General features: G+C 43.9%; 3 protein-coding genes across 5 annotated transcripts; 1 reads left to right on the top strand and 2 right to left on the bottom strand.

The window, feature by feature from the left end:
- Positions 1-15918: 15918 nt before the first annotated feature.
- Positions 15919-29074, bottom strand: RNF5 (ring finger protein 5). Of its 3 annotated transcripts, none has more exons than XM_070936593.1 (6): positions 28906-29074; positions 27827-27845; positions 20682-20794; positions 18597-18651; positions 18358-18472; positions 15919-16078 (listed from the first exon to the last, which is right to left on the bottom strand). In XM_070936593.1, the coding sequence occupies exons 1-6, from the start codon at positions 29049-29051 to the stop codon at positions 15990-15992; spliced, it is 537 nt and encodes a 178-aa protein (XP_070792694.1). In that variant the 5' UTR covers positions 29052-29074; the 3' UTR covers positions 15919-15989. The 3 variants fall into 3 exon arrangements, with proteins under 3 accessions (XP_070792694.1, XP_070792695.1, XP_070792696.1); XM_070936594.1 differs by having other exon boundaries at positions 18358-18469; XM_070936595.1 differs by lacking the exon at positions 27827-27845 and having other exon boundaries at positions 28906-29065.
- Positions 29075-68201: 39127 nt separating this feature from the next.
- On the top strand, positions 68202-104338 carry AGPAT1 (1-acylglycerol-3-phosphate O-acyltransferase 1). The gene is made up of 7 exons (XM_070936589.1): positions 68202-68268; positions 90983-91172; positions 93556-93689; positions 94995-95170; positions 100608-100703; positions 102352-102424; positions 104060-104338. Exons 1-7 carry the CDS (start codon positions 68202-68204, stop codon positions 104200-104202), a joined length of 879 nt encoding a protein of 292 aa, XP_070792690.1. The 3' UTR covers positions 104203-104338.
- Positions 104339-108493: 4155 nt separating this feature from the next.
- Positions 108494-132532, bottom strand: EGFL8 (EGF like domain multiple 8). The gene is made up of 8 exons (XM_070936597.1): positions 132432-132532; positions 128560-128679; positions 124064-124176; positions 120126-120221; positions 118005-118169; positions 113498-113574; positions 111640-111781; positions 108494-109596 (listed from the first exon to the last, which is right to left on the bottom strand). The coding sequence occupies exons 1-8, from the start codon at positions 132530-132532 to the stop codon at positions 109547-109549; spliced, it is 864 nt and encodes a 287-aa protein (XP_070792698.1). The 3' UTR covers positions 108494-109546.
- Between the last annotated feature and the right edge of the window lie 9247 nt (positions 132533-141779).

Here is a 141779-nt window from a genome sequence, read left to right as displayed (position 1 = left end):
TGTGATGTCACGAGGCTACCCTTCTTGGACCGAACCACCCAACATGCCTTTCCGTATCAGTGGTTTCCCTGCGTCTGAAGACCTAAAGTTGGGAGCTCATCTGTATCGGAAAGCAAGACATTTCTCAGGCAGATCTCCTTAAAGAAAAGGTGTAGGGAGCCAAGGTGTGTAATGTTGGTAAGGAGGTTATAGACAAGACTTACCTTTATCCAAAAGTAGTGGGAGAATTCCATTAGAGCAGGGGTGGGCGAATGTGGCTCTTTTGCAACCTGTGGACTTCAACTCCCAGAATTCCTGTGACAGCCAAGCTGGCTCAGGAATTCTGGGAGTTGAAGTCCACAGGTTGTAAAAGAGCCACATTTGCCCACCCCTGCATTAGAGCAGCGGTCCCCAACCTGCTCGGGGGGCGTGGGGGCAGGGGAGAAGGGAACTGGCCCGCTGCTTGTGAAAGTCGAGCTGCACACACACACATAACACACACGCATGCTCCAGCCAGCCGCTCACATGGCCTGATTCCAGACAGGTTGTGGCCTGGTAGTAGGCCGCGACCAGCAGGTTGGGGACTTCTACATTAGAGCAGTTAAAGGTCTTTAAGGAAGGAGAACTAGTATTAAGCACAACATTAGGGAGGACTGGGGTTCTAGAATAGGACTTTTCAAAACTATGTTGAGTGGAACTCTAAGATGCCACGAGACTTTGATGGGGTTCCATAAACTGAAAAAAAAAAAAGAGTAATAACAGAAAAACAGAATTGGAAGGGACCTTGGAGGTCTTCTAGTCCAACCCCCTGCTCAAGCAGGAAACCCTAGACCAGAGGTCTTCAAACTTGGCAGCTTTAAGACTTGTGGACTTCAACTCCCAGAATTCTTCAGCCAGCACAGAATTCTGGGAGTTGAAGTTCACAAGTCTTAAAGTTGCCGAGTTTGAAGATCTCTGCCCTAGACCATTTCAGACAAATGGTTGTCCAATCTCTTCTTAAAAAGTCTGGTGATGGAGCACCCAACAACTTCTGAATGCAAACCGTTCCACTGATTAATTGTTCTGTCAGGAAATTTCTCCTTTATTTTTAGGTTGGTTCTCTCCTTGATTAATTTCCTTCTAGTGCTTCTTGTCCAGCCTTCAGGCACTTTGGAGAATAGCTTGACCCCCTCAGATTTTGAAACACTGCTAATCCGTTGAATGTGACAATTTGCTGTCATTAGAGCTTTGACTCTTGATCAGGGATTCCAGGATTTTATTTTTTTTAAACTCACCATTTTGTGGCCTGAAAGTATCTGGAAAAAGCCTGCCCTGGAATAATTAGGGGAAATCAGCTTGAAGTCTCACCTTACTATAAATGCTACACCATGCTGGTAGTGGGAATTTGAATTCCATAGAGATATACAGGACTTTGGAGTAGAAAGGTGCACCCCAGTGCATACAGGCACATATACAGCACCTGTTGGTACCTTCTTAAAGAAGCTGTGTCTTTTCTTTGAATCACATTAGCCCCATGCATCAGGAGAAGACGTATTTAAGTTGAGGAGACAACCACAAACCTACACCCACATCCACTCTGAAGCACTTTGTCACACCCTGTCAGAGTAACTTTAACTCAAAGCTTGCATTTTCTTGGGATTGACTGAGTACCAAATAGCGGTTTGGCAACCTTAAGACTTGTGGACTTCAACTCCCAGAATTCCTCAGCCAGCTTTGCTTTGCTGGCTGAGGAATTCTGGGAGTTGAAGTCCACAAGTCTTAAAGTTGCCAAGATTGGAGACTCCTGCCATACAATCCTATGTATTTGTAGAGATCCTCAGTCATTCAGGTCATAATTTGTCTCAATGGTGCTTTTTTTCAAAAGGCAACTGGACTGTTAAAAAACAGGAAAAAAAGCACCTTTGAGATACATCCCTATGGCAAGACGTGATTCTTTAAAAAGGAAGGCCTAATGCGCTCCTTTTTAGCATCAGATTTGATGAAGTGCTGAACTTTGTAAATCTTTTGTTTTCTGGTCTTAACAGAATAACAAGAGTTGGAAGGGACCTTGGAGGTCTTCTAGTCCAACCCCCTGCTCAGGCAGGAAACCCTACACCACTTCAGACAAATGGTTGTCCAATCTCTTCTTAAAAACCGCCAGTGTTGGAGCATTCGCAACTTCTGGAGGCAAGCTGTTCCATTGCTTTGTTTTCACTGTCAGGAAATTTCTCCTTAGTTTTAGGTTGCTTCTCTCCTTGATTAGTTCCCACCCACTGCTTCTTCTCCTGCCTTCTAGTGCTTTGGAGAATAGCTTGACTCCCTCTTCTTTGTGGCAGCCCCTGAGATATTGGAACACGGCTATCATGTCACCCTGATCCTCCTTTTCATTATCTTTCCTTTGCTACTTTTCTTTTTTCTTCAACAAATGTCCCATCGGTTCTTACATATCCATATTCTTTTTGTGATTTATTTTTGTTTTCCGTTTTTACTATTTTCTGATGTCTGAACTTCAGTTCTGTTCCGTATTCCCTCCTGTTACCAGAGTAGACTTTTTCTGCTTGACCAAACAAAACTTGATCAGCTAGATTCCTGAACTATATACATTTTCACTCTGGGGTGATTGTGCAAATCATAACTTGTGCCAGCTAGCTAGAAGAACTTTTTACGTTTCTTTTTCAAAAGGAAAGAACATGAGAACGTACAAAATGGTGCAGTCGATGATTGGGCACAGTTATGTCAATTGCAGTTTATTTGTTTAATGTATTCTTAAGAGCCTCCGTTGATAATAGTGGATGTGCTTATTGCCAAGATTTTTTTTTTTTTTTTTGCAATACCGTGTTTCCCTGAAAATAAGACCCTGTCTTATATTTTTTGGAACCCTGAAATAAGCGCTTGGCCTTATTGCCATGCACTCAAAAGCCCAATTGGGTTTATTATCGGGGGATGTCTTATTTTGGAGCAAATGGAGTTCTATCGGCTACAAATTCTAATGATAAAATCACACTTTCCCCAAAAAAAATATCGAAATAAAAACAGTGGAAGGATTTCCAAGGAGGATTGTATCATGTTAGACTGATCTGATCAGGTAGCTGGATGTAACTTTTGCAGAAAATTATAATCACAAGGCAAAGTCTGTGAATTAGATGTCAGATTAATTCTAAGGATGGGCAAGAATGTAGACAGGGCAAGAAGCTTTTGAGGGCTCACACTGATTCTGTTTTCCCTTGGCCTACTAAGGACATTTGGGAGGGGGGAGGGAGATTTACACTTGATCCTTGATTTACGATCGCAGTAGAGCTCAAAATTTCCCTTGCTCAGCAAGGCAGTTGGGGTGAGTTCTGCCCCCACTTTCGCTCTATTTGCCATTCGTTAAGCAAATCTGCCTTTCCCCCATTGTCGGAAACAGACTGGGAAAGTTACAAATGATGATCATATGACCCCAGGTGAGACAATGCAACTGGCAATAAATATATGTTGCCAAACACCCAAATTTTTATCATGTGACCATGGGGATGCTATGACAATTGTAAAGGGGGGGGGAGCCCGTAAGTCACTTTTTCCAGTGCTGCTGTAACTTCAGTCACAAAATGAATGGTTGTAAGTTGAGGACTTACAACAAAATGGTTGTAAATCGAGGACTACTCTGTATTCCACCTTCAGACCTTTTTTATGGTCTCCTTTTCTTTTTATGAATATCATCACAAAGGCAGGATGTAAAATCTTCATGAGAAATATTGGAAGTCTGCTGCTTCCCAATAGATTGGCCTACAGCTCCCATCATGCCCCACAGCTGCTTCTGACTGTGCAATGGGAGCTGTAGTCCTTCCTATTTAAAGAACGCCAAGTTGGAAGATACTAAAATACATTTCCATCTAGGCACAGGGCTTAGTTCAGAGGGGTATTATTTTCTTTACCGGGATTTTTTGGGTGGGGGGGAGGGAGTGTGATTGTGTAAATAGTTTGGTGTGCAAAGTGAATGATCCATGAGGCAGGAGGGAGGCGGAAAACCATGGCAACCACCATAAATTAGATCGAAACTGCGCAAGAGTAGGTGTGGAGAGGTGTAGAGTGGAAGACTTGTAGGAGGCTAGATGTTAAAATAGTGGAAAAGGAAGAAAGTAGACCTTTGAAAAGAGAGGAAACTAAATAAAAACTGAGGGCAGGAAGATTCAGATTAGACAAGTAAAGCTTGACATGTTACATTGGAAAGGGAGAAAAAAGTCATCCAAATATAGTCCAAATATATTTAGAGAATGTTTTTCAACCTGAGTTCCTTGAAGAGATCACTCCCAGAATTCCCCAGGCAGCAAATGCCGGCTGGGGAATTCTGGGAGTTGAAGTCCAAAGGAACTAAGGTTGAGAAACGTTGGTTTAGAGAGTGTAGAAAAAGAGGGAAGAGGAGGGAGGAAGGAAGGAAAAAAACTTACTAGGGCAGCTTTTTCACAACCGATCGGAAGAACCTGTTGGACAGGAGAAGACGCCAAAACAAGACACAACGAGAAGATTGATTGCAAAAGATTGCACGGACCACTTGAAAGAAGGGATCAGCCCCGGAACGGTGCCAGCACCAAAGGGACACCGAGGAAGGGTGATTGCGAGTGTTTCACAAGGATGACCCACACAACAAAGGGACACCTCCGATCCACAGAGACATCCAACCTGCCGCCCCCCCCCCCCACTCCTCTCAGGCTGGGGAGGGGGGGTTCCACGCTAGTCAGTCCAATAGCTTTATTACCTCATGGCAAGAGAAACCAATAGAGACTTGGGACAGAACTTCTGAACCTGCTACCTCTGTGTACCCTGTGGGGGGGGGCTGCTGGGAGACGCCCCCCCCATCTGACCTGTTTCCCCTTGACCATAGGGGTGGGTGGGGGTGGGGGGACTCATTACCCGACTGGCCATGTGACTTGTTCTGAGTTTTGCTCTAGATTTCCTTTGCTTTTATGATCATTATTATTTTTCTTCTATAAAATTGAAGACACGTTTTGCGCTGGGATTCATTTGGAGGGAGAATGGGGGTGGGAGGAGGGGAGAGACCAGGGGTGGGTGGGTGGGGGTTTAGTCTCTGGTGTTGCTCTTTGTACAGGTAATCCTCGACTTATGTCCCAAAATTTGAGCCCAAAATTTATGTAGCTAAGCAAGACGGTTGTTGGGTTTTGTCCCATTTTATTAACTTTTCGTGCCAGAGTTAATTTTATTATTATTTATTTATTAATTTTATTTCTATACCGCCCTTCTCCCGAAGGATTCAGGGCGGTGTACAGCCTAATTCGGATTCGGGATGGCTTGGACTCCGATTGGATGAGCCCACGGGAGGAGACCGGGGCAGGTCTTGAGAATGTTATCTGGGAGGAGTTTGATCTTGTGACTCCCGAGGATGTGGACAGGGTTCTGGGTAAGATTAGTGCCGCCACGTGTTTATTGGACCCGTGTCCCTCCTGGTTGGTACTGGCCTCCCGGGAGGTTACACGAGGCTGGCTCCAGGGGATTATAGGTGCTTCTTTGGGTGAGGGTGCCTTTCCTGCTGCCTTGAAAGAGGCGGTAGTGAGGCCCCTCCTCAAGAAGCCTTCCCTGGACCCGGCTGAATTAGCCAACTATCGTCCAGTCTCCAACCTTCGTTTTGTGGCGAAGGTTGTTGAGAGCGTGGTGGCACGACAACTTCCCCGGCACCTGGATGAAGCTATCTATCTAGACCCGTACCAGTCGGGCTTCAGGCAGGGGTACAGCACAGAAACGGCATTGGTCACGTTGGTGGATGATCTCTGGAGGGCTCGGGACAGGGGTTGCTCCTCTGTCCTAGTCCTATTAGATCTCTCAGCGGCTTTTGATACCATCGACCATGGTATCATGCTGCAGCGGTTGAGGGGGTTAGGAATAGGGGGCACCGTTTTGCAGTGGTTCTCCTCCTTCCTCTCCGACCGCTCGCAGTTCGTGTTGGCAGGGGGACAGAGGTCGACCTCGAGGCGTCTCGTATGGGGAGTGCCACAAGGGTCGGTCCTCTCGCCCCTCCTGTTCAACATTTATGTGAAGCTGCTGGGTGAGATCATCCGTGGTTTTGGGGTGAAGTGCCATCTGTACGCTGATGATACTCAGCTGTACATCTCCACCCCAGACCACCCCAACGATGCCCTTGATGTGATGTCTCGCTGCCTGGAGGCCATGCGGGTCTGGATGGGGAGGAACAGGCTCAGACTCAACCCCTCCAAGACCGAGTGGCTGTGGCTTCCGGCGCCCCGATATAGTCAGCAGGTGCCATCGCTGACTATTGGGGGTGAATCTTTGCCCCCCACGGAGAGGGCTCACAATCTGGGTGTCCTCCTGGACGCGCGGCTGTCTTTAGAAGAGCATATGACGGCCGTGGCCAGGGGGGCCTTTTATCAGGTTCGCCTGATTCGCCAGTTGCAGCCCTTTCTGGATCGGGACGCCCTGCGCACGGTCACTCATGCCCTTGTTACTTCCCGGTTGGACTATTGCAATGCTCTCTACATGGGGCTCCCCTTGAAGAGCACTCGGAGGCTCCAACTGGTCCAGAATGTGGCCGCGCGGGTGGTTATGGGTGCAACCCGTTATGCCCATGTGACACCCCTCCTGCGCGAGCTGCACTGGCTTCCAGTGGTCTTCCAGGTGCGATTCAAGGTGTTGGTTACCACCTTTAAAGCGCTCCATGGCATAGGACCCGGGTACCTCCGAGACCGTCTTCTGCCACCAATAGCCTCCCCCCGACCAGTCCGTTCCCACAGAGAAGGTCTCCTCAGGGTGCCATCAGCCAAGTTATGTCGGCTGGCGACGCCCAGGGGGAGGGCCTTCTCTGGGAGCCCCAGCCCTGTGGAACGAACTGCCCCCGGAAATTCGTAAGATCTCCGACCTCCGGGTGTTTCGCTGCGCATTGAAGACCCTGTTGTTCCGCCAGGCCGGACTATCAACACAATAGTTTTAAATTGGGGTATTTAAATTTATTGGGGTTTTAAATCTGAGCCACTTATTTAATTATTTTAAATTTTATATTGTTGTTTTGTCTGTGTTTTTAAATAGGCTGTACACCGCCCTGAGTCCTTCGGGAGAAGGGCGGTATAGAAATAAAATTATTATTATTATTAAATTATTATTATTATAATTAAAAAGACAAAGACAGAGAAAATATAAAAATAATTAAAATTATTAAATAATAGGCCCAATTTATAAAACCCCAAATTTAAAATCCCATTTAAAACCAATTAAAATCTTTACATTGATAGCCCAGCCTGGCGGAACAACATGGTTTTGAGGGCACAGCCAAATACACGGAGATCAGAGATTTTACGAATTTCTGGGGGCAGTTCATTCCAAAGGGCAGGGGCTCCCACAGAGAAGGCCCTCCCCCTGGGTGTCGCCAGCCAACATAATTTGGCCGATGGCACCCTGAGGAGACCCTCTCTGTGGGAGCGGACTGGCCGGTGGGAGGCTACTGGTGGCAGAAGTCGGTCTCGAAGGTACCCAGGTCCAATGCCATGTTAAGTGAATCGCTGTGGATTATTAAGTTAGTAAGATGGTTGTTAAGTGAATCTGGCTTCCCCGTTGACATTGCTTGTCAAAAGGTCACAAAAGGGGAATCACTTGACTCCAGGACACTGCAGCCATCCGAAAGATGAGTCAGTTGCCAAACCTCTCAATTTTGATGATGTGACTGTGGGGATGCTGCAACAGTGGAAAACGGTCGTAAGTCACTTTTTTCAGCGTCATCGTAACTTTGAACAGTCACTCAACAAACTGTTGTAAATGGAGGACTGCCTGCATTCAGGTAGTCCTCAGGTTACGACCACAATTGAAGCCAGAATTTCCATTGCAAGGCCGTTAGGTGAGTTGTGCCTCCTTTTATGAACTTTATTGCCACAGTTGTTAAGTGAATCACGCGGTTGGTAAGCCAGTCTGGCTTCCCCTATTGACTTGGCTTGTCAGAAGCTCTCCGGAAAGGTAACAAATGGTGATTATATAACCCAATGGACAGTGCAGCTGTCATAAATATATGCCAGCTGCCAAGCACCCAAATTTTGATCACGTGACAATGGGGATGCTGCAATGGTTGTTAAGCACGAAAAAGAATCATAAATCATTTTTTCAGTGTCATTGTAACTTTGGATGCTCACTAAACAAATGGTTGTAAATTGAGGATTACCTGTACTGTGAAGATTCTAAGGTTTCCTGGAAGCAATTCTGGACTTCAATTCCCACAGGCCCTCCTAACCAGTGGGAGCAGGGGCAAAGAATTGTGGGAATTGTGGTTTCAACAAGGATTAAAGTAGCTGGCCAGGGCATTGTGGGAGTTGAAGTCCACACATCTTAAAAGTTGGCTAGGTTGAGAAACACTGGCTTACACAAAGCCCGACTCATGTGATTTGGGATCTAAATTAATAGAGATGAGATAAGAAATGAATGAATCCAGGTAAAAGAGAACTCCATTTACCAGTTATCTGTGACAGAGTGTGCAATTCTGAGATTTCCATTCAGTGCCAACTCGGGGGAAATATTCGATGTGGTGAAAACTTGGTTGGTGTCACAGTTTCCTTTGGACACATTTCCCCTAAATTGGGTGGGAAACCACGGACCTTTTCTGACTTGTGGACATCAACTCCCAGAATTCCTGAGTCAGCATGGCTCAGCCTGGCTGGCTCAGGAATTCTGGAAGTTGAAGTCCGCAAGTCATAAAAGGGTCATGGTTCCTTAAAGCTAAAGGTAAAGGTTCCCCTCGCACATATGTGCTAGTTCCCGACTCTAGGGGGTGGTGCTGATCTCTGTTTCATAGCCGAAGAGCCAACGCTGTGCGAAGACGTTTCCGTGGTCATGTGGCCGGCATGACTAAATGCCAAAGGCGCACGGAATGCTGCTACCTTCCCACCAAAGGTGGTCCCTATTTTTCTACTTGCATTTTTTTACGTGCTTTCGAACTGCTAGATTGGCAGAAGCTGGGACAAGTAACAGGAGTTCATCCCGTTACGTGGCACTAGGGATTCGAACTACTGAACTGCCAACCTTTCGATTGACAAGCTCAGCATCTTAGCCCCTGAGCCATCGTCCTTCTTGGTTCCTTACCCCTCCCTAAATGCTTCTTTTTGTGACCTAATGACAGCTGTTTTGTTTTCTACACTGGGAAGGGGGGGTGGGGTACATTAGCTTATATTTTCTCAGCCGTGCTTTTATTTTTAATAATGGTTCTGATTTTGAGTGATGGTAATCCCGTGATCAAAGCTGGTTTGCTGCCACACAGCAGAGGGGAAGACAACAATTCAAAAAGAGGAAGCCCCACACTTTGTGTTTCCACACAGGCCTCCAAATGGTTGAACAGATGGTATGAGGAGCAGCTTTAGGCTACATTAAATGCACAGGCCTGTTACTAAGATGTCCACGTTGGTTGTTTTTTTAAGGTGCGGTGATGCCCAGTTTTTTTAAAATTTAAAAAAAAACCAACAACCATGTGCCCTCTGTATTTTGCTCTGTGAGGCAAAGGAGGGTGCATTTTTTAATTCAGAAAACATTACCACTCATCAAGTTGCTATCCTGAATTTACCTTCTCTGTGGTGGCTAGTTTCACAAATCGGCAATTTTACACACAGCTGTCCCAAAGGTACTTATTCAAAAGGCAATTGGATCCCCCCCCCAAAAAAAAGACATTTCATTTCTCATCCAAAGAAGCTTCTTCATTTTTGGGTACTGGTCAACTGGCCTGTTGGTCACTTGACTGTGATTTAGGAAGGTGTAAGTCATCATATTGGAAACTGGTGTTTACTTCCAGTTTCTGAGAAAAACCTGCCTATAGGGAACAATTCGCTTAATGACTGCAGCATTCACTTAACAACTGCCACACAAAAGATTATAAAATCAGGTTCAGTTACAGGATGACCTGATTTATGATGAATAAATCTCCATAGATATTTACACACACACAAACACCCACTTGTAAAATTGCAGGATATAATATATAACATACTACTATTGGGTTCTGCTCTCACAGTACTAAAATTCCAGATTTGCACAGTACAAGTAATCTTTGATTTATGACCACAATTGAGCCCAGCATTTCTGTTGTTAAGTGAAACATTTGTTGAGTGAATTTTGCCCCATTTTACGACCTTGTGAATCATTGTAGTTGTTATTAGCACAGTTGTTAAGTGAATCTGACTTCCTCATTGATTTTGCTTGCCAGAAGTTCGCAAAAGGGGATCATATGACGGTGCAGTGATTATAAGCATGAAGACCAGTTGTAGGTAACCTTTTTTGATACTGGTTTGAACAGCCACTAAATGAATAGATATAAGGTGAGGACTTCCTGTATCTAATGATCAATGCCATTAGACAAGGGCACTTGATGGATTTCCCTATAGGCCTCTGTCCCTTAACTAAGAAGCAAAGCTATTCGTGGATCCCAGAACATGTTTTTAAGATTTGCATCCAGGAATGCTAGAAATAAAGAAAAAAAAATGTGGGAAGGAGGAATAAACACAGAATCATTGGGCAGCATTCAGATGCTCAATGGTGTATTTGTATTCATATGTTGGGATCTGGTTTACTTATGGTTTTCTCTATCCTTATCCCAATTTCCAAACACTGGTGGTATTTGGGTGCTTTAAAAGGGCAGCAAATTTTAGTGTTTTATACCGTACATGGAATAAACATTGTAGGGTCCAAATTCAAGATTTCATTTTATCTCCACTCTACTCTACTGCCAGACATACAATAAGACACAGTAAAAAAGGGAATTCTCTTCCAGGCAAATAGTAAGGATAGACTGGGTACTTCAATCCTAGCAAATAGTTGAATAATTTTCAGTTGTAACATATTAGTTTTTCTGTCTTGGCTGCTTTAACTCCAAAAGCTGGCTGGGGGATTCTGGGAGTTGAAGTCTACACATCTGAAAGTTGCCACAGTGAGAAACACTGCACTACAGAATTTCCAGATTCTGTGTTAAGACCGGAAACCTCTTCTTAATTTAAGATGGATGTAAAACTTGCTTGTCTCCCTTTGAGGAGAGTTTGGTCGAGTTTGAAAGAGGAATCTTGCTGTAGACTCCGGTGTTTCTACTCAGAAGTAAGCACCAGTGAATTCAGTGGGGCTTTTTTCCGCAGGTAAGTGTGTATAGGTCACTCACAGCCTCAGGGAAGAAGAAACCTGCAACTTCGTTTTGCAGCGATTTAAAAAAAAAAAAAGCAAGATGGCTTATTTCTTGCTTTTCAGTGCTGTTGTAACTTTGAACGGACTGTGGTATTTGAAACTGAATCACTAGACCATTTTTCTTGCAAAAACAGGCTTTAAACCAATTTCTAATCTATGCTTCATTCCAAATTTGACCGATGTTCTCCATCTCATTCGAAATTCTCTCTTTTCTACTGAATGGGTCCTGGCCTATCCCAAAATCAAAACAGCCTCACTTTCGGGCTATTTTAACTTTCATTCGGCGTGCCAAAGCTGTTAATCGACAGGCCTTGTGCAATTCTTTCATGAGAGATTTTCTGTGCTGCAGGAGGCTGTGCCAAAGAGTTTTAACAGTAACAGAGTTGAAAGGGACCTTGGAGGTCATCTAGTCCAACCCTCTGCGCACACAGGAGACCTATACTAGGGATTCGAACCACCGACCTTTCTGATCAACAAGCTCGGCTCCCTCTAAAAAAACCACAAAAATCTGTGGGGAAAGGGAGGACAATTGTATATAGATGCCAGATTTGACAACCGTGTCCAGTGTTTCTTAACCTTTAACTTTGAGATGTGTGGGCTTCAACATCCGGAATTCCCAAACCACTTTTCCTGACTGAGGAATTCTGGGAGTTGAAGTCCACGCATCTTAAAATCACCATTAAGAAATATTACATCCAGTATTTTGCGTGCAGCGATTTATTTTTGGGGAATGACTTGGGTCCCTCCCCCAAATAGTGCTCCTTCAACATCTTCCTCCAGCTTGAAGACAATCACATGCTTTAAAAGTATCATTTATTGTGAATGTAATTTGGATTTTATGTGGGCTTAATGTGAGAGGCACAATTCCCCAGTTGAGCCAGAACAATCAAAGAATTTTGGCGCTATGAGGCAAAAACAGGTGTTTTTTGGGGGTGGGAGAGGCAGAATTTCATTCTGATCCAGGCAATATAATTTTTTTGGGGTGTGGGGTTTCCTGTCCCTTATTCTCATACCATTTTGCCAAAACAATAAAATATATATTTTCCCACTGATGAGTTTCCATTATTGCTAGTGCTCCTTTGGAGAATGTAAAATTTTCTCCAAAGGCTTCCAAATAAATTTTGCCATCAGGGGCATAGGAGGAGGTTTCCTTAGAATACACACATAATGCTAAATTAAGGATATAAAAACTGGTTCATGAGCCACAAGTTGCTCAACTGGAGCCCCACATGTGCTGCATTTTGGTTTACATTTGAAGTGAGATAATAAAGGTTTTAAACCTCGAGGCCTATGGCAATCGCATTGCCGCTCAATAAATTAGGTTCTCCAAAATACCAGGCCCAGGGAATGCTGATTTCTCCTGTACCAGGGAAAGGTGGGTTTCAGTAGGTTCTGACCAATTCTGGAGAGCCGGTAGCAGAAATTTTGAGTAGTTCTGAGAACCAGTAGTAAAAATTTTGACTGGCCCCGCCCCCATCTATGCTCTGCCTCCAAAGTCCCAGCTGATCAGGAGGAAATGGGGATTTTGCAGTATCCTTCCCCTGCCACACCCACCAAGCCATGCCACGCCCACCAAGCCACACCCACAGAACCGGTAGTAAAAAATTTTGAAACCCACCACTGATACCAGGGGTCCCCAACCCCCGGCCTACTACTGGGCTGTGGCCTATTTGGAAGCAGGCCACGCAAGCGGTGGGCAAGTCAAACTGCGCATATGCCCACTGGCGTGCCACTGGCATGGCCTGATTCCACTTTCTGCCTCCCAGCCGGGCCACCAAACCGCAAAAGTTGGGGACCACTGTCCTATACCACTCTCGCCATTTTTCAAACCTTGATGGACTTTCATACCAACAAAAATTGTGCGCCTTCTAACTTATGATGGCAGTGCAGTCTTAAGAAGCCGCAACTGACTGGATTCGTACAAGACAGTATAAGTTGTGTTTTCCCAACTCCACAGCTAGCTAGTGGAGCTAGTACATAGCTAATATACACCACACACAAAGTCCCAAAACTAAGGTGTAGGGTAAAGTCTTAGCCCATTTATCTAGGGGTGGAATATAAGCTCCCTCTCTCTCATCATCATCAGGGACAGCATATTGTGGAAGACAGGATTGAAGAGGCAGCTGAGCAGCGCTCCTAATTTTATTTGCTGGTTTTTGCATTTCCTCAGGGCGATGAGCAACTTGTGGACAAGATAACATAAAAAAAAAAAAATTAAAAGTGGACAAGATAAGACAGGAGTGAATAAGTAGCCTGGGGAAACATCCCTGCAAAGGACTTCCTTGGTAAATAACCGCCACAAAGCCAGGCTGACAAATATCAGGTCATTTTAGGTTTTTACCCCTCGTTCACTTTGGCTTGTTTGTGGATTTATGCAATTTTGTTATTAGAGGGTGGGATCATGCAGGGATGCTATTCAGCAGGTTCTGACAGGTTCTGGAGAACTGGTAGCGGAAATTTTGAGTAGTTCGGAGAACTGGCAAATACCACCTCTGGCTGGTCCCAGAGTGGGGTGGGAATGGAGATTTTGCAATATCCTTCCCCCAGGAGTGGGAAGGGAATAGAGATTTTGCAGTATCCTTCCCCTGCCACGCCCACCAAGCCATGTCCACAGAACCGGTAGTAAAAAAAATTTGAATTCCACCACTGGTGGGATGTCTGGGTCAAGTGACTGACAAAAAAGGTTTTAAAAATTTAATTTAAAACAACATTTTGCTCAAATCTGTTTCTACATCAAGGTATTGTAGGAAGAGAGCCATGTCAGTCTATAGACAAAATATCAGGAATCTAATAAGTAGTGCTTTTTCCGAGCAACAAATTTTGTTAAAAGGCAGAAACTTTCACGAGCCGGAAAAAAGGCTGAAATTTTCACGAGCTGCAGCTCGTGAAAGATTCTGCCTTTTAATAACATTTGCCATTCAGAAGAGGTGCCATCCGGATTTTATCTTAGAGTGGAGTTATTTATTTGGGGCTGAAGTGCCACACTTCTTAAGAGGTTGGATTTTGGGGTGCAATTGCAAATAATCTAGGCAAAGAGACCAACACTTTCTGCAGCCAGAAATAAATCTTGTCATAGTTAAATTGTGATATGCTCCTCATAACGTGACACTCTTTTCAGCCATGCCAATTCTATAGGTAGATTCTATAGGTAGTCCTCAACTTATAACTGCAATGAAGCCTGCCTATTACAGTTTTACCTTGTAGTGGTCATAAATAGGTGGGTCAAAGGACTGGCTTGATTTTATAAACTTTTTGCAGCAGTCATTAAGCAAACCACTGTGATCATTAAGTGAACCCAGGGTCGTTAAGTGAACACCAAGGTTGTTAAGCAAACAAACCGTTTGCTATGGATATGGTTTTGCCAAAAATAGAAGTGCAGTTTTTGGCAAAACCATTGTATGCTACAAATGGCCATAAATGCAGCTGTGTTACCAAGTGGTCGGAATTCAATCACATGACTGCATTGGAGAACCAACCTTCAGAACTTCAAATCCGGATCCTGAGTCCCTTTTTTTTAAGGTCCTCATAATTTGGAATGGTCACTAGGTGCCGTTATAAGCCGAGGACTACCTTGCATATTGCAGCATTCTGCGCTTTTTCCTCCTAAACGGGTGTATTTTTCTCTCAATGACTGTTCCTTCAAGTGGATAGGAATCATGAGTGAATTTAATTAAAGCATGGGTTAATCGACATTGCATCCCTTCTCCGTCATCCCAAATGAAATCATTATCCAAGGAACTTTTGGACCACAAAATACTGTTAGTCAAGACTACAATGTCCGGTGATCACCAACCTGAAAGGTTTCCCTGACATTGTTGGAAGAGTCAGGTGGATGAAGCATTAACAACCAACAGCAAGCATTCCCCCATCTCAAAGGGTTGTGTTACTCCAACATTAAATAACCTCCCTCAAAAAGAGAGAGGAGGGGAGGGGGAGGGGGAGAAAAATACCCACCATAGCAGATGCATTATCAAAACTCGGGCGGTTTGCCCTATCAAAAAAGTAGCCAAGAGAAGCTCTTCGTGGGGGGGGTCACCTGATCTCGTTAAAAAAATTAGGCAGCCACTTCCTGTGGGATCCTGAAGCACCAGGTCTTCTCCTTCCCTGCCTCTCACTTTCAAACATCTTCACAGCCCTTCCCACAATCACTTCCTGTGGCAGCGGGCTGAACGAGGGAGACTCCCCATCACCACATCTCTATCAGAGACAGAATCTGTCGTGTCCACCTTGGCTTGCCCTCCAAAACCCCTTTCCCTGATTCGTGCACTTTTACGTAGAGGCAGGTCTAGTCGCTTTGGCTCAATAAGATTAAATTGATTGCCAATGGATAGGCAAATGTTATTGCAACCAGAACAGGAGGGGGGGGGGGCGTGGAGAGGAAGATGCACAAGGCCAGACTTCCTTCGTCCTCCTGCTTTTATGTAACTTGGAAAGAACGAGTAGTCCGCGTGGGCTTGCTTCGGCCGTCTCCAACCTTCGCCGTAATTCGAGATTGCCCTCACATTTGAGATCTTTCTTTGAAGAATAGAAAGGGATCATTCTAGCATAGTTACTCCCCCCCCCCATTCAATCCATAATTAGGTTGGGGTTGTATATAGATAACCATTTTGCAAACCACTTGAAGAAGCAAGCGGCCCTATTATGGTTTTAATTCTCAGGATGGGGGGAGTGAGGGGATGAAAAAGAGAGAATTTCACTCCACCATATAGTATTAACTCCTTGCTGTCTCTCCTATGCGTTCAAAGCCACCCACCCAAAACCCGGTCTCTCTCTCTCTCCCTCTCTCTCCCCCCACCCCCCACCCCATCATTCCCCCAATATCAAAGTCCTTTCGTTCTGTTCTTTAGATTTTTTTTTAGTACAGGTTAAGCTCAGCAGGGTCCAGCCGGTTATATACTGAGTAACCAGAAGAAAAAGAAGATGGCAATGAAAAGAAATAACGAATCCTGCCAGCTGGACGGTCTGGCCACATCTGTATCTGCGGAAAAGGAAGAAGAAAAAGAGGAGAAAAAAAAAGAGTTAGCCAAGGTGAAATCTAAAAGCAAGATGGCCACATTCGAACAACAGGTTTAAAGAACTGAACTACTCGCTAACGCCGTCGTAGCTCTTTGCTATCCGTTGCTAACTAAGGGCTGTCCATCTGAGTGTCCCAATTCCTCTGTTCCTGCCTGGGGTTTCATGAGCTGATAGTTCAAACACCACTGATGAGCTTTTGTTACATCAACGGCTCCAATAAAGGAGAATATTTGTAGCTCAGGGGTTTTTTTTTCCTGGAAACTTCTGATGTTTCCTGTGTGTTATAAAGGCAGTCCTCAGCTTACAACCACAACTGAGGCCAAAAATTTACATTGCTAAATGAGAAATTTATTAAGTGAGTTTTGCCCTCTTTTATGACTCTTCTTGTGGCATTTGTTAAGTGAATCACTCTAATTGTTATTTATTATTATTTATTTATTTATTAGTTCGATTTATATATGCCGCCCTTCTCCGGAGACTCAGGGTGGCTTACAATGCATTAAGCAAATTAATGCATTGTAAGCAACATGGTTAAATAAGCAACACGGTTGTTAAGTGAATCTGGTTTCCCCACTGACTCTGGGAAGATACGGAGGCGGGGATTGGGGTGGGATGACAGGAAGCAGAGGTGCTATCCAGAGACAACGGTTGAAAGATCCAAGGACACAGCCTGGGGATGGAATGTGAAACGCCCATCCAAAGAGATGCCAAAATATGGAACTGTTACCAAAATACCTAATTTGAACCTTATTGGACATCACCAAAATGACCAAAGCGGAGATGGGGCTGGGAGAAGGTAAAATTACTGGGGTTATGCGGGAAATCCTCAGATCTGGCTTTGCTATGCTGTAACCACTTGGCTTCAGTGAAAGTCCGAAAGTTGCTTTTTCAAGAGGCAATTGGACTTTCTGGTTTTTCTTTGAAGACATTTTATTTCTGATCCAAGAAGCTTCTTCAGCTCTGCTAATCATTTGCATTCTTTTAGCCAGTTGTTAAGGCCACCTGGAGGCTTATCTGTGTCATCAGGGTCACCTGAGTGGTGCAAATGGGTGTGGAACCTTCTTGGAAATGTTGAAAGGATAGATGATGTTGTATCCCTCCCCCTCTGTTGAGAGGGCTGTTCAATTTTGACATAGATGGCCTCTTTGACCTCTCTTTCAAACCAGCAGTCCTTTCTGTCCAAAATGTGGACTTAGCTGTCTTCAAATGAGTGGCCTTTGTTTTTTAAATGCAGATGGACTGTTGAGTCTAGTCTTGATGGGTTTGTTCTCCTATGTTATGTGTTTATGAAGTGGTTGTTTTGTTTCCCCAATGCACATGGCTCACTGCATTGTACTGCATATACCACGTTGCTCAGTTTGTGTCTGGGTGTTTTATCCTTGGGGTGGACAAGCTTCTGCGTTAGAGTATTCTTGGGTTTCAAATGTGCACTTATGTTGCATTGGATGAAGATCCTCCTAAGCTTTTCCGATATTCTTTTGAAACGTCTTCAAAGAAAAACCAGAAAGTCCAGTTGCCTCTTGAAAAAGCACCTTGGGGACAACCATGACCCAGATGACTGAGAATCTCCATAGACCTTCAGTAAAAGAATACTTTTCACTATAAATGGAGTCGAGAGTCTTTCTTTCCGGACTATCCAAGCTGGGACAGGTCTGACAAGGCCACACACAACCAGACACTATATAAATACAACATGTAGTCCAGGGCACACACAGTCTGGAGAAAGAGGAGCTTCCTGAGGATGGGCTCTAGCACAAGCTTAGAAGAATGGAGTCTCAGTTTAGTTTCGGTCTCAATAGAAAGACAGAGGAAATACGGTCATAGGTAAAGGTTCCCCCGCATATGCGTGCTAGTCCTTTCCGGCTCTAGGGGGCAGTGCTCATCTCCGTTTCTAAGCCAAAGAACCAACGCTGTTTGAAGATGTCTCCATGGTCATGTGGCTGGCATGACTAAATGCCAAAAGCGCATGGAGCGCTGTTACCTTCCCACCAAAGGTGGTCCCTATTTTTCTACTTGCATTTTTTACGTGCTTTTGAACTGCTAGGTTGGCAGAAGCTGGGACAAGTAATGGGAGCTCACCCCGTTACGCGGCACTAGGGATTCGAACCGCTGAACTGCCGACCTTCTGATTGACAAGCTTAGCGTCTTAGCCACTGAGCCACTGGATCCCTACAGTCATAGGGAACACCAAAATTCTGTAAGCACTGACACACACACATACCCTTTACGGCAGGGCCTTACCTGCTCTTTCTCCTGGAGCACTGTAGCCCGTAGCAAAAAAGCCAAAAGGGAATGCACCAATGCCAAATGCCATGTGGAAGCCCGTGGCTGCTTCAGGGAAACTGCCGATGCCCTGCTGGGGGTGGGGAGGGGGAGAAGAAAAAAAAAAGAAGGAGGGTAGGGTAACAGGTGTGTTGCAGAAGAGCGGAGTTAGTCCGGGATGGATTTGGGAAGGGAAGTTAGAAGCAGGCTGCACTCACCCCTCGCGACTCGGGCTCCGGGCGCTGTCCTCGGGGTCGGGGGGGAGTTTTCAATCTGCGTGATGGAGAAAAAGGCAGGATTATACCCCTGTTCTGACCTAGGCTTCCCCTGCAGCACGAAGCTGGATCCTCGTCCCGATAAACCCCTTTTGTTTAATTTACAGTGAATTCCTCTCCAGCAAAGTCTTTCCTCTCCCACAGTCTTTTCAGGATAGTTCACAATTACCGACCTTTTTCAGGCTTGGAGAGTGGCCAGGCCAATAACTTTCAGACTCCACACTGTAACTGACAATACTTGGCAAGAATGCAGGAACAGATCTTCACCCAAATGAACTAATTGTCTGCTGCAAACTCCCCTCCCCTCCACTTTATTTCCTATGGGAGGGGCCATTAACTGTCCATCTGTGGCTTTACTCCTGAGTTGACCCTTGTTCCTTAGCTGTTCCCTTCTCTTGGCAGCTCTGTGCATGAGCACACTGGGAACAGGATCCAGCTGTTCTTCTGCCTCACTGATGTCTGACTCCGAAGGCAGCTGACAACTGTCAGACAGCCCTGGCTCCATCTCTGCCTCTGACCCAGAGCCCTTATCAGAGCCTTCCCCAGACTCCAGGACTGGCCCATGTTCCTCCCCAACCTCCTCACTGTCTGAATCTGCTGGCAGGCCACGACTCCCCCAGTCTCAGTCCTGCTGCTTCCCACAACCTGCAGTCTTTGCATTGCCCAATACGTCCTATTTAGCAAAGGAATATGTACCTGCTCCAAAGATCTTACAAATTACAACCAATAGAAGAGAATTTTTTGTAGCTCAGGGCTGCTGTTGAGTTCCTTGGCACTCTCTGAGCTTGCTTGTTTTCTTGCAGATGCAAACAGAGAGCACACCCTGGTCCTTTCTAGCACCGAGGGTGTTATCTCATTGGTCTCCAAGAAAACAACAACCAAACTCAGAGAGCACTAAGGACCCCACCAACTGCAAACATACAGCAAAAGGAGAAGAAAGAAAACATGATTATTTTTGTTTCTTTAAATGGCAGCTGTGTTTGCATGGTATACAGATAGCCCCAAAGGTGCTTTTTTCAAGAGGCAACTGGATTTTGTTCATTTTTTCTATGAAGACATTTCTCTTCTCATCCAAGAAGCTTCTTCAGCTCAACAGTGAAGGGACCCAGGGCAGAGAACATCCTGCAGAAAGCACAGCTCCAACTTCTCAATGAAAGAACAAGACAGATTAATTACACAATTGAGGTTTTGAAAAAGAGAATGGAACACAAACTCCGAGAGCTGAAAATCACTTCTACCAACAGAAGTATTGGAACAGGTCACAGAATTTATAAAGGCACAACACGGGGAGCTGAAGAAGCTTCTTGGATGAGAAGCGAAATGTCTTCAAAGAAAAACCAGAAAGTCCAGTTGCCTCTTGAAAAAAAGCACCGTTGGGACACCAATGATCGTTTCTTCTTTGGCAACATAATTTTAGTTTAATTTATTCGATTTAATCAGGCTGCCCACCCAGATGGGTTACAAAATCCATAAAAAGAATTAAAACAATTACAGATAGCCCTCGACTTAAAACCATTCGTTTCGTGACCGTTCGAAGTTACAACGCCCCTGAAAAATGGCCGTATTTCACGTATTGAAGACCATTGCAGCGTCTTCGTGGTCAAATTATCAAAATTCAGACACTTGTCGGCTAGCAGAGTAAAATTTATTTATTGATTATTTATTGGTTCGATTTATATGCCGCCCTTCTCCGGAGACTCAGGGCGGCTTACAATGTGTTAAGCAGTAACCTTCATACTTTTGTATATACCTGCTTAGTAGGGCTTTCGGCCCCCCCTAAGCGGTGTTCTTTTTTATACAAAGTCAGCTTATCGCCCCCACAATCCGGGTCCTCATTTTACCTACCTCGAAAGGATGGAAGGCTGAGTCAACCTTGAGCCTGGTGAGATTTGAACTCACAGTATTTGCAGGCAGCTGACAGCTAAGTGTTACTTAAACAGCACTTTAGTCCGCTGCACTACCAAGGCTCTTGCAGGGACTACTTTACCTTTACCTACTCAAACGCTGATAAAGAAGGGAACCCTTTACCTGGGATCCTGCTGAGCGGAGCTTCCACGCCCATAGAGAGGAATAACTTTGTCCCGGCTGATGCCTGCCTTGCACACCGGACATTCCTGACGCTCCGGCCGAGTTTCTAACCACTGAAGGGAAGAAGGACATTTCTAAGTTACACAGAACACAGAATCATAGAGCTGGAAGATACCTGAGAGGTCTTTTAGTCCAGCTGTCCCCAACTTTTCCATCTTGGTGGCCTGGCCTGGCGTGGTGGTTGGGTTATGAATGGCAGATGCACACATGTGTGCACAGCTCCATTGTGCGAGTGGCGAGCATCAGAGGTGGTATTCAGCAGGTGCTGACCAGTTCTGGAGAACCAATAGCGGAAAATTTGAATACCACCTCTGACTGGCCCCGCCCCCATCTATTCTCTGCCTCCCGAGTCCTAGCTGATAGGGAGGAAATGGGGATTTTGCAGTAACCTTCCCCTGCCATGCCCACCAAGCCACGCCCACAGAACCACCACTGCCGAGCCTGCGCGCCCTCCGTTCACGCGAGGGGAGCTTCGCATGAGAGCACAAGCACCCTCCACTCAAGAGCCTTCCACTCGTATGGAGCTTCACACGTGCGCTTACCCATCACTCATGCCGCCCAGTTTCAAACAGGCTGCGGCCCAGTAGTAGGCCGGGGGTTTGGAACCCCTATTTCTAGTCCAACCCCCTGCAGTCAGAAGCTTTGTGGCCACTTCCAAATATGTACATATTTACATTAGAAGGAAGCAATTGGGTATCTTTTGAGATCTACCATGTTTCCTGTGCCAACTGGCTTTTCATTTAAAAAAACTGCTGTCGATGAAATAAGAAGCTGCCAAGCTAAGATCTAAAGCATCCGATTGGAGCTTTGTATCTATTTGCAGCAACTTTCTTTTTAAAGCAGTTTTTATTAGTTTATAATGTAGCATAGAAAGAAAATACAAAAGTAAATCGTAGGGAATACAGGGAAGGGGAAAGGGAAGGGAAAAGTGAGGGAAAGAAAAGGGGGAAAAGAAAAAAAAAGGCACTGACTTCCGACTCCCTTTGGTGCAGTAGAATAAGGCACTGACATCAAACCTCAACTTTTTACTTTTCCATAGTAGTATAAATAAGCCATTTCTATAACAATAAATCTATCTAATCCAGGGCTGTCAAAACTCGCGGCCCACGGGCTAGATGTGTCACGAAGGGGGGAAAAGTCACGATATGTCACATGACACTGCTGTGACGACGTGAATTTGACATCTCTGATCTAATCGGTAAAACCCAAAATCAAAGTTTCATTTTTTCCCCCACCTCAAGCACAAAGTCCAGAAGCGGTTTCCAAGTAGAAATAAAAGGATTTGTGTTTTTTTACTTTGACCAATATAGTCAATCTCTGCTAACTCCATCAATTTTTGCAGCCATTCGTCCATTGTGGGGATCGAGGTGGCGGCAACTTTTGAGGGCTTCACAAATCTCTCCGTAGATTGGAGAGAGTATCTGAGAGAGGTACTTTGTTTCTGATTGCCAGGGGTTGTGGGTGACTGGCTATACTCGCCATGGCACCTATAGTTCCTTAGATCTATATACACTGCAGACTCTGAAACTCCATACTGACCAAAAGAATTACTTATACACAACCCAGGTGCGCACCCAAAATAATCCCCTCTCAGCTCATATTTCAATGCCACGTCTGAGGTAAAACAGAGTAAAAATATTGAATGTGAGAAATACTAAAAAAAAAAAACCTGGACTAGGAGCAGAGAGACCTAGGTTGTAGTCTCAAGCTCAGTTCAGACTATAGCACAGGTAATCCTCAATTTATAACTACGATTTGGACCAGAATTTCAATTTAAGATGGTTGTTAAGTGAGTCGCAACCGATTTTGCCACAATGAAGCGAATCACCGCAGTTCTTAAGGGAATCATGTGGTCGTTAAGCAAATCCGACCCCCCCCCCTTCCTCCTGGTCATACTTTGCTTTTCAGAAGCTGGCTGGGAAAGTTACAAACGGTGATTGCAGGACCCTTAGTGGTTGTTAAGTAATTATTTAATGCGATGGTAACGCCAAACGGTCACTAAACAAATGGCGGTAAATTGAAGACTACCGGTAGTTTCTCCTTCTTGGCTTTAAGAGCCAGAATGTGTTAAGACTGGGAGTGAAGAGACCCAGCTTCTGGTCTCTGCTCAGACACAGAAGCTCCCTAGCACTCTACTGTGGTGGCCCCCAACCTCTGGGGCACCAGAGACAGGTTCAGTGGAAAGGTTTTTCTGTGGACCGGAAGGGACCTGGTTTCATGTGCTGCCTACATCCTGTGGATGGGGCTTCAATTGTTTGTGTGGCCTGGTTTCTGGCATGCCGCGGCCCAGTGCCAGTCCACAGACCGGGCATTGGGGATCCCTGCTCTACACTCCTAGCACCTCTAACCCGATTTATTTCACAGGTCTCTTGTGGGAGAAAAACACCTTGAGCTCACAAATAGAAGGCAACATATAATCTAACAACTAAACCAATGGTCCTTGACTTACAACAGTTCATTTACCCTGTTTTCCCCAAAATAAGACATCCCCTGATAATAAGCCCAATCGGGCTTTTGAGCGCATGGCAATAAGGCCAAGCCCTTATTTCAGGGTTCAAAAAAATATAAGACAGGGTCTTATTTTCAGGGAAACACTGTAGTGACTGTTCAAAATTACCACAGCAATGAAAAAAGTGACCGATGACCATTTTTCACCCTTACGACCACTGCAGCACCCCCGGGATCATGTGATCAAAATTCAGATGCTTGGCAAACTGACTCACGCTTATGACCGTGGCTGTGTCCCAGTGTCATATGATCCCCTTTTGCAAGTTTTTGACAAGCAAAATCAATGGGGAAGCCAGAGTCAATTAAGAACCATATGACTAATGTGTCAGCTACAGTGATTCACTTAACTGTGGCAAGAAAGGTCATAAAATGGAGCAAAACTCAATAACAGAAATTTTGGGCTCAATTGTGGTCGTAAATCGAGGACTACCTATAATTCCATTGGGTCCACGGTTTTTTTTTCGTAAGTAATTCCCATTGGTTTCCACACCAGAAACTTAAGAAAACTTTGAAAGACCTAATGGAGAGTAGAGAAGAACCAACAAATTTTGAGGAGTACAATGAAAATTTAGGTTAACTTTTCAAATACTATTAGGCTGCAGAAGATATAAAACATTTCTAGGACAATTCAGGAAAAAGTTGTCTTTGAAAGTTTGCAATCGGCTACTTTTAAGGCTGGAACAGTGAGATTTTAGATTTACTTTTCTTGGTTTAGCTGTTATTTCAACTAAATATTAATTTGTTTTAAGGGAGGGATTTTAATTGCCTAGTTTGTAACAGCATTAGCACTTAAGACTTATATACCCCTTCACAGTGTTTTTATAGCCCAATCTAAGCGGTTTACAGAGTCAGCATATTGTCCCCCAACAATCTGGGTCCTCATTTTACCAACCTTGGAAGGATAGGCGGCTAAGTCAACTTTGTGCCGGTCAGAATCGAACTACTGGCAGTCGACAGAATTAACCTGTAGTACAGCATTCTAATCTCTGTGCCACCACGGCTCTATTGGAATTGCTTATCGTTATCCTCAGCTTAATATAATTTCTGAAGTTACTTAAGAAATTCGGACCCCTCCGTACTTGAGCCGAGGAGAGGTTCTCTTCAAGGACAGTCGCTCTGATTAAAAAATGCTTTGCTAAGAGAGTCCAAAGGTCCACAGCAGTCAGTCAAGTGCCTATGCAAGAAAGCAAGCAGAGGTAATCCAAGGTGCTTTTTTTTTCAAGAGGCAACTGGACTTTCTGGTTTTTCTTTGAAGACGTTTCGCTTCTCATCCAAGAAACTTCTTCAGCTCTGACTGGATGGTGAGGAATGGAAGGATTTATACTCCTTGCAGACTGCTGGTCATTTGTATTTGTTAAGCGAGTCATTGAGGCCACCTGGACAGCAGAGATAAACCTCCAGATGGCCTCAACGACTTGCTAAAAGGATGCAAATGATCAGCAGTCTGCAAGGAGTATAAATCCTTCCATTCCCCACCATCCCACCAGTCAGAGTTGAAGAAGTTTCTTGGATGAGAAGCGAAATGTCTTCAAAAGAAAAAAAAGAAAGTCCAGTTGTCTCTTGAAAAAAGCACCTCTAGGACAACCATGACCTGGATGACTGAGAATCTCCATAGACACAAGCAGAGGTAACCTTCCTCAGCCGCTATAGTCTCCTTCTTCAATGTTGATTATATGTACAACCCCTTGACCACACAATAAACCATCAGGCTGACCAGTTACAGAAAAAGTCCTCCAGATTCTCTCTCATAAGAAGCATTATCATTATTCACCTGTAAGGCAGAAAGTGTCCCTGATTAGCCTTTCTATCAGCTAATGCAGGTAAACAGTTCGTTTAGTGACCGTTCGAAGTTACAATGGCACTGAAAAAAAGTGACTTATGATCATTTTTCACACTTAACAACCGTTGCAGCATCTCCATGGTCACATGAACAAAATTCAGCCGCTTGGCAACGGACTCATATTTATGACGTGTTCTCTTCCGTATTGGTTGGAAACATGCGGGAGAGGCCTTCATCTCGCAGTGGCTAGACAACGGCTAAAAAGGATGATGATGAAATTTAGTGTCCCAGTATGTATTTGTGTGTGTGTGTGTGTGTGTGTGTGTGTGTGTGTGTGTGTGTTCCCCTTTTGCGACCTTCTGACAAGCAAAATCAAGGGGGAAGCCAGATTCACTTAACAACCGTGTTACTAGTGTAACAACTGCAGTGATTCACTTAACAACCGTTGGAAGAAAGGTCATAAAATGGGGCAGAAAATAATAAAACATGGAAATGAAATATGAAATGGATGTTATAATATATGAAAATGATTTTAATGGAATGAAAATGCTATTGCTAAATGAAAGATAAATGAGAATAATAATATAAAGATATATATTAGATTGATAATATGAGAAAGTAGAGAATTAGTAAATTATGAATATGAGATGAAGCACAAAAGATTTGTAACCAACCGGCACACTGCTTGCAATTGTAATGGATGATGGATGTTTTTTGTTTTGTTTGTTTAAAAATAATTTTTTTAAAAAAAATAAATAAAAATAAAATGGGGCAAAACTCACTTAACAACTGTCTTGCTTTGCAAAAGAAATTTTGGGTTCAATTGTGGCCGTAAATCAAGGATTATCTGTAGTTTTCCTGGACATATGACCATTATTGAATCCAGAATTACATTTTAAAGTTGTGCTGGTCGTTAAGTGGGTCACAGATATATTGTACAACCTTTTTGCAGCAATCATTTATTTTATTTATTTATTTATTTATTTTATTAAATTTCTATACCGCCCTTCTCCCGAAGGACTCAGGGCGGTGAACAGCCACGAGATAAAACACATAAATACAAAAATTTAAAATGAATTAAAAACGAATTAAATAATTTGGCTGAATTTAAAATACCCCATAATTTAAAACAAATTAAAATTTACATTTAAAAAGGGGAGAAGATCTAGGCCAGGCCAGCTTGATGGAATAAGAAAGTCTTAAGCGCGCGACGGAAGGTGCGCAGACCCGGGATCCTCGGTATCTCCGGGGGGGAGCTCCTTCCAGATCGTAGGTGCCCCCACAGAGAAGGCTCTCCCCCTAGGGGCCGCCAGTCGACATTGTTTGGCCGATGGCACCCAGAGGAGCCCCTCTCTATGTGAGCGTACTGGCCGGTGGGAGGCTATTGGTGGTAGCAGGCGGTCCTGTAGATAACCAGGTCCTAAGCCATGAAATTAAGCCATTAAGCAACTGAAATGGTCATAAAGTGAGCCATTGTCTGCAATGGGCGTGTCTTTTGCCAGAAACTGGAAGTAAATTGAAATCATATAAATGTGGGATTCTGCAAACAACTCTAAGTATGGGCTGATTGCCCAGCACCCAAAATGCAATCATGGGACCACGGGGGACAGGTGTTGCTACTTCAAAATTGGGTCATAAATACAGGTAGTCCTTGACTTACGACCACAATTTAGCCCAAACTTTCTGTTGATAAGTGAGACATCTGTTAAATGAGTTTTGTTCCATTTTACAACCTTTCTTGTCACAGATGTTAAGTGAATCACTGCAGCTGATAAGTAAGTAACACAGGTATTAAGTGCATCTGGCTTCCCCATTGACTTAGCTTGTCAGGGGGTTGCAAAAGGAGACCACATGATCTTGGGATACTGCAACAGTTGTAAAAATGAACCAGCTTCCACGCATCTGAATTTTGATCACATCGTCATGGGGATCCTGAAAAAGTTGTAACTGTGAAAAACAGTCCCAAGTCACATTTTTCAGTACCGTTGTAACTTTGAACAGTCACTAAATGAACTGTTGTAAGTCGAGGACGACCTGTATCTTTTTCAGGTCCACTGTAACTCTGAATGAGTTACTTACTTACTTACTGGTTGTAAGTTGACAACTATTTGTATCCCTTCCACAGATTACTTTTGTCTAGGAATACCAGATTTGTCCAACATTAGGCCAGTCTTGGCTGACATGGTGGCATCAAAATAATTTCAGACTATATCACCCATAATCCCCAGCTAGTAACCAGGGGTGAAATGCTCCCAGTTCGGACCGGATCACCCGATCCGGTAGCGATGGCGGCAGGTGGTTCAGAGAACCGGTAGCAAAAATCCCTGTCGTCCCCCCCATGCCCAGCTGAGCTGCGCGATCATCAAAGGCTTTTTTTTAAAAGCATTTTTTCTACAACTTCTTCAACTGAAAAAATGCTTTTAAAAGTAAAAAAAAGCCTCTGATGATCACGCGGCTCAGCTGGGATCGTCAGAGGCTTTTAAAAGCATTTTTTTCTGCAATCTCTTTGGCCGAAGAAGTTGTAGAAAAAATGGTTTTAAAAGTTTTTTTTTTTTAAAGTTGGCCACACCCACTCAGTCACATTAACACCACCCCCACCAAGTCACGCCCACAGAACCGGTAGTAACAAATTTTACATTTCACCACTGCTAGTAACTATGCTGTCCCAACCAATAGCTATGCTGCCTGAGATTTCTGGAAAACTGTATTTGGAAGAGATACAATAGGAAAAGTTAATTAAGCATTTCAACTCCAGCCAATCTTACAGTTCAGTGTCCAAATAAACAGAGCGACTCACCTGGTGAAGACAAGGCCAGCTGGAAAAAGGGAAGAAAAAGTACAAGACCTTTTAAAAGAAATCTGGATCAAACCAACAGGAAGAAAAATTACGTACTGAATCAGAATTTTGATGGGCACACAGAAATCAACAAGTGACATTTGTGAGATAGACGGCTATACAAATTTAATGTATTAACCTATAATAAGTGATGTAAATACAGATAGTCCTAACGAACAATCACAAACTGAGCCCAAAATTTCTGTTGCCAGGTGAAATAGTTGTTAACGGAGTTTTCCCCCATTTTACATCCTTTCTTGCCGCTGTTAAGTGAATCACTGCAGTTGTCAAGTTAGCAACACGGTCCTTAAGTGAATCTGGCTTCCCCATTGCTTGTCAGAAGGTCACCAAAGGGGGATTCACAGGACACTGACCAGGACACTGCAACCGTCATAAATATGAACCAGTGGCCAAGCATCCTGAATTTTGAGCCCCTGACCACGGGGATGCTGCAACGGTCATAAGTGTGAAAAATGGTCATAAGTCACTTTTTTCAGTGTCACTGTAACTTCAAACGGTCACTAAACAAATGATTGTAAGTCGAGGACTATCTGTAAAGTCAATCATAAATCTAAGTGAACGAAACACAATTGCTGGATTTCTCCAATTGATTATTTACACCGGCATACAAATCAAAGTATAAGCTGGGGCAATTGGTGGGTGTGGAGGTTTACCCCACTTATAAGGCCACAAACTACACAAATTAGCTTCTAGTGGCCAGAGATGTTGTGGTTAGCAGTCCCCTCCCCAAATTGCTCTCTAACCACTAAGCCACACTGCCTGTCTTCTACTAGACCTGCCCCCCTCTGCTTCCACCCCAAACGTGGCCAACCAATCAACCCAAAGGCAGCTTCTTTCGAGAGAATGGCAATGAAGCAAAAAAGAAAAGAAGCACAGCTTCACCTGTTGGATTTCGGCCTGTCCCACCTTCTTCCTTTTTGTTGCAGGTGTTTATTTTTATTTATTTTATTTTTTTTAATCAGCCTTTTGGTTCTCCCCTTCCCTGTGCCACACCTCTCTGCCCCTTTTCCCTCGCTCACCAGTACAGGTGGCCGCACAGGCCGATGACAGCTTCTCTGGCAGGCTCCAGGCAGATGTTGCATTCAAAAGTACTGTGATCGCGGTTTGACCCCTCCGGTTCCCCATCTGGGACCCCTGGACCTGTCCCAGCCGCCGCCGCCGCCATCTTCCGCCCTGACTTAAACTAAGGGGGGGGGAAGAGATGTAAACGCCCACTCTTTAATCATTGGTCTTTCTCGACGTCTTTCACGCTCCGTAGACATTTCATTGGTGGCCAAGATAATCATTTGGGGCACCTGGCAAAGCTGATTATGTACGTTCCAGTTGGTCCCGCCTTCAATTCTGTGCAGGCTCTTAAAACTTTTTTGATTGGCTGGGGTACTCGGGCGTCGAATACGCGACTACGTTATTGGTTGAAATACCGTACTTTCCCCCCAACACACCCACCTTCGTTTCCTGAGCAAAATAACATATCATATGACTGGGGTGGGAATCAAGGGGCGGGCGTCTCATGATTGACTGAAATGGCAGCCTATCAAAGAAGAAAATAACAAAGGTTGTGGTGGAAGGGAAGAAAAAAAAGTCTTCGTTTTCCTTCGAAACCCAACCACTAAAAAGTGCTGAGCGCGTGGCGACGGGACGTAAGCCTTGGATTTAAGGTCGGAGCAATCCTGATTGACGCATAAATTAGCCAATAACGATTCAATAAACCTTGGCTGACGCAAATGGGCGGAGCCTGATGAAGTGCTGATCTGTACCAAGCTTGCTCTTTGTAAGACTGAAAGCCGAATAGGCAACAAGATCGAATGCAGCTATTCTGTTACTATGGCAACTGTCCCAACTGTATTCCTACCTTCTTGCGGTCAATCTAGGTTCAGTCCTCTGGGTTGTTCTTTTTTTTAATTTGATTTATATGCCGCCCTTCTCCGGAGACTCAGGGCAGTTTACAGTGCGTTAAGCAATAGCCTTCATACTTTTGTATATTTTATACAAAGTCAGTTTATTGCCCCCACAAACTGGGTCCTCAATTTACCTACCTTAGAAAGGATGGAAGGCTGAGTCAACCTTGAGCCTGGGGAGATTCGAACTTACTTTAATTGCAGACAGCTGGTGTTAAATTACAGTGCCTTTGTCTGCAGAGCTATCCAGGCTCATGGGTTCATTCATTTCCTCCTCATCCAGACTTCAGTCACAAAGCAAGTGGCTACCACAGTTGCCATACAGCCATGAAACATACACTTAGGCAAGAAAAACCAAAAGTTCGCCATCACGGCCCTATACCATTTCAGACAAGTGACTGCCCAGTCTCTTCTTAAAAACCTCCAGTGATGAAGCACCCATCGCTTCTGATAGCAATTTGTTCCATTGGTTAATTGTTCTCACTGTTAGGAAGTTTCTCCTAACTCCCCATGGCCAATTCGCCACAGCTAACTCACAGCCAACTCAATCAATCAGAATAGAGTTGGAAGGGACCTTGGAGGTCTTCTAGTCCAACCCCCTACTCAAGCAGGAGAGCCTATACTACAGTATTTCAGACAGCTAGCTATCTAGTCACCTCTTAAAAACCTCCAGTGATGAAGCACCCACAATTTCTGAAGTCAAACTGTTCCACTGCTTAATTGTCCTCACTGTGTTATCCCCAGTTCCAGTCTGAGCCTGGTGCTGAGGCCAATGAAGGACGCTAGACACGAGGTGCAGGTTTTGATTGCTTTTTATTGGGGTACCCCATGGAAAAGAGGTCCTGGCCAAAATGCCAAGAACCAAGGATTAAGAAAGCGTTATACATTTTCACTAAAGGAGAAGGCAGGACAAGGCGGAATAATAAGAAATATCATCTAATAAACTTTTTAATAATGATCTAACAATTTGTTTTATTGGTCTCTAGCCATCCCTATTCTAACATTGGCTAATGAATACTCCAGGAGTTATCTAATACACATTTTATTTCTTCTAGGCCATCCCTATTCCTAACTTTTTGCTGAGCTGTGCAGGATGTCTAACTCTTTATTACTGTTATCACCTCTAATCACCTAGAATTGCTCCAAGTGTTACGTGTGGATATTCTCTGTGAATATTCTTTGTTCTTGCTAGACAGACTCATGGTCTGTCTAGCAAGACAGACCAGGCTTCATGGTCTCCTTCCAAGTGTATGCCATAACTTTGCTTTGTTTTAGCATTCCCCCCCTTTGAATCGGAAAATCTTAACTTTTTAAGATTCACCCAACATCAATATCCATGTACTGGGGGACCCCGTAGTTTGCTTACAGGTGGAAAGTCAAAGTGGAAGGCATTGTAATCCACAACAGATGATTAAGAGAACAATGCCTATACCAGCAGTGGTGGGTTTCTAATTTTTTTACTACGGGTTCTGTGGCTGTGGCTTGGTGGGCATGGCATGGCTTGGTGGGCGTGGCATGGTGGGCGTGGCAGGGGAAGGACACTGTAGAGAAGTCTTCAAACTTGGCAGCTTTAAGACTTGAGGACTTCAACTCCCAGAATTCTGGGAGTTGAAGTCCACAAGTCCTAAAGCTGCCAAGTTTGAAGACCTCTGCTGTAAAATCTCCATTCCCACCCCAATCCAGGGGAAGGTTACTGCAAAATTCCCATTTCTTCCCAATCAGCTGGGACTTGGGAGGCAGAGAGTAGATGGGGGCGGGGCCAGTCAGAATTTTTACTACCGGTTCGCCGAACTACTCAAAATTTCTGCTACCGGTTCTCCAGAACTGGTCAGAACCTGCTGAAACTCAACTCTATATACCAGGATCATTATAAGGGTTCTTAACTAACTAAAATTAGATAACAGTCCTGTCACCAGCCTTCCCATTCTCTCATATGGGGAGTTGCAACTATCTTTGCTATGTGTGTAGCTCGGCTGTGGAATTCCTCTGATTTGTCCAGAATATACACACAGCATTGTTGTCCAAGTAATGCACACATACCTCCTTTGGATGACTGTCAGATGTAAATGCCTTATTCTCTAATGTGTAAATAGTATATGAACGGGGTATCAGGGGTTAATTTATTCTTCACTTCTTAATGTATTCATAATTCACCACTCCCATTCCTAGCTCCACCCATTGTATATATAAGGAGCTGTTTGCACCCTTTTCCCTGCTTCTATCTGTGAATATTCAGTGAATATAGAATGCCTAATGTAAATAAAAGGAGATATATTTAAACCTTTAACTCTTACTAAATTTATTGAGTCTGATCCTGAAAATATTGCAACAAGCTGGTAGCAGAGGATGGTTAATTGACTCAATAAAAACTTAAAAATGTCTAAGAAAGATAGGCCCAACACCAGGGCATACAGCAAAGAAATGGAAACAGAACAAGAAATAATCAACGAATCCACAAACGCGATTTCGAGAGAATCCGAAGAATACACCACTGAAGACGAAGAAATAATAGATGAAAATGATGACCAGGAGGAAATCGAAATAGAGAATAACGAACTCAGGTCAGAGATATTAAAACTATTAAAGAGCCAGAAGAATGATGAAAGCCTCATCGTGAACCTCCAAGATATGCTGAAGAACAGCGGAGCAGCGAGAGAGAAGCACATCACTAATGAAAAAACAAAAGACCCAAAAATAGTGAGTGATATGACTACAGAAAAAATTATTGTGAAGAAGAAAAACGGTGATCCCGCGCGAAATTTTGAATGGCAGCCATCTTGGTTTCAACAGACCTCCAGGGTGAGCGAAGCAGAGCCAATCAGAAAAATCAATTCAAAATTTCTGGCGCGAAAAACATTATCAGACAACGAAAACGAAAAAGAAGATTCAAACACCTCAGAAGAATCAGAATCAGAAAGTGAAGATGATTCAACAAACAAACAAATAAAATCAGCGATGAAAACGCTTTTTGCTGCATTTGGGCCAAAACTAAAAATTACTAAAAAGCTAACAAAGAAACGAGCGAGCAAGCCAATGCCTCAAGACCTGCCCGCTCCCATCCTGACTACGAGAGCGACGACGCCCGAACCCAGAGAGCCCTGCCGATACCGCCCCACGCCACAGACCGAAGCAAGCACCAACGCACTCAAAAGAAGAGGAAGAGCAGCCGCCATCGTCAGGACTCCCAAAATCGAGCCAGAGACCGATTCGTCTGAGGAGGAGCAGAACGAGCGAGCCGCAACGAGGAGAACCTCTCACGACGACTCCAGTGAAGAAATGAACAACGCGCATGCGCAAGACTACGCAGACGGTCCGGGAAGACATGAATTGACGAGGAGACCGTGCAGGCTCGTTGCGAGCATCCCCACGCCGTTTTGTAACTTTCTGCATTTACGAGACCACGGACTACCTCAGGTTGTAAGTAATGGACCTAATAATGTCGGAAATTTACCCAGTGACTTCCCAAAGCTAAGGATAGATGGCATTAATTTGCAAGAATGGTATCAGCAGCTCCAGGTTGTCTTTATGAAGGAAAACTTACTGTTTTTTATCACTAGTCCCCCAAAAAGACCTTGGACTTTAAAAATAGACTGTTTACACCATAGAGCATTTTTCTTATTAATATCTATTGTGTCTCCTGCAATGTATCACAGCATTAAGCAAAATCTGACTGTTTCAGAAATTATTCAATGCATGTTTAATTTATTTCACAGTGACAGTGTAGCTACCACCACAAGGATGTCTAAAGATTTCTTTTCATCTAGGATAAAACCAGGGGTTTCCATAAGTGAGCATTTAATATCTTTAAACAAAATAAGAGCTGAGTTGCATTTAAGGGGGGAGGTGATTTCAGACCAAACAATGAAAAGTGTTATTATCAACTCACTTGATCCATCATGGGACAATTATATGTCACACTTAGACACAATCAATCTAGGATACTTATCCATAGAAAGTCTATCCAATAAATTAATAGCAGAAGACAATTCAAGAAGGAATCGTTCTAATAATCACATAGAACACAAACCATATAGGAAAGTAGCTTTCCAAGAAAGATATAATGAAACATCTAAATGTCACAACTGTGGATCCAGGGAACACAATAGAAGAGATTGCCCCAAAATTTCAAAAGAAAGACATAGGTCAGAATATAGAAACAAATACAATTATAGACAGTCTTCCATGGATAGACATAGATATAGAAGCCCACCAAATTACAAAGATAATAGAGGGGGCAGAGATAATTCAAAGGATAGAAAATCTGGTTCACTGAATGGATTAAATAAACAAGACAACACTAACACATAGCAGAGTGAGAACAATAATTGGCTTATTGATTCTGGAGCAACTAATCACACCACCAATAACAAAGATATATTGTCCTCATTTGTAGAAGATAAATTTGTAATAAAGGTAGCTAACCAAGAAAAGGTTCAAGTATTAGGTAGAGGGAATGTAACCTTGCTTGGTCTAGGAAAAATAGAGGGGGTATTGCTAATACCTGAAATACCTCATAACATACTAAGTGCCATAAAACTAAGTAGAGATTCTGATATTAACATTGTTTTTTCTAAAGGAAAAGCGACTTTGGAGAAAAATAAAATAGATATAGGCACTGTAATGATTAAAGGAGGCCTACCTTATCTAATAACAAAAGAAAAATGGTTGCATAACATTGATTCAAATATGGAAGATTGTATTGAAGTAGATGATGGAAACATTAGCAACAGTGACAATGATGAATGTAAAATATCTCATGATCACAAAGACGCACACAATGAAAAAAAACCAAAAATAGGTAAGCCAATTCATGATGAGTGTGCTCACATCTTACATAGGAAGTTAGGACATGCCAGTTTTCCTGTAGTACAAAAAATGACTGAACACGCAGAAGGTGTTAAAATAAAAAATTGTGAAAACTATTTGGAATGCTCAGTATGTAAATCTACAAAACTAAAAACTAGCCCCAGACCAAGAAAATCTACTAGATCAACCAACAAAATTTTTGATTTAGTACACATGGACTTAGTTGGTCCACTAACTCCATCAATCACTTATAGAAAACGTTACTTCTTGACCATAGTAGACGATTATAGCCGCTATGGATTTGTTTATACATTAAAACACAAAGATGAAACCTTTCAAAAATTTAAAGAATTTTATAAACGCATAGAAACACAACACAATATCAAAATAAAACAAATCATGACAGATAGGGGATGTGAATTCATGTCTAAAGAATTCTCCCAATGGTTAAAGGACAAAGGAATGTTACATTACACGTCTAGTCCATTTTCTGCGTTCCAGAACGGGATTGCAGTGAGGAAGAACTCAACATTACAAACCATGATTAGATGCACATTGGAAGATGCTGGCTTAAGCAAACAATTCTGGTCAGAAGCCTTACATTATTCCAATTACACACAGAATAGAACCTGGTCCAGCATTGTAAATAAGACACCATATGAAGTAATGTATAATAGGAAACCAAAATTGGCACACATGCACATATTTGGAGTTACTGCAGACGTACACATACCTAAGCAACTAAGAAGAAAGGGAGAAAACGTGTCCAGAAGACTCAGATTTATGGGATATGAGACAGGCACTAAAGGGTACAGATTCATTGATAGTAATAACAAATTTATAGTCTCCAGAACAGCTGTGTTCCATGAACAGGCCAACTGGTCTAAAATACATCTTAATGAAATATTTCCGAGTAACAACAAAGATACAAAATCTCAAGAGAAAGGGACTATAGAAAAGCAAAATATCGACAAATATAAAAACAAAACCAAAACTTGGACAAATAGCCAACACAAAATAAAGACAGACACACTAACAAAAAAGGAAGCGAGATATTTGCATGATAACAATAGTAAACCTGAAAAAACAATTAGAAACACCAGAAATCAGATGCCAAATAAATACAAAGATTATATAATGCATATGGGTGGTGAGTCAACGACACCTAATACATATGAGGAAGTGTTAAAACTCCCTCGTAAAGAAAAAGAAAAATGGGAATTAGCAATGAAAAAAGAGATGGAAAGCTTACAAGGATTAAATGTATTTACACCTGCAATTGCACCAAAAGATAAAACAATTATTGGTACCAGGTGGATATATAAAATTAAGAACTTAGAGGGAGGCAATACCCTATACAAAGCTAGATTAGTTGCACAAGGTTATGCACAGAAATATCCGGAGGACTATACTGATACGTATTCTCCTACAGTAAGAACCGAGAGTGTCAAAACAGCTCTAGTGGTAGCATCAGCACTCAATCTCGATGTATTCCAATATGACATACAGACTGCGTATCTACACGCAAAACTAGACAAGGAAATATATGTAAGAGCACCTCACAGTCAATACACAAACAAGAATGAAACTTGGTTGTTAAACAAGAGTTTGTACGGGTTAAAACAATCTGGTAAACGATGGTATGATTGTTTAGTAAAAGTACTTAAAACCATGGACTTCAATGCCACCACTGCTGATAACTGTTTCTTTGTCAAAAAGGGTGATGATTGCTTAGAATTTGTATTGATCTATGTGGATGACATTTTATACATAGGAAAACATAAAGAGAGAAGAGAAACTTTTGTAACTAAGCTAAATGAACATTTCTCATTGAAATCTTTAGGCAAAGTAAACAAATATCTTGGTGTTCAAATTAATAAGACTAAAAGAGGATTCAAACTTACTCAGAGAGATAAGATCATAGAACTCTTAAACAAATGCAATCTAAGTGATGCCAAACCTTGTGATACTCCTATGCAGACTGACTTTCTAAGAAATGCTGATGAATCATCCCCTGAATTCAAAGATAACACATTTTATAGATCAGTCATAGGTTCACTTCTTTATATATCAAATTGGACAAGACCAGATATCGCTTTACCCCTCAATTTATTATCTAGACATGTCAGCAAGCCAACAATGTACCACTGGGAAGCTGTCAAAAGAATATTAAGATATCTGAAAAGTACACTTGACTTTTGTTTAATGTTGGAACCTAACGATAATAAAGAACCAAAGCTTACATGTTACGCAGATGCGGACTGGGCTGGAGACACCTCTTGTAGAAAAAGTACATCTGGTTATATATTCCTCTTAAATGACTGTCCAGTTTACTGGTACACTGGTAAACAAGAATTAGTGGCCACTTCAACGACAGAAGCAGAATATGTTTGTTTATCTAAAGCTGCAAATAATCTTGTATGGTTTAATGATTTGATTTCAGATGTTTGGAAAAAACCTGTTTTGCCTTTTGTTATGCATGAAGACAATAAAGCAGCTATTGAAATATCTAGATCTGACGCCATTGGACAAAGATCCAGACACATAGATATAAAATTTAAACATGTAAGACAATTATCTCAGGATGGATTTATTAAAGCAGTGCATTGTGAAACTTCAGAACAATTAGCTGACATATTGACAAAACCTTTACCTGCTAAGCAGCATAAATACTTAACTTCTAAGTTGTATGTTTTGTACTGTCCTGAATCTGAATGTAATTGGTGTTGCATAACGAATCGGCATTTAGAGGGGGATTTGTCAGATGTAAATGCCTTATTCTCTAATGTGTAAATAGTATATGAACGGGGTATCAGGGGTTAATTTATTCTTCACTTCTTAATGTATTCATAATTCACCACTCCCATTCCTAGCTCCACCCATTGTATATATAAGGAGCTGTTTGCACCCTTTTCCCTGCTTCTATCTGTGAATATTCAGTGAATATAGAATGCCTAATGTAAATAAAAGGAGATATATTTAAACCTTTAACTCTTACTAAATTTATTGAGTCTGATCCTGAAAATATTGCAACAATGACAATACTATATCTAGTGCTGACAGTTGCTAAGTCTATTTGTCTTAATATCTTAGTCTTCACCTCCCAATCTGTTAGTGATAATAATTGGGTAACTCTCCTAATTCTAGTGTGAGTAGCTACTGATACCTTTGGGGAGGGGGGAAATTTCTAATTCTTAAAAACGTCCAGTGTTGGAATGTTCACGACTTCTGGGGGTAATTTGTTCCATTGATTAATTGTTCTAAATGTGAGGAAATTTCTCCTTCGTTCTAAGTTGCTTCTCTCCTTGATTAGTTTCCACCCATTGTTTCTTGTCCTGCCCTCAAGTGCATTGGCAAATAGGTTGACTCCCACTTCTTTGTGGCAACCCCTGAGATATTGGAACGCTGCTTTCATGTCACCCCTAGTCCTTCTTTTCATTAAATTAGACATACCCAATCCCTGCATCTTACTTCATATGTTTTAATCTCCAGTCCCCTAATCATCTTTATTACGCTTCTCTGCGAAATAAAGATTCTTTCTAGAATCTCAACCTACAGGCAAGTTATTAGGGTTCATTGCACAGCCAGCCAAATGTTGAAACTGGATTTAGCATTTTTATCCACCCATTGAGCCCTTCCCAAGGATTTGGGAGAGGCAGATGTTGTTGGAAGATGTTAAAAGTACTGTCATAGGAGGTAAGCTGTTCCAAATAAAGCTTAAAGTTCTTCTTGTGCCATAACCGTCATTGGACATTGGCAATCACGTTGGCAATCCTATTTTTATCAACAGCCACATGAAAAAGTGCTGTTGAGTTCTGCCCAAACCAGTCCCTTTTGATTTTGAGGCCATGATGTTCTTCTTCTGCCTGGACCTCATTTGCCTTCAGTCTTTCCTTAGAGGATTAAGGGAAGTATGCCGTATTTTTCTGGGTGTCGCATCACATGTCCAAAATATTCTAACTTTTGCTTTTTTATGATTTCAATGATTTCCCTTGGCTTTCCCAGGTCAAGAATAGAAGATCATATGACGGCTGTGGCCAGGGGGGCTTTTTATCAGGTCCGCCTGATTTGCCAGTTGCATCCCTTTCTGGACTGGGACGCCTTGCGCACAGTCACTCATGCCCTCGTCACCTCCCGTCTGGACTACTGTAATGCTCTTTACATGGGGCTCCCCTTGAAGAGCACTCGGAGGCTCCAACTGGTCCAGAATGCGGCTGCGCGGGTGATTCTGGGAGTGACACGGCGCACCCATGTAACACCTCTCCTGCGCAAGCTGCACTGGCTCCCGGTGGTCTTCCGGGTGTGATTCAAGGTGCTGGTCACCACCTTTAAAGCGCTCCATGGCTTAGGACCTGGGTACGTACGAGATCGCCTTCTGCCACTGACAGCCCCCCACCAGCCAATACGCTCCCACAGAGAGGGACTCCTCAGGGTGCCGTCGGTCAAACAATGTCGACTGGCGGCACCCAAAGGGAGAGCCTTCTCTGTGGGGGTACCTGCCCTCTGGAATGAATTGCCCCTGGAGATTTGCATGATCCCCGACCTACGTACCTTTCGCCGTGCCCTTAAGACTCTATTGTTTCAACAGGCTGGGCTGTCTTAGAAAATGAATTTTAATTTGGGTGTTTGTAGTTTTTTAATATAAGGGCCAAATTTTTAATATATTTTAAACTGTTTTTTTAAATTTTATGGGTATATGTTGTTTTAGTATGGCTGTACACTGCCCTGAGTCCTTCGGGAGAAGGGCTGTATAAAAATTTAAATAAATAAATAAATAAATAAATAAATAAATAAATAAATAAATAAATAAATAAATAAATAAATAAATAAATATGTAACAGCTGCCTGTAAATCCACATTTCAAATGCTTCTAGTTTCTTCAAGGGGCTTTCTGTCAGAGACCAACTCTCCACTCCATAGAGCAGGATATAAAAGGTGTAGCATCTGACAAGCCTAATTTTCAATCTTAGGTTTATGTCATGACTGCAGAAGACCTTTTTCATTTTGAAGAATGCTTTCATTCAGGGGTTTTTAACCTAGGAATCATGGATCCATTTAGTGATCTGGGCATAGATTTCAGGAGGGTTTGTGCCTTTAATGAATACAGAATATAGAATAACAAAATTGGAAGAGACCTGAGAAACAAAATACCACTTTATGTTCATTAAATATAAACTTTATTTTCATTATTTCATTATCCTTCAAGTAAAGTTTAGGTTTTCATTCAAGTACAAAGTAATGTATAGCCCCCAGAATCAAAAAATGTTGATTTCAAGAAATTACACTGTGTAAAATCATTATTCCCTAAAAAGGACATTGTCTTTTAATTGAATTGATAGATTAATAAGCATTTATATTACTATATTGCAAAGTATTTTGATACGGTAACCTTCATTTATTATTTTATTTTATTTAAAACATTTATATAGCCGCCCATTTTTGAGCATAGTTGCTTTCCTGCGTAGTACAGTCTACATCTATGTATTTTGTATGATACATTTCAACATATTTTTCTGAGAAAGGTCTCTAAATTTCACCAAACTTTCAAAGGCAGTCCGTGGCTGAAAAAGATTAACAATCTGTGTTTCAATGTACATTTTATGTTGCTTTAAATGACTATTTAAGAGCCTTGGTGGCCCGGTGGACTAAACTGCTGCTGTTAAAGTAGTACTTAGCTGCCAGCTGCCTGCAATTACTGAGAGTTTAAATCTCACCAGGCTCAAGGTTGACTCAGCCTTCCATCCTTTCGAGGTAGGTAAAATGAGGACCTGGTTTGTGGGAGCAATAAACTGACTTTGTATAAAATAGAACACTGCTCAGGGGGGCCAAGAAGTCCTACTAAGCAGGTATATACAAAAGTATGAAGGCTATTGCTTAACCCATTGTAAGCCACCCTGAGTCTCTGGAGAAGGGCGGCATATATAAATCGAACAAATAAATAATAAATAATATTTCAATTGCATTCACTTTTGTGATCTTTTTCAATGGAAAGGAGTATAAAGATGTTTCAAATAGAAATACAGAAATATTAACACTCTTACCAGGGGTGTCAAACTCAAGGCCTGTGGGCCAGATCTGGCACATGGGGTGCTTAGATCTGGCCTGTAGTGCTGCCCTGGAAACAGCAAAGGACCGGCCCATGGTGCAGGGGTGGTATTCACTCACCTTTGCTACTGGTTCGCAAACATGAGCGCGCGCACCACCTCCGTGCATGCGCAGGGCTTTCCATGTATGCGCAGATCGTAAACAAACCCGGACGTGATTATGTCCGGGCGGGTAGGCAGAGCCTCCCGCCGCCACTACCGGTTCTCCCAAACCAGATAGAACCGGCTGAATGCTACCATTGCCACAGTGCCACTGCTAACAAAAATGGAGCTCAAGAGGGCTGTGCGAGCTACATTTTCGCTGGCAGAGAGTTGCAGGAGGCCATTGCAGCCGAAAACAGAGCTCAGGAGCCCATTTTGACTGGCAAGGCACTCAGGCCCCCACAGGTGCCCCCAACATAAGTGACATCGAGCTGGCCACGCCCCCCTGGCCACACACTCCCTCCCCCCCCCGAGGTTAAATACAACCCTGATGCGGCCCTCAATGAAATTGACACCCCCGCTCTAGACAAAAAAAGATGGTGTTATTACTCTGATGCTTACTAAATGTTAAATTTATTCTCATGTGAACATGCAGACGATTTGACTTTTGTAAACTAGGCAGCAGGAAATGATTCTCTGCAACTATCCCATGCAGAAATAGGTTGTGGTTAAAAATCTCTGTTTTGCAAGAGTAAATGAAATTCTGGACACCAATTAACTAAACTGGTTTGGCAACATCTGAACGCATCCATTTCATAAGCAATTAATTAAGTTACAACCCCACTTCTTTTATAAAGCTAAACCGATGGGGAACTAACTGTTAAGAAGCTGGATATCGTTCCTGTTTCCATTGTCCTGTTGCTCGCTGGTGACGATTCCGTTTGTCTGTTTAGGTAAGGAAATATCTCTGAAACAGGGTCATGGTTTGTTTAATTTTTTTTCCCCAAAATTGTTTAAAAGTGCTTGCACCATCTACCTACTTATCCACAGTTAACTTAACCCTGGTTATGTTTATTCATTAACTCAATTTTTTTTGACTCGCCTAGCTCATTGAATCATAAACTAACCATAATTCACACAGCATCCTGGGTAAAATATGGTTGGCTCATTTGGAGTTCAATGTGTTATGTGGGAAAACAGCTAAGGAAGCTAAAAAAAAGGACTCAGAAACCAAAAGCCGACCAAGAACCTGAGGTTGTGTGAAGAAGATAGAAGAGATAAGGAACTGATGCTAGATGGGCTGAGTGTAAATTCAGGAATATGTTGCAGATATATTTAAGATTAGGAAGCGATTATGATACAGAAGGAAATGGAAAAGGATTTCTAGTTAAGAACTTGGCTACCTTGTACATGTAGTCCTTGACTTACAACCAAAATTGAGCCAAAATTTCTGTTGCTAAGCGAGATATTTTTAAAGTGAGTTTTGCCTTGTTTTAAAACCTTTCTTGCCACAGTTGTTAAATGAATCACTGCAGTTGGTAAGTTAGTAACACGGTTGATAAGGCTCTCCCGTTGACTTTGGGGAAGATCTCAAAAGGTGATCCCACGATCCTGGGACATGCAACCATGATAAATATGAGCCAGTTGCCAAGCCTCAGAATTTTGACCACAGGACTGTGAGGGATGCTGCAATGGTTGTAAGTGTGAAAAATGGTCATAAGTCACTTTTTTCAGGGTCGTTGTAACTTCGAACGGTCAATCAGGGAGCTGTTGTAAGTCAAGGACTACCTGTAGTCACTAGATGTCTGAAATGGTAGGGTTTTCAGCCTGAGCAGGGAGTTGGACTAGAAGACCTCCAAGGTCCCTTCCAACTCTGTTATTCCTTTCCTTTCCTTTCCTTTCCTTTCCTTTCCTTTCCTTTCCTTTCCTTTCCTTTCCTTTCCTTTCCTTTCCTTTCCTTTCCTTCCCTTCCCTTCCCTTCCCTTCCCTTTCCTATTCCATTCCATTCCTTCCCTTCCCTAATAATAATATAATGCAGTTCATTGGAACAAGCCTATACTTATCTATTATCAACAACTAATAGTTGCCGGTAAAATCCTAATTTAGTGGTGCAGCTTTTTAAAATAGGGAGTTTCCCTTTTTAACTATTTGAATTAGGAGTTCTCTGGCCAAAGTCCTCTGAAGTCGGTTGTGGTTAAGCCTTGTAGCAGTGTTTTATAGTTATCTTTATTTGCAGATCCTGTAAGGTGTATTTGTAAGTAACACCCAGTGAAAATATAGGAACAGAAGTAAAAAAAAAAAAAAAAAGGTCAAAAAGAGAAGGCGGGTCTAACATCTTTTTAAAATTACTATGGGTAATTTCCAGTTTACTTTTCATCCAGCACACTTTTAATCAATCAGAGCGAGCCCATTCAGTTCAGCTAGGAATAATGTCATTTGATGTATTTCCTGACAAATAAGCAATCATCAAAATAGCTATGTGGGAGAAACAGGATAATAGGCAGATAAAAGTAGGGAAAGAAAAAAAAAACACGAACAAGCAAGAATTTACATTGTTTAGTGTTTCTCAACCATGGCAACGTGAAGAGAGCTGGATTTCAACTCCCAGAATTCTCAAGCCAGCAAAAACCCTATCTAACAAAATGAAATTCAATGGTGAACAAAGTAAGGTTCTACATTTAGGCATGAAAAACAAAATGCACAGGTACAATATAGGTGGTACCTTGCTCATTAGTAGTAACTGTGAGAGGGATCTTGGCATCCTAGTGGACAATCACTTAAATATGAGCCAGCAGTGTGCTGCAGCTGCGGAAAAAAGCCAACACAGTTCTAGGCTGCATTAACAGAGGGACAGAATCAAGATGACGTGAAGTGTTAATACCACTTTATAATGCCTTGGTAAGGCCACACTTGGAATACTGCATCCGGTTTTGGTCGGTATGATGTAAAAAAAGATGTGAAGACTCTAGAAAGAGTGCAGAGAAGAGCAACCAAGATGATTAGGGGACTGGAGGCTAAAACCTATGAAGAACGGTTGCTGGAATTCGGTATGTCTAGTTTAATGAAAAGAAGGACTAGGTGAAACATGATAGCAGTGTTCCAGAAGTTGTGGATGCTCCATCCACTGGAAGTTTTCAAGAAGAGATTGAACATCCATTTGTTTGAAATGATATAGGGCCATGATGGCAAACCTATGGCACGCATGCCACAGGTGGCACATGTAGCCATATTGGTGGGCACACGAGCTCAGCTCCAGCGTGCATGCGTGCACTAGCCAGCTGATTTTTGGCCTTCTGGGCCCACCAGAAGTAGGGAAACAGGCTGTTTCCTGCCTCCGGAGAACCTCAGGGGGTGGTGGGGAAGGCCTGTTTTTCTCTCTCCCCAGCCTCCAGAGCTTTTCTAGGAGTCTGGGGAGGGGGAAAACAGCCTTCTCTCCCCCCCCCAGAGGCCAGAAATGGCCCATTTGTCAACTTCCGGTGGGACCGGAATTCCTGTTTTTTACTGTTCCCCAGCCTCCAGAGCCTTTGTAGGAGTCTGGGGAGGGTGAAAAAAACTGTCACCCCCTGGAGGCCCTTCGGAGGCCAGAAATGGCCCGTTTGCCAACTTCCGGTGGGACTTGGAGGCTGGGGAGAGCAAAAAACGGGCCTACTGTGCCATCGCATACCTGGAGCGTGGGAAACGTGAGGCGGTCACACGCGCATGCGCGGGGGCAGGGGGCATAGAATTATGGGTGTGGGCATGTGCACATGCGACCTCCCCACCCCCCGCTCCTGGCACATGATGGCAAAAAGGTTAGCCATCACTGATATAGGGTTTCCTGCCTGAGCAGGGGGTTGGACTAGAAGACCTCCAAGGTCCCTTCCAACTCTGCTATTCTGTTACTCTACAAGTTGCCAAGGTTGAGAAATATTGTTCTAATATCTATATCGAAATGGACATAACCTTTCAAAGCCGCTAGAGACAATACTGTGGGTAACCAGCATTGATGGATGGATTATGTTCCGTCAAATTGGTGTACTCTCTTAGCAATCACATAAAAATATATTTTTTTCCAGGAGGGTCTATCTACCCCCTGGTCTTCCAAGTATTTCAATGGGCACTGACTACGGAGCTTCTCAGTCATCCAGGTCATGGTTGTCCCAAAGGTGCTTCTTTCAAGAAGCAACTGGACTTTCTGGTTTTTCTTTGGAGATGTTTCGCTTCTCATCCAAGAAGCTTCTTCAGAGTTACCAGAAAGAAGAAAGTAGGAGGAGAAAGAGGATGGAAGAGAAGGGAAGGAGAAGAAAGGTTGGACTAAAGGTAAATGGCAAAAGAGCAGCCCGAAAAAGTAAAAAGTAAAAAATAAAATTAAAAGATAAGGTGAATGAAAAATGATGGATAAATGACTGCATGTGTAAATGTGTTTATGAGAAATAAAAATAAAAAACTTTAAAAAAAAGAAACCATGTATATAAATGGTTAAAACTGGGATAATCAAAGGCTCCTTTGATTATCCCAGTTTTAACCATTTATATACATGCCACTAGCAAAATAGAGACAGAAATTAGGACATCAGGTCATGCATCCTATAGTGCCGTGATGGCGAACCTATGGCACATGTGCCTGAAGTGTCATGCAGAGCCATGTCACCTGGCACCTGCGGCGTCACCCGTTCCTCTTCCAGGTTTCTGGCACGCATGTGCATGTGACAATCAGCTGGCCCTTGTGCGTGTGGCAGTGCCGGAAACCAAAAGAGCTGGTCTTCCATTTTCCAGAGTGAGCATGCAACCCGGCCAGCTGATCGGCACAGGCGCATGCATGGCAGTAACTGCTTGTTGAAACCGGAAGTACCTTATCCAGCGCGCGCCTGCCTCTTGGACAGTTCCTCTTCCTGGTCGTGGCCCTGATGTGCTTCCTTTTCGGCACTCGGTGCTCAAAAGGTTCGCCGTCACTGTTATAGTATGTAACTCAAGGGAACAATTTGGTGGGTGGCTGAAGAATTCTGTGAGTCCATACATCTTCAAGTTACTAAGGTTGAGAAACCCTTGGTAAAAATCAGGGTGGATTTGATTTAAATCGAGTTGATTTAAATCACAATTTAAATCATGATTTAAATCACTAGTAAAAAGGCTTGATTTAAATCAACTCGATTTAAATCATATTTTTTAAAGAGCAACTGTCATCTCTGCTACTCCTTTGACCCGCTGTTGACCCACCGATAGTCCCAGTGTTGCAGAATATACAGCCTCATGCTACATAACTAAGCTCCATTTCATGCTGAATCAACTAAATTATTTATGTATCTTAAATAGAAAACTTACGATAGATTTTTACCCCAAAAGTTTTTTATTAAAATAAATTCGATAAAAATCAAAAAAATCAGATGTAAATCAAAAAAATCCGATTTAAATAAAAAAAATCTGATTTTTTTTATTTTTTTAAAAAAATAATTGTTTTTTATCCACCCTGTTAAAAATTTGCTTATTATTAGTTTAGGTATTCTCATTTTATTTTACTTTATTGGGATACTTATGATTCTTGTTAAATTTTCAATACAAGTAGTCCTTGACTTACAATAGTTCGTTTAGTGACCGTTCGAAGTTACAACGGCACTGAAAAAAGGGACTTGTGACCATTTTTCACACTTATGACCGTTGCAGCATCCCCATGGTCATGCGATTTACATGTGGATCCTTGATGACTGTCTCACATTTATGACAGTTGCAATGCCACGGGGTCATGTGATCCCCTTTTTGTGACCTTCTAACAAGCAAAGTTAATGGGAAAGCCTGATTCACTCAACGACGGTATTACTAATTCAACAACCGCAGTGATTCCCTTAACAAATGTGGCAAGAAAAGCTCACATTTTTCTCATTTAGGGCGAAACTCACACTTTTCTCACTTAGCAACATAAATTTTGGACTCAATTGTGGTTGTAAATCGGGGACCATCTCCGAATGATTTTCATCTTACATTTGTAGCATTGCATATCTGTCTTTGGACAGAGACAAGAAGTAAGCCAATGTTTCAGACTGGTTCATTTGAAATATTGAAAAAAAGGCTTTTGAAAAATTGATACTCATGACTGGTATGCCATCCATTACTGGTGGTCAGTTATGTCCTCCCTTGGTCTCTAGAATTTCTCTTGAAAAATCCAATTCCATCTCCCTACTCTAAAACAAAGCAACCCAAGTCACAGATTTTCCAAGTACAGTAGTGGCCAAAATTGTGGAAACCTTTTGGGAAAACTGTATTTTCTAAAACTAGCTAATAACACAATTTTTGGGGGGGGAGTAGTACCATAAAATTATATATCAAGGGAAAGATAATCAAGAATGTAATGCAATAACTTTTATGAAGGATTTGCTGTTAGAATGGCAGTTACAGTATAAAGAAGAAAAGTGATACACGTAGAAAAAATGAAATATACAAAAATTATCACGTCAGTTAATACTTAGTTGGGTAACCTTTAGTGTCAGCGCTCCAAACTATGATTTCCCCAGCGCTGACATGAATGAGTGGGAAAAAAAATGAAAGAGAAAGAACCTGTTAGAAGTAGTAGCTTGGCTTTTCACCCAGTTCTTTCCCCTTCCCTGGCAGATAACGTCACCTAGGTGATGGGGGGAGGGGGGAATTCCTGTGACTTGAAGTAGCTGAGATGAAAGATGGACTTGGAAGATGGCCAATGAGACACTGAGATTTGAGGAACGGGTTTGGGATCAGAGGATCAGTTTCGGCTGCAAATGAGTTCAGGACTAGATCGTTATTCTTCAATAAATAAGAGATTTCATCAAAGACTTTGTGTTTGAGAATGAAATTTATTTGAGATAACATCGGAACCTGACATTTATCATGAATTACAACCAACGTCTTCCCATGGGGTGAATCAAGTCTTTTAGTTCTGCAGCTGTTATAATGTGAAACCAAGATTGAATTATTGCTTCTATTAACTGGGTTGGGTCGCTTCTGACTAATAAGTTTCTAATTTTTAGGTTTGCCAGGTGTCTACTATTTGAGCGGACAGTCCACTTTTTTCACATTATGTTCACTATTTTTTTTCACAAAATAGTAGACATTTCTTTTTATTCAAAAGCTTTACTCAGCAGATAATGCATCAGTCAATTATGGAGTGAACAAATCTGTTTACCAAAAATTATTGCTGGAAAATGACAATATTGTAGCTGCTCATTGCAATAATCACATTTTACACAACAGCGCAAAAAATGCATTAAAGCAGTTATCTTTTGATATCGAAAATGTAGTGCTGAAGGTTTTTGCCGAATTTTCAAATTCTGCGAAGAAATGAGAAGAGTTGAAATCATTTTTTGAGTTTTGCAAGTCAGAATTCCATGAAGTTTTGTGCCATGTTCCAACACGTTGGTTAAGTTTGTTTAAAGCAGTCGAAAGACTTCTTTTAAACTGGATACCTCTAAAATCGTATTTTATTTCTCTTGGATCTGATGAGTGCCATTAGGTTATCTGGAACCTTATTTCGGATCAGGAAAATGAACTCGCAAAGGACGATGAACCAACAATTTCAGAATTGTATTTATATTTCACGCACTTCTTCATGTCAATAATGCAAGACACCCTACTGAAGCTGGAAAGCAAGAAAATTCTTGCATGTGATCTTCACATTATCATGTGTAAGCTGCGTGATTCTTTGCAAAAAAAATACAATGAGCAGTTTTTTGGAATGAAAGTTTTATTTGCCTTACGTAAAAAACATTTGCCTGAGAATGCCGTGCAAAAGTTCAAGAAAGAAGCCATCAACGTGTATCAAAGAGCCATTGTGTACCTAGAAAAGTGGTATAATTTCACAGATTCAGTATATGAGACACTAAGTTGTTTCAATCTAATTGATCGCAATAATCCTCCAACTTTAGAAGAAATGACGAACATCTGGTTATTATCACCATGTCGAGAAGAACTTCCACCCAACACTCTCTTCGATGAAATTTCTGCCTTAGAAGAAGTTTATGTTCATCTGCAGGGCGATTCATCCCTTGATAAGTGGACATACTTTTTCAAGAAAGAGCCAGCTCCGAGTTTACTGAAACTGTTCCAGTATTGTGCATCAATTCCGGTATCAAATGCAAACGTTGAACGAATTTTCAGCGTCATGGGAAATTTGTGGACTAACGAACGTAACCGACTGCTTGTACCATCAGTTCGAAGTGAACTTTGTATATTTTTTAATATTTCTCAACGTTGTACTGAAATTAAAGAATTATTCCTTAAACACAAAGAATTGATCAAAGCTGCGCAGTCAAATAAAAAATACACACGACAGCAAAGTAAAATGTAATTTAATATTTTACATATTATTATAATATATTTGATGTTTTGAATTTTAAGTAAAGTTTTGAAGTGATTATTTTAATACGTGTTAAAATGTTTGTAAGAAAATATATAATTTAATTGTAATTTTTTATTTATTTTTTTACTACTTAACCCACCCACCCACCCCCGCTTGACTGCTATTTTTTGGAAGCAGACCTGGCAACCCTTTAGTCGGCTCTATCAGTTTTCAATTGGGTTAAGGTCTGGGCTATTCCCAGGCCCTTCCAGCAGTGGAATATGATTATCTTGAAACTTCAAAAAGACCTGGTGTTATTAGCCATCAAACCTCAAAAATACACTTTTCCCAAAAGGTTTCCACAATTTTGGCAACTACTGTAATTCATAGCTTGACCTACCAGGAAAAGGAAATTCCAGTAACCACAGTGTTTATCGTGCTATAGAATTGTGATGTAACCAGAATGCCGCAACCTTCTGGCATCAAGGATTAAATGTGTGCGGTGGCAGCAGCCAAAACAGCCAACACAATCCTAGGTTGCATGAACAGAGGGATACAATCAGGATCATGTGAAGTAATAGTAGTGCTTTATAAATCCTAAGTAAGACCACACCTGCAATACTGAATCCACTGGTTACTGCATCCATTGGATACTGCATCCAATGGTTACCACATTATTAAAAAGAAAAAGGATGTTGAGACTTTGGAAAAAGTGCAAAGAAGAGCCACTAAGATGGTTAATGGCTTGGAGAACTGTTGGAGGAATTGGGTATGGCCAATCTAGAGAAAAGAAGGACTAGGGGTGACATGGGAGCAGGGTTTCAATATCTCAGGGGCTGCCACAAAGAAGAGGGAGTCAGGCTATTCTCCAAAGCACCTGAACGCAGGACAAGAAGCAATGGGTGAAAACTAATCAAGGAGAGAAGCAACCTAGAACTAAGGAGAAATTTCCTGACAGTGAGGACAATTAACCAGTGGAACAGTTTTGCCTTCAGAAGTTGTGGGTTCTCCATCACTGAAGACTTTTAAGAAGAGACTAGATAGCTGTTTGTCAGAAATAGTATAGGTCTCTCCTGCATGAGTTGGACTAGATGACTTCCAAGGTCCCTTCCAACTGTGTTACTGTTACTGTATACAGGGTGAATTTCATGTATTAATTTGAGTGAGTTGGTTGCTTGTTTTGTTATTGGCTTTTAACCAATGTCAATGACATTTGTGCCAAAGCATCCAGGTTTATGGATACCTATAAGTCTATATGGTTACCAGAGAATTAAGAAGCTAAAAGGATCTGCCACCGGTAAGATTAACAAAGATGTTTAAAAACATGTCTGCCAAATGTTGGAAATGTAACCAGATACTGGGCTCATACTACCATATGTGGTGGATATGCCCAAAGGTAAAAAAAATTGGATGAAAATACATATATGGTTAGAGAAAACAATAAAGCAACGCATAGATTTAAAACCAGAAATATTTTTGTTAGGTATATTGCCAGAAAAATATGACAAAGGGAATGTAATATTTCATGTTCTGACAGCAGCAAGAATTGTATTTGCACAACATTGGAAAAATGAGGGAATTCCTACAGATGAAAATATAATTAGAAAAATATTAGACTGTGTGGAAATGGACAGATTAACATTAAAGATAAAGGATAAAGAAGATACAGAATATTTTTTAACTTGGGATTTGTTTTACCACTGGTTAGATAATAAAGGTAGAAATTAGAAGTTGGAAGAATATCATTATATATAAGTAAAGAATGTTGTTATTATTGGTTAATCTTTGATGAGATTCACAGCCTTTGAGGCTGGTTAATAGTTCAGCAGCTCGAGTCCTAACCAAGGACCTAGGAACTGTTAAGGTATCGTCGGAGGATGTAAGCTGTTCCGAGTAAGGTGGTTTTTTGTAGAGTCAAAATGTTCAAGTCTGGTAAATTTAGAATTTCTAAATAGCGGGGTAGCCCTTTGGGTATTGCTCCAAGGGCTCCAATTACAATCGGGACAACACATGATTTCTTTTTCCACAGTCGCTCAACTTCAATTTGCAAGTCCTGGTACTTTGTGATTTTTTCTTGCTGCTTATCTTCAATCCGTGCATCACCAGGTATTGCGATGTCAATGAACCATTGTTGTTGTTGTTGTTGTTGTTGTTGTTATGCAAATTGACTCAGACAATAGACTTACTAAGCATTCACATATGTTAAAGAAAAATGTATAAATAAAAAACTATATTAAAAAAGGAAGCTAAAAGGATCATCTGGGCCAGGGATATCCAACCTTTGCAACTTTACTACCTGTGGACCTCAACTCCCAGAATTCTTTAAAAAGTCTTAACGTTAGCAAAATTTACCCCTGATTTACCCTGGTTTGTCTGAAGTGGTGTAGGATTTCCTGGCTAAGCAAGGGGGTTGGACTAGAAGACCTCCAAGAACCCTTCCCAGTCTGTTATTCTATATTCTCTTATAACTTCCAGGACTAGAAGATGAAATTAGATCAGCACGCCAATCATACTATTACAGGAACTGATAAAATGCTCATAGATATATGTCAACCAGTGAAAGAGGTTCTAACCAAGGAAGCCTAGCATGCTTGGAGAATGACAGAATGGCCAATAGATCAAATGAGGTGAGTCTACATATCAGTGTAGAAAAAGAGAGACTTAACAGAGTGTGCAAACTATTACACAAGTTCCTTCATTTCATATGCTAGCAAAGAACACTTAGGATCATCCAGTAGAGATTAGACTCCTACGTGGAAAGAGAGATGCTAGATGTTCAAGAACAGTTCAGCACGAACCATTATTGTTGATGTATGCTGATTAATTTAGAAAGCCAATGAATACCAGTAAGAAGCCAATACAGGTAATCCTCAACTTTCAACCATAATTGACCCTGGTAATTACAGTGATAAATCATGATGGTCATAAAGCCAACAGGGTGCGGCATCAGCCAAAATAGCCAATGCAACCCTAAATTGCATTAACAGAGGGATACAATCAAGATCAAGTGAGGTACTAATGCCATTCTATAAAGCCTTGGTAAGACCACACCTAGAATACTGCATCCAATTTTGGTCACCACACTATAAAAAAGATGTTGAAACTCTAGAAAAAGTGCAGAGGAGAGCAACCAAGATGATTAGGGGACTGGAAGCTAAAACAACACTGAATGGTTGCAGGAACTGGGCATGGCTAGTCTAGTGAAGAGAAGGACCAGGGGAGGAATGATAGCAGTGTTCCAAAATTTGAGGAGTTGCCACAGAGAGGATGGGGTCAACCAGTTTTCCAAAGCACCTGAAGGCCAGACAAGGAATAATGGATGGAAACTGAACAAGGAGAGATTGGAACCTAGAAATAAGAAGAACTTTTCTAACAGTGAGAGCAATCAACCAATGGAACTTGGTTTCCCTTCAGAAGTTGTGGGAGCTTCATCAGTGGAAGCTTTCAAGAAGAGACTGGGCTGCCATCTGTCAAAAATGGTGTAGGGTCTCCTGTTTGGGCGGTGGGTTGGATTAGATGACCTACAAGGTCCCTTCCAACTACGTTAAACTGTTAAATCTGTTATGGTCATAATCAGGGGTGGGTCCTATTTACATTTACTACCGGTTCACAACGGGAGCGCTCGTGCACACTCAGTTTGCTCATTCGTGCACCCCTCTATGTATGCGCAGATCATCAATTATAACATCTGGGTGGTGGGCGGAGCCTCCCGCCACTTTTACTACTGGTTCTAAAGAACTGGACAGAACCGGGAGCAACCCACCACTGGTCATAATTCAAGGATCACCTGTATACCCTCTCCTCCTTTATATAGTACAACTTTTGCCCCAAATATATATAGAAGGAAACTAGATTGGAACCAGATCAGGGGTGGGTTTCACTTACCTTTACTACCAATTTGCAATGGGAGCGCGCACGTGCTTGCTTTGCTCGCTCGCGCTTCTGCGCATGCGCAGATAGTCAGTGATAACATCGGGGTAGGTGGGCAGAGTCTCCGGCCGCCATTACTACTGGTTCGGAAGAACCGGACCGAACCTGGAGCAACCCACCCCTGAACCAGATAAGTGTGATACGGAAGAAACACCAATAAGCTGCATTATGCCAATAACATAACTCTGGTAGCTGAACATGCAAACCGTTTGTGAACTCTGGTAACAAAAGTTTAGGAACCAAGTGAAACTAAGATTAAATATAAAGGCGGCCAAATTAGTGACAAAGGCACAGCACCCATTTTTAGAATTGACAGTGAAGACACTGAAGAGCTGGAGAGATTCTACCTTGGGGATTGATGGCTGGGTGGGGGATTCTGGGAACTGAAGCCCACCCCTCTTAAAATGGCCAAGGTTGAGGAACACTGGCCTAGGCACCCAGGCATACACAGTTTTTCTCTACATCACAGTGATGTTTGTTTATTCTAGTGCTTTTCAAGAAACAATTTGTGTTTATTTCCAATTCATGGATGCAGAGGGCTTAGTTTAATAAATTCTACTGATATTGTGACATATTTTGGTTAAGGAAATTTTTACAGTTTCTTAAACTGTCTCCTGCTATCTCTGCAAACCTGCTTTGTAAATAATGAGAGGATAAGGTTGATGCCATGAAAAATTCAGGTTCATTAGCCGCTTTTCCTGGTCAAAGAATGAAAACATAAACCAGAGTATGGACATATGCGGACAATGATGATTTTCAAGGAGAGAAAGCAGAGGTGGTATTCAGCAGGTTCTGACCAGTTCTGGAGAACCAGTAGCAGAAATTTTTAGTAGTTCGGAGAACTGGTAGTAAAAATTCTGACTGGCTCTGCCCCCATCTATTCTCTGCCTCCTCAGTTCCAGCTGATCGAGAGGAGATGGGGATTTTGCAGTAACCTTCCCCTGGAGTGGGGTGGGAATGGAGGTTTTACAGTATCCTTCTCCGGCCACGCCCACCAAGCCACACCCACAGAACAGGTAGTAAAAATTTTGAATCCCACCGCTGAGAGAAAAGTATGGGGAGATTCAGTAAATGGTGTTGGTATAAAGTAGATTTAGCTAACACTTGTTTTCACAGTGTTTTTCACCTCTCAATATTTTATTTGCCTTCTCACTTCATGTATCTTCTATCCTCTGCCTAGCCTTATTTATCCTCATTTATGGATAGGTATACATATAATCTCAAAACAAGGTATGGGATAATAAAACCACAAGTCTAAAAAGTAAGCACAAAGGAAGAAAAAGATGGAAAGGGAGAGAAAAGAAGACAAAGCAGAATATTTCCTTCCATGAGTTTAGAGCTGAATTATAATTTTATTCGTTCATTCAATTTATATGCCCCCCCCAACAAGTAACTCAACAAGAATGTAATTATTTATGGTGTTTAGTATGAAATGATTTCTTCTCCCTTGAATGGAGAGTCTACAGTTTCTTGCGACCTAGTGTTGGAATGATTTATAATACAGGTAGTCCTCGACTTACAAGAGTTCACTCAATGACCGTTTGAAGTTACAACGGCACTAAACAAGGTGACCTATGACCGTTTTTCACTTAGGACTGTTGTAGCATCCCCATAGTCACGTGATCAAAATTCTTGGGAACTGACTCACATTTATGACCATTGCAGTATCCTGGGGTCACGGGGTCACCCTTTTGCGATCTTCTGACAAGCAAAGTCCATGGGAAAACCAGAGTCCCTCCCTCAACAACCTTGTTACCAGTGGTGAAATTCAAATTTAACCCTGATCATCACTTCTTTACCCTCCTACCATCGGGAAAGAGATATAGAAGTATAGCCAGCCACACAAACAGGCTGAAGAACAGTTTTTATCTGGGCTGTCAGACGCCTGAATGAGAAATAACATCATAACTATGTAGTATGATGGGCTGCAGGGCCGGCGCAATGTGTAACCTGTTCACACTGGTGCAATAGGACTGGGGGTTGTTAATATGATTTATTGGGTTAGGGATTTTCTGTCTTCACTGTGAGTTGTATTGTGTTGGGGGAGATGCACTGAGGGAGCTCAACCAATCTCATTGTACATATGTTGTGCACTGACCATAAAGATTTGAATTTGAATTTCTGTAGGCATGGTTTGGTGGGCATGGCTTGGTAGGCGTGGCAGGGGAAGGATACTGCAAAATCTCCATTCCCTCCGCACTCTTGGGGGTAGGATATTGCAAAATCTCTCTGGGGCCAGCCAGAGGTGGTATTTGCCGGTTTTCCGAACTACTCAAAATTTCCGCGACCGCTTCTCCAGATCCTGTCAGAACCTGCTGGATTTCACCCCTGCTTGTTACTAACAACTGCAGTGATTCACTTAACAATTCACTTAACCACGGTGGCGCAGTGGTTAGTGTCAGTGGTGGGATTCAAATAGTTTAACAACCGGTTCTCTGCCCTAATGATTTCTTCCAACAACCAGTTCACTAAACTGCTCAGAAAGTTAACAACCGGTTCTCCCAAAGTGGTGCGAACTGGCTGAATCCCACCACTTGTTAGAGTGCAGTATTGCAGGCTAATTCTGCTGATCACCGGCTGCCAGCAGTTCGGTAGATCGAATTTCACCAGGCTCAAGGTTGACTCAGCTTTCCATCCTTCCGAGGTGGGTAAAATGAGGAGCCAGATTGTTGGGGGGCAAGAGGCTGACTCTGTAAACCGCTTAGAGCGGGGTTGTAAAAGCACTGTGAAGCGGTATATAAGTCTAAGTGCTATTGCTATTAATAGGCTGGATTGTGAATCCAGCAATGCGCTTAACAACTGTGGTAAGAAAAGGAGCCAAATTCACTTTACCAATGTTTCACTTCGTAAGAAAAAAAATGCTGGGCTCCATTGTGGTCGTTAAGGCGAGGACTACCCAGAAGGATGGGGTTGGGGGATGGGGGCAATCGACGGGCCCTCTTTCCCCGTTGCTGAACTACAACTCCCAGCATCCCTCGTGCCAGAAGTCATAAATCCAGCATCATTTGGAAGTCCACGGCTTTCGCTCTCTTCCTTTCCCTACCGACCCCAATTTTGGGGGGCAACTTCTAAATTACGGTTTTAGGGACGTTTCATCCATTTTCCAAGGTGGGAACGGGTGGGTTAAAAAACAACAACAACACCCTAGTGCCCAGCAAGGATATTTCGCAATTTCACCCTGGGAGGATGAGAAAAAAAAGGCCAGGCTTTAAGGCACTTGACAAATAATAATTAAAAAAAAAAAGCTGCCTTCGGATCTTGCAGCAAGGATGGCGCTTCGGGGAGAGAGAGAGAGAGAGAGAGAGCGAGTGGATTTAGCCAAGGATTTCTGATCCACCCGGGCGGCGATCGCATCTGATCCCCGGCGACGGAAGAAGAGTCTCGGGCGTGTCACCCCGCCTGGAAAAAAACATCCCCAAGCATCCCCGCGTTGTCTCCCGTCTTTTCGGACCGATCAAAGTGGACCGCTCTTACGGAGGTGGCGAGGGCGGAGTGGGGGATAAAGGAAACAGCCCGGCATGAATGAAAAGCCAAGGAATGAATGAATGAATGAATTAGAACCCCGGAGGCGGCGGGGGGAGGAGCGCGCCACCCGCAGGAACAGCCGAGGGGGGGGGAGGAAGAGAGAGAGAGAGAGAGAGAGAGAGACGCTGGTCACGGGGTGGGGACAAACGAGGAGAAGGAAGCAGCCGCCGTCGCTATTGGCGGCCGCCGCTGCCCGTCAGAGCCCCCCCATCACCACTCCAACCCTGGACGCTCCACTTCCTGCCGCTCAGCGGAGCCCCCGAGGAAGTGGCCCACGCCGGGCTGAGGCCACCGCCGCCCAAAGCCCTGGAGCAGCATCTAAGCTTGCTCCCCCCCATTCCCCCCCTCTCCCGGCTCTGCATTCCCGGCTTCTTCTCCTTCTCCTCCTCCAGCGCATCCCTGAAGCCGGCTCCGCCATGGCCTGGCTCTGGAAGCGCGGGGGGTGAGCGGACAAGGGGTCTCCAGGAGCCCCGACGCCCGGCTTCCCACCCCCCACTCGCCCCCCCCAACCCACTCCCCAAAAGCGGGGCACGCAGCCAGGTAAGTAAAAGCCTGGGTGGGGGGGGGTGTGAGTGGTAGTTTGGACTTCAATTCCCATCATTCCCTAAGAATGGGGTGGGGGGGTAATCAGAAGGGAGGTTTGCTGGTGTTGGGGAGTTACTTAGGCTGGATTTGCCAAAAATTCCGGCCATTGGATGTTTCTAGACTCCGGATTTGATCGCCATATGTGTCCCCCCCCCCACCCCATCCATCCTCCCTCCCTCCCTCCTTCCCCGCCTTGGATCTTAGCCGGACGTTGCTTGGCATACATGCTCTCTCTGCCTGTATCAAGGGATAATACAGGGATATAATACAAGGGATATAATCTCTCTTTCTCCCCCCCCCCCATATACACGCCTTTCCCATCCCCCAAGCATACCCAGTTGTGTATTTCTGGGGTTCCAAGGCCTGCTGTGCCCCCCCTCCCCTTTTTCAGGGAAGGGATCTGGGTCAGTAGTTGGGAGAAGCAGAAGTGGGGGAGGGAGGGGGGGGAAAGGCTGGAGTGGGGTGCCTGGAGATTTATTATTGGGGGCGAGGAGAGGGAGGAGATCTGGGAGGAGGAGGAACCATGGGGGGACTTGGAGGGGTGGGGTGGCGGTGGAGATGGAAGGAGCAAAAGCCCAGTTCTGGGGTGGGGGCTGCTTTTTAAGGTGGGGCAGCCCTGGGAAGAAGTCTTAGGAGGAGAGGTGGGTCCTTGAAGTCATAAGGACTGGAAAGTTAAAAAAAAAAAATTAAATTAAAATGGGGAGGGTGGGGTGTCTGTGAAACAATCATGAGATGGAATTGGGAGGCGAGAAAAGGGGGTCGAAGTGGGGGGGGCGTTCTGGAAAACTAGGATGGTATAATGCAGTGCAGGACCTGGAAAATAATATTTGCATCGTCTTCGAGCGAGTTTCTTGCAGTTGTGGCATAGATGGAGCTTAGTGGATTAATTACGAAAAGATAAGCATCCGGTGAGTGCGTTTGAGACGGGCGAGTTATTGTCGTTCTAGGCTGGCTTTTTGTACAAGCCTTGCTAATGGCCTCTGGTTTTCTTCAGTGGTTTCTCTTTTCCTTTAATAGTGATCCTGAGCAACCAAGTGCCGTGAATTCTTGCAACAGCCTTACTGGGATGGCATTGATCAACCCCATTTTATCGACTCTGAAAATCCTATTTGGAAGACCAATTTGTCTTGGCTTACCTGGGATTTTAAACCTTAGGCTCTTGAATTTTGACAGACGTGTCTAATGTGGAAGATTTTGGAACTGTGTTGTGTAGTGGCTAGACATGCCTGGAAAGATGGAGTGTTGTGCGATTCTAAAATTAAAGCAGTGTGTATGGGCTTCACTGTACTACTTTGGAGTCTCTTGCAACATCCGGCATTAGAAGGGGCAATTGGTTAAAAAAAATACCCTCCCAGTAAAAATATCCATAGCAATCATGAGGGAGTAGTAAAAATACTCTTCTAACAATAATGAGAAAGTAATAAGAACCCTTGTTATTACTTACATGCCACTTTTGGGGTGAATTTGAAGTATTCTGTCTGGTTTTGTGTTTCAGCCGCCTTTACAAGATCCTTACTAGATTAGAATAGGATTACTATAAAGGTGGGGGGAAATCTAAGGCTACTAGTTCAAGGATTGCTCAAGACTGCTTCTGAGGAAGAATGTAAGATTTTTACACATGAGTAAGAGTGTTGCAAGACTTGCATTAAGGCCCTCCTGGCTTTTCCGGTGACTTAATGGGCTGGATGTCTTTCAGAGACGAACAAATGAGGAAGGTAGCTGGAGAGCCAATTTGGTATAAGGATTAAGACACCAGGCTAGAAACTCAGGGAGTCCATGAGTTCTTATTAGGCTTATATGCCGCCCTATCTCCAACGGACTCAGGGCGGCTCACAACAATAAAACCACAATAATCCATCATGCAAAGTTAAAATGCCTAATTAGATCAAATACTATTAAAAACCCATAAAAAAAACCCCCATCAATCCAGGCCGGGGGACTTGAATAACCAAATTTTTAATTCATGGTGAAAGGTGCGAAGGTCAAGGGCCAGCCGAAGCCCCAAGGGGAGTTGATTCCAGAGGGTGGGCGCATCCACAGAGAAGGCTCTACCCCTGGGGGCCGCCAGCCGACATTGTCTCGCCGACGGCACCCTGAGCAGGCCCTCCCTATGGGCGCAAACCAGGTGATGGGATGTTGTTGCTGGCTGCAGGTGGTCCGCCAAATATCCTGGGCCTAAGCCATGTAGGGCTTTATAGGTCATCACCAGCACCTTGAATCTCACCCGGAGGGCAACCAATGCAGGCCACGCAGGAGGGGTGTTACATGGGAGTATCGGGATTCTCCCATCACAACCCGCGTGGCCGCATTTTGCACCAGCTGAAGCCTCCGAGTGGTCCTCAAGGGCAGCCCCATGTAGAGAGTGTTACAGTAGTCAATACGGGAGGTGACTAGCGCATGAGTAACTGTGCGTAGGGCATCCTGGTCCAAGTTCTAGTCTTGTCTTAGGCACAAAGTCAGTGGGATGACCTTGGGCTAAATCATTCTTTCAATTACTAGTACTTCCGAAAATGTTGCCAAGAAAATTGCAGGGACTTGTCCAGGCAGTTTGCAGGAGTCAACAGTGACTCGAAGGCATTGAAAAAAAAAATTCTAGATGGGTGATACAGAAGAGAAAGCATGCCTAGACCGGTGTTGTTCAACCATGGCTGGCTGAGGAACTCTGGGAGTTGAAGTCCCCCTATCTTAAGGCCACCACCAGTTCATTTATGTAGGAGATGAGCACAGGTAAGTCCTTGACTTACGACTACAATTGAGCCCAAAATTTCTGTTGCTAAGTGAGGTATTTGTTAAGTGGGTTTTGCCACATTTTATGATCTTTCTTGCCGTAGTTGTTAAGTGAATCCCTGCAGTTAACAACATGGCTGTTAAGTGAATCTGGCTGCCCTATTGATTTTGCTTGTCAGAAGGCTGCAAAAGGTAACCCCAGGGACACTTCAACTGTCATAAATATGAACCAGTGGCCAAGCCTCCGAATTTTGATCACGTGACTATGGAGATGCTTCAATGGTCGTAAGTATGAAAAATGACCGTAAGTCAATTTTTCCAGTGCCGTTGTAACTTTGAATGGTCACTAAATGAACTGTTGTAAGTCGAGGACTACCTCTATACTTTCCACTATTTGGAATATAAATGAGGACATGGAGTCCTCCACTTAACAACCATTTGTTTAGTGACAGTTCCTCGCGCTTACAACCGTCGCAGTATCCCAGGGTTACCTGATCATCCTTTGAGACCTTCCCAGATGGTTTCTGACAAGCAAAATCAATGGGGAAAGCTGGATTCACTTAACAACTGTAATGATTAGCTTAACCATCATGGTTAACAAAAAAGGTGTAAAATCAAGCAAGACTCATTTAATAATCATCTTGTTTAGCAATTGAAATTCTGTTCCCGATTGTAGCTGTAAATTGAGGATTAGAATGGCTTTACTACTGCTCTTAGGTAGACACAATTAAATTCACTTTTCCTTTTGGAGTTGCAGTGGAAAGTCAGTAGAATATGGCATCTGTTGCACAGTGATGGGGCAAGAACCCTTCGGCAAATTTTCAAGATTATAATTTAAGTTTGTGCAGCTGACTATTCCAAATGGCTCTAAATGCTATTCTCGATTAGACAACTTGATGATATTCGTGCATTACGATCAGTCATTTTTAATTAAGTTCTGATGAATAAACCATAATAGACCAGATTCTCACAGCATGTAATACTTAATATAACTTTTAAATCATAATGGGGTTTGTTTGGATATGGTTGAAGATGTGACTTATAAACCATTTTAATAGCCTGGTTTGATGTAGTCTGTTAGCTGAGGCAAACGTGGGTTTTTAAATTAAGATTGAGCAAACTGTAGGTCGGTATATTGTGCCTTTAGTCATTAATTAAAACCATGGCGGCCTAATAAGCTATCCTTGCCGATTCCATTCCTCTTAGTAAACTACAAGAGGTGAGGAAATGTTTCTGAACCTTACGGGACGATCTATAATCTGGAATGCAATCAGAATGTTACCTAAGTGACTGGCTCAGGATCAATAGATGGAGATACAATTAACAAATAAAAGCAGTATTCCAAACAGTGTAGTGGGGTCATGTCCTTATTGAGCATGTTAAGCAAACATTCAGTGTGTCTGGAAAAAGAATATGTAACCAGGTCACACAATGATCCTAACACACACAAATAGATCAGTAGAATGACCGAAGAAGAAGAAATTTTACATTTTGGAACCTCACTTATTACGGCTTAAGTTATCACAGCACTGTGGATCATGGATAGTTGTAGAGAATTCACAAACTTTCATCCCTGTAATGGTGGGAACTGGGTTTCCTTCTGGTAGTTTTCTGATAGAGTAGTACTTCGGTTCATAATAACAATCAGAATTCTCTGCTTGAAATGAAACTCTGGAATGGTGGTTAGAACAGAGAACTAGTTTGGTCTAGCGCATGTCAAACCTGAGTCGTCACGTTGCCGTCACGTGACATATTGTGACATTCCCCCCCTTCGTGGAGCTGGAGTGGGCGTGGCCTGCGCATGACGGATCCGGCATACGGGCTGCCAGTTTGACACCCCTGGTCTAGTGATTAAGGTTCTAGGCTAGAAACCAGGTGACTGTGAGTTCTAGTCCTGCCTTAGGCATAAAAGCCAGCTGGATGACTTTGGGCCAATCATTCTCGGCCCAGCCCACTTCACTTAACCGTTTTTATTATTGTACGAGTGATTGTGCTGGGAAAAAATAGAGAAAGAAGGAGTAGGAGATACGTCAATCACTTTAAATTACTTCTAAAGTAATAAAGGTGGGATAAAAATCAAACAATAGGGGCAAACAGCACGTCACCTCAGTCATTCCTCTGTTCTGGAAATGGAGTTGGAGTTTAATCACATGTAGAGAGTGTCATATTACTTATCTAGGCCTTAGAACAGTGATGGCTAACCTTTTTGCCGTCACGTGCCAAAAGGGGGGGGATTGCGGGGGGGGGTCATGCACCCGTGCCCACACTCATAATTCAATGCGCCCTGCTCCTCCCCCCCACGTGTGCATGCCCCCCTGTGCTCCCCCACTTTTGGCCTGGTAGGCCCGTTTTTCACTCTCCCCAGGCTGCAGAGACTTTTTAGGAGCCTGGGGAGGGCGAAAACAGTCCCCCCCGTCCCCCACAGGAGGCCCTCTGGAGACAGGAAACAGCCTGTTTCCCGACTTCCAGTGGGCCCGAAAGGCCCGAAAATCAGCTGGCCGGTGCACACGTGCGCTGGGGCTTAGCTAGGGCAACGCTCGCGTGCCCACAGATACGGCTCTGCGTGCCACCTGTGGCACGCGTGCTATAGGTTCGCCATCACGGCCTTAGTGTTTGAGACTAGGTCTAGAGAGGCCATGGATTCAAATCCTGATGTACAAGTACTGCTACCGTATACAGGAATAGAACTTTATGTGCTGTTGTGAACTCCTTAGAAGGAAAGAGGGAAAAAGTTATAGACACTATAAAGATCATTATCAGCAAGCAGTTGGTGGCTAGATGCAGAAGCTCCATGGATCCGTTTCAGAACAAGGAAGTTATGCCTCAAATATATAGGAGACATGCTTCCTTATAGCCAAGACAATAGAATAGTGTCAAGCACTCCCACAGATAACCTTTGTGTGGAGAAGACCAGTGAAGGAGAACTTACTTCCTTATGTAGCAGACTGTTCCACTGGCTGATATCTAGTCAAGAAGTTCCTCCTGAGGTCTAGCCTCAACACATGTCTTCATAAGTCCATTCTTTCTTCCTTGTGACAACCCTTTAGTTCTAAGTTTCTCTACCTCGGCAACTTTAAGACGTGTGGACTTCAACTCCCATAATTCTTGGAATTGAAGTCCACACATCTTTAAAGTGACCGAGATGGAGAAACACTGCTTTAGATATTAACCTTACAGGCTAACCATAGATTCTTTAAATGTTTTTGAGATGTTTGCTTACCGACTCCTAGTATTCCCATTAATAACCTTCAAGACAGCTTTTTCCTTTGTAATAACATGTTTAAGTTGTCAGTTAACAACACCCAGATCACATGTATTGCTGTTAAACTAATTCTCCTCCATTGTATATCACACAAGAGTCACCTTGTGGTTGAGATGGGCGGCAAATAAATTTAATTAACACAAATAAAAAGGCTCGTTTTCATTTTTTTTTTTTTCCCTAGATGCAGAACCTTACATTTCCTTCTGGCCCGCAGTTCTCTATTTTATTCATTTATTTGATTTTTAACTTGCCTTTATTGCTTTATAAGTAACTCAGGGTGGCGAATGTACTTAATATTTCTTCCTCCTCCTATTTTCCTCACAACAACCACCCTGTGAGGTGGACTGGGCTGAGAGATAGCGATTGGCCCAAAGTCTCCCAACTAAGTGGGACTAGAACTCCTGATTTCTAGGCTGGCACCTTCACCACTATATAAAACTGGCTCTAGATTATTATTATTTTTTGAACTTTCTCTTCTATACTGTTAGCCACTACTCCCAGTTTTGTGTTACCTTCGCATTTAATAATCCTTCCCTCAGCACTTTCATCCTATCATTAATAAAAATGCTGATCAGCATGGGCCTCAAAGAGAGCACTGGGGCATTCAGCTCCCATTCCCAAGCTGGTGTGGAGCCATTAATGCACACTCTTTGGGTGTGGTGGTCATTCAGTCATCTGCGAAGCCATCCAACAATTGTATCACTTAGACAATGGGTGTCAAACTCAAAGCCCATGGCTGGATGCGGCCCACAGGGTGCTTAGATCTGGTCCACGAGTTGTCCTGGAAACAGTGAAGAGCCGGCCCGCAGTGCCTCTGCCAGCGAAAATTGAGCTTGGGAGGGCCATCCCGAGCTCTGTTTTCACTGGTAGATGGTTGCAGGAGGCCATCACAGCTGAAAACGGAGCTCGCAAGGGCCACGCACAGCCCTCCCGTGGTCCGTTTTCACTGCCAGGGTTACTGGAGGCCATCGCAGCCGAAAACGGAGCTTGCAAGAGACACACGCAGCTCTCCCGAGGTCCGTTTTCACTGCCAGGGTTGCAGGAGGCCGTCGCAGCCAAAAATGGAGCTCGGGAACCCGTTTTTGCTGGCAGAGTGCTCGGGCCTCCACAGGCATCCCTGACACGAGTGACGTCAAGCTGGCCACGTCCACCCCGTCCCCATTCACTGAGGTCAGAAACAACCCTGATGCAGACCTCAGTGAAATTGAGTTTGACACCCCTGGCTTAGACCATATTTTTCTATGTTGTTAATTGGGATTCATTGTTCCCCGTCTATGAGGCAGCAGTCGCAGAGCGAAAATTTGTCTAGAAGCATGCCAACAGTGTTTCATAACGGGGTGGGGCGGTGAGGGGGGGAGAATTGCAGATGTAATTTTGGTACTGAGAAATAGGATAACAAAGGTTCAAGTGGATTTTCCTTCCTAGCTTGAAATCTGTCATCATCACCTCAGGGTGTATTTAAAACAGATTACGAAGTCTCCACATCAAAAGAAACCGTAATGACTGATGAGTCACCCCCAAAAGAGACACCAAAGAAACTTTCCCTTCTGGGTTGATCCTTAAGTCTTAGAGGCTCCTTTTTATTCTTTTAATGTAGCTGTTGGTATTCAGTGTCCTCAAAATGAGTTTTTCAGACTAAAGATCTCTAATCCAGCACATAGATGGATCAAATGTACAGGTAGTCTTTGACTTACAACAGTTCATTTAGTGACCATTCAAAGACTTGGTAGTACAGGGGTTTAAGGCACCCTGTTATTAAGCTGGTTATTAAGACCAGCTGCCTGCAATTACTGCAGGGTTCGAATCTCACCAAGGCTCAAGGTTGACTCAGCCTTCCATCCTTTCTAAGGTAGGTGAAATGAGGACCCAGTTTGTGGGGGCAATAAGCTGACTTTGTATAAATATACAAAAGGATGAAGGCTATTGCTGAGCACATTGTAAGCCGCCCTGAGTCTTCAGAGAAGGGCGGCATATAAATCAAATTAAAAAAAAAAAAAAGTTACAATGGCACAGAAAAGAAGTGGCCATTTTTCACACTCAGGACCCTTGCAGCTTCCCCGTGGTCACGTCATTTATATTTGGATGATTTTTTTTTTTAATTTGAATTTGATTTATATGCCACCCTTCTCTGGAGACTCAGGGCGGCTTACAGTGCGTTAAGCAATAGCCTTCATACTTTTGTATATTTTATACAAAGTCAGCTTATTGCCCCCACAAACTGGGGGCAATTTACCTACCTTAGAAAGGATGGAAGGCTGAGTCAACCTTGAGCCTTGTGAGATTCAAACTTAACAGTAATTGCAGACAGCTGGTGTTAATCACAATGCTATCAGTCTGCTGAGCCACCAGGCCCCTGACAATTGACAATTGACTCACATTTATGACGGTTGCAGTGTCCTGGGGCCATGTGATCTCCTTTTGCGACCTTCTAACTTGCAAAGTCAACGCAGAAACTAGACTCGCTTAACAACCGTGTTACTAATTTAAGAACTGCAGTGATCCACTTAACAAATGAGGGGAGAAAAGTCATAAAATGGAGCATTCTCACGTAACAGAAATTTTGGGCTCAATTGTGGTCATAAGTTGAGGACTACCAGTAGATCTTAAAAGCATTCTCTTGTTTGTATTACGTTACAAGAAGATACAACAGTACCACATTTCTATTTAAGTAGTCCTTAACTTACAAATAATTGCTTAGTGACCTTTAGAGTTATCATGGACTCCAAAAAAGCTATTTACCACCCAGATTAGAAGTTTCTGCAAACATCCTCTCCCAGGTCACATTATCACATTTTTGGTGTTCGGCAACTGGCCCACATTTATAACTGCAATTTATGACATTTTTGTTGGAAAACAGTGTTTTACTTCCAGTTTCCAGCAAAAAAAGCCCCATAGCAAACAATGGATTTGCTTAATGACCATTGCATTCATTTTATGACCGCTATGAAAAAGGTTGTAAAATCGGGTGCAGTTATGTGGTGATCTGTTTAATGACTGTCATGAGTTATGACTGAAATTGCGGGCTTAATTAAGTTGTAAGATAAGTGCCTGTATTGTAGACAAATTCTCCAACAGTCTGTTAGATTTTAATTCAACCAGGGTGCCAAATTTTGGATATGATGATATAATCTGATATTATTCCTGCTTATATGCTGCAATGGGTAGACCTCTCTTATGTTATCGAACTGTATGGAATCATAGATGTGGGAAGAATCCAGCACAGGTAGTCCTCGACTTAATAACAGTTCATTTAGTGACCGTTCGAAGTTACGAACACTGAAAAAAGTGACATTGGCCATTTTTCACATGACTGTTGCAGCATCCCCATGGTCACGTGATTAACATTCGGATGCTTGGCAACAGGTTCATATTTATGACGGTTACAGTGTCCCTGGATCATGTGACTCCCTTTTGCGACCTTCTGACAAGCAAAGTCAACGGGAAAACCAGATTCACTTCACAACCGTGTCACTAATTTAAGAGCTGTAATGATTCACTTACCAATTGTGGCAAGAAAAGTCATAAAACAGGGCAAAACTCACTTAACGGCACAATTTCTGGGCTCAATTGTGGTCATAAATCGAGGACTACCTGTATATAACATTCAGGTCTGGTTAAATCCACACATCCTAAAGTTGCCAAGTTTGAGAAACACTGATTTGGAATGTTTTCAAACAATAAGTCATGGTGGTGCAGTGGTTGGAGTGCAGTACTGCAGGCTACTTCTGCTGACTGCCAGCTATTTGGCAGTTCAAATCTCATCAGGCTCAAGGTCGACTCAGCCTTCCATCCTTCCGAGGTGGGTAAAATGAGGACCCAAATTGTTGGAGGCAATATGCTGATTCTGTAAACCGCTTAAGAGAGGGCTGTAAAGCGGTATATAAGTCTAAGTGCTATTGCTATAAAGACTTAAAGAATACAGGTAATCCTTGATTTATGACCACAATTGAGCCACAAATTTCCATTAGTAAGTACGACAGTTGCTAAATGAGTTTTGCCCCATTTTACTTCCTCGCTACATTTGTTAAGTGAATTGATGTAGTTGTTAAGTTAGTCACAGGATTGTTAAGAGAATATGGCTTCCCCATTGACTTTGCTTGTCAAAAGGTCTCAAGGTGTTTACATGACCCTGGGACACTGCAGACATCATAAATATGAATCCGTTGCCAAGTAGCCAGATTTTGATCATGTGACCACGGGGACGCCGCAACAGTCATAAGTGTGAGAAACGGTCCTAAGTTTTTTCATTGTCGTCGTAACTTTGAATGGTCACTGAACGAATGGTCATACGTTAAGGACTCTCTGTACTGAAACTTTTATAATGATGCTTTATTTTTTTAAAAAAAATGCAGTGCCAGGGCTGCTGGGTTGTTGAAGATGGACCATTGGAGTATCTTAGGGTTGGTTTTTGGCTATGTTGGTGTTCATAGAGGGTTTGGAAAGTTTTTTAGACAGCGTTTTGAGTCTTCGGTCAATGAGGTCTTTAGTTTTTCCAAATGGAGCAACTTCCTAGGCCGGTGATGGCTAACCTTTTCCGGAGTGAGTGCCCAAAATGCACCCGAACCCCCAAAATGCAATGCCCCCTGCCCCCTTGCATGTGTGCATGGCTTCCCAATGCGCCCGGCCCCTTTCCACACCCTCATGCGCCACGCTTCCCCGCATGCGCCCCACCCCATGCATTCACAGCAGAGACCCGATGACTGGTTGGAGGCGCGCATGCATGCACGGCAGAGCTGAACTGGGGTGACGGCTCACATGCCCACAGAGAGGGCGCTGCGTGCCACCTGTGGCACGCGTGGCATAGGTTCGCCATCGCGGTCCTAGGCAAATCAGAAAAGATTTATGCTCCCCTATTATGGGACCTTTTGAGCCATGGATTGTCTCTGGATGACTCAGCACCAATCAGCTGTTGGATGGTGGGAGGCTTCAGGTTGGAAGTGCTGCTCTCAGCTGCTGCGTCCGGCAATTAACGATTGCAACTATGATAGACTACGATCTTGGGAAGATCCTATTCTTGGTGACAGTAATGGTGGCGGCTCATTATGATTGATTCTTCTGTCTGGGAAGAATTAATCCACCCCAGGTTTCTGATAGACCTGAATGGATTTCAGAGGGAACTTGGGGTCCCCGAGGCATAGTTTGACGGAGATTTTAAGTCGCTGCTTGGAATGAGAAAAACAAAAACCACGACAATGAGGATCAGATCACACCTGAGTGGAGTCTGTTTACCTGCTTGTGGAGGCCGGTGAGTCCTCTGGTTTTTAGAGGACTTCCCGATGATCAAGCAGCACAGAAGACTCTCAACTCCTAGAGGAAGACCAGTCAATCCAACTGAAGTATTGGGTAAGAGTCTTTCTTATGATTATATCCTAGAGATAAGAGCAGGGAAACATAGTTTTCTTACTGCTTTCGGTCAACGGCCTATGTAGGGCAGCCCTATACCCTCCTGGGTAAGGAGGGGTGGGAGGAGCATTTGCAAGGTCACTGTGAGGACTAAACCCAGCATTTGGGGGATGCAATCAATTTCAAGGGTTCAGGTTCTATGAGTGAATTAAGATGTGGTCTTGCTCAGTTCTCTGGGATAAATTTGAGCCTGTTGGTCCTGAGGACGTGGAAAGGATTCTTGGGGCTGTCAGTGTAGCAAGGTGTGTTTTAGATCAGGGCAGGGGTGAAATGCTCCCGGTTCGGACTGGATCGCCCAATCCGGTAGCGATGGAGGTGGGTGGTTCAGAGAACCGGTAGCAAAAATCCCTGCCCCCCCCCCATGCCCAGCTGAGCTGCGCGATCATCAGAGGCTTTTAAAAAAAAAATTTAAAAGCATTTTTTCTACAATCTCTTCGGCCGAAAAAATGCTTTTAAAAGTAAAAAAAAAAAGCCTCTGATGATCGCGCGGCTCAGCTGGGATCGTCAGAGGCATTTAAAAGAAGAAAAGCCTTTTTTTCTTTTAAATGCTTCTGACGATCCAAGCTGAATTGCCTGATTGTCAGAGGCATTTAAAAGAAAAAAAGCCTCTGCCGATCAGGCAACTCAGCTGGGATCGTCAGAGCCTTTTGAAAGCATTTTTTTACAACCTCTTCGCTGAAGAGGTTGTAGAAAAAATGGTTTTAAAAGTAAAAAAAAACAAAAATGGCCACGGCCACCCAGTCACATTACCCCACTACCACCAAGCCACGCCCACAGAACCGGTAGTAACGAATTTTAGATTTCACCACTGGATCAGGCGTTCCCCCTAACCCCAGTCTGTGGATCGGCACCGGGCCGCAGCATGCCAGAAACTGGGTCCCACAAATAAGTGAAGTCTCATCAGTGGGATGCAGGCAGCACACAAAACCACACCCCCTCCAGTCCGCGGAAAAATCGCTCTCCACGGAACTGGTCCCTGATGCCCCAAAGGTTGGATGGGGGCTCTGTTTTAGATAGATCCAAATATAGAATAGAATAACAGAGTTGGAAGGGACCTTGGAGGTCTTCTAGTCCAACCCCCTACTTAGTCAGGAAACCCTACACCACTTCAGACAAATGGTTATCCAACCTCTTCTTAAAAACTTCCAGTATTGGAGCATTCACAACTTCTGGAGGCAAGTTGTTCCACTGATTAATTGTCCTAACTGTCAGGAAATTTCTCCTTAGTTTTAAGTTGCTTCTCTCCTTTGTTAGTTTCCACCCATTGCTTCTTGTCCTGCCCTCAGGTGCTTTGGAGAATAGTTTGACTCCCTCTTCTTTGTGGCAACCCCTGAGATATCATAACACTGCTATCATGTCTCCCCTAGTCATTCTCTTAATTAAGCTAGAGGTACCCAGTTCCTGCAACCGTTCTTCAAATGTTTTAGCCTCCAGTCCCATAATGATCCATGCCTCTTTGGGCTGGTTAAGGCTTTCAAATAGGTGACGTCGGGTTGGACCCATGCAATACAGCTAGTCTTTGACTTGCGACCACAACTGAGCCCAGAATTCATGTTGCAAAGTGGAAAATTTGTTAAAACGAGTTTTGTGCCCATTTTACGACTTGCCGCATTTTTAAAGTGAATCCCTGCAAGTTGTTAAAGTTAGTAACAGGGTCGTTAAGTGAATCTGTCTTCCCCGGTGACATTGCTTGTCAGAAGGTTGCAAAAGGGGATCACCTGACCCCCCCCCCCCCCCGGACACTGCAACCATCATAAATATGAACCAGTTGCCAAGCATCCCAAAGTAAGTCACACGATCATGGGGATGCTGCAACAATCATAAATGTGAAAAACGATCCTAAGTCACTTTTTCCTGTGCCGTTGAAACTTCGAACGGTCACTAAATGAACTGTTGTAAGTCGAGGACTAGTTATAGTTCTCTGATCCTGGGCAAACAAGTGATGCTATATCCCAGTCCTTTATGAGGACCGGGATGGGGAAAAACAGACTTTGGCTTACACTGATCAGGATTCAGTGATTGTGGGTTTTGGATTCCAATGAACCTGGATCTGGAGATTTTTCACTATTCGTTCTAGAAGGGGGATCTCTCAGAGCTGGTACACAGTTTGGATCCACTGCCTGCTTGAGGAAAACATGCCAGCAGTGGTTAGGAAGTCTTTTCAGAATTCCACCTATTGTTCCAGTTAGATTCAATCCTGGATCAGGAGGCCCTGCTTATGACCACACACATAGCAATAGCATTTAGACTTATATTCCGCTTTACAGTGCTCTACAGCCCTCTCTAAGCAGTTTACTGAGTCAGCATATTGCGCCCCCCCCCCAACACACACACAATCTGGGTCCTCATTTTACCGACCTCGGAAGGATGGAAGGCTGAGTCAACCTTGAGCCTGGTGAGATTCGAACTGCCGAATTGCAGGCAGCCGGCCTGCAGCCAGCAGAATTAGCAAGGCGATCAAACCGATCAGTCCTAGAGGAGATCAACCCTGACTGCTCTTTAGAAGGCCGGATCCTGAAGATGAAACTCAAATACTTTGACCACCTAATGAGAAGGAAGGACTCACTGGAGAAGAGCCTAATGCTGGGAACTATTGAGGGCAAAAGAAGAAAGGGACGGCAGAGAATGAGGTGGCTGGAAGGAGTCACTGAAGCAGTAGGCATGATCTTAAATGGTCTCCGGGGAGATGGTAGAGGACAGAAAGGCCTGGAGGAATGTTGTCCATGGGGTCGGGATGGGTCAGACACAACTTCGCAACTAACAACAACAACAACTCCACTCTAACCACTGCGCCACTGCAGCAAAGCTTAGTCACTTCCTGGGTTAAACGAGTCTTGCTTGATTTCCTGACCTTTTTTTTTTTTTTCCCATGGTTGTTATGCAAATCACTGCCATTCTTAAGTGAGTCATATGGTCGTTAAGCGGGACCAGTTTCCCCCATTGACTTTGCTTGCTGGAAGCCAGCCGGGAAGGTCACAAACGGGGATGACACGATCCGGGGAAGCTGCAATTGTCCTAAACACACACTGGTTGAACATGTCCCCTATGACTGCAATGGTAAGTGTTAGGATCGGCTGCAAGTCATTTTTTTTCATTGGGATTGTAATTTCGAACAGTCAATAAATGAATGCTTGTAGGACTATTCGTATATCACTTGTTTTTCTACTTAGTAATTTAAAATCCTGGGTTGGAAGGGCATACTAGGTGACTTTGATTTCAGACAAGCCCTAAACGGTATGGGTGTAACCCCCAGAATTTTTCCAGGAGTTATTGTCTTATTTTAGTTGTTAATGTGACCAAAGGATATAATTTATCCCATATGTAGGGAGTCCTATTAAGGTTTCTTAACATAAATGACATTTACATTAAACAATTAGCTGTTCTTTCTCAATCCCTTTTCTGTTAATCACCGAGATGAAATCTCTTTTTGATTTCTCTGTTGCTGTGGAGAGAATTAATGACTTCATCAAATAGCTTCCATACCTCTCCTGGAGCTAATTGGCAGTTGTTCAAGTTGACAGTGGATCAGGGATAAATGTTACTGGTCCAGTGGACCAGAGTTCAAGGGTTGGTGGCCCAAAGCGGGGGGTGGGGAGGGAAGGGGAGGTGGGAAAGAGGGGATGATTTTGTGGGAGGGGCAGGCGAGCACCTGTTACTCGCACTATGAGCAAATGTGACGCTCACACGAGTGAGGCTCGGTTGCGAATAGGCCGTGGCCTGGTATTGGGCTGCAGCCCACAGGTTGGGGATCCCTGCAGTTGACATTTTTCTGAATTTCAAAGCCATGCCATGGTGAGGTTCTTGCTTCTTCCCAATATAGCTATGGTGTTAGGGTAGGGTAGAGTAGACTAGACTAGAGTAGACGAGATGAGTTGAGTTTCTCAATCTTGGCTACTTTAAACCGGGGTGGATTTGATTTAAATTGAGTTGATTTAAATCACGATTTAAATCATGATTTAAATCACTAGTAAAAAGGCATGATTTAAATCAACTCGATTTAAATCATAATTTTTAAAGAGCAACTGTCATCTCTGCTACTCCTTTGACCCACTGTTGACTCACCGATAGTCCCAGTGTTGCAGAATGGATGTTGGAATGGATGTTGGAAGTCTTCTAGCCCAACCCCCTGCCCAAGCTGGAGACCTTATACCATTCAAATACTGTAAATGGTTGTCCAGTGTCTTCTTAAAAACCTCTAGTGATGGACCACCCACAACTTCTGAAGGCAAGCCGTTTCATTGGTTGATTGTTCTCACAGTTAGGAAGTTTCTCCTTACTTCTAGGTTGTATCTCTCCTTCATACGTTTCTAACCATTTCTTCTTGTCCTGCCTCCAAGTGCTTTGGAGAATAGGTTGATGCCCTTTTCTTTGTGGCAGCTCCTTAGATATTGGAAGACTGCTTTTGTGTCATATAATGTAATACCGTGTTTTCCTGAAAATAAGACCAGGTCTTATATTCTTTTGGGCACCAAAATAAGCACTAGGGCTTATTTTCAGGGGGGGTATTTATTTTTTCCATGTACAGGCGGTCCACTTCTTTTGCTTGCTTGTGGCAGGGCAGGAGGCAGTGTGGTGTACCAGTGTCGCTGCTGCTGCAAGGCAAGGGGGTGGAACTAACCCTGCACTGGCATACCTCAGGGCCCCGGCAGCCAGGCCACCCATGCCCCAACACCTGCCTCGCCTCGCGGCTGGAGCTCCACCAACCCCATCCAGAAGGACCTGCATGGCTGCTAGCCCACTTCTTCTGCTTGTGGCCACAACAGAGCAGGAGGCCGAGTGACGCACTGGTCTTGCGGCCATGAGATAAGGAGGGGTGGAGCTGCCCCACACACCCCTCATCGGCTGTCATGCCCCTGTTAGAGCCTGAATCTGCAGGGGAAGACAGCTGGAACCTGAGACGACAGAGATTGAGGGGGTGGCTTCATTGGCTTTGGAGGAAAATGGGGAAGGGCGGGGCCAGTCAGGCCAGGGTCTTTCAGGATTAGAACAGTTTGTAGACAGGAACAGGGGCAGGCTGAACATGAGAGACAGAGCAAGGACCACCTCCTCCTGATCCGAGAGCACAGAGAGTGGAGAGAAGGCGAGAACAGCGCTGATTGAGTAGGCTACTCGGGAGAAGAGTGCCCCACCCATCTTCACAAGGCACACCTGGGGAATGAGACTTAAGGAGACGCTGTGGGGAGGGGCATTTGTTAAGTGCCGATGAGTCCTTGTATTTTTTCTGGCTTTCTGGACTAATTAACTGGATCCTTTACTTCCTGAACTCCTTGATTTGCCCTGCTGGATTTATTGCTGTGCAGCCTTGGTGTACACAGCTGCTGGGCTGTGTGGGGGCTGCTTGAGGTGTGTGTGGGGGTTTGTCATCACTTTGCTCTGGGACTTGCCAGAAACATGGGAGTGTTTGAGGAAATTTGAAGCAATAAAGGGTTGATTTGAACTGCCAGCTGCCTGTGTTATCTCTGTGCCATGCCCCGGGTCATCACACTGGTTTACCTCAGGGCTCCTGCAGCCAGGCCATCCATGTCCCAACACTCGCCTCACCTCGCAGCCATGGAACCAGCATACCACTTGGCCACCTGCTCCATTGTGGCCGCAAGCAAGCAGAAGTGGTCCAGTGGCCACGTGGGTTCCTACCGCACATGGCTGTTGGTGCTGCCACCGCAAAGGCAGATGTCAGGGCATGGATGGCCTGGCTTGGGGGCCCTGAGGTAAGCAGGTGCAGGGCGCGTGGGGCAGCTCCACCCTGCTGCCTCTCTTCATGGCTGCGACACAGTGAGCAACCAAATGGAATGAGTGGCCGGCTGGCTGCACAGGCTCTTAAGTAGGGCTTATTTTGGGGTAGGGCTTCTATTAGGCACACATGTAAAAACATGCTAGGACTTATTTTTGGGATAGGTCTTATTTTCAGGGAAACAGGGTATTATGCCAACTTAGCCATTAACCTGAAGGCAAGTGGCTGATATTTCTCTCTGTCACCCCATCTTTTGCCTCTCAAGATGATACCAAGGGATGTCCAAGAGGTTTTCTGCAGCAAGGGCTGATTGACTTCCTAATTTGAATAGAGCTGTTGCAGACATCCATGTCTCCAGCTTCCTCCGCGCAATTCTTTCCCACATACAATTAATTACATTAATTAATTACAGCTATCTCTGTAATCCATTTCCTGAGCATGACTGTGGATTGTCATGCTCATGACTATGGAATTTGTAAGGCCACACCTGGAATACCACATCCAGTTTTGGTCACCACATTACAAAAAAGATGTTGAGACTTTGGAAAAAGTGCAAAGAAGAGCAGTTAAGATAAGGGCCTGGAGACAAAAACATGTGAAAGTTGTTGCAGGAATTGTGTATGGCCAGTCTAGAGAAAAGGACTAGGGGTGACACAATAGCAGTATTCCAGTATTTGAGGGGCTGCCACCAAGAAGAGGAGGGCAAACTGTTTTCCAAAACACCAGAAGGTTGCTAAACAATGGGCCAATGGACCACCATGGACGAATGGCTGCAGAAGCTGATGGAGTTGGCAGAAATGGCTAAATTGACTATTTTGATTAAAAAAAAGAATATAAGTACCACATGGAGACCGTTTCTGAACTTTGAGCTTAAGGTGAGGAAAAAAATGAAACTCTGATTTTGGGTTTTACCGATTAGATTGATAGATGCTTATAGAAATGGCTAGTTTATATTGTTTTGAAAAAGCAAAAAGTTATGGTTTGATCAGGGGTGAAATCCAGCAGGTTCTGACAGGTTCTGGAGAACCAGTAGTGGACATTTTGAGTAGTTCAGAGAACTGGTAGCGGAAATTTTGAGTAGTCCGGAGAACCGGCAGATGCCACCTCTGGCTGGCCCCAGAGTGGGGTGAGAATGGAGATTTTGCAGTATCCTTCCCCAAGCCACACCATGCCCACCAAGCCACGCCCACAGAACCAGTAGTAAAAAAAATTGGATTTCACCACTGGGCTTGATGTTAATGCTTTATTTTACTGCAACAGAGGGAGTTGGAAGTCAACACTTTTTTTTTCTTTTTCCCAACCTTTCCTCACTTCTCTTTCACTCCCTTCCCCCCCCTTTTCCTATTTACTTTTGTATTTTGTATCTTAACTTGTAACCTAATAAAATGTTTTAAAATTTGGAAATTCCCAGCTCTGAGAATCAAAAGCCGTGGCCAACTTGTAATATATTCTATAGTATTTATTTATGAACCAATTAAGTTTAGCGCTGATCATGAGGGGGGGCTATGAGAATGTTGACCTTAGTAATCTAAGCTTGTTCAGTGCAGAGCAACTGTAACTATGTCGGCGTAAAAGTATGTCCCATTATCTGCAACGAGACCAGCTCTCTGGCAAGCCTTTCTACCCACCCATCCATCCCCCAATGACTTTCGTGATGATTACAAATCCCATCTTTTCCAGCTGAGAATACTGGAAAAGGATACCGTTCCAGTCAGTGGTGGGATTCAAATAATTTAACAACTGGTTCTCTTCCCTAATGACCGGCTGGGTGGGCATGGCCATGGTGAGCGGTGAGGCCCCCCATGACTCATTTTGGGCCTAGTAGGCCTCCCTGCAGCCTCCTGGGAACGAAAACGGGCCTGGGGGGGGCACTGTTCCCCTCACACTCTGTTTTGGGCCTAGTAGGCTTCCCTGCACTTAACCTGGGAGCCAAAATGGGCTGCATGGGAACTCCTGGAAGGGGCGGGACAGGGTAGTGCCAGCCAGCAATTTAACTACCAGTTCGCCCGAACTGGCCCAAACCGGGTGAATCCCACCACTGGTTCCAATACAGGTACTTCTCGACTTTTAATGACCACAACTGAGCCAAACATTTCTGTTGTTAAGTGAGACATTCGTCAAGTGAGTTTTTCCCCATTTTACAACTTTTCTCACACCACTGTTGTTAAGAAAAGCACTGCAGTTGATAAGCTAGTAACCCAGTTGTTAAGTGAATCTGGCTTCCCCACTTTGCTGTTCAGAAGGTCGCAAAAGGGGGGGAAATCACAGAACACACACACACACACTCACACACACACAAGCAAAAATATGAACCAGTTGCCAAGCGTCTGAATTCTGATCCCCCTGATCCTGGAGATACTGTTCGTAAGTATAAAAAAGTCACCTTTTTCAGTACCGTTGTAACTTTGAACGGTCACTAAATGAAGTAAATCGAGGACTGCCTGCATTGGGTGGAATTGCGTTTTTGTTCTAATCCAAGGGATAAAAGGGGGACCGGTTATGCTGCCCAGACTAGGTTGCAATCGGAACATCCAGAACTCCAGAAATAAATAAGAACATTTCCTGCTATTTGCAACTGGAAGCTCAACATGACTTGGCACTAAAATAGCCTGAGGACCATTTCCTGTGCTTTTATTTTTGACCCACCGAATTTGAAGCTGCCAGGAGATGCCTTAGTGTCCTTTTCATGAGATGAAGGACGTAGAGGCCTGGCAAATGATGTTTCCCTGTGATGGGACCAATAGTACAGGTAGTCTTCGACTTAACGGAGCAATGGAGTCCCAAGTTTTTATTGTTGATTGAGAAATTTGTTCAGTGACTCTCTCCCGTCTCACGACTTTATGTGCCATACTTTTGTTAAGTAAATCGCTGCAGTTGTTTAAATTAGCAACACAGTTGTTAAAGTGAATCTGCTTTCCCCATTGGCTTTGCTGGTTAGAAAGTCGCAGAAGGGGATCACATGAGCGGCACCCTCCCGGACACTGCAACGAACGTAAATGCAAATCGATTGCCAATCATGTGACTATGGGGATGCTGCAACGGTCATAAGTATGAAAAATAGTCATGTCACTTTTTTGGTGCCATTGTAACATCAAACTGTCACTTTATTGTCACTTTAAATGTACACTAATTGGCATACATTAAAATGAAATTTCGTTGCATGCAGCTCTCAAAGGGTCTCCACCTCCAATATAGGATACAGAAACACGACAAAAATATAAATACATAAATAATCACTAAATATCTATGGAGCTTCTCAGTCATCCAGGTCATGGTGTGGTCCCAAAGGTTCTTTTTCAGGAGGCAACTGGATTTTCTGGGTTTTTCTTTGAGGATGTTCGTTTCTCATCCAAGAAGCTGCTTCTTCACTGATTCGTTGTTCAGAGCTGAAGAAGCTTCTTGGAGGAGAAGCAAAACATCTTCAAAGAAAAAACCCAGAAAAGCCCCTTGAAAAAAAAAAAAAGCAAAGTCAATGGGGAAGACAGATTTATTTAACAACCATGTTACTAACTTAACAGGGATTCACTTTTGTCCCATTTGTAAAATGGGACAAAACTCGTTTAACAAATTTTCAGCTCAGAGCTGAAGAAGCTTCTTGGATGAGAAGCGAAACGTCTTCAAAGAAAAAACCCAGAAAATCCAGTTGCCTCTTGGGGAAAAAAGCACCTTTGAGACTTAGACTTAGAATAAACTTTATTGTCACTTTAAATGTACCCTAATCGGCATACATTAAAAATCTGCATCCACAATGAATAAAGAAATGAATACAAAAATTATGCACATGCCTACATATATTATATGACACAGAGAAACCACACAGTCTAGTTCGGATGTCATCCAGAAGGCTGTGAATTCAAATCTCTGCTCCTTCAGCACATTTTTTCTAAGCCACCCTCTCTACCTGGGCCGTGCATCTGGTGGCTGATTCTTCTGCATCTCGCAGGTATTCAGGAAACCAGCAATCTAATGCTGGGCTGTAAAGTGAGCTTGTTAAGTTAATTCAGCCTCTCCCAACCAGGTGTCTTTACTAATGTGTAAGATTAGAACTCCCACAATCCCTCCCTCCCCTCTAATGAGCATTAGAAGAATTGAGGGTTTCATTTTCCTTCCCATTGTACTATAAATCATGCTGCCACCCATCTTAAAGCAACCTGATTGCATGAATTTAAATGAATTGGATTCCTTAAATGAAAATGTCTGCCTTCGCTGGCTCAGTTCCATGCTGTAGTGTTGTTCTGCCATAATCCGGTTTGCTACAACCTATCGTATTTTTCGGACTATAAGACGCACCGGTGTATAAGATGCATCAAGATTTTGAAGAGGTAAGTAAGAAAAAAAAAAAGTTCTTGTGCTCCCTGGCCCTCAGAAGCACTCTGCAAGCCTCCCAGACCCTCTGCGCACCCCGTTTTTCGCAAAAATGGGTGAAAAATAAGCCCGTTTTTCGCAAAAATGGGGTGCAGAGGGTTTGGGAGGCTTGCAGAGTGCTCTTGGGGGATGGGGGAGGGCAAAACACCCCCTTTTTGTGAAAAATGGGCCTGTTTTTCACAAAAATGGAATGAGAGGGACGGGACTTCGAGGGGGGCAAAAATGGCTCTATTTGATGTATGAGACACACCACATTTCCACCCTGTTTTGGGGGGGGGGAAAGGTGTGTCTTATACTCCGAAAAATAAGGTAGCTTATTCAAGAGACAGTTCTTGATTTGCAACAGTTCATTTAGTGACTGTTCAAAGTGGCAACCGTTCATTTAGTGACCGTTCAAAGTTACAATGGCAGTGAAAAAAGTGACTTACGACTGTTTTTCACAGTTAATGACATTTTCAGCATTCTCATGATCATGTGATCAAAATTCAGACGCTTGGCGACGGGGGCAAAACCCACTTAACAAATGTCTCACCCAACAGAAATGTTGGGCTCAATTGCAGTCGTAAGCCGAGGACTACCTGTTTTGTCCTGTTGTAAGTGGGTTTGCTGCAACGTAACTTATTCGAGAGATGGCGGCTTGGTTGGCACACCAAGTTTAAGTCCTAAACCCTGGTTTAGAGTTTCTAATGGCTGGATCCCTCATCTTGCTAAATGAAAAACAAGCAAGCATGTCACACGGTGAGTTAATGAACCCAGCTTAATGTTAACATTTGCCAGTGGGCAATGTTGTATGTTCTCTTCCAGAAGTTATCGATCTTTTTATGTCATGTTGGTTAGAGATGGGTGACTGAAGTGTAAATCAGGCTCCCTCTTTTTTCACCTTTCAGACAAATCTGAGAGAAAACATCAGTTGTTCCTCCCCCCCTCCCTTTCTCTCTTTAACCTCTCAGAAAGGATCTGCTGGGACAAGTTTTACTTACACGAGAGGGGATCAGTAAGCCGCAGATCCCTCTCCCTCCTTGTCAAACAAGTCTGCCACACCAAGAGTACACAGTGACCTTCCTGTTGCAGTGAACTCTGGCAGCCACGTCTCTGTCTGTCTGTCTCTCCCTTTCGCTCTCTGATCGATTTGAACCACTGTCGTTTCTCTTTGCTGCTAGGCCCGTTTCGCAGGACTTTCGTTTTTTATGCTTGCCTGAAGAGGGCTGGGGGGCGGGGGCTTAAGTCATTCCTTCCGGGCAAAGAACGAGACACGATATCGAGGGATGCGCCGAGGAGCAACCTCTCCTTGCCGGATGAAATATTTGTGCCCCCCCCCTTTTTTTTTGCATGGTTAATCTTATCCTCACACCGTTTCGACTGGCACAAAGTCTGCTGGGAATTCTCACTTTGAGGCTGCTAAGGAACTAAACTCACCCTGTATCTGTTTGAGTGGCCTAAATTGATTGCATGAAAAGATGAGGCGTTAGACATTGGTTGGGAGGTTCGTCTCTTGAATTGCCTACATTATGGAATGGGACAATTCACCCCGGCCAACTCAATCAATCGGAAAAGAGCTGGAGGGGATCTTGGAGGTCTTCTAGTCCAGCTCCCTGCTTAAGCAGGGGACCCTATACCATTTCAGACAAGTGACTGTCCAATCTCTTCTTAAAAACCTCCAGTGATGGAGCTCCCATTTCTGAAGGCAAAGCTGTTCCACTGGTTAATTGCCCTCACTGTTAGTTTCTCCTAACTTGGCCAATTCGCCGAGTTGGTCCTGGGTTAACTCGCCAGGACCAATTCGGCATGGGACAGTTCAACAATTCAATTTATTTAAAATAAATTAAAAAATTATTTCACTTCTTTGTCATCCACATCTCATTTTGTCCCTCCTTTGGCATCTTTTCTTTAATGATTCTATTCCACCATTTTTTTTCGATATTAATGTAACTCTTGTTCTGTGGCAAATTATCCTGTGGTGAGTTGGCCCCGGTGAGTTGTCCTAGACCTCTACATTAAACAGGAGGTTGACTAGGTGACATAGAACAGAGCTCCCCAACCTTTCTGGGTTGGCGGCCTCGAGGGGGGGCAGGCGCCATGAGCACACGCATATGGGGCCGCTTGCAACAATGGAACTGCCCGTGTGGTGCACGTGGCGATGGAAGCACCTGCATGGCGCTCGCATCAATGGAAGCGCCCATATGGCACATACGTCAATGGTAGCGGTCGTGTGGTGCTCATGGGGATAGTAGCAGCCACATGGCCCAGCCCACAGACTGGTGACCCCTGACATAGAAGACTCTTTCTAACTTGATGATGTATAATCATTGCATCTCTGGTGGTTTTTGAAGTTTAAGGGATCCGTGAGATTTATGTAGAATTAGCCTGACTAGGTGGCTCAGTGGCTAAGAGCTTGTCAATCAGAAAGGTTGGCAGTTTGGCAGTTCGAATCCCTAGTACAGGTCTCCTGCGTTGAGCAGGGGGTTGGGCTAGATGACCTCCAAGGTCCCTTCCAACTTTGGTACTGTTAAAGAATTTGTTGGAGATAACGTTGGAGATGGTTTTCTTATTAGTATCCCTCAATATTGCTTATGTCTACAAGGAAAATACAGGTACAACAATTCATTTAACAACCATTTGAAGTTATGACAATGCTGAAAAAAAGTGACTTACCACCAATCCTTACACTTACTACTGTCTCAGCTTTGATCACTTGATCAAAATTTGGGTGCTTGGCAACCCAGCTATATTTACGACGGTTCCAGCATCCTGAGATCATGTGATCCCCCTTTGTGACCTTCCCAGATGGCTTCCAATGAGCAAAATCAATGGGGGAAGTTGGATTCGCTTAATGACCGCATGATTCATTTAACAACTGCAGTGATTTGCTTTGCAACCATGGCAAAAAAAAAAGTCATAAAAATCAGGCATGACTCAATTAACAACCACCTTGCTTAGTTGCAGAAGTTCCACTTAATGAACTGTTGTAAGTCGAGGACTACCTGTAGTCAACCAATTGCCTCTCAGGAAGGCTCAGTACAGAAAGGATAGAGATGCCAAATTGTCCAATGCAGAATGTAGCCATTTATATCTTAATCTCTATTAAATTATCTAGTTTTCTGTTGATGCTCTCCAATGTTTTGGTGATGGGTCCAGCAGTGGCCTGTTTCCTGTTGCTTTTGACAGAAATATTTACACTTGAGGAAATAGTTGGAATGTTCTTGAAATGTGACCAGAGAGGGGGTTTTATTTTCCCCTTGAGGCATTGAGTCAAAATTGTACTGACCTTTTTAAAAAATTCCAGAGTTATTTATTTTCAGGCTGCTCACTTTGTGCTTGGCGTTTATTTATTTATTTATTTATTTTGTTTGTTAGTTTGCTAAGGCAGAGGTCCCCAACCCGCCCGGTCCATGGTCCAACACCAGGCTGTGGCATGCCAGAAACTGGGCCACACAAACAAGCAAAGCCCCATCTGCAGGATGCAGGCAGCCTATGAAACCAGGCCCCCTCCGGTCCATGGAAAAACTTCTCTTCATAGAACCAGTCCCTGGTACCCAAAAAGTTGGGGGCAAGGGTGGGATTCAGCCGGTTCGGACGAATTGGATGCTTATTTTACATCTGGTTTGCCGAACTGGTAGTTGCAAGGAGTGGCTGACCCTGCCCACCCCGTCCCTCCCCTCCCAGGAGTCTCCATGCGGCCTGTTTTGGATGCCAGGTAAGTGCAGGGCCCACCCGGGGGGTCTGGGAGGGCAGAAGTTCCAGAAGTCTGGAAATGCCCCTCCCCCGTGCCGTGGTGCAGGAGGCCAAGTAGGCCACGCCCACCCAGCAACTGGGCAGAGAATCGATTGCTAAAATTTTTGAATCCCACCCCTGGTTGGGGGCTACTGTGCCCCGAACCAGGGGTAAAGCTTGGTGCAAACCGACACTAAAAAGAGAACATAACCTCAGACCTTATTCAACTGGACAAACACATCACCAATGTGCAGGAGAGCACCAGAGAAAGGGATTGGCACTCCACCTCCCACTTCAATTGTGTCACTGGGAGCATGTTGTGCTTGGAAAACAATCACTTATAATCCTGGTTGTGCCAGCGTGACATTCCTCAGCTCCTTGGCAGACAATCTGAAGTCTGAGTTCTTCTCTCGGTCATCGGCTCGTGACTCTGTCTCTCATCTCGGTTTGACATGTCTTTTGTTGCTACAGTACAGGAGCAGCGACAATGGACGCGAGCCAATTTAATCTCAGACACTCGGTGTGGGTGCCAAGAGGACACACAGTTGGATTCATGCATCCCTGAACTGTTTCCCCCCCCACCTTCCCCCCCACCTTCACTTCGTTTGAACTAATCCAAAATTGTTTGGGTTCATTCATCCCTCAAATACGATGGACTGATCGGAATTTCTGGGTATGGCTAACATTCTTGGCCAAACAAAGTACATTACGATTTAGCATAAATTGATTTTATAGGGTTGCCTGCCAGGATTGGAGCTTTGTTCCTTTGCACAATTCTTCTAAGGTTGCCAATTGCTACCTTAGTTATTAGGAATAGATTTAATTAGGAGGATAGTTAATTAGTTAGTTATTAAATTTATATGTCACCCATCTCCCTGTCAAGCAACTGTGCTTCCAAAATCATAAAAGCAAAAATACTGGGGCTGGGGAATTCTGGGAGTTGAAATCTGCACCTCTTCAAGCTGCCAAGGTTGAGATAACACTGCTTTTAAAGCATGCTAGATTCTCATTTTTCCAACATTAAAAGAATTTAAAAATAGAAATAAAACCATTGGAAGTAAGGAGCTTGGTAGATAAGCAGGATAAATGTTTGCTGGCTGGTTGGTTGCTGGGACTGCTGTTCAAGATTTTTTTCATCTTGAATGAACCTAGCCGGCTATGGCATACTCTATAAATCATGGCTAAATATATCATAACTTTGATAAGGTTCATAAATCACATAATCTCCCAGTACAGCCAAGGAATGCCTTAAAGGAATTTACACAATTTTTATAGGTTTCTTGAGATCTGTAAAAACAACCTGAAAAGTGGAAATAGAGAGTAAAACAATACTATTACAGAAGTTACCAAAAAAACCCAACACAGTCCTAGGCTGTATTAACAGAGGGATAGAATCAAGATCACGTGAAGTGTTAGTACCACTTTATAATGCCTTGGTAAGGCCACACTTGGAATACTGCATCCAGCCACGATGTAAAAAAGATGTTGAGACTGTAGAAAGAGTTCAGAGAAGTGCAACAAAGATGATTAGGGGACTGGAGCAGAGGTCGTATTCAGCCGGTTTGGACTGGTTCGGGCGAATTGGTAACGGAAATTTTGAGTAGTTTGGAGAACCGGCAAATACCACTAGTCGCTGGCCCCGCCCTCGCCTGCTTGCCACGCGCCCGCTCGCCTCGCCTCACCTCGCCCTGCCCTGGCATGCCCAGTCACTCCTCACCTCCCCAGCATAGCACACTGTGTGGCTCCTCGCATTGACCACACAGTCTCTGCTCTGTGGCTTGCCTGCCTTCCGATGCAATGCCTGGGCAAGTAAGTCTACGAGTTGTGCTAGACGCCCCCCCCCCCCCCCCCCCGGTCCCTGGCCTGGCTTGCTTCGCTGCCACGGCTCCATGCAGGCCGCTGCACTCACAGCCTAGCAAGCTGCCCGTCCCCGTCCCCCACCTCCATCTTACTTGCTTTGCCGCCATGGCTCCATGCGGGCCTTGGCGCTCATGGTGCGGTCTAGCAAGCTGCCCCCCACCACCGTCCCCCAGCTTCCAGCTTGCCTGCCTTGCTTCTCTGCTGCGGCTGCATCCCATGCAGCGCCGGGAAGCTGCATGGTCATATTGGCTGAGAGAACACTCCCCCCACACTCAGGCCAGGATGCCGCATGGCCCCGCTGACTGGGAGAACGCTCTCCCCCCTGGCCGGGAAGCCACATGGCCGCACTGGGTAGGAGAACAAATTCTCCAAGGATTTCTTTGCCTACCTGATTTCCAGCTCCTGCGCATGCATTGAAATATTTTCGGGGAGGGTTTATTTTCGGGGGAGTGTTTATTTTTGGGGAAACATGGTACCTCGCTGGTTGAAATAAATATAAATTTATTTCTTTATTTATATTCCATCATTATCAACATAATTTTAAATTGGGTGTTTTAAATTTCTGGGGTTTTAAATTGAGCCGAATTATTTAATAATTTTAAATTATTTTAATTGATGTTTGTCTTGTGCTTTTAATAGGCTGTACAGCGCCCTGAGTCCTTCGGGAGAAGGGCGGTATAGAAATAAAATAATAATAATAATAATAATAATAATAATAATAATAATAATAATAATAATAATAATAATTATTATTATTATTAGTGTAAGTAATTCAAAGCAGCAAACATTCCAAATATCCCTCCTCCTTCTATTTTCCCCACCACAATCCTGTGAGGTAGGCTGGGCCAAGAGAAGGAATGACTGGTCCAAAATCAGCCAGTCAGTTGTTAACTCACTGAGCCATTTCTGAACTGTCCTGCAATATGAAAAAGAGCTCTATCTGCAGCCAGTGTTTTGTTTAGAAGTGCATCCACCTGTCTTAAAAAAGCAGAAAAATTATAAGTGTAGGATGCACAGCATTGCTATGGTGCACAGGGAAGCATTTGTCTGCAATTCTTGAAACAAAATATGGCCTTTTCCGGGGAAGAAAGGCAGCTGCATAATCCCAGGACAAAAAAATGCAGCTGCCTTAAAGAATTGCAAACAGATGCAGCATTCCTTTCTCTCTGCTCTCCAAAATATATATTTTTTGCATTTGAATCCAAAATGCAGTCTTACAATACAAGAGGGCAAGTAAGAATGCGCAATTAAGAAATGTTATTTGAAATAGGTGCTTTGTAAACTTATCTGTGGCAAGTCTTCCCAGCCACTGTTTTGCAAAAACATTCACAACAATAAATATGAATCAGAATCCAAATATAGAGTTCCAACCAGGGATGACATCCAGCAGGTTCTGGAGAACCGGTAATGGAAATTTTGAGCAGTTCAGAGGACTGGCAAATACAACTCTGGCTGGCCCCAGAGTGGGGTGGGAATGGAGATTTTGCAATATCCTTCCCCCAGGAATGGGGATTTTGCAGTATCTTTCCCCTGCCACGCCCACCAAGCCATGCCCACCAAGCCCACAGAACCAGTAATAAAAAAATGTGAATTTCAACCCTGGTTCCAACTTTAGGTGACATTTATGGCTGCTTATTTTGTTTCTACCGTACTACTAGTAAAGAAAAGAGTGAGGAATCATCATTTTTATAATTATTTCTGAAGTGATGTGTGTGTAAAAGGCAGCACTGACCTCTGATCATAACAGCACAAGAACAGGCACTAAACACCAGATCCATAGAAGCAGGGATTTACCACACTAGATAGAACCCAAGGAGTAGATCAGTGTCTCTCAGCTGAAAAATGTATGGACTTCTGGGAGTTGCCCAGAATTCTCCAGCCAGCCATCAAGGAGTTTCCACAGAAGATTGTGGAGAATAATAGAGCTAAGAATCTGTGGGAGTTCCGGATCCAGAAGGACAGGCAGGCATTAGATAATCAACCAGACACTGTAGTAGTAGACAAATTAATAGACAAAGACCAGAAGAGCTCAGGAGGCCAGGCAAGCGGGGCAAGGCAAGGCGCCCCTTGATGTGAGTGATGTATAATTGGTCATGCCCACCCAGTCATATGACCACCCAGCCACGCCCACCCAGCCACGCCCACGAACTAGTAGTAAAAAAATTTGAATCCCACCATTGGACTTGAGCCTAAAACATATGAAGAACAATTGCTGGAATTGGGTATGTCTAGGTTAATGAAAAGAAGGACTAGGGGTGACATGATAGCAGTTGTTCCGATGTCTGAGGGGTTGCCGCAAAGAAGTGGGAGTCAAGCTATTCTCCAAAGCAACTGTGGGCAGGACAAGAAGCAATGGGTGGAAACTAATCAAGGAGAGACGCAGCCTAGAACAAAGGAGAAATTTCCTGACAGGACAATTAACCAGTGGTTAACTTGCCTCCGGAAGTTGTGGGTGCTCCATCACTGGAAGTTTTTAAGAAGAGATTGGACAACCATTTGTCTGAAATGGTTTCCTGCCTGACCAGGGGGTTGGACTAGAAGGCCTCCAAAGTCCCTTCCAACTCTGTTTTGTTCACTTCTGTTCTAATGATTTCTTTCCCAATATTATGACCTTATGAAGAGTGATTAATAGTGATGTGGATTTTCCTAAAAAAGAAAAAAAAAAACAAAGTCATGGGAGGAAATGTGACATTTCTTGCCATTCTTCCATTGTTTTTCTGATATTAGGGGCGTTTTGAGCTATATTGCAGTTTAGTTTGATTATACTGGCTTGTATATTATGAATGGTTGTTAGCTGCTCGAAATATATTTGGTTAAAAAGCAGATAATAAAAGGGAAGCAATAGTTCACAGTGTACAGGTAGTCCTCGAATTACAATGATAATGGAACCTGCCTCTTATGGTCATAATTTGTGATGGTTATAAAATGGGTCATCCATGTGACCAACCTGATTTTATGACCATTTTTTCATGGCAATCGATAAAACAATTGCCAAAATCTAGAAGGAAAAGGTTGGTTTTCAGCAAAAAATATAAAGAATGGTCAAGTGATCACGGAATGCTGAAAACAACTATAAATATGCGCCGGTTGCTGAATGGTTGAAGTGGGGTCACATGATCATGGGGGGGCACTTAACAACTATAGCCATTCACTTAAATGTTACTCATTTAACAACTACAGCCATTCACTTAACAAATGTGGTGAGAAAAGTCACAGTAAAATGGGATTTTACAGATTTCTCACTTAGCAACATAAATTTTGGGCTCAATTGTGGTCGTAAGTTGAGGACCACCTGTAAAGATAGATCTTGACTTCTGACCCACAATTGGGACCAAATTCCCGTTGTTCAGTGAGTTACACCCAATTTTATGACCTTTTTGCCCTGGTTTTTAAATGAATCCCATGGTCGTTAAATGACTCCAGCTTCCCACATGGGCTTCGTTTGTCAGAAGCCACCTGGAAAGGTCACAGATGTTGATCCCGTGACCCCAGGGCGCTGCAACCGTTTTAAGTATGTGGCATTTATCAAGTGACTGAATTTTGATCATCTGTGGGGATGCTGCAATGGCCATAAGTGCGAGAACAATTTCAGTTTTTTTCCAACACCATCGCAACTTCGGACAGTCATTAAACGAACGGTTGTAAGTTGAGTTATACTACCTGTAGAACAGGACTATGGCGATGATCGCTCAGTTCAATCCGCTTCCAGGGATGTAAGGATAGCATTTTTGTTTGTTTCTTTGTTTACCTTCTTTATTCTTGTTTTTTTTATCTTTGCGATAAGGGGAAAAAGAAAATGTTAGGCTGGCTCAGCAGAGGAAGAGACATAACACAGATCTCTCAGTTGATGGCTTAACAAAATGCTCTTATTCTGAAGAACTCCAGAATGCAAATTATTGGGATTTCCCACGTTAGCCAAGACCTTTGGATTGTTCTCCAAGGCCTGATTTTCTCTCTGGTTTTCTAAGGCAGGGGTGTCAAACTCGATTTTATTGAGGGCCGCATCAGATTGTGTTTGTCATCCGGGGGGGGGGCACGTGGCTAGCTCGACGTCACTCATGTTTGCGTCTGTGGTGGCCCGAGGCTCTGACAGCAAAAACGGGCTCCCGATCTCCATTTTTGGCTGTGACGGCTTCCTGCAACCCTCTTCCAACTGTGTGCAGCCCTCCCGAGCTCTGTTTTTGCTGGGAGAGGCACCGTGGGCCGATCCTTCACTGTTTCCAGAGTGGCCCCACGGGCCAGATCTAAGCACCCCGCAGGCCGCATCCGGTCCACGGGCCTTGAGTTTGACACTCCTATTCTAAATGGTTTTGGAGTAGAGGCTTGCAGGATTCAAGACTTGGTCCCTCAGACTGGTAAAGATTCAGGAATCCGTTCTGTAAACAGTCAGCTGCAAGCTTTTTTTGTTTATCGGTAAAACATCTGTCTTTCCACTGCACCACAGGAAGGCTGATCTAAAGTTTCAAAAACTGTCCAGCCTAATAGGGAATTTCCACATGGAAAAATATTCGTTCCAGCTGGGAAATAGTTCTGATGCTGGGGTTCTTGTACAGGGAGTCCTCGATTTATGACCACAATTGAGGCCCAAAATTTCTGGTGTTAAATTGAGACATTTGTTAAAGTGAGTTTTGCCCCATTTGATGACCTTTCTGGACACGGTTGTTAAGTGAAGCGCCTCAGTTGTTAAATTACTAATGAAGTTGTTAAGTGAATCTAGCTTCTCCATTGACTTTGTTTGTCGGAAGGTTGCAAAAGGTGATCACACGACCATGGGGTATTGCAACCGTCATAAATATGAACCAATTCCCAAACATCTGAATTTTTATCCCTTGGCCATGGGGATGCTGCAATGGTCCTATGTGTGAAAAAATGATCATTAGTCATTTTTTTTCCTGTGCCGTTGTAACTTTGAATGGTTACTAAACGAACTGTTGTAAATCAAGGACTACCTATAATTCCACCCTGTTCATCTCGATGAATTTATCTAAAAGAATTCTGTAAAGAAAAAAACATTTCAAGAATATTCCAGTTCAGACAATTGCCAGTGGGCCTGGGAGAAGAACCTATTACTTGTCATTCTGGGCATAGACAAGTCAGTGATCCTATCACAGAGGTCCTCTGTGGGGCGGAAGGTTCTAGAGCAGAAATTGTGCTTATGATCTGCATGGGACAGCAGTGGGCCTCTTGGCATGGATTTAGTTTCACGCATTGAAAAAGTCAATAATGGCAGAGAAACATCAGATCAAAGGCGGTTTGATGTCTACCAAATGTTTTTAACTTTGGGGCCTTGACAACCGTCTGAGGGATTGTACTGTTACCGTGCTTTCTTTAAAAAAAAATGCCTTTGAGCAAGATTGCTAGATTAATTCCTGGAAAAGTTGCAGCCATTGAATTGATAAGTGACTGGTTCCTTGCTGTCTAACCTCATAAATGGAGTCTAACCTTGCATAGATTTAAGTTACTGGAGAATAAATTTTGGTTGAATGTCAAAGTAGGTCAACGGTGAAGGTAGTTCCCTAGAGAATTGTATTTCTCAACTTTAACAACTTTAGGATGTGTAGACTTCGACTTCCAGAATTCCTCAGCCAGCATGCTGACTAAGGAATTCTGGGAACTGAAGTCCATAGAACTTAAAAGTTGCTAAAGTTGAACAAAACTGCCCTGAAGCAAGGGGTTGTAACCAGATGCTTCAAGACCATAAGTGGCTTGTGAAAGTGAATCTCTATGGAGATTCTCAGTCATCCATATCATGGATGTGCCAAGGGTGCTTTCTTTCAAAAGGTAATTGGACTTTCTTGTTTTGCTTGAAGACGTTTCGCTTTTCATCCAAGAAGCTTCTTCAGTTCTGACAAAATGGTGGAGAATGAAAAGATTTATATTCCTTGCAGTCATCTGGTCATTAGTACTCTTTCTGAGAGTCGTCTCCAAGGCCACTTGGAGGTTTATCTGTGCCCTCAGGGTCACCTGAATCATGTAGTCTTGCATTTTTCCTGGAAATCTGTTCATACTCCTGCACCATTCGATCAGACGATTGCAAGGAATATCAATCCTTCCATTCTCCACCATTCAGTTAGAACTGAAGAAGCTCCTTGGATAAGAAGTGAAATGTCTTTGAGCAAAACAAGAAAGTCCAGTTGCCTTTTGAAAGAAAGCACCTTCGGGACATTCAGTGAATCCCTCAGTGGTCTCCCAGAAGTTGTTACAAGTTGAGGACTAGTTCTATAGCTTTTCCAGTCAGGTGACCTCCAGGTATATTAAGACCTACAACTACCAATTGTCTCCAGCCAACGCAACCTCCCGGGACCTCTGAAGAGCACAAGGTTAGGGGAATGAATCAACAAAATTGTTTGCAAGGCTATATTTACTCTTGTTGTGGCAGATTGTAGCTGATTCTGACAATGAGGAGGCTGGTGTGGTGCTGTGCCAGCAACCTGGGCAGCTGGCACTCGAGTCAGACAATAAGGAGGCTGGAGAAGATGCGGTGCCAGAGGCAGGGATTCAGCCAGGGCCTTCCAAACCTCCAGAAGCTCCTTTAAGTGAAGAGGACGAAGAGGAGAAGCCTCTTCTAGATGCACGGCCACGCAGAGCTGCCAAAAGCAGGAGTGGCTCCTCAGGAAGAGGTTTCCTCGAGAGTAAGGCTTGGGGCTAATTGGCCACTCCCTTAGCCTGTTTAAGGAGGAACGCCGACAGAAGCAATTTGTAGGGAACAACTTTTAGTTCACTCTCCTTTGCATCTGGATTCTCTGCAAATTGCTTCTGTGCTTTCTGCCAACCATAGTAAGATTGTGATTACTTTATCTTTGGTTTGTTGTAGGCTGTTAAGAAAGTTTATTAACAGCCTTTGTTTGAAAAAGACTGAGTTATTTTAGTAAATTAAGTTTTGTACAGACTTTGTGTGTGCTACGTTCTTTGGGGTCCGTAGAAAATTCTTGGTTTCTAGGAAAGTGTCAGAAGTAAACTCAGCTTCTTCCTGTTTCCTTTCTTCAGAGAAAATGGAGATCTCGCTGGGCCAGTGGCTCCTCATCCTCTTCCTGGTGGCCATCCCGCTTCTGTATGAATGGAGTGCCACCTTCAAGTATTTCTGTAAGATGGCGTTCTACAACAGCTACATCCTCTTCCTGGCTGCCATTGCCATTCCGATCTGTGCTGTCCGTGGGCGCGACGTGGAGAATATGAAGTGAGTCTGTTTTAGGTGTGTGCTAGTGGGTGCACCCCTCTTGGACTAGGACAGGGGTTGGCAACTTTAAACACTCAAAGAGCCACAAAGGTCCTAACTGGAAGCCCCTGTTCAATTCTGGAGCCGACCGGAAGTCTGGTTCCCCCATCATATGGTCCTCATAGCACGGCATCCTTTTTCCTCTACCAACTGGAAGTCGGTTCCCCCACCAAAGAGTCTCCTCCTAGTGCAGCATCCTTTTTCCTCTACATGTCCTAACCAAAAGCCCTATCAATTGTGGAGCTGACCAGCAACAGGAGTCTCAGCAGAGGGATGAAAGAGCCACATACGGCTCCAGAGCCACAGGTTGCTGACCTCTGTGCTAGGAGAAAGCCTTCATCGGACTTAGGCCTATATCTGATCACAGCTGGTTAGATAACAGGGTTGCCCTTACTGTGTATCCACTTTTCTGCTGTATTGGATTACAGCATCCACCTTCAGCTAATACAGCTGGTGTAAAATGGGAAATGTAGTTTAACTCCTCCCTCATCCTGTGGGAAAACTGGGGATTGTCCATAACGTTGAATATGTGTGGACTTCCAGAATTCCCTAGCCATCGTGGGAATTCCCCAGCATGGTTGGCTAGGGAATTCTGGGAGTTGAAATCCACACATCTTAAAGTTGTCAAGGTTTAAGAATCTTCGCTGTTTGCTTGCTGTTGACAGAGCAAGGCCAAAAAAAATTGGATTTGCCAATTTAACCATCCCTACTCCTTTTGTCTCCTGCTGTCATGGATTGCAAGTTGCTGGTTTGGATGGGATCCTGACCAACACAGGATGCTCTGTGGAATCTAAATGGGGAGGAGGAGATTGTATATGTGGCCTTGCAGCCTGGTTATAGCAGGGAATCTGTTTTAAGAGGAGACGTCCAATGTCACCTTGAAGTGGAAAAAGGAGGAAAAGCACAGGCTTGAAGGGAGAGAGATTGTGCTATGCCCTGTTTCAGAAAGACTGTTTTACGCGTTGGAGCATCTGGTCTAGATTTTTACATTGCTAGCTCATGATTTCTTGAATAAATCCCTGTTGGGATGAGTTGGTGCCACTTGCAAGCTGCAAAGCTTGTTTTACGAGCTATATTTGTAAACAGTATGGTGGTAAGCTACAAACCAACCGACCACGTTATATCTTATTATTTTCTTTAAAACATTTCTGCCTCCATTGCGATCAAAATGACTCTTGGTGACTTAACTAGAATAAAAGTAGAACTACGGTATGTTGTATATCCGTGGTCATATATGTCTATGGAGATTCTCAGTTATCCAGGTCATGGTTGTCCCAAAGGTTGTGTTTTCAAAAGACAACTGGACCTTCTTGGTTTTCTTTGAAGACGTTTTGCTTCTCATCCAAGAAGCTTCTTCGGCTCTGACTGGATGGTGGGGAATGGAAGGATTTATGCTCCTTGCAGACAGCTGTTCATTTGCATTCTTTCAGTGAGTCATTGAGGACACCTGGAGGTTTATTTGTGTCCTCAGGGTCACCTGAGTGGTGCAAATGGGTGTGGAGCCTTCTTGGAACTGTTGAAAGGACTGTATTGTAGACTGGAGATAGATGATGTCGTATCCTTCCTCCTCCTGTTGAGAGAGGGCTGTTCAGTTTTGACATGGATGGCTATTCTCAACAGAGGGGGACGCTTTTTCAAACAGCCACTGGATTTTGTTGGTTTTTTTTCCTTGAAAAGAAAGAAACTAGAACTGAAAAAGCTTCTTGGATGAGAAGTGAAACATCTTCAAGGGGAAGGAAAAAAACCTCCAGTTGCCTTTTGAAACAGCACCTTTGGGAAAAGAAATAGAAATACCAAAAGTGAAATAGCAAAACCTCGCTCGCCCACTACAAAAATTAAGCAATAAAAACGGGGGGGAAAGAAGATCACATCTAAATTCAGCTACAAGCCCTTTGAAACAATTGTGTCCTCCAGTCAAATCTGTTCCCAAGCCAGCCTTTCCTGGCCAAATATTTCAGTGGAGTTTGGTGGGGACATCTGGGAGCAACAATTGTGTCTTTCAAGGTGCATGATTTTCCTCCTTACTTTTGGAAAAATGTTGAGGCTTGCTTTCGGCAGGGTGTTCTAGCTCAGGGGTCTCCAAACTTGGCAGCTTTACGACCTGTGGACTTCAACTTCCAGAATTCCCTAGACACCTTCCCCAAGTCTTAAAGCTGCCAAGTCTGGAGATCCCTCTTCTAACACAATCCATACCAGCCCTCCACATATGGTGAAGTTGCTGTTCTCCAAACGTTGATGGTGAAAGGCAGCCTCTGGACATTTGGAGGGACCACCATGTTTCCAAAAGCTGATGTATTGGTAGACATTCACACTGATGTGCTTTCTCTCTTCCTTGCCCTTCTAGGATATTACGATTCATGTTGCTCCACATAAAGTATCTCTATGGGATCAAGATTGAGGTGCGGGGGACCGAGAACTTCAACCTCAAGGAGCCCTACGTGGTGGTGTCCAACCACCAGAGCTCCCTTGACTTGCTTGGTATGACCAGAGGAAGGTGGGGAGGTTGGGAAGGAGCTAAGAGTTTGATCTGGGTTCTACCAGTTCATTTGTTGTTGTTAGTGTTTGTTTGTTTTAAAAAAAAAAAGAAATGTTGCGATGTAGTTTGCAAGTGGAAGTTGCCCAGAGTCAGCAAATAAATTGGATGGATGGATGAATAGGAGAGAGAGAGAGAAAGAGAGAGATGATACATGATAGATAGATGATAGAGAGAGCGAGAGAACGATAAGAGATAAACGTTAGACAGACAGACAGACAAAGATAGGTAGATGATAGATGATATAGATGATTGATAGATAGATAGATAGATAGATAGATAGATAGATAGATAGATAGATAGATAGATGATAGATAGATAGATATAGAGAATGATACAGACAAACAATGATAGATAGATAGATAGATAGATAGATAGATAGATAGATAGATAGATATAGATAGATATAGAGAATGATAGACAGACAATGATAGATGATAGATAGATAGATAGATAGATAGATAGATAGATAGATAGATACAGAAAATGATAGACACAATGATATATGATAGAGATAGATAGATGATAGACACAATGATAGAGATAGATAGATAGATAGATAGATAGATAGATAGATAGATAGATAGATAGATATAGAGAATGACAGACAGACAATGATAGATGATAAATAGATATAGAGAATGATAGACAGAATGATAGATGGTTTAGATAGATAGATAGATAGATAGATAGATAGATAGATAGATAGATAGACAGACAGACAGACAGACAGACAGACAGACAGATAGACAGACAAAGATAGATAGGTAGATGATAGATGATATAGATGATAGATATAGATAGATAGATAGATAGATAGATAGATAGATAGATAGAGAATGATAGACAGACAATGATAGAAGATAGATAAATAGATAGATATAATGATAGACAAACAATGATAGATGATAGATAGATAGATAGATAGATAGATAGATAGATAGATAGATAGATATAGAGAATGATAGACAGACAATGATAAATGATAGATAGATAGATAGATATAGATATAGAGAATGATAGACAGACAGACAATGATAGATAGATAGATAGATAGATAGATAGATAGATAGATAGATAGATAGATAGATAATGATAGACAGATAGACAGACCCCTTTATGAACATGCTGGCTCAGGAATTCTGGGAGTTGAAGTCCACAGGTCGTAAAGGGGCCATGTTTGCCTACCCCAGTCTATGACTTCTAGCATAGCATAGCTAATCCTTTTTTTTTTTTTACTCTCTGCACAGGTTTAATGGAGGTGTTGCCAGATCGGTGTGTGCCAATTGCCAAGAAGGAGCTGATGTATATGGGCACAGCAGGGTTGGCCTGCTGGCTGGGAGGCATCATTTTTATCAACCGCAAGAAAACCAACGATGCCATCAGCGTTATGTCTGAGGCTGCCCAAACTATGCTGAGCCAAGATGTGAGGGTTATTGTTGTTATTTTTTTGAAAGGGGGTTGCGGAACTTTTGATGAAATTTGGAGGAGGGAGTCGGGCGGGACGGAGTTGCTTCTGAGCTAGGGCGATGCCATAAGCAGATGACAGTGAACATGGGGATTGAGGAATGGAGAATGAGGGATTGGAAAAAGTAACAAAGAAGAGCAACTAAGATGATTAAAGGCCTGGAGACTAAAACATTTGAAGAACGGTTGCAGGAACTGGGTATGGCCAGTCTAGAGAAAAGACGGGATGGGGGGGGGGACGGACGGACGGACGGACATGATAGCAATATTCCAGGTTTTGAGGGGCTGCCACAAAGAGGAGGGGGGGGCATTTCAATTTATTTTCCAAAGCAGCAGAGGGCAGGACAAGAAACAATGGATGGAAACTAATCAAGGAGAGAAGCAACCTGGAATTAAGGAGAAACTTCCTAGCGGTGAGGACAGTTAAGCAGTTGAACAGCTTTGCCTACAGAAATTGTGGGTTCCCCATTACTGGGGGATTTTAAGAAGAGACTGGACAGCCACCTGTCTGAAATGTTGTAGGGTCTCCTGCTTGAGCAGGGGGTTGGACTAGAAGACCTCCAAGGTCCCTTCAGCTCTATTCTGAATCTGAATTTGGGAGATGTTGCCAATTTCTTATAAGGGGTTGACGGGTTTTCCCCACTATTGGGAACGTGAATTACCCACTGTGTTTTGTGTACAGGTAGTCTTCAACTTACAACCGTTGGTTTAGTAACTCTTCAAAGTTACAATAATACCGGAAAAAAGTGGCTGTTTATGGCCATTTTTCACACTTGTGACCATGGCAGCATTCCATGGTCACATGACAAAATGCGGACACTTGGCAGCTGGTTCCTATTTATGACGGTTACAGTGTCCCAGGGTCGTGCGATCACCTTTTGTGACCTTCTGATAAGCAAAGTCAATGGGGAAGCCAGGTTCACTTTACAACCGTGCTACCAACTTAATAACTGCAGGGATTCACTTACCGACCATGGCAGCTATCAAGACCGTAAAATGGGGCAAACTGTCTCTTTAACTGTCTCACTTAGCAATGGAAATTTTGGACTCGATTGTGGTCGTAAATTGAGGAGCACCTGTAGTGAATATGTTGAAATGATGCCAAGAAGGTCCACCTTCTGACCCACCCACCCCTCCCCCTCCCCTGCCCACAACTGGTGGATTTTAGGCCAGTCCCTCCCTCTCAGCCCCACAGGCAAAGTGAGGCAGCAGTGAAGTGCTGGATTAGACTCAGACCAGCTTCTAGTCTCCCCTCAGTCACATAAACCCTTCTCTTTCCTGCCTACCCCACAGGGGTGTCGTCGTATAGTTAAAAATGAAGTAAGATTGCCATGTAACCTGGCTTATGTTCTTGGGGGAAAAGTCAGATATAGTTCCTCATGCTGGCTGAGGAATTCTGGGAGTTGAAGTCCACATGTCTTAAAAATGGCCAAGGTTGAAAAACACTGGATTTCATCTCTCGGAACTGTTTTGCCCCGCACTCAGTTTTAGGCTGAATACCGATAGTCCTCAACTTACAACAGTTCCATTTAGTGAGTGTTTGAAGTTACAACGGCCCTGAAAAAAGTGACTTATGACCATTTTTTTCACATTTATGACCGTTGGAAAATCCCCCTGCTCATGTGATCGAAATTCGAATGCTTGGTAACTGACTCATATTTATGACGGCTGCAGTGCCCCAGGGTTATGTCATTCCCCTTTTGCGACTTTCTGACAGGCAAAATCAATGTGGGAAGCCAGATTCATTTAACAACCGCATAACTGAACTGAACAGCTGCAGTGATTCTCTTAACCACCGGGGCAAGAAAGGTGGTAGGATGGGGCAAAACTCACTTGCTTAGCAACAGGAATTTTGGACTCAATTGTGGTCGTAAGTTGAGGACTGCTTGTATTTGGCTGGAAACTCCAAGGCTGAATCTACAAACGTCTCAATTTCTGCCATTGGTTATTGCCATGAGGCAGCAACTTCTGATGGAAGGTTTCGGTCACAGGATGGGCTATTTTGGGAAACCGAGTTGTATTTCTGTCCTGCCTGTTTACTTGTGGCCAAATTTTCATTGCATAATTCATAGAAGCAAAATTGGACAGGACCTCAAACGTCACCCAAGCCAGTTCCATTTTGGGATCTGCTGAAATGTTTCAGACAATTGCTATCCAGACCAGCGAAGGAGGCCTACTACCCCATCACGAGCGACCGATTCTGCTGCTTGACAATTCCAACTCTCTTGGAAATTCCTCCCAAAAGTTAAACAGAAGGTGTTCCTCAGGATCTTCAACCCTTTGTCCGTTCGGTCCTCCATTTGACACCTTCAAATAACTGAAGTCTGCTACAGTGTCTCCCTTCAGTCTTCTCTTCTGTGGAGCAACATGCAGGTAGTCCTTGACTTACGACCACAATTGAGCCCTGGATTTCTGTTGCTAAGTGAGGCAGTCCTTAACTGAGTTTTGCCCTGTTCTATGACCTTGCTTGCCCTAATTGGTCAGTGAATCACTGCAGTTTTAACAACTGTTCTGGTGTACCATATTTGCCCTGCGGGCTCTCATCCAATGAGGAAGCCAGATTCACTTACGTAACAACCATGTCACTAACTTAGTGACATGGTTGTTACGTAAGTGAATCTGGCTTCCTCATTGGATGAGAGCCCGCAGGGCAAATATGGTACACCAGAACAAATTATAACACGTGTCATTCAGGAAGGTCTCCTCAGGAAATTTCAAGGCACCTGGGATGATCTCACCACAACCACACCAGAAGCATTTAGATGGATATCTTCCTTAGGTATTGAATCATAAAGTCTTCTTGTTGCTAGTTGCGAAGTCATGTCTGACGCATCGTGGACAACGTTCCTCCAGGCCTTCCTGTCCTCTACCATCCCCCGGAGACCATTTAGGCAACACGCCAACTGCTTCAGTGACTCCATCCAGCCACCTCATTCTCTGTCGTCCCCTTCTTCTTTTGCCCTCAATCTTTCCCAGCATTAGGCTCTTCTCCGGTGAGTCCTTCCTTCTCATTAGGTGGCCAAAGTATTTGAGTTTCATCTTCAGGATCCGGCCTTCTAAAGAGCAGTCAGGGTTGATCTCCTCTAGGACTGACCAGTTTGATTGCCTTGCAGTCCAAGAGGCTTGCAGGAGTCTTCTCCAGCACCATAGTTCAAAGGCCTCAATTCTTTGGCGCTCAGCCTTCCTTATGGTCCAACTTTCACAACCTTACATTGCAACTGGGAAAACCGTAGCCTTGAGTATACACACTTTTGTTGGCAGGGTGATGTCTCTGCTTTTTAGTATGCTGTCTAACTTCGCCATAGCTTTCCTCCCCAGGAGCAAGCGTCTTAATTTCTTGGCTGCAGTCCCCATCTGCAGTGATCTTGGAGCCCAGGAAAATAAAATCTGTCACTGCCTGCATTTCTTCCCCATCTGTTTGCCAGGAATTGAGAGGGCTGGGTGCCATGATCTTAGTTTTCTTAATGTTGAGTTTCAAGCCAACTTTTGCACTCTCCTCCTTTACCCACATCAAAAGACTCTTTAGTTCCTCTTCACTTTTTGCAATTAGAGTGGTATCATCTGCATATCTGAGGTTGTTGATATTTCTCCCAGCAATCTTAATTCCAATTTGTGATTCATCCAGCCCCGCCTTTCTCATGATGTGCTCTGCATATAAGTTAAATAGGCAGGGCAATAGTATACAGCCTTGCTGGACTCCTTTCCCAATTTTGAACCAATCCGTGGTTCCATGTCCAGTTCTCACTATTGCTTCTTGACCCGCATATAGGTTTCTCAGGAGACAAATAAGATGGTCTGGTACTCCCATCTCTTTAAGAACTTGCCACAATTTGTTGTGATCCACACATAACGTCTATGCCATTGCAATTTGATGGCTCCACATTATGATTTTATTATGGTTCTTATCTTAATTTAATACTTTATCTCCATTATTGTATTGTTCCCATCTTTTATATATACACATATTTGCTGATGCTTTATTTAAACTAAATTTGTATATCAGAGATTGCATGACCTCTATAAATGCCATACACTAAATAAATAAATAAAAATTGACTGTGCTGATGAGAAGGTCACAAAAGGTGACCACAGGATCCTGGGACACTGCAACTGTCATAAATAGGTGTCAGTTGCCAAGCCTCTGAATTTTGATCACATGATCATGGAGATGCCACAATGGTCGTAAGTGTGAAAAACGGTCATAAGTCACTTTTTTCAGTGCCGTTGTAACTCTGAAGAGTTACTAAACAAATGGTTTGGATTCACTTTACAGCTGCGTTGCTAAGTTAACAAGTGCAGTGATTCCGTTAAATGTGGCAAGAAAGGTCGTAAAACGGAGCCCAAGAGTTATTTAACAACTGTCTCACTTAGCAATGTAAATTTTGGGCTCAATTGTGGTCGTACGTCGAGAACTACCTGTAGGAGTAATGGTCTGTGAGAATGACCTTGGGAGAAAAAGGGGAAAAAAGCTGCAGCCTAGTTCAGCAGCCCCCAGCCTTTTGGGCATCAGGGCCGGTTCCATGGAAAACTTTTCCGTGGACCGGAGGGGGTGTGGTTTTGTGTGCTGCCTGCATCCCTTGGATGGGTCTCCGCCTGTTTGCACAGACCGGTTGCTGGCATGCCGCAGGCTATTGATGGTCCATGGACTGGGGTTTGGGTACCCCTGGCCTAGTCGATGGTCTGATAAATGAAATCTGAGTGAGGATGGAGAAAGGTATCTCAGAAGGAGCCCTCTCTAGTTTTCGCAAAAGTAAATGGAAGGAAGGGGAAAGAGCTTGCGATTGTGTTACTGTAACTTACAATAAGGGTAGTGTTCAGGGGTGGGCTGCTGGGGGTTCACAGGGGTTCGGGAGAACCTCTAGCTAAGATTCTGTGCAGTTCGGAGAACCCCCAAATCCCACTCCTGGCTGGCCCCACCCACCCTGCCCCTCCCAGGAGTCCCCACACGGCCCATTTTGGATGCAGGTAAGTGCAGGGCATGTATGGAGGCTTGGGGAGAGTGAAAAACGGGCCTACTGGAATTAGGCCCGTTTCCAGCCTCTAGAGAGCCTGGGGAGGCTGTTTTTGTCCTCCCGGAAGCTCAAGAAAAGCCTCCGGAGCCAGGGGAGGACAAAAACGCCCCTCCCCCCCTGCTGTGGTGCAGGAGGCCGACTAGGCCATGCCCACCATGGCCACGCCAACCCAGCAACCGGGCAGAGAACCCCTTGCTAAAAATTTTGAAGCCCACCCCTGGTAGTGTTAGTAGTTATGGTTCGCGTTTCTTGTTCTGGAGTGCCTCGAGGGGCTGATGGGACCCACTCTCAAAACATCCATTTCTCAATAGATCCTTTGCTTAACCTTATGTGCGTCTTCATGAAAGGGACTCAATTCTTCCTTTCCTCGGTCTTCCTTTGCAGGTTCGGGTCTGGGTGTTTCCTGAGGGTACCAGGAATCATAACGGCTCCATGCTGCCCTTCAAACGGGGCGCCTTCCATTTGGCGGTGCAAACCCAGGTAAGGGGTGCTCCGTTGTCTCACCTTCTCTTCTCCGACCTACCCTAAGAGATGGTTGGCAGCTCTTTGCCAGATACACCAAAAAAGGGGGAGTTTGGAGGTTCAGAGTTATTTGAGCCCACAATATGAACCAGACTATCCACCAGAGCCTTTGGATTGTTGTATATTATGTCAACACAACTGTTGTATTTGATTGATTACATTGTATTTAGTTAACTGGATTAAACCTGTTCTGTGGCCTGACCATTGCATTGATGAACAGGGTAAGCCAGACTTTGGCAAGCTCAGAATAAGTATTGAGGATTTAGGTAGCCGCAACTGTGTGTGTGTGTGTGTGTGTGTGTAACTTTGCAGCGAGCTGGAAATCTGTCCTCATTTAGTCCCAAAGGTGCTTTTTCAAGAGGCAACTGGACTTTTTGGATTTTCTTTTTGAAGACGTTTCGCTTTCATCCAAGAAGCTTCTTCAGGTCTGATCTCTGAGCTGAAGAAGCTTCTTAGATAAGAAGCGAAATGTCTTCAAAAAGAAAATCCAAAAAGTCCAGTTGCCTCTTGAAAAAAGCACTTTTGGGACAACTATGACCTGGATGACCGAGAATCTCCATAGACATCTGTCCTCATTTAGGGTGATCCCATAGAGAAGGATGTCCCTGCCATTAGAAGCCAATTAAAGAAATGGTTTTTGAAATTCTTAGTGTAGGGAGAATTTTAATCCCCATTCTTAAAAAAAAAAAAAGTCAGTTTTACCCTGAATGCAAACTGAAGTTCTCCAGAGCTGGAATTTCCAGATGAGTTGAAAAGAGAGTAGATGTTTCATAAAAGACAGTGGCAGATAGTGGCAGATGACAGCATAGAGTAAAATAGCATTACTGTGACCTAGGAAAGGAGAGTTTTCGCACCCTACATTTTTCCCATTTTTATCAAAGCTAAAATAAACTGGACAAAGCAGATTTGCGAAGCGTTTGACACCCCTAAGCGGTACTGACAGAAGAGAATATTTGTAGCTCATATTTGTGGATGTGAGAGATGTGAGAATACTTGTGGATTCCTTGGGGCTCTCTGAGCTTTGATTGTTTGCTCGCTGACCATTTCGTTACCCAACTACATATCCAGGACTCCAAAGCAAATTTGCTTGATCTGATACGCTCATTTTAAAAAAAAAACCTGTGCATCATATAAAAGAGAGTTTTTCCCTAACTTAGATTTGGAATGGTAGCGGAGGGAACCCTGTTTGCATTGTCTTTCTTTAAAAAAAAAATAGAGGAACTTAAGCTCCTAGAAATTACGTTGTGTGTGTATTTTTTTAAAAAAATAGTTGCATCACATCCTGAGTTCTATTGAAATAAGCTGTGCTATAAATGTGTTTACAATTGAACAATCAAAAAAAGAGGCTTGAACTCTGTACAAAATAGGCAGGCAGAGATAAGGTCTTTAGAAATGTTTTGAAGAGCTGGGTGTGCATTAAAAATACAAAGTGATTTGGAGGTGGTTTTCCACCATTAATGGCAGCCAGTGGTTGCTAGGCACAGAATGGCAGCTGGTGGTTGCTAGGCACAGCCTTCTCTGTTTCAGGGGCAAATGGCCGAAATATGTTGAGCAATTTTCAGCTGCCGCAGCTCTCTCCCTTTACTTTCTTTTCTCTTCTGACAAGGTTCCTCTCGTCCCTGTTGTAATCTCATCGTATCGAGATTTCTACAGTAAGAAGGATAGGCGCTTCACCACAGGTGACTCCATGTCTGATTTCTTGTTCGTTTGTGAGGAGCAGAATAACTGGTACTTTCAATCAAGGCCCACCCCAAGGTTTTGCCCACAAGCCTAATGAGATCACTTTTTACAGTTTTATTAGTTTATAATCTAAAATACAAAAGCAAACAGTAAGAAAAAAAGGGAAGGGAAAAGTGAGGGAAAGAAAAGGGGGAAAAGAAAAAAACTTCCAACTCCCATTGGGGCAGTAGAATAAAATAGTAACATCAAACCTCAACTTTTTACTTTTATATAATAGTATAAATTGGCCATTTCTATAACAACAAATCTATCTAATCAGTAAAACCCAAAATCAAAGCTTCATTTTTTTCCCACCTCAACCACAAAGTCCAGAAGCGGTTTCCGCTTTTAGAAATAAAAGTATTTGCATCTTTTTCTTTGATCAAAGCAGTCAATTTAGCCATCTCTGCTAACTCCATCAACTTTTGCAGCTATTTGTTCATTGTTGGGATCGAAATGTCCTTCCATTTTTGTGCATAAAGCAATCTTGCACCGTTTGATGTAACATCAAAGTTCCAAAACCTTTTTCCAAGTCTTTTCCCATTAAACCTAAAAGAAAAGTTTTTGGTTTTATCTTTACATTCACTTTAAGAATTTCCTGTATTAGAATATGAATCCTTCTCCAATATTTCTTTGCTTGATCACATGTCCACCATAACTGGTGAAAGGTCCCTCCTTTACATTTGCATTTCCCATTTCTATTTCACAAACATCATGGAGACTACACGGGGAGTCCTTGATTTATGACCACAATTGAACCCAAAATTTCTCAAGAAAGAGAAGGCAACTCGGTGAAGTTTAAAAAAAAATATGAAGATTTATTTGGATTGTATGTGACTTTTCTAATATAGCTGCTTGTCAAGGATTCCAGGAAAAGTTTAAGAACAATCCAAATGTGACAGGTAAAAAACAAAGGTTAATATGGAAGCATCAGTTAACAATCCAGTCTGTCAAAAGAGATGTGCAATCCCAAAAGAGATAGGTGGCCCTCGGTTTACAACCACAATTGAGCCCAAAATTTCTGTTGCTAAGCGAGACCATTGTTAAGTGAATGTTGCGCCATTCTACAACCTTTCTGCCACAGTTGTTAAGTGAACCACTGTGGTTGTTAAATTAGTAACATGGTTGTTAGGTGAATCTAGCTTCTCCACTGACTTTGCTTGTCAGAAAGCTGCAAAAGGTGATCACATGACTCCGGGACACTGCAACCATCATAAATATAAGTCAGTTGTGCCAGGTGTCCAAATTTTGATCATGTGACCATGAGGACACTGCAGTGGTCACAAGTTGCTTTTTTTAGTGCCATTATAACCTCGAACGGTAATTAAATAGATGGTTGTAAGCCAAGGACTACATGAGAGGTGGGGAACTCTGGCTCCTTTATGACTTGTGAACTTTAACCCCCAGCATGGCCAGCTCAGGAATTCTGGGAATTGAAGTCCACAAGTCATAAAGGGGCCATCGTTCCCCACCCCTGGACTGCATGTACCTCTTTACAGATTTACTGAAGGGGAAAATGCCTTCACTTGCGCTCTGCTGGGGCCTTTTAGTTGTCTTGCTTGTTTCAAAAGTCTTGTCTTTCTCTCGGAACGCAGGGCGCTGCATTGTCCAGATCTTGTCCTCCGTGCCCACGAAGGGGCTGAGAGCCGACGACGTGCCGGCTCTGACGGATCGAGTGCGCCAAGCCATGTTGGTTGCTTTCGAGGGGCTTTCCGCGGATCTGGGTCCCCCGCAGTGACCTCCGCCACCGCTTCCCCCCAACGTCTGACCCAGGAGCAAGGCGGGCTGCGACTGGGAGCAGCTTGCACCCACAGGCAGCCAACCTGAAGATAACGGGACCAAGACAGAAGAGGGCAGCGCTTGGAGGGGAGGGAAAACGAATCGGAACCAGTTTTGGCAGAGGAGTGATGGGCACAGCACCTTGCGGCAAAGAAGGGGGGGCTTGAAACGGGTGGGGAGGGGGCTGGACTCAGCCACATGTGCTAGGAGATCTGGGAGCGGAGTGGATCCCAAGCCACCCTCGTTGCCCTATTCACTTCTGGATCAGAGTTCTGACTCCCCCAGTAGATGGTACAGTCCGGTCCCTGCCTCCATCTCCTCCTTGCTCCCCCGTTTTGTTCATGTGGACTGTTCCATTTCAGTATCTTGGACTTGGCCAGTGCGTTTCCCATTCTGGGAAGTTTTTTCCAGGCTGAACCACGGACCCCACAGCAACTGAACCACCCCTGGGAACCTGCAGAGGGAGCCATGGGCCTGGTTTACCCTGGTTTGCTTCAAGGACCAGGGGGATCTTGGTGAATTTCAGACTCGGAGCAATGCCGTGGGGACGCCCCAGCTGCTTGCGGAGCCCCTGTGTGTGAGAACTCTGGACCCACCATCGCTTGGGGAAGGAGAAAGACAGAGGGAACCCGCACCGGGGAGGAAATGCTGGCCGATCCATCAGAACATGCAATAGCAAAGGGCCCAGGCTGTTCAGCCTGACTCTGCTCCAATCATGGACCGGACTGCTTCCTTCCAGGGAGGAGGCTTGGCAGAAAGGGGAAGGGAAGGAGAAAGGAAGGAGATCTGTCTCCCTCTGATGCTTCCACCCGACGGGTGAAAAGGGAGCCAAAGGGTTCTTCTATCAGAGATAAGCTGAGAGAGAGATCGCTTGGATTGCCTTCACTGGAGGTTGTTTGTGTCTTTGGGTGGAAGATGGAGAAGGGAGGCAAAAGGATGGATTTGGGTGGGGAAATGGGCAGAGAACAGGATTTGGGGGCTCCGGTTGCTTGTCGGCCTTTAACTTTTCCCTCATTCAGTGTTGGGAGAATACCTTAAGCTCCAAGGCGAGGATGGGGGCCAGACCAGTTTGCCAGATGAAAAAATGCAGGGAGAGGGGCTGGCATTGGTCACCTCTCTCCAGCTGTGGATCAGGGAGCCCCAAAGGAAAAGAGGAGGAAGGGAGGGGAGAGGCAGGGCAGGGTGTGCAGGCAAGGGCTTTTCCCCAGGGCCAAATTAAGCATGAGGGTTGCAAAAAGCAGGAAGTTGTGTCCTCAGGCTGGGGCCTTTGAGCCAGGTGTTAACGGGACAGGAGATGAGGGGCATCCGATAAAGGAGGGAAGCGGGGCCATTGGCATCCGGAGAGCAACTGGGGGTGGGGAGTGTTTGTGGCAGGGTCTTTCGGGGAGAAGAGGAAACCAAGAAGAAGAGAAAACGGTTGCCCCTTCCAGGACGAAAGTTTGAGAGGTACGGGGGTGCCGGTTCAGGGAGGGCTAGGCTGACTCCGTGGGGTGGCGAGCCTTGCGATTCCTTGAAATATTCTGTGTACTTTTCTTCTGCCTTTGGATTTTCCCTGAAGGTTTCTGCCATCTGCCCCTCCCCCCATTGGTGGGTGACCCAGGGGGCTTTCTTTCCTCTTTCCACACATTCCTTCTTTGGGGGGGAGGGGAGAAAAGAGATTTTTCCATCTGGGGAGGGATGAGTGAAGAGACGTTATCCAGTCTGTGTTCCCAAGACCTTCCTGCTTTTAATAAAAACCCTCGAAAATTCATTCCCCCACCCCCCACACGTGGTGCCTTTTCCTCAGTCTTTGTAGCAGATTGGCAAGGTGTGTATGTGTGTTTGTGTGTGTGTGTGTCTGTCTGTCTCCACTATAACTTCTGCCCTTTCGGGAGCTTTTTAAAGCAACGTTTCTCAAACTTGGCAAATTGAAGTCCCATGACCTTCAACTCCCAGAATTCTCTAGCCAATATGGGGAATTCTGGGAGTTGAAGTCCACATGACTTATATTTGCAATGAGTTTTTCCCCCCTCACTGGCAAAAAACCCCCCAAAACCCTCCCTAGTGAACAATGGATTTGCTTAACAACTGCAGTGTTTGCTTTACGACTGCTGCCTTCGTTTAATTGTCAAAAACAAAGAGTCATGAAATTGGGTGTGGTCCAGTAGTGGGTTGCCCCCGGTTCGCACTGGTTCTATAGAACTGGTAGTAAAACCGGCGGAAGGCTCCGCCCACCGACCCCGACATCACTAAAACGCTTCTGTGCATGCGCGTGAGCAAAGCGAGCGCGCGTGGCCCCGCTGCAAACCGGTAGTAAAGGTAGGTAGAACCCACCCCTGGTGTGGTCACATGATAACCTCTTTAATGACCATCACAACTTACGACCGTAATTGCAGGCTCAATTGCCGTTGTAAGTTGAGGACTTATTTATACAGTCAGACACAATATACCCTGTTTCCCTGAAAATAAGACATCCCCTGATAATAAGCCCGATAGGGCTTTTGAGTGCATGTGCTAAAATAAGCCTCCCCTGATAATAAGCCTTCCCCGAAAATATTTAAACGCAGAGCTGGAAATCAGGTAAGACGGCAAGAGGAGCCCCATCTTGCTCCACGCACCCCAAAATAATAAGACCTCCCTGAAAATAAGGCCAAGCGCTTATTTCGGGGTTCAAAAAAAATAAGACAGTCTTATTTTTGGGGAAACATGTTAGTACAATAAAATTAATTCAGTATTGGGAACAAATAGCGAACTACAATAAATCAAATGGTGTGCTTTTTCTTGGGGCGATCTAATGATATATAGCCACTTTTAGTTTGTCAGGCCGTAACTTGGAATATTCCAAATAATACTGTAATTATTTTGAAGAAAGGCATGATTTGGATTCCACAGCACTAACATGGCTCCTGAGATTTTTGTCCTAATTGAAGGTGATCTTTTTCAGCTAGATTCCTTTTGTTGAAGTAGAAAGAACTTCTGTTTTTTCCTGTTCAGGAGCAGTAAAGCCTGTGCTCAGACGATAGAACTAAATCTGTGACCTGAGGACCACTGACAATCCTTGAAGACATTGCAAATGGTCCTAGGGTGGGCCCCAAAATAAAAAGATGAAAGAAAGAGGCCAAAATCTCCCAAGACTGTCTTCTTATCCAAAAATGCGAGAGATTTTGGTTGGAACACTAAAACCTGTTGAGATTTGATGATCCTATAAGAATCAGTCACAACCTTTAGAAAAAAAAAATTAAGTAATTTTAGAGTCCTGTTTTGTTGGTGTTCCTCAGAAGCTAGCAATAGCACATAGGCTTACCGTGTTTCCCCATAAATAAGACCCTGTCTTATATTTTTTTGAACCCCAAAATATGTGCTTGGCCTTTTGGGGAGGTCTTATTATTTTGGGGTGCGTGGAACAAGATGCAGTCTTATGTGATTTCCAGTTCTGCATATAAATATTTTTGGGGAGGGCTTATTTTCAGGGGGAGGCTTATTTTAGCACATGTGCTCAAAAGCCCGATTATTATCAGGGGATGTCTTATTTTCTGGGAAACGTATATACCAATTCATAGTGCTTTACAGCCCTCATTAAGCAGTTTACAGAGTCAGCATATTGCTTCCAACAATCTCGGTCCTCATTTTATGAACCTCCGAAGGATGGAAAGCTGAGTCAATTTTGAGCAGGTTAGAATCGAACTCCTGGCAGTGGGCAGAGTTAGCCTGCCATACTGCACTCTTAACAACTGTACTACCTTTCTAATGTAAATATAGAAAATTTGGAAACTGCTTAAGTACATCATAACTCATATAGTTTACAAAGTACAGTGAAAAAGCCCAAATCAAGTAAATTTCATTAGATTTTAACATAACCAGCACATTATATACTTGATTTGACTTAACACATACCGTAACATAAATGCAGTTATTGTGGTTTGTTAACTGGTTTGTGGCTTAATGTATTGTGTGAATACAACCTCTATTAGGCTGTTTATGTGCTATATGTGACTAATGGTTGTGCTGGATGCAGCATTAGCCAAGACATCCTGTTGGATTATGGGAGTTGAAGTCTTACACACCAAAAAGGTATTTTGAGAATAACAATGTAGAAGAAAATTGCTTACAAGTTACTATCTAAAATGGGCTTTAATCTGGTGATTTAAATATTAGGACTACAACTTCAAGAATTCTTAACAAACCCAGCAATAACAGTTCTGTGGTTAATAATAACATGAATTATGCAATCTTATGTTGTTAAATCCAGCAAATTTATTTATTTACTTGTAATTCTAATTTCCATTTTTATGGCCATTTGCTCACACTTGGCTTTAGGCAGTTTAAAAGAGTTAAAAACAACATTAAAATAGAACAAAAACAGCCCACCAAGGTAACAAGCCCATCACAAAGGATGCTTGCCTTCATAATTCATAGGCATAAATTGACTTCTTGGTTTCTCTCTCTTTTTTTAAATGATTTAGTAAGTCTAAAAAACTAGTAACAATGAATTCTAGTGTGACTGGGGAAAAAAGAGGAACGGGGAAACTTCCTGATTAAAATTCAGTGTTCAATAACCAAATAAAAATATGCATAAAAGATAGATCTTCGTAAGAATTGAGTCCTTTCAAACCCAAAGAAGGAATTATTTAGCCACACAAGCAATTCCTTTAGCATAATCTGCAGGCTGGCTGGGATTTTTGTGAACTGTAATCCCACCCATCCTTGTGGAAGGTACTGAGGAGGCCAGAGATCCGGATTGCCTCTTAGCACAACATAGCTAATTTATACAACTCACCAGAAAAGTACTTGAAAATGATGGGAAAGAGGCATGGATCCCTCACGTGAATAGCATGTACATTTCAGCAAGGAAATGCAATTGGGAGAAAATTAAAAGAGGTATCAAAACTCTGTTGGCTTAACCTGGATCCTTGAATCAATTTTGGAGCTCCATCAGAACCAAAGGGGTCAAACGTGCAGAATATACCAAATCACCAATTCCCCATCCCATCCCAAGATTAAACTCACCAAAAGTCTCTAAAACAATGTTTCTCTCATACCACTAAAGCAGCTATAAAAAGGCTTAACTCTGGATGGATACCATGGGCTGTCGGGAGTGAACATCTGGAAATTTCGGTGAGATTTGAAGGCAGCCTTTGTTCTTAATTAATCCAGCAGAGTTGCAACCTGCTGTGTTTTGTTTTCAATTAATAAGCCATGCCCGCTAGCATAAATAAAGGGAATTAATTTGAGCTTCTAACGACAAGACCCACCAGCACAGAATTAGGGAGGAAAAAGATAGGCTGGTTTTCTGCTAATCCAGTTTGCGTCCCAAAATTCGGGCATCACCGGGTGAGGTCGTAGCCAAAGCCATTTTTATCGTTTTGACAGGCACCTGCGAGTAAGGACACCAAAGGAAAGAATGAGGCCTGGGAATTGAAAATACTAGCCTAGAAATGAAATCAACCCAAGTTTTATTTTGGAGAGGGATTTGATCTACGCCCAGGCTGCTCCTGCACCAGAACTAATATCAACACAGTACTGTAGTTAAATTATTCCAAATGTTTAATAAAGACACTCAAAGCTATGGCTTCTGAAAGGCAAGTAATCTTTTGATGAACCAGAATGAATTTCATCAGGCAGGTGAAATGTTTGGAGTTGGAAGAGACTTTGTAGGTCATCTAGTCCAACCCCCAACCCAAGCAGGAGACCCTACACCATTTCTGACAGATGGCAGTCCAGTTTCTTTTTGAAAGCTTCCAGTGATGAAGCTCCCACAACTTCTGAAGGAAAGCTGTTCCATTGGTTGGTTGGTGATTCTCACTGTCAGAACATTTATCCTTGTTTCTTGGTTGAATCTCTCCTTGATCAGTTTCCATCTATTATTCCTTGTCTGGCCTTTGGGTAGTTTTGAAAATAGGTTGACCCCCTCCTCTCTGTGACAGCCCCTCAAATATTGGAAGACTGCTATCATGTCTCCCCTGGTCCTTCACTAGACTAGCCGTGCCCAGTTCCTGCAACCATTCTTCATATGTTTTAGCCTCCAGGCCTCTAATCATCTTTGTTACTTTTCTCTGCACTTTTTCTAGTGTCTCAACATCTTTTTTATAGTGTGATGACCAAAACTGGATGCAGCATTCTAGGTGTGGTCTTACTAACCAAGGCTTTATAATGTGGTCTTAGTACCTCACGTGATCTTGATTCAATCCCTCTGTTAATGCAACTTAGGGTTGCATTGGCTATTTTGGCTGCCGCCACACACTACTGGCTCATATTTAATTGGTTGTCCACTAAGACTCCAAGATCCCTTTCACAATTTGTGCTATTAAGCCTGGTTTCACCCAGTCTATATGTGTACTTTTGGTTTTTCTTGCCTAAGAGTAAGACTTTACTTTTAGTCGTCTGCTGGTAATAGCAGTACAGATAGTCCTTGACTTGCAACAGTCTACCTCTCTTAGGATTGCTAGCCCTGTGACAAATGGTCAATGCGATGAGAGTCGTAGTCTAACATCAGCTGAATTATTGTTTCCCTACAAAGCCAAACCAGGAAGTAAGAAGGCCTGAACCTGTGACTGTGCATTTTTAAGGCTTGGATTCTCTCACAAAATTGCCAAGCTACAAGACAACTAATTCAGGTTGTCCTCAACTTATGACCTCAGTTGGGACTGGTTACAGGTAGTCCTCAGCTCACGACAGCAATTGAGCCCAAAATTTATGTCGTTGGGTGCAAAATTTGTTATGCGAGTTTTACTCCATCTTATGACTAACACACTTGTTGTGAATCACTGCAGTTGTTAAATTAGTTAACAAAGCCGTTAAGTGAATAGAGTCCTCTCCCCCATTGAATTTGCTTGTCAGAAGGTCGCAAAAGGGGATCACATGACCCTGGGACAGCACAACCGTCATAAATGTGAGTCAATTGCCAAGGGTCTGAATTCTATTCACGTGACCATGGGGATGCTGCAACGGTCGTAAGTGTGAAAAACAGTACTAAGTCACTTTTTTCAGTGCTGTTGTAACTTTGAACGGTCACTAAACGAACATTTGTAAGTCGAGGTCTACCTGTACTGCCATCGCTAAGCGAGGTAGTCATTAAGTGTCAATTTATAATTTTATGACCTATTGTGCTACACTCGTTAAGCAAGTCACTGCGATCATTAGGTTAATCTGTTTTTTCCCCTTTACTTTGCTTGTCAGAAACCACCCAGAGACATCACAAATGACAATCGCATGACCCCAATATGCTGCAACCATCATTAATACATTCTGGTTGCCAAGCGTCCCTAATTTTACTGTAGTCACTGCAATAGTCCTAAAATCCAAAGCCTGGTGGTCACTTTTTTTCAGTGCCGTCGTAACTTTGAACGGTCACTGAAAGAACCGTTTGTCAAGTCAAGGACTGTCTGATTATTTGTGGGTAGGACTTTCCGATACTCACAATCTCCCAGTTTCTCTTCAAGAAAAAGGAGCTGCTCGCTGAGCGATTCCACGTGGTCCAAGTAACGAAGGCGATTCCACATCTCCTTGATCTGGGTGGGCTCCACGGAGGTTGGCAAGATAGAGATGGCTTGCTCCAAGCGCTGAGGAAAAGGGAAGGACCCAAATTGTTTATTTAAGAATCTTCTTTGCGTTCCGAACAAGGCGCTTCACGCTTTGTCTCCTCTCCCCGTGGAGAAACCCTGAATCCAGGGGTGAAATCCAACAGGTTCTGACAGGTTCTGGAGAACCGGTAGTGGAAATTATGAGCAGTTCGGAGAACTGGCAAATACCACCTCTGGCTGGCCCCAGAGTGGGGTGGGAATGGAGATTTTGCAATATCCCACCAAGCCAATGCCACGCCCACAGAACTGGTTGTAAAAAAAAAATGGATTTCACTGCTGCCTGAATCCCTCCCATTTTAAAACCCATTTTAACCCTCCCTCCCCAAAATAAAATAAACCAAGCTAGATCCCTGTTTGCCTGGGGAGACTGGATTCCTGTCATTTAATTGAGAACCCTTTTGAGTGTTTGCACATATTTATCTATTGTTGGAAGAAATATCCATCTTGTTCAGTTCCAAGCCGGGAGAAAAGCACTGGAGACAAAATGGAGGCTGATTGGAAAGAGGGTTTAATGGTGAAGCAGAACCACCAAGCAGATGGTTCTGGGTAGCTGACCACATGGAATTGATAGTGGGGGGGTATTTATACCTTCCCTTGGGCCTTGCACTTGAACTTCCTGTTCCTGTGTAAGAACAAGTATTCTATTGGCTGTTGTCAGACTCCCATGGGGCCATGTACAAATCCTAGGACCATGATGGCGAACCTAAGGAACGTGTGCCAGAGGTGGCATACAGAGCCCTCTCTGTGGGGCACGCATGCCATTGCCAGCTGCTCTTCAGGGTTCCACCACGCAAAGACCAGCTGTCCGGTGTGCATGTGACCACCAGAACCGGTAGAGCAGCTGGCCGCCATGCGCACATGCGTACTGGCCAGCTGCTCTCTTTTGGGTCCCGGCACTCCAGCATGTGCACGTGCATGACCTGGGGACTGCAACTCCCATAATTCCTGAGATAAAGAGATAGCTAGCTCTATTCCCTGCAGCAAGATTTGAACAAAGGTAGGATTAGCCCTCAGCCATAATAGGAATTGCCCAACAAGCCCCTTCATTGCATCAGAAGACCAAACTTCAATCAAACTTAGCTCAGACAAACTCCTAGGACAGTGATGGCTAACCTTTTTGGCACTGAATGCCAAAAATGGAGTGCGCGTGCACATGCTGGAGTGCCGGGACCCAAAAGAGAGCAGTGCCCCAGGTCTAGAACCTGCATCGTCCTACTTCTAGCCCCAACCCCTTCACTACTACATCACTACAACAACTTAGAACTAAGGAGAAATTTCCTGAGAGTTAGAACAATTAATCAGTGGAACAACTTGCCTCCAAAAGATGTGAATGCTCCAACACTGGATGTTTTTAAGATGTTGGATAGCCATTTGTCTGAAGTGGTGTAGGGTTTCCTGCCTAAGCAGGGGGTTGGACTAGAAGACCTCCAAGGTCCCTTCCAACTTTGTTATTCTATTCTATTCTATTCTATTCTATTCTATTCTATTCTATTCTATTCTATTCTATTCTATTCTATTCTATTCTATTCTACTTCACCATAGTGAAAGAGAAATGGGGGGACTGCTGCAAAGTCCCTCAGAGTCATTTTGGATAGGGAGATGGATGGCATATAAATGTAACAAATAAAATAATAAATAACGAGAGACTGGAACCTTGCTTCTAGAGTGGTATCTTTCAAGAGAACAGAGCCTCACCTCTTCCAGCTGTTCCACTTTTGCTTGAAGCTCCTGGATCTCGTTGGGAATTGTTTCCTGAATCCCTAAAGTTTGCACTGCAAGAGAAAAAGGAAGAAAACCTGAGTGGAGCTGTGCCAAAACGGTTACTGGTAGACCTTGAGTTACGATTACAACTGATCCCCAAATTTCTGTTGTTAAGCAAGACGTTTGTTTAAGTGCATTTGGCCCTATTTTATGACCTTTTTTTGCCACCTTTTTTGTTAAGCGAATCATGGCAGTTGATAAAAGTTTGTAATCTGGTTGTTAAGTGAATCAGACTTCCCCATGGACTTTGCTTGTCAGAAATTTGCAAAAGGGGATTGCGTGACCCCGGGACACAGCAATGGTCATAAGTATGAAGCAGTTACCCAGCATCTGAATTTGGATCACGTGATCATGGGGATGCTGCGAAGGTCGTAACTATGAAAAATGGCCATAAGTCACTTATTCAGTGCCGTTATAACTTTGAACAGTCACTAAACAAACCGTAGTGGACCTGTACATGGACCTTTTTATCTGTGGATGGTTGACCTGCAGAACCCTGTAGTGTAATACCATGCATGTTTTATCAAACCTCAGATTCGCTGATCTAGGAAATATATATGCAAATATATTTAGAATTGCTTCAATCTTTTTGCCAAGCAGTTTGATTCCTATCTCATTTTTTTATGCCCAGACAGCACCTTCACTTCCTTCTGAGAATCAAAAGCCCCTGGAAGAGAAGCAGACTAGAAACTTAACAATGACGTGTATATACATTTTCAAAAACCTAGTGTAGCCTTAGGGGCTAGAAACTTGTTTTCGCAAAAGAAAAGAGGTTCATCAAGTGCAACGCTCAACACCCAGTCAACCTTATTTATGGAGGAGTTGCAAATTACACAAGCTGAACAATATCCAGCTGTAATGAGAAACCCACAACATTGTCGCTGGCGAAGAGCATTTCCTCTGGCACGGAGAGCAGTTGTGAAACTGAATGCATCACCTTCTCACCGCGCTTCGGCCCTCATGATCTGCACCTCAGTACCAAAGCAGAAGCACCAGATGCAGACTGGGCTGTCATAAACCCGAGTGTTTAAAATAAGAACAAGGTGATGCGTTCAGTGTCCTTTGAGACTCTCTCTTGTGCAGCTGCTTAACAGCTCTGGGTGCTTCTGCTACTTCCTCCTGTATCAACCAGGAGCTGCTTGTTGAGTCCAAAGGAAAGTCCCAGCTGTTGGGTGAGGTTCTGCTCTGCCATGAGACAAGGAGGCTCAAAGACAGTAACTGTGAAAGGGATCTTGGACTCCTAGTGGACAATCACTTAAACGTGAGCCAGCAGTGTGCGGCGGCAGCCCAAAAGGCTAATTCCATCCTTGGTTGTATAAACAGGCATAGAATCAAAATCATGTGAAGTATTAGTACCGTTTTATAAAGCCACACCTGGAATATTGCATTCAGTTTTGGTCATCACATTACAAAAAATAAGATGTTGAGACTTTGGGGAAAGTGCAAAGAACAGCAATTAAGAGGATTAAAGGCCTGGAGACTAAAACATATGAAGAACAGTTGCTGGATTTGGGTTTGACTAAAAAAAAGGACTCGGGGTGGGGTGGGGGACATGATAGCACTATTCCAGTATTTGAGAGGCTGCCACAAAGAGGAGGGGGTCAGATTATTTTCCAAAGCACCAGAAGGCGAGACAAGAAGCAATGGCTGGGAAACAAATCAAAGAGGGAAGCAACCTGGAATTAAGGAGAAACTTCCTAACAGTGAGGACAATTAACCAGTGTGTTATGTATCTAATTTTGGAGGGAAATTAGAGCGGGAAAAAGCTCAATGAACATTGGTTAATACGCTTGGCAAATAGCTATAAAAGGAGAACTGTTAGACTGCAAAGCTGCTGGTATCTCACTGTACATTAAAGAGTTGTTGTTCACTACGACCTCCAGAAGTTGTGGGTGCTTCATCACTGGAGGTTTTTAAAAAGAGACTGGACTTGTCTGAAATGGTATAGGGCCATGATGGCGAACCTATGGCATGCGTGCCACAGGTGGCACGCGGAGCCATATCGGTGGGAATGTGAGCTCAGCTCCAGCGCGCTGATTTTCGGGCCTTCGGGGCCCACCAGTCGGCAAACGGGCCATTTCCAGCCTCCAGAGGGCCTCTGGGGATGTGGGGAAGGCCATTTTCGCCCTCCCCAGGCTCCTAGAAAGGCTCTGGAGCCTGGGGAAGAGTGAAAAACGGATCTACCAGGCCCACTGTGCCATGACGTGCCAAAAGCGGGGGAAGCATGGGGGGGGTCACGCGCGCATACATGGTGGGGCGGGGCACATAGAATTATGGGTATGGGCACGTGCGCGTTTGACCCCCCCCTGCTCCACCCGCTTTTGGCACACAATGGCAAAAAGGTTAGCCATCACTGGTATAGGATATCCTGCTTGGGCAGGGGGCGGGACTACAAGACCTCCAAGGTCCCTTCCACCTCTATTCTGCTTCTGCTTCTGCTTCTGCTTGCTGAGTCCAAAGGAAAGTCCCAGCTGTTGGGTGAGGCTCAGCCCTGCCGTGGGACGAGGATGTGAAAGTTGGTAGAAATATGAAACAGACACGGCTAGGCGACTGTCAGGCACTTCGGAGTTTCACTAACACTTCAGCCATGCAGAAAAGGGATGTCAAAATACATTCCTAAGGTCAACAGCTGGCTGTTGATGGCCTACTCAAGATGGTCTTCCTAAAGATATACCGAATGGATGGACAGAAGACATTTGGTTGGACAGGCAACAAGAGCTTCACTTCAACCACCGGGAATAAGAGAGAAAGTCAGTGGGGTGGAAGACACTATAGTCCTTGACTTACAACAGCTTGTTTAGTGACCGTTCGAAGTTACAACGGTACGGGAAAAAGTGACTTATGACTGTTTTTCACACTTTCCTCCCTATTGAGAGCATGAATTATGAGTCTGTTTTATGTAGGACAGGTAGTCCACAACTTACAACTGTTCATTTAGCAACTGTTCGAAGTTACAACGGCACTGAAAAAAGTGACATGATAAGGTTGTTTTTTTTTTTGTTTTTTTTTTATTGAATTTGTATACCGCCCTACTCCCGAAGGACTCAGGGCGGTGAACAGCCATAAAAATAAAACATATAAATACAAAATTTAAAATAGAGATAAAGATAAGTTTTTACACTTACGACCTTCGCAGCATCCCCTATAGCAGGGATGGGTTCTAAATTTTTTTTACTACTGGTTCTGTGGGCGTGGCTTATTTTATGGGCGTGGTTTGATGGTCATGTGACAATTCTTTAGGATTTAGCAGAGGTACTAGTCTACCAGACTTTTAACTGCTTGCAGAGCTATACTGGTCTACCCATTTGTTTTTGGAGGCATTGGTCTACCCATTTGTTTTTCGAGCGCATTGGTCTACCACCACACTGCCTTTTAACACTGATCGGCTGTAGGCGGCCCTTTGAAGCCCCGCGGCAAGAGTTTAAACAGCTTTTTCCTTCTAGCCGATCAGCTAGGACTCGGGAGACAGCAAATAGATTGGGGACGGGGCCAAATAAAGGGTAAGAATAATGTGGGGGGTGGGGGGGCCCAGCTCCCGAACAAAGAGAATCAGTTCGATGACGTTATATCGTCACCGCTACTGGCTCAGCCGAACCGGGCCGAACCGGGAGGAACCCATCACTGCCCTATAGTCATATGATTTATATTCGGATGCTTGACAACCTACTCATATTTATGATGGTTGCAGCATCCCAGGGCGATGCGATCCCCTTTTGCGGCCTTCTGACAAGCAATGTCAATGGGGAAACCAGATCCACTTAACAACCATGTTCCTATTCTCTAGCCATTGATAAAATACATCCCACGTCAGAAAATATTCAGTTTCTTCTCTGTCCTTAATAAGAAGCGTTAATCTGTCCATTTCTACGCATTCCATTATTTTCTGAATCGCCCTCTCATCTGACGGGATCTCCTTACACTTCCATTGTTGCACAAATACAATCCTAGAAGCAGACAGTACATGTAAAATCAAATATGCAGTCTTTTTGTCATATTTTTCCGGTAGAATGCCCAACAAAAATGTCTCTGGTCTCAGTTCAATATGCTGCTTTGTCATTTTTTTCCAGGCAGACATGTATTTTCAACCAATATTTTTTAGTTTTGGGACACATCCACCACATGTGGTAGTATGAACCCGGTGCTTGGTTACATTTCCAACTGCAGTGATTCAGTTAACAAACGTGGCAAGAAAAGTCGTAAAACAGGGCTGGACTAGAAGGTGCCTTCCAGCTCGATTCTATAATAACTATAATAAAAACCTCCAATGTTGGAAACACTCACAACTTCGAGAGGCAAGCCATTCCACTGGTTAATTGTTCTCACTGTCAGGAAATTTCTCCTTAGTTCTAGGTTGGTTCTCTCCTTGATCAGTTTCTATCTATTGTTTCTTTACACCCAGCCTTTTCACACTGCACAAGCTCTCGGTCATTGTAACACCCACCTTTGGTGCCGAGCAGAGGCACAGCCTGGCCGGTGGGAAGCAGGCGACAGCTCTTGCCGTCTGGCTCAAGGGCGTACCCAGCCCGACACTGGCACTTGTAGCTGCCAGCGGTGTTAAGACAGTCTTGCGTGCAGCGAGCAAGTGGCGTGTTGCACTCGTCCACATCTAAACAAACCGGAAGCACAAATTAAAGAGTGATCAGAACGGTGAGTTTTAACTGGGATATCCTCATCTGGTCAAATCTTGGAACGATATTCATCCTGATACATGCATCATCCTGACCAAGAATGGTAACCATTGTATTTGGCTAGGTCAGGGGTGTCAAACTCAAGATTCGTGGGCTGGTGCTTAGATCTGGCCTGCGAGGCCATCCTGGAAACAACAAAGGACCGGCCCGCGGAGACTTTGCCAGTGAAAACGGAGCTCAGGAGGGCCATGGGCACCCGTTTTCACTGGCAGTGGGTTGCAGGAGGCCATCGCAGCTGAAAACGGAGCTCGGGAGCCCGTTTTCGTTGACAGAGCTCTCAGGCAGCCACAGGCACCCTGGAAACGAGTGATGGCAAACTGGCCACGTTCATCCTGGCCACGCACCACCACCACCCCCAGCCTCCCGAGATCAAACACAATCCTGATGCGGCCTTCAATGAAATCGAGTTTGACACTCCTGGGCTAGGGCATTCAGAGGGCATTCACCAGATAACCCCCATGCCTAGAATGCCCTTGTTTTAACAGCTGTACTGTTTTTAACTCTTGTTACAGGTAGTCCTTGGCTTACAACCATTCGTTTAGTGACCGTTCGAAGTGACAACGCCACTGGAAAAAAAGTGACTTACAACTTTATTTCGCAGTTAGGAAAAAAGTTAGCAGCATCCCCCATGATCAAAATTTGGACAACTGACTCATATTTACGATGCAGTGTCCTGGGGTCCTGTGATCCCATTTTGCAACCTTCCGACAAGCAAAGTCAATGGGGAAGCCAAGTTCACTTCGCAGCCGTGTTACTAACTTAACCACCGCAGTGATTCGCTTTTAACAACCGCGGTGGAAACGGTCGTCAAAAAGGGGCAAACTCACCAAAAAGGGGCAGACTCGTTACGAGTCTTGCTTAGCGACAGCAATTTTGGGCTCAATTGTGATCGTAAGTCGAGGACTACCCATAGTCATCCAGAAACATATACAAGTAGTGGCTGGAAAAGTATAACTGATTGGGAAAAAAAACTCCGTGATATCTGTTTGACTGCAGGAAAAACTCTTTGTGGTGGGTAAAGGGTTTGTATGTCAGTGCTCAAACAAAAACCACTTTTAGCCAATTTACCCTGGTTGGGGGAGCACTGCATTAAAGATCATAATCTTGTGAGAGCCATTTGATTCCCTCTATGCAACTGGTAGTATTTTTTTAACAGATTAACAGAGTTGGAAGGGACCTTGTAGATCATCTAGTGCAATCCCCCCACTCAAGCACCAGAGAACCTACACCAGTGACGGCTAATCTTTTCAGCACCGAGTCCTGAAACGGGAGCACGCATGCATGCTGGAGCATCGGAACCCAAAAGAGCAGCTGGCTGGTGCACAGGCGCGCCGTTGCCAGCTGCTCTTCCGGATTCCGTCGCATGCATGCACACCGGACAGCTGGTCTCTTCCAGGTTCCGGCATGCTAGACAGCGCTGGCCAGTGTGCATGCACATGCCGGAACCCGGAAGAGAGCAGCTGGCCGGTGTGTGCATGCTCACGATGGAACCCGGAAGAACAGCTGGCGACAGTGTGTGTGCCCACAGAGAGGGCTCTGCATGCCACCTCTGGCACGCATACCGTAGGTTCGCCATCATGGCCCTACACCATTTCTGACAGATGGCAGTCCAGTCTCTTCTTGAAAGCTTCTGGTGATGAAGCTCCCACAACTTCTGAAGGCAAGACACATACATTTTCTACATGGCCCTCAATAATCATGAGGACTAGAACCCCACCCTTTTTAAAAAAAATCCACTGCTCGCTTGTCAGATTTGGCCCACATGAAAAAAGAAACCTGCCTATCGGCCCGGTACGAGAGGAAGAAAATCTGAGCAAAGAGAGAAGACGCAGGAGCAGGAACCAAATCCCCCAAGACGCCTGCCTTCCACTCACCAATCTGGCAATACCGTCCACCCCAGCCAGGCGGACACTGGCACTTATTTGGTTGGATGCAGCTGCCTCCATTCTGGCATGACTTGTGACAAATGGCTGGGGGGAGAAAGGAGAGGGGAAGGCTCACCGCGTGTCTCCACACTTAATGCACCAACCTTGTTCATTAGTCCCAAGAGAGGTTGCTTTGTGTTCCTATCTCCATGTCATATCATATCTGTGGGCACATGCATAATTTTGTATGTATGTATGTATGTATGTATGTATGTATTTATTTAAAGGACACGGTGGTTCAGTGGCTAAGACGCTAAGCTTGTCGATCGAAAGGTCGGAGGTTCAGCGGCTCGAATCCCTAGTGCTGCGTAATGGGGTGAGCTCCCGTTACTTGTCCCAGCTTCTGCTGACCTAGCAGTTCGAAAGCACGTAAAAAATGCAAGTAGAAAAATAGGGACCACCTTTGGTGGGAAGGTAACAGCGTTCCGTGCGCCTTTGGCGTTTAGTCATATCGGCCACATGACCATGGAGACGTCTTCCGACAGCGCTGGCTCTTTGCCTTTGAAACGGAGATGAGCACCGCCTCCTAGAGTCGGGAACGACTAGCACATATGTGCGAGGGGAATCTTTACCTTTACCTTTATGTATGTTTATCTTGTCATGTTTATGTTTATATTAGAGACCTTTTGAGAGCTAGCTGTATGCAATGTAATTTTGTATGTCAATTCGGGAACATTCAAAGTGACCACAAAGTTATTCTAAGTTCTATCTGGAGAATTGCCTTTTTTAAAAAAAAAAAAGAAAAGAACTGGGCTGAAGTACAGATAGCCCACGACTTATGACCACAATAGAGCCCCAAATTTCTGTTGCTAAGCCTAATCAAGGAACTAGCAAGAAAACCCTAACCTGCTCTCCTCTAGCACTGATGATGTTACCTAGTTGGGTAATGAAACGTCCGCAAGAAAACAAACAAGCTCGGAGAGCACCAAGGATCCCCACCGTTCAAGCCTGAGATACAAATATTCTGTAGGGACAAGATTCTCTACCCCAAAATAAAAACAGACCTGCAGAGCAACAACTGACCTTGGTGAAGATTTCCTCTGGCCCTGCATTGCCAGCTTCCATTGATGGGATGGGAATGTGACTGCGGAGCCTCATTGATTCAATCAGCTGCTCTGAATGCAACTGGATGTTTCAAGGGCCCGTCCTCTCCAAAGGCTGCTGCTAAACTTCTCTGCAGCCACCGGGAATAGGGATTCCTGAACTGGCATGAGATTTCAAGTAGGATTTCAAACTCCTGAACCCTCCCCGTCATGCTTAAGGCAGCTATTGAATGGGATGGCAATTACTGGTGGTTCTCGACTTACGTTAGTTTACTTAGCGACCATTCAAAGTTACGACGGCACTGAAAAAAGCGCCTTGTGACTGTTTTTCACACAATGGTTGCAGCATCCCCACTGTCATGTGATCAAAATTGGGACGCTTGGCAACTGATTCATATTTATGACTCTTGCCGTGTCCCCGGGTCACGTGATCCGCTTTTTTGACCTTCCGACAGGCAATGGGGAAACCAGGTTCACTTAACAACTATGTTATTCACTTAACAACTATGGCAAGAAAGGTCGCAAAAGGGGGCAGATTCACTTCGCAAATGTTTCGCTTAATAACAGAAATGTTGGCCTCAATGGTGGTCGTAAGTCGTGGACTTCCTGTACATCCACCTCCATCAAGCACCTTACGGGTTCGCTTACCAAGTTCAGGAGTGAAAACTCAGCCAGCTGCTTTCCATAGAAAATGATGTTTTTACTCCACCTCCATTCCAAGCTGATCTTGGAAATGAGAGGTCCTTAGTGCTCCCTGAGCTTGACTCTTTTCTTCAATTAGACAACTAGCACGGATGATGCTACCTCCTTTCAGGGATGGGCTGCTGGGGGTTCGCAGGGGTTCGGGAGAACCTCTAGCTAAGATTCTGTGCAGTTCAGAGAACCCTCAAATCCCACTACTGGCTGGCCCCGCCCACCCCTCCCCTCCCAGGAGTCTCCATGCAGCCCGTTTTGGATGCAGGTAAGTGCAGGGCATGCATGGAGGCTCAGGGAGGGCGAAAAATGGGCCTACCGGAAGTTTGGGAAGGCCAGAAACAGGCCCGTTTCTGGCCTCCATTGGGCCTCTGGAGCCTGGGGTGGCTGTTTTTGCCCTCCCAGAGGCTCAAGGAAAGCCTCCAGAGGCCGGGGAGGGTAAAAACACCCCCCCTGCCTTGGTGCAGGAGGCCAACTAGGCCACGCCCACCCAGCAACCAGGCAGAGAACCCCTTGCTAAAATTTTTGAAGCCCACCCCTGCCTACTTTGGGTAATGAAATGTCTGCAAAAAAACAACCAAGCTCAGAGAGCAGCAAGGACCCCTCCTTTCAAGCAGGAGGTACAAATATTCTTTTTTATTTAGCTCTCAATGTCAATTGTTGAAAGCTTGGATAGCCGCTATCAGAGCCAGCACAGAAGAGACTTCTTTCTTCCTCCCTAATGGTACATTGGAAATTGTTCTTTTTTTTTTTTTAAAGTATATTTATTTTGTTTTATCATCAAAGGCAAATACAAATCGGAAAAGCAGACAAAACCAAACCATACATCCAGCACGAACAACAATAACAACAAAATTGGTGTACCAAGAAAGAGAAAAATGTGATCCAAGTACTAAATAAATTTAACATATAACATATAGAATCCACCCAGCTGAATGCTGAAAAAAGAAAAAACAATAAATAGTCCTCCTCTTTTACAATAGATAGAGAGATAGATGATAGATGGATAGATAGATAGATAGATAGATAGATAGATAGATAGAGATAGATAGATAATGATAGATAGATAGATGATAGACAGATAGATTGATAGATGATAGATAGATAGAGATAGAGAGATGATGGATAGATAGAGATAGATAGATAGATAATGATACAGTGGTGGGTTCCTCCCGGTTTGGTCCGGTTCGGCCGAGCCAGTAGCGGTGACGATATGACATCACCGAACCGGTTCTCCCCCCCGCCCCCCCACGTTATTCTTACCTTTTATTTGGTCCCACCCCCAATCTATTGCTGCCTCCTGAGTCCCAGCTGATGAATAGAGGGAAAAAAACTGTTTAAACTCTTGCCGCGGGGCTTCAAAGGGCTGTCCTACAGCTGATCAGTGTTAAAAGCAAACAAATGAGTCGGGTCGTAAGTGCGAGGACTGGTCATAAGTGTGAGGACCTTCCAGAAATGACTCTAACCAGCTAGCCACGCTCACCTAGACACATGACCTCCAAGCCACACCCACAAAATAAGCCACGCCGACAGAACCGGTAGTAAAAAAATTTAGAACCTACCCCTGTAATGATAGGTAGATAGATGATAGACAGACAGATAGATAGATAGATAGATAGATGAGAGAGAGAGAGAGAGAGATGATAGATGGATAGATAGATAGATAATGATAGGTAGATAGACAGAGAGATGATAGATAGATGATAGAGAGAGAGAGAGATGATAGATGAATAGAGATGGATGGATGGATAGATATGTACTTAGTTTGTTAGTGTAATTATGGATTGAAAATGTAAATTTTAAGAGAGAGAAAATTTGTATATTCTCTCTTTTCGTTTTTGTTTGTTAATATTTTTAAATTCAATAAAGTTTGTTTTTAAATTGGAAAAAAAAAGATGATAGATAGATAGATAGATAGATAGATAGATAGATAGATAGGAGAGAGATGAGAGAGAGAGAGAGAGAGAGATGTAGGCAGGCAGGCAGATGGCAGATAGATGACAGAGGGAGGAGAGAAAAGAAAGAACAGTCAACAGGTTGAACTAAACACTCCACTAATCTTCAAATCCCTGTGTTAACCATCTGTTACGATATTGTATTTAGCGCATAGAAAGTCCATTGGAAATTGTTCTATGGGATTTGATTGCTCACCTTCCTCGCACTTAGTGTCTCCCAGGTGACGTTTCTTCCATCCTGGGCAGCAAATGATGTGGGCCTGTAAGATCTCTTTCCGCACCTGTCGCGTGGCTACCCGGTAGGTTGTCCTATAGAAGAGAACTCATGTTCATTCTCCTGAGCGGAGTGGACAGAACCTCAAATAACCCCATCTATTTTTTGTAAATTTATTCTACTTTCCGGCACAGGGACACTTACAACAAAGGAAGGACATTACACTTGGCCAATAAAAAATTCTATTCTATTCTATTCTATTCTATTCTATTCTATTCTATTCTATTCTATTCTATTCTATTCTATTCTATTCGCTGTTAATTACAGGCAGTCCTCAACTTATGACCAACATTTGGACTGGAATGTATTAAATGATGCACTCATTAAGTCACGCCTTATTTGATAGCAATAGCACTTAGATTTATATACTGCCCCATAGTGTTTTACAGCACTCTTTAAGTGGATTACAAGGTCAGCCTATTGCTCCCCCAACAATCTGGGTCCTCATTTTACCGACTTCAGTCGGATGGAAGGCTGAGTCAACCTTGAGCCCTTCAGGATCGAATTGCTGGCAGTCGGCAGAGTTAATCTACAATACTGCACTCTATCCACTGAGCCACCAGGGCTCCTAAGGTCATTTTATGATCTTTTTTTTTTTTTGCCACAATTGTTAGCCAAATGCAGCTTTTCCCAATGACTTTGCTTGTTAGACGCCAGCTGGGAAGGTCACAAAATCATGTGACCTCGGGACACTGCAACCATCATAAATGCATGACGATTGGCAAGGGCTCAGGTGGAAGTCATGTTCTTTCTGGCACACTGCAATAGTCAGAAGTAACTTTTTTCAGTGCCATTGTAAAGTCTAACAGTCATAAGTCTGTTAGACAAATGGTCATAGGTTGAGGCCTACCTGTCTCAAGCAACCGGCCTTGAAGACTCTGTTTGCCATTTATAATTGGCAAACAGAGGGATATTTAATTGGTATCTTAAACCAGGGGTCCCCAACCCCCAAGGCGCGGTCCACTACCAAGCCGGGGCCTATTCACAACCGTCCACACGAGTGACGGGCCGGTGTGCATGTGCATGCAACTCAAGTCGTGCGAGTGGCGGGCCAGCACACATGTGCACCCTTGCGAAGCTCAACTAGTCGAGCTGCGTTGCGTGCATGTGCGCACTGACCCACCACTTGTGTGAGTCAAGCTGCGCGTGAGCATGCTGCTCTCCACAGTCCGGTTCCCCTCTTCCCCCACAGTCAGGCCACCAAGCCCCAAAGGTTGGGGGACAGCTCAGTGACGGGTTCAGTGGTGGGTTGCTCCCGGTTCGCACCGGTTCGCAAGAATTGGTAGTAAAAATTTGTAGTAGTTCGGAGAAACGGTAATAACATTTATTTATTTATTTTTATTTATTATTCTATTAGTTCAATTTATATGCTGCCCTTCTCCGGAGACTCAGGGCGGCTTACAATGCGTTAAGCAATAGCTTTCATACTTTTGTATATCTCTGCTTAGTAGGGCTTTTGGCCCTCCCCAAGCGGTGTTCTTTTTTTATACAAAGTCAGCTTATTGCCCCCACAATCCGGGTCCTCATTTTACCGACCTCGAAAGGATGGAAGGCTGAGTCAAGCTTGAGCCTGGTGAGATTTGAACTTGCAGTAATTGCAGGCAGCTGGCAACTAAGTACTACTTTAACAGCACTTAGTCCACTGCGCCACCAAGGCTTTACAACCAGCATTGATTGGCCACACCCCCGAACCGGTCCCCGGCCCGGTCGCCGCTCGCTTACCCCGCCCATCTCATCAGAGGCTTTTTTTTTTTTTAACTTTTAAAAGCATTTTTTCTACAACCTCTTCGGCCGAAGAGGTTGTAGGAAAAAAAATGCCTATAAAAGCCTCTGGCGATCCCAGCTGAGTTGCCTGATCGTCAGAGGCTTCTAAAAGCAATTTTTTCGGCTGAAGAGATTGTAGGGAAAAAAATGCCTTTAAAAGTTAAAAAAAAAAAAAAGTTGGCCACGCCCACCCACTCACATTACTCCCCACCAAGCCATGCCCACAAAATAAGCCACGCCCACAGAACCAGTAGTAAAAAAATTTAGAACTCTAGGTACTAAAACTGGTGGGAGGCCCCGCCCACCACCCTTGATGTCATCATCAGCGATCTGCTCATGTACAGAAGCAAGGTGCGCGCACAACCGAAGCAGACACGTACGCGTGACCCTGTTGCGAACCAGTAGTAAAGGTAAGTAGAACCCATCCCTGGGACAGCTGTCTTAAACAATCATATAAGTGGCATGTATTACAGGCAGTCCTTGACTTCCAACCTTTCGTTTAGTGATCATTCAAAGTTAGAACAGCACTGAAAAAAAGTGACTTGTGCCTTTTTTTCGCACCTACGACCTTGGCAGGATCCCACGGGATCACCTTTTGCCACCTTCTGACAGGCGAAATCAATGGGTTAGCCAGATTCATTTTACAACCGTGTTACCAACTTAACAACTTCAGTGATTCACTTAACAACTGTGCCAAGACAAGCTGTAAAATGGGGCAAAACTCACTTAACAACTGTCTTGCTTAGCAGTGGGAATTTTGGCCTCAGTTGTGCTCTAAGCCGAGGAGTATTCGTACATCCAAATAATAATATATACCTCCAAATAAATCATGTTTGAAAAAGAGGCTACAATTATTACATCAGAGACAAAACAGAAGCAGAGGCAGAACAATAGCAATAGAGCTCACTTGATAAAATTGCCTTCCCTGACAATCGGAAACAGGTCCTGCACAGTCCAAAACTTCCTTTTAGCACTACTAAATGTTGCACAGCCCTTGGCAAGCAATTTGGCGCTGCTTTGGACCACTCCCTCTCTAAATTCCCCAAATCCCTTTATAATTGGAAGTATTATGTGGGAGTGGCAGAACACCACACCTAGACTTGACAAGCATTAGGGGAACTGATCTAAAAAATTCCATGAAATAGGAATGCCATGTTAGATAAGATAACCTTTATTGTCACTTTTTTTACTGTGAACACACTGGCCCACACACATTAAAAATGAAATTCTGCTGCCCGCTCTCAAAAGAAAGTATATATATATATATATCAACCCATACACAGTGATGGGTTGCTCCCGGTTCAGCCCGGTTCGGGCAAGCCGGTAGTGATGATGATGTGACGTCAGCAAATCGGTTCTCTATGACTGTGAGCTGGGCCCTCCCGCCTGCCCCCGCGTTATACCTACCTTTATTTGTCGTTTTTTAGCCCAGCTGATAGGCGCGGCAGAGTGGATTGCTACGCCTCAGCTGGGCAGAAATCTTATGCGCAAAGCGTGTGCACGAAGAGAACCGGTGGTAACACTGGTTGAAACCCACTACTGCCCATACACATATATAACACACATATACACATGCTATATACATCTACATCTACATTTATCTATATCTATCTATCTATCTATCTATCTATCTATCTATCTATCTATCTATCTATCTATCTATCTATCATCTATACAAATATATGCATATGTCTATCTCTAATCTATTTATATCTATCTCTATCTGTCTGTCTGTCTATCTATCTATCTATCTATCTTTCTATCTATCTATCTATCTATCTATCTATCTATCTATCTATCTATCTATCTATCTATCATCTATACAAATATATGCATATGTCTATCTCTAATCTATTTATATCTATCTCTATCTGTCTGTCTGTCTGTCTATCTATCTATCTATCTTTCTATCTATCTATCTATCTATCTATCTATCTATCTATCTATCTATCTATCATCTATACAAATATATGCATATGTCTATCTCTAATCTATTTATATCTATCTCTATCTGTCTGTCTGTCTATCTATCTATCTATCTTTCTATCTATCTATCTATCTATCTATCTATCTATCTATCTATCATCTATCTATCACTGTCCATTTTGAATATAGAAATTCAAATATGGAAAGAGGAAACTTGAGAGTTCACAAGTTTGATGCTATATGGAACAAAACTGTGGCTGAATCTGGATGTTCTGCTTTGGATACCACTAAGCTTCCTCCCAGATGGTAACCAGGAAAACAGGTCGTGAAGAGGATGTGTAGCGTTCCAGACAATCCTGCGGACCTTTTCAAGCATCGCTTATGTACTATGTCCTGGATAGAAGGAAGTGAACTATCAATAATATTTTCTGCCATCCTCACCACTCTCTGCACCGCCTTCCTGTCTGAAGCAGTAATGCTTCTAAATCAGACAGTAATGCCATATGACAGGAGGCTCTCCATCGTCCCTCTGTATAAAGTGGTAAGGACAGGGGAAGGAAGATGTACTTTTCTCAGGCGACGAAGAAAATGCAGGCGCTGCTGTGCTTCTCCAGTGTGTCACTTTTGAGCCACCAAAGCAGCCTGTTGTAGTTCTCCCTTTCCTCTGCCACAAATATAGGATCCACAGATCCTTTTGAGTCCTCGTCTGACTAAAATTTTGATCATACCTGTAAGAACTGCACACACGAGGTCCTGGGCACAGCGTCAAATATGGCTGGTGTTGGGGCTTGGCGTACGTCTCATTGTAGGCTAAGGGGATTTTCAGCATATTTCGGGCACACACTCGGCTGTGGGTAGAAATGGAACGACACTGAAAAAGCAAATTTGTCTCTTCTAATCCATACAGAATTGGTCAGAAAAAAACTAGAGCAGCAGGAGAGTTTTGTGGTTCTGTGGGCGTGGCGTGGCAGGAGAAGGATACTGCAAAATCCCCATTCCCTCCCCACTCCAGGAGAAGGATATTGCAAAATCTCCATTCCCACCCCACTCTGGGGCCAGCCAGAGGTGGTATTTGCCGGTTCTCTGAATTACTCAAAATTTCCACTACCAGTTCTCCAGAACCTGTCAGAACCTGCTGAACAGCACCCCTGTGGTGAAGGTTTCAGGCTAGAAACCAGGGGACTGTGAGTTCTAATCCTGCCTTAGGCCCAATGTCAGCTGGGTGATCTTGGGCCAGTCAATCCTAGGAAGGAGGAGAAACCTGGCCAAGAAAACTGCAGGGATTGGTCCACACAACCTCCAGGAGTCAACCCTGACTTGAACAAACAAACAAACACCAAACCCACCATCCTCTCCTCTGAATTCTCTCCCTCTAGCAACTCATCTTCTCTTTCACACATCACCAGTGGTGGGCTGCTGTCGGTTCGAACCGGTTCGGGGGAACCAGTAGTTCCAACGATGAGCTACCCCTGCCCAGCCACCCCAGCCCTATCCTATCCTATATTTCCTTCTTTCTGGGTCAGCTGATTCACGCAGCACAGCTGATTTCCGCACCTTCACTGTTCTACTTAACGGGGCTGCCTTAGAAGTTAAGCAACTGCGCTTCAAATTGCTGTATTTTGAACTCTGCACGCAAGCGCATTAGGCATGCATGCACGCCAGTGGTGAAATTCAGCCTCATCTATCCGGATCGCACGATCCAGTAGCGCCAGTGGCGGGAGGCTCCGCCTACCCACCTGGACGTCATCATGTCCCATTTTTGACCCTTTGCGCATGTGCAGAAGATTCTGCGCATGTGTGGAGGAGGCGCGCACTCACATTTGCGAGTCAGTAGGGAAAGGTAAGTGAATTTCATCCCTGGTGCACGCGCTCACAGAACTGGTTGTTAAGCTATCAACATAATGATTTTAAATTGGGGTATTTTAAATTTTTGGGGTTTTAAACTGGCCAAATCTATTTAATTATTTTAAATTTTAATCATTGTTGTGTCTTGTGTTTTTAAATTGGCTGTACACCGCCCTGAGTCCTTCAGGAGAAGGGCGGTATAGAAATAAAATTATTATTATTATTATTATTAAGCTGATTGCAGCCCACCACTGCACATCACTTGGAAAAAGGGAACCACTGAGTTCAGGTGTGTGATTTGGAGCAGAGAAAAGCAGGTACAGAAAGAAAGGAAAAAAAATCTGCAGAGGGCTTCCCTGTTCAAAGTATCTCTCACTCCTTCTAGAGGCTTTCCAATCTAAAAAAACAAAACCAGGAGTCATTTTCGGATGGTGTCCCCAAAGCTGCTTTTTCAAAAGGCTACGGGACTATGATTTTTTTTCCTTGAGGAAAATGTTTCACTTCTCATCCCAGAAGCTTTTTCAATTCTGACTGAATGGAAAGGGGGGGGGAATGGAAGGATCCTCCCTCAACCATCATACCTGTGTTCAGGATTATACAAGTATAAGCCATCCATCCCTCACTCCCACCATCCAGTCAGAACTGAAGAAGCTCAGTGGTGGGTTTCAAATTTTTTTACTACCAGTTCTGTGGGTGTGGCTTGGTGGGCGTGGCTTGGTGGGCATTGCAGGGGAAGGATAGTGTAAAATCTCCATTCCCACCCCACTCCAGGGGAAGGTTACTGCAAAATCCCCATTTCCTCCCGATCTGCTGGGACTCTGGAAGCAGAGAGTAGATGGGGGTGGGGCCACGTCAGAATTTTTACTACGGGTTCTCTGAACTCCTCAAACTTTCCGCTACCAGTTCTCCAGAACTGGTCAGAACCTGCTGAAACCCACCTCTGAAGAAACTTCTTGAATGAGAAGCGAAACATCTTCAAGGAAAAACAGTGGAAGTCCAGTTGCCTCTTGAAAAAGCAGTTTTGGGAACACCATTGGAAAAGGCTCTATGAGTATCAGATGTGCTAATAGGAAGTCCGATTAGCACTTGTGAGTAATAGTCAACAGAGAACTAACATTTTTCTTTGAGCAGAATTTTTTTCTACATTTAAATATCTGCCTGCTGGGGAGCAATGTAATATAAAGCAGTTTCCGTGAGTAACGCTACTACAGGTAGTCCTCGACTTACAATAGTTCACTTAGTGACCATTCGAAGTTTAAACGGCACTGAAAAAAGTGACTTATGACTGTTTTTCACATTTACGACCATTGCAGCATCCCCATGGTCACATGATCAGAATTCAGCCGCTTGGTAACCGACTCATATTTATGACGGTTGCAGCGTCTCCTTTTGCGACCTTCTGACAAGCAAAGTCAAAGGGGAAGCCAGATTCATTTAACAACTGGGCTACTCACTTAACAATTGCAGTGATTCACTTAACAACCGTGGCAAAAACAGTTGTAAAATGGGGCAAAATTAACTTAACAAATAATTTTGGGCTCAACTGTGGTCATAAGTCAAGGACTACATGGGTTTCTGAGAGAAGGTCTATCTATGGAGGTCACCAATCATTGACACCGATTTGATGGCACCGAATCAATCATTAATTTTAAAAATTACCACTATTATGAGAGCCGTAAGGGTATAAAGCAGTGGTCCAAGTTGCTAGATTGAACAGTGGGAGATTGTGAGTTCAAATCCTGCCTTAGACACAAAGTGACTTAGTGGCCAATCACTCTTTCAGTCTTAGGAAGAATGCAAGGGCCAAACTACTTTCAAAAAACTTGCCAAAAAAACAATCAATGGATTGTAAAATTAACAATTATCACTACTACAGGAAGTCCTCGAGTTATGACCATAATGCAGTCTACGCATCAAAGTCGTAACTCATGACAATTGTAAAGCTGTCAAATAACTGATTTGATTTTAGGACCTTTTTTGTGGCAGTCACTAAGTGAATCACCGCAGTTATTAAGTAAACAACACAGTCATTAAGCAACCTAATGGTTTGCCCTGGGCGTGGTTTTGCCAAAATCAGAAGTAAAAGTCAGTTTTTATCAAAACTGCCATAAAATGTGATTGCGTGACTGCAGGACACTGCAAACAGTCGTAAATGGAGGCTGGTTGCCATGCACCCAAAGTATGGGCACATGACCGTAGGGAGTTGGCTATAAGAACTTCAAATCTGGGTTGTAAGTCACCCCTAGATAGGTCCGTCAGAACTTCAAATATTCGTTAACCGACTGGTCATAATTGGAGGACTACCTCTATTCAAAAAGCTGCAGGATTTAGCAAGAGCTCTGCCACGAGAAGAAAAAAAGAACAACAAAGAATTATCCATCATTCTCCTATTTGATGAATCTTTTTTTTTTTTAATTTAAGAATATCCTCAGGATATTCTTGTGGCAGTGAGTTCCACAGATACTAGTTCCTGTCAAAAACATGGGACTTCCTTTTTTTGTTTGTTTTTGCATCTTCGCTGAATTAGCACAGTGCACCAAGTTCAACACAACCACAGCTGAATGAGTGGTTAACTCACGCCAGGGTTGTGTTTTTACACAAACGTGTCTCTCGATTGTTTTCAAGGCGTAACTAAATTTTTCAGATGCTTCCCAAGAACAGTAAAGAGGAATTGCTTAGTGCTTGAACCTTCTGGCTGCTGTATGAGCCCTATATTACTTCACCACTTAGTTCCCTTCTTTCTAAATCGCCTTACCCCTCTCGTGGCTTGCTCTGGCCGAGCGTTTCCCTTAGAAGGAATATTACAAGGAATTTCCCACAAAGCAGGACAATGGGAACGGTGGCTAGCCTCCCCATTTCCCAGAGCGCAGGAAAGCCTTCGGAGCCCAGGACCTGTGGGAGCGGAGAAGAAAGGTTAAGCAAGACAACCGATAAAATAAAATAAAGCCAACACAGAGGGAGAGGAGGAAAAATAAAATAGAGCCTTGGTAGTACAGTGGTCTAAAGCACCCTGTTATTAACACAGCTGCCTGCAATTATTGCAGGTTCGAATCTCACCAGGCTCAAGGTTGACTCAGCCTTCCATCCTTTCTAAGGTAGGTAAATTGAGGACCCAGTTTGTGGGGGCAATAAGCTGACTTTGTATAAATATACAAAAGAATGAAGGCCATTGCTTAACGCATTGTAAGCCGCCCTGAGTCTCCAGAGAAGGGTGGCATATAAATCAAATTAATAATAATAATAATAATAATAATAATAATAATCATCATCATCATCATCATCATCATCTGTATATCTTGTCTCTTTGGCCCTCTCCTAATGCTTAGCCACCAGAAAGGGGCTCCTTGGACCCCCCCCTCCACATTCAGAAGGGCCTCTCAGTCATCCATTGGCTTCTCCAGAAACCACAGCTCTGCAGTGGGATGTGCGTGTCTGTCACAATTTGCAAAACACACCCAGGAAATTTGATGACAACACAAAGCATCAAGTTCCCCTGTAGGATCTTACTCAAAATTCACATGATACAACCGGCTGAGATTTTCCCCATGCTACTACATAAACAATTTTTTTTTAACATCCCTGATTTATGACCGAAATGCTGACAACATGCAAGGGGGGGAGGAGAGAGAGAGAGGGAGGGAGGGAAGGAGGGAGGGAGGAAGGGAGGGAAAGCAAAGGGTCTTCCCTTCTGCAGCCCAGAAAAAGCCCCAATTTCAAGCTCTCAAGCTCCCATTGAAGGAAGAAGAGTGGAGAGGGCAGGAAAAACAGTTAGGGCTGAACTGCAAGGCTCTGGATGGCCCCTAGAAGGTGCCACAGCCACGCAGAGCATTCAAAGATTGCTCCCCCTGCTGGTGATCCAGAGATTTGCAACTCAGATCCCTAAAACAGAAGCAGCTCCTGCATATTACAATTTTTTTCTGCCCACTTCACAGTGCGGTATACATGCGTGTTCAGGATCCGTGTCCTAAAAGGCTGTCCAGGCGCTCACGCACGCTCACAGACCCTCTGGTACCGGCTACCTGTTTCCGTGGCTCTCTGTATCTTCAGCCAGCCTGAAGACTCCAGAGCAGAAGCTGCTGACTGCAGCGAAGTTGTCGGCTCGGGCTGGCTTGGATGGTGGGGGGTGTGTGTGTGTGTGAACTGGAGCTGCCAAGTCCCCACCTCTCTTGGATGGCTTCCACACACCCCTGCAGCATGGCAAAGCCCCCGTGCCCCCTGGCATTTCATCCCCTGGCATGAGTCATGGCCCTCCGACCCTGGTCCCGCCGAGGAGGCGAGTGGCCCAGACAGGGTCCCATTGTCCCCTCCGCCCCCTTTGAATTCCTCACCCCCCACGGAAACACATGGGCCCATTGTCATGCTCAGGGGCTTGGGGAGGGGGTGGCAGAGCGTTCTGGGGGGAGAGAGAGAGAGAGCCCCCCCCCAAGCTGAGATATTTGGGGTGTGAAGGAGAGGGAGGTGCGAAATGGCAGGGCAGGGCGTCACCGGCAAGAGACAGAGCACCGCGAAGGCCTTTGCAAACCGTGGTGGCTTTTCACAATAGGACAAAGGCAGGAACCGGTTTCAGGCCCTGACGGAAAATATCACCCACAGATGTCGGCTTTTCAAAAAAAAAGGAACCAGCAGCTTTCCAGCCAGACACTTTGACTCCCACAAGCCCTCCCAACATAAGAACTGAGGGATGTCTGGGTGGGCCAGGCCGCTAAAGCCTCGGCATGGCTTCAGCCCTCCTCCGCTATCGCCTGAGGTTGCCCTCACGTCAACCCCAGATCTGGCAGCTCCCCAAAACTGGATCGTGAAGACTCAGCTGGACTGGAATTGCAAGAGAATCACCTCCATTCTGAACCTAAGTCCTCAGGAGGCTGGCTCAAATCCTGGGCATCCTTCGGCTTCTTCTCTGTCCTGCCAACTTTACAGGGGATTTTGAAAATTTTGCACGGGGCTAACGAAAAGAGCTTGCACGGTTTGTTTTGGGTCTGAAAGAACTTTGCATCTGTTCCTTAAGGGGAAAAGGACAAGAGGGCCACCAAGAGAGAAAGGGAAAAGAGACACCTGGCCGGCTTTTGACCGCTACCACCCCTGTCCCGTGCCAGAATATTTTCTGTAGAAGCCAACATTCAGATTTGCTGCCTACGCACTCGTCCCGTTCAAGAGTCAAGCTTTTGGGCTCTGCCCCAGGACATTGTTTCTTTCACACCCCATGGTTTGTGTTTTGTGGGGCACATATGTGAAGCCTTTCTCCCGTTGTTTCCACACCCCCGCGCACAGATGGCAGGCAGAACAACACAGCAGCTGGTGGTGTGTGCTACGATACACACGTGTGTGGTGGCTGGCCAGCCTGATCTGTGTGATACCCTATTATTGCCTTTCTCGAGATCAGGAGATGGAAAATCAACCTGAGAATCACCCTCTGGGGAACGCAGCGAGGGGGATCTTAAGAGACCGCAGAGAAGGGGTTCTTCAGAGACCGTTGATCTGGGTTTCTTTGCTTCATTGGCCCAACAGCTGCTCAAAGACAGAAAGTCCTTTCGGTAGTTTCAGTGGTTGGCATCTAAGTTAATAGACAGGTGGGCAGCTTTATCTGTTGTTGTTCACATTGCCGTGTGAGCTTCATCAACCTTATCGTTTGTTTTGTTCCTGTTCCTCCTCCTCCTCTTCCTCTTTTTCTATCTTCTCAACATGTGACAGTCCCTGGCTGATACCGTATATCCGCCCACCTTCAGCCCCAGAGCCAGCGTGGGAGGACGGTGAACTGGACTAGATGTGGGGAGATCCAGGTTGTAGTCTCCACTTCAGCTCTGGAAGCTTTCTGGAGTCTCTGGACCTATTTCTATGTACATTAGCAGATGTTATTTCAGGAAAAACAGGAGGGGGAGGAGGAAAGGTTACTACAGATAGTCCTTAATTTACAACAATTTGTTTAGTAACAATGGCACTGAAAGAAGTTACTTATGACCATTTTTCCAAGTTACAGAGTTGCAGCATCCCCATGATCATGGGGTCAAAATTCAGAAGCTTGGCAACTGGTTCATATTTATGACTGCTGCTGTGTCCCAAGGTCATGCAATCCCCTTTTATGACCTTCTGACCAGCCGGGGGTTGGACTAGATGACCTATAAGGTCCCTTCCAACTCTGTTAATCTGTTATCTGTTAAAGTCAATGGAGAAGCCAGATTCACTTAGCAACCGTGTTACTAACTTATCAGCCGCAGTGATTCACTTAACAACGGAGGCGAGAAGGGTTGTAAAATGGGGCAAAATTCACTTAACAAATGTCTCACTTAACAACAGAAATTTTCAGCTCAATTGTGGTCGTAAATTGAGGACAACCTGTACTTTGTTAGCAATTATCTGGAATGGGGCCAGGAGGAGGAGGAGGAGGAGGAAGGGCTCCTAACTGCAGTACTCTGCACTTCAAGTGTACCTCAAAAATAAATATGACTGCGTGAATGTGTGTCTGAGAGAGTGGTGGGATTCAAAAATTTTTACTACCGGTTCTGTGGGCGTGGCTTGGTGGGCATGGCAGGGGAAGGATGCTGTAAAATCTCCATTCTCTCCCCACTCCAGGGGAAGGTTACTGCAAAATCCCCATTTCCTCCCGATTAGCTGGGACTCGGGAGGCAGAGAATAGATGCGGGTGGAGCCAGTCAGAGGTGGTATTTGCCGGTTCTCTGAACCACTCAAAATTTCTGCTACTGGTTCTCCAGAACTGGTCAGAACCTGCTGAATATCACCTCTGGTCTGAAAGTGGGTTTGTTTTGCTCCCGTTTTATTTTAAAGACCTCAGGCGATGTGTGAGGGAAGGGGGATAACTGGGAGTAAATGTGCAAATTGGAATTTTGACAGCTAAGTATTAAAAGAGCTTAAAGTATAACATGGCTATTAGCCCCCTCCTCCTGCCTGAAGCGGGCAGCTCCTTCAGTAGTTAAACTGGGGATTCTCTGAGCCAGTCCTTCCCTCTTAGCCCCAGAGCTATCAAGAAGATGTTGGGCTAGGATGGGGAGACCCAAGTACTGGTCCCCTTCTGACTCGAAGACTTCGGGGGGGGGGAGAAATTCTGGGTCAGCCATTTTTATCCCAGCATATCTCACAGGTTACTTCCCCATATACGATGGCTTGAGATCCTGGGAGAAAGGCAGGCTATAAATCAAATAAGTTATTAAGTTTAATTAGGTTTGGGATTGATTTGGAATAGGATAGGAGACCTCTAGGAAAAACCAGGTTATAGGCAACAGTGAGAAACTGGGCGGGGGGGGGGGGGGGATACAGAAGGCTGTGGGGGTTATTTCTTCTACTGAAAATTGCAGGAGGTGTGATGGCAGTGAGGCAACATTGGAATGGGTGGGAGCTCCCCCCCTCCCATTTTGGCTGCTTTGCACTGAAGGATTTTATTATTCTTATTTTTACCGTAATCTGTATCAATTTGCCATCTTCCATATAATACTTTTGGGCATAATACTATTGATGTAAAATGGGAAGCCAGGATCTGGCCCATTTGCAGAGAATCAGATGGTGGAAGACTGGCTGAGAGAGAGACACGGCCTAGGGCTCTCTAGATACGATGGATTACAGCTCCGGGAATTCCTAAGTGATATGGAGATTCTTATTTGATTTATAGCTCAACACACCAGTGGGGCGAGAATCAGAGTGAAGTAATTTAGAATAATCAAATTCTGTGGGAGACTATAGGGAGTTCTCAATTTACAACCAGTTGCTTAGCATACCAGGCGTCCTTATGACTTACATCCAGTTTTAGTTCCCCATTACAAAAAGGAGGTAGAGATTTTGGAAAAAGTGCAAAGAAGAGCAACTAAGATGATTAAAAGCTTGGAGTCCAAAAGATATGAAGAACGGTTGCAGGATTTGGGTCTGGTTCAGGGGTGAAATCCAGCAGGTTCTGACAGGTTCTGCAGAACCAGTAGTGGAAATTTTGAGTAGTTTGGAGAACCGGCAAATGCCACCTCTGGCTGGCCCCAGACTGGGGTGGAAATGGAGATTTTGCAATATCCTTCCCCCAGGAGTGGGGAGGGAATGGGGATTTTGTAGTATCCTTCCCCTGGAGTGGGGTGGGAATGGAGATTTTGCAGTATCCTTCCCCTGCCACGCCCATCAAGCCACGCCCACCAAGCCACACCCACAGAACCAGTAGTAAAAAAAAATTGGATTTCACCACTGGTCTAGTTAGTCTAGAGGAATGAAGGACTAAGGAGGACATGATAGCAGTATTCCAATATTTGAGGGGCTGCCACAAAGAGGAGGGGATCTACCTATTTTCCAAAGCACCAGAAGGCAAGACAAGAAATAATGGAGGGAAAATAATCAAGGAGAGAAACAATTTGGAATTAAGGAGAAACTTCCTAACAGTGAGGACAATTAACCAGTGAAACTGCTTGCCTTCAGATGTTTTGGGTGCTTCATCCCTGGAGGTTTTTAAGAAGTGACTGGACAGTCACTTGTCTGAAATGGTATAGGATCTCCTGCTTGGGCAGGGGTTGGACTAGAAGGCCTCCAAGGTGCCTTCCAGCTCTATTCTGATTGATTGGTTGACCTGATCCCAAGGACACATGACCACAAGCTAGGCCTTAGCAAGCAGCCTGCATTTAAAGCTGATTTTTTGGCATCCCACAGTCAAGTGACCACATTTTACAATGATTTTTTGGAAAAATGGCATTTTATTTCCAGTTTGGGCAAAATAGGCCCATTGCAAATGATGGGTTGGCTTTACGACTGCCTTGTTCGCCTACGACTGCAGTGTTTCCTTTACGATCACAGTGTTCACTTAATGACTGCTGCAAAAGAAATCATAGAATCACAACTGGGGTCACAGCATTTTGTGCCGTGGCACCTGTCCGCTGGAGTATCTTCTCCCACTTCCCCGGGATCAGATCTGCTTCCACTCTTTTGACCTTCCGAAAGGCATAGAAGACGTGGTGGTGCCAACTAGCCTGTGGCGCCAAAAAGGGTGTGGCATTTCGGAAGCGGCTAATGGAGCAGCGGCTCCTCCTCCTTTTGCGCACTTTGACCCCTCCCTCTCCATCCCGCTCAGTTTTATTTTAATTGCACTTTAAATTTAAGATCTTCATTTAATTGTTTTAATGTTTGACGCAGGTAGGCCTTGGCTTGTGACCACAATTGAGCCAAAAATTTCTATTGCTAAGCGAGACAGTGGTTAATTGAGTTTTGCCCCACTTTACAACCTTTCTTGCCACAGTTGTTAAGTGAATCACTGCAGTTGTTAGGTTAGTAACATGGTTATTAAGTGAATCTGGCTTTGTCAGAAGTGATAGCCAAATCTGGCCCTAGGTTCTGCCTCGATTTACCTTCCCAATAAGCAACCGAGTTGGAAGATCATTTAAAAGCAGTTTATTAGGGTACCATCTCTCTATGAAAAAGGAGAGAGAGAACCCCGAGCCCCATGTTACATTCCTTTTTAGAGTTAACACAACAAAGAAAATGCAAGAGGAAAGTTGATTGGACAGGGTAAAAGTATGCATAGAAAATCAATTACATATAGTCAAACATATCACATATTTGCATCCCATAATACCACACAACAGTGGTGAAATCCAAATTTTTTTATTACCGGTTCTGTGGGCATGGCATGATGGGCGTGGCTTGGTAGGCATGGCAGGGGAAGGATACTGCAAAATCTCCATTCCCACCCCATTCTGAGGCCAGCCAGAGGTGGTATTTGCTGGTTCTCCGAACTGCTCAAAATTTCCGCTACCGGTTCTCCAGAACCTGTCAGAACCTGCTGGATTTCACCCCTGCCACACAAGTTCATTAAAATGAGGTCTGACATCAGAAGGGGCGTAAATTGTAAGGAAAAAGGTTGTTTGGAATTCACAAAAGAGATAAACCAGACCCCAATTTGTACTAACCAACGCTTTCTTATCTGGAGCTAATCTCCAGCCTGATTATCAGTTTAGGAATGTTAAAAGCCAATAAACCTGAGCATCTTTTTAAAAGAGAGAAAACAAAGTAAAATACAAAATAACTACAGTATGTTAGTTACAAAAGTTACAAAATCCATGTCCTGTGCCCTTCAGAAAGTTGCAAAAGGTGATCCTATGACCCTGGGACATTGTAACCGTCATAAATATGAGACAGTTGCCAAGCCTCTGAATTTTGATCATGTGATCATGGGGATGTTGCAACGGTCGTTAAGTGTGAAAAATGGCCATAGGTCCCTTTTTTTCAGTGCCCTTGTAACTTTGAACAGTCTCTAAACGAATGGTTGTAAGTCAAGGACTAAACTGCGGAGCATTTTAATCAATATATGCTGCCTAGAGTTAGTTGCCTCTGGCGAGCTGGGCGACATACACGTTTAATAAGTAAATAAATCAAGTCACGGCACTGATTTATAGGACTGATATCAATGAAGCAGCTTCGCATTGAAAGAGCAATGGCAGAGAATCAGAGTAAACATCTATTTTTGTTTTACTTCCTGAAATAACTAGAAATAGCAGAGATATCACCCTGAAGGCTAATTTCATGAGTAGCCCAGCATGGAAAGAGCTTAGCAACAGAAGTGACTAAGAAAGTTTCCTCTTTGACCTTTGCTTTTCGCTGTTTTCTCTTCGGATACACTTCTGTGTTTTGTTTGGCTGATCCTGATCCTATTATCTTTAGCTGAAAGGTTTTACCTCAGGATCAGACTTTCTCAATTTTGGCAACTTTAAGATGGGATAATAATAATAATAATAATAATAATAATAATAATAATAATAATAATAATAATAATAATAATAATAATAATAATAATAATAATTATTATTATTATTATTATTATTATTATTATTATTATTATTATTATATTTCTATACCGCCCTTCTCCCGAAGGACTCAGGGCGGTGTACAGCCTATTTAAAAACACAGACAAAACAACAATGTAAAATTTAAAATAATTAAATAAATTGGCTCAGATTTAAAACCCCAAAAAATTTAAATACCCCAATTTAAAACTATTGTGTTGATAGTCCGGCCTGGCGGAACAACAGGGTCTTCAGTGCGCAGCGAAACACCCGGAGGTCGGAGATCTTACGAATTTCCGGGGGCAGTTCGTTCCACAGGGCTGGGGCTCCCACAGAGAAGGCCCTCCCCCTGGGTGTCGCCAGCCGACATAACTTGGCCGATGGCACCCTGAGGAGACCCTCTCTGTGGGAGCGGACTGGTCGGTGGGAGGCTATTGGTGGCAGAAGACGGTCTCGGAGGTACCCGGGTCCTATGCCATGGAGCGCTTTAAAGGTGGTAACCAACACCTTGAATCGCACCCGGAAGACCACTGGGAGCCAGTGCAGCTCACGCAGGAGGGGTGTCACATGGGCACAACGGGTTGCGCCCATAACCACCCGCGCGGTGGTTAGACTTCAACTCCCAGAATTCCCCAGTCGGCATGCTTGTAAATTGAGGACTACCGTCCTACAACGATTCTCATTTGTGAAAGCTGGAACAGGAGTCCCCAACTCCCGGTCCATGGATCAGCACCGGGCTGTGGCATGCCAGCACCCGGGCCACGTAAACAAGCGAAGCCCCATCCACAGGATTCAGGCAGCACATGAAACCACACATTCTCTGGTCCATGGAAAAATCTCTCCACAGAACTGGTCCCTGGTGCCCAAAAGATTTGGGTTTAGAAAAATAGAATAATGGAGTTGGAAGAGAGATCTTTTACTCCAACCACCTGCTTAGGCAGGAAATCCTATACTATTTCAGATAAATTGTGGTCCAATCTCTTCTTAAAAACTTTCAGTATTGGAGCATTCACAACTTCTAGAGGCAAGTTGTTCCACTGATTAATTGTTCTAACTTTCAGGAAATTTCTCCTAGGTTGTTTCTCTCCTTGATTAGTTTCCATCCATTGCTTTTCATCCTGCCCTCAGGTGCTTTGGAGAATAGGCTGATCCCTTCTTCTTAGTGGCAACCCCTGAGATATTGGAACTCTGCTAACATATCAGTGACAGAAAGTCCACAGGTGGGTAGAAGGTGTCTGACAATCCATCAGATCTATAAAAGGATGGATGGAAACTGAACAAGGAGAGATTCAACCTGGAAACGAGGAGGAGTTTTCTGACAGTGAGAACAATCAACCCATGGAACAACT

Source organism: Pituophis catenifer, unplaced genomic scaffold, assembly GCF_029215685.1.
Source record: "Pituophis catenifer annectens isolate HBS135680 unplaced genomic scaffold, rPitCat1.0.hap2 SCAF_2, whole genome shotgun sequence".
NCBI classification, from domain to species: domain Eukaryota; kingdom Metazoa; phylum Chordata; class Lepidosauria; order Squamata; family Colubridae; genus Pituophis; species Pituophis catenifer.
The sequence above is the reverse complement of the archived record's forward strand: the minus strand, read 5'-3'. Positions and strand labels throughout refer to the sequence as shown.

What these genes read in the sequence shown, in the direction of transcription:
- RNF5 (XM_070936593.1), bottom strand. Translation starts at nt 29,051, where the DNA reads ATGGCGGCGGCGGCGGCTGGGACAGGTCCAGGGGTCCCAGATGGGGAA. An exon ending in TCCGCTCAGCAGGATCCCAG is followed by an intron (nt 18,652 to 20,681) that starts GTAAAGGGTTCC and finishes TCCATCACGCAG; the next exon opens with ATTGAAAACTCCCCCCCGAC. An exon ending in TGCTCCAGGAGAAAGAGCAG is followed by an intron (nt 16,079 to 18,357) that starts GTAAGGCCCTGC and finishes CCTTTTCCGCAG; the next exon opens with ATACAGATGTGGCCAGACCG.
- AGPAT1 (XM_070936589.1), top strand. Translation starts at nt 68,202, where the DNA reads ATGATCAAGCAGCACAGAAGACTCTCAACTCCTAGAGGAAGACCAGTC. An exon ending in AAACTATGCTGAGCCAAGAT is followed by an intron (nt 95,171 to 100,607) that starts GTGAGGGTTATT and finishes CTTCCTTTGCAG; the next exon opens with GTTCGGGTCTGGGTGTTTCC. An exon ending in GGATAGGCGCTTCACCACAG is followed by an intron (nt 102,425 to 104,059) that starts GTGACTCCATGT and finishes CTCGGAACGCAG; the next exon opens with GGCGCTGCATTGTCCAGATC.
- EGFL8 (XM_070936597.1), bottom strand. Translation starts at nt 132,532, where the DNA reads ATGGGGAGGCTAGCCACCGTTCCCATTGTCCTGCTTTGTGGGAAATTC. An exon ending in TGGACGGTATTGCCAGATTG is followed by an intron (nt 118,170 to 120,125) that starts GTGAGTGGAAGG and finishes CGGTTTGTTTAG; the next exon opens with ATGTGGACGAGTGCAACACG. An exon ending in TGAAGAGAAACTGGGAGATT is followed by an intron (nt 109,597 to 111,639) that starts GTGAGTATCGGA and finishes CCTTACTCGCAG; the next exon opens with GTGCCTGTCAAAACGATAAA.